Raw genomic sequence first — 114,982 nt, 5'->3', positions numbered from 1 at the left:
TGTTATGTCTGGCACTGAGCTTTCAAGTATTCAATCCTTAGTTCTCCTTCACTGCAATTTAAATGCTCCTCCTTCCATCCACTGAGATAAACCTTAATGCACAACTAAAGACGGAAGTCCTTTATCATATCTTCTAAGTGCTACTGAAGTATTTATACCAGTTATTACATATTTACGCAGTTATTTATTTTGCTACTACTGTGCCTAAATGATCATGACCTGTGTCAAATCTTGGATAGGAAGCACTAGCCCCGCTATTGTTCAAGACAGAACTGTAGAAAGGCGGCTGCATACTTAGATCTCATTTCATTTGTTACTCCAGGGGGTTGTATTAGTAGTGTTTTCATTAGAAATGTTTTTACAGATGTCGGCTATCCAGATATGAAGTCTCTGTGGTGGAGAAGCAGTCAGGAGTTTGGCATTCAGAACAGAAAGAAAAAAAGTCAACTTTGAGAGACTAATTTATAGAAAAATAATTTACTGACTTTCTGATGTATAAATGTACAGTAACCCCATGGCAGCTTTAATGCAGAGTAATTGAATTCTTGCAAGTACAGTTATTTTCTATTCTTAACTTGAAGAAACGCTACAGCCTGTCGTTCCCCATCACTGAAGACTAAAATAGTCCCCATTAATAATGCTTTTGGAAAAGTGACACCCACTACTTTGTAGTCCAGTACTCTTTTTTTTTTCCAAGTGAAATACTTGTAGTAGTTTGACAGCATTTTAAACAATTCATGTATTACTACAAAAAGTTTTGTTCTAACAATATACATAGAGAGTAGATGATTATGGAAGTGTAGTGTTACTGAATGTTTGACCAAAGGGTTTTGATACAGTTGCTGAGACATAAGTGCATTGACAAAATAATACGGCATCAAAATTTAGAGTGGGTTTACTGGGGCAGATGGAGTCTAGTAGAACTGTTTCAACAGTTACTGTATGTTGCTCATAGCTTTAACTGTACTATGAAAAAAACTTAAAATTGTTGTTGGACTATGATTTACTATGACTGCCATACGTTTTGTTTTACAAATACAAATTGATGTAGGGCAGCAAAATTCAATCATTGGGGTTTGTGTTGAGCAGGCAATCAAGCCAATAAATGTTTTGTAGAATTTAGGTTTAAGTGGTAATGGTAAGTCTTCAACATTTTTGTATTTGCTTAATAGCTTAGCATATTAGCAAGTGACGGGGATTTGGGGGGGGGGGTTTCCACCTCTGGAGATACAGAAAATAATTTTATTGGTCTCGTGTTAAGAGATATTGGTTGTACAGGACACCAGACCATTGGTATGTTCACCTCAGAAAGCTATTTTTGACCACAAGATTAGTATTGTGATACTATAGGTCCTCCAGATCAGGGCTGAAAGGCACTTATGATCAAAGATGCATGCATGAAGGTTGAGTCCCATTCATACCAGACATGAAGTTGACATGGTGCTTCTCATCCAAATAAGACAACTTAATGGTTTGTTCTTGTAGCCAGCACTTTAAGCCAATACTGCGGGTATGTTTTCATGAACATCGATGCGTATTTGGTGTAAACCACAGAGCCTACCTGCTTCACCAGGAACCATTCGGGCAATGTAGAGGATATGTTGTTTGGACTGTGTAACATTTTTGATGCTTATATAGCAATGATGTTTTTTACTGCAGTTTTTCTGAATGTGGATGCATATGATGTTTTAAATACTCTAGCTTATTGATTTACTTCGACTTTTCTGATAATATCCAATTATTGCACTGAAGAAATGGGGCTAATAATCCAATATAAATGAAAAAATTAGGCAGAATGTCAAAAAGCAAGACCATGCCACTACCACAAGGAGTTGGTAGGTATATCTCTGTAGGTATATCTCCATGAGAGGGCACTGCTATTTGTGGAAAAACTTGCACACCTCAGCAACATGCTCATGTGCCTCTACAGTGAGTTTTACCTGTCCCATCCTACTCTATCTTGCAGAACAGATGGATTTTTTTTTTTCACTCCATGACTGTATCTTCTTACATGTATACAGCAAATCATTAAAATGGTCTTAAAGTTTTACCTGAGAAAAACATTTTTATCCTACTGATTCCTATTTCATTTACATATATCATCATCAATGCAGGTGGCTTGTAATGGCATAAGTAGAAATAGGTAGGCTTAGCAAGAGGACATCTTAGAAGGCATTATCTAACACCATGTAAGGGAAAAGCAATGTTTTGCCATCCTGACCAAAAGTTGTGTTGCAGTACTTGGTGCAACATGGCAAAATCTCTCCTGAATCACTCATGAAGGGGCTCCCAGTGGTGCGCTCAGGGTTGGGCACAAAGTCTGTGGTTTCTCTGCCCATCTTGGTTATAGGGGTGTTGAGTGATCTTGAACAGGGCTCTGGGCCTCCACTTCCTATCAGCAAAATGAGAATAACGTGGGAAAAGCTTTTCTGTGTAAGTGGTTCACAAACTTCTTTAAACTCAGACTATTGGTGCTGAATACGGTCGTCTTAATGACCTAAAAGGGGTAGTTACTAGCTTCTACTGGGACACTTCTTCAGCAAATGAGTACAAGCTATTTACTTTGTTCTTTTTTAGTAGATAAATCAGTATGTTCTTTCATTCTTCTGGCTAATTACCAATTCATCCAAAAACTTTAGGGAAAAAAAACCAAAAATACTTCAATTCTTATGTATAACTCTAATTTATAACACTGATTTCTAGGGGAATTAAGGGAGTCCAAGGCTGCAGCCTTCCAAGAAAGGCTAGGTTAATCTTGTTAAGAGAGGGCAGAAAAAAGGCAAAATATCTGGAGTTTCGGGCCTCCCCTGAACTGTATGTGGTATAGGGCAGTACTGTTTACTTTTGTCTGTCTATTGGTAAGATGAAGGTGATTCCTCATTATACTGATGCTTTGATGAATAGCTAGTTAATGCTTGGTTGGTACAGCTGTTTGGAAAAGAAAATGTCAAGCATTGTTTGCCATATCCCATCTATTAAGCAAATAAGTAATTGCGAGGGTTTTAGTGAAAACTTTTATAGGAAAAGTCATTTCATGACTTATTAGTATTGAAATACTAATAAAAGCAAATCCCTATTATCCGAACAAATGTGACAGATACTGTTGGAAATTAGTCTTGAAGGTGTGGGGAGGCCAGCTCTTAGTGAAATAACTCTCAAATGCTGTGAAACCTATTGGCCACTGCCGAACAGGACCCATGCCAAACGTGGCTGTGCCTGCGAGGTGGTCACAAATTCTCCACCCAGGTCTGGAGCTCAGCACGAAAACTCGGGGGCCACCAGGCCACAGAGAGCAGCAGGAGGAGAGGGAGGAGGAAGCAGCAGCTTTGCTCCACCGCACTTGCCATCCCTTGCCCTCGCAGGGAAAAGACGCTATTGCTGCTGCTCACAGCTAAACCTCTCCCTGTATAGCAACAAATTCCCAGTTTTTTGTCGGAGAGGACTCTTGCACCCCCCTGCCTTTTTTTTTTCCTTTTCCTGTTACCACGTGTACACATGACAAAGAGAATAGCAGATTTCACCAGCAAATGAATTGGGATGGTTTGTTTACAATGAATAATAAAAAAAGTTTGGTAATTAAGTATGCAGAGAAATTACATGTTACTTATATATTTTACATTGAAAGCCATCTTGATCACATAATTCTTTATAAAAAAAGCAGCATCTACAGGATGCTTTTTTTTTTTTTAAAAATAGTTCTTATGCATACTCAAGCGTCTTTCACAAAGAGCTGAGGGTTTTTTTGAGTTTTCTTTTTTGCCCTTCCTTTCATGCTCATTGAGTAAGTCATTCACAGCATTTGTACCATCACTCGTGGAAATACCCCACCACTATAAAAGGAAAGCATCTTAGCTAAAATAAATGCTTGTAGAATTAAAAAAAAAAAAAAATCTGTCCATGTCTTTATTTTGCTTGCTGCTTATTTTACCACTCAAGTTTCAGATAAAAACACATTTCATGCTATTTCATGCTTTATGGAATGCAATCTGTTACAGAGCACGGAGAACGTACCAACTTGTGTACCACAAAATAACAAGCTTGTATGAGTACAGGCAGGGCTGCTGTTTATACTGCCAGATTCAAACTTCTAGTTAGATAATTTTTGGCAGTGAAAGCACCCAGGCTGTTACTTATACACCAGTTAATCCTGACTTAGAAAAAAATGAAAGTCCATTTAGGGCCTCTAAAATCTTAGCTTAACTTTTATTCTGTGGTAAGAGATGATTTAGGGTATGTCACATTAAAGACTGTAATTCTTAAAATCTTTCTTCTGTGTCAAGCATTAGGTCTTTAAATGCTAACACTGTGTTTTTACGCAAAAGTTTAAGAATGAATACTGAGTTGAACTACAAAGCAACTTGTAGTGGGCTTAGCTCAAAATTTGTTCTATTTAAGCTCACAAAAGAAGAAAAAACAGGCATTTAGTGTTATCTGCTTTTTTAACAGAGGAACAAGGGCTACGATGAAGAATAGTAGTATGATGTAAACAGACTACTCCTATGCGGCTTGAATTTATATATATGTGTATTTAAATATGCTGATGAAAGAAGGAACATGGTTAACAGAATCCACCCAGGTTTTCTTAAGGTAGAGAGACTTGCTTTATCTTACAGCACTTTCTTAATTTTCTTCTGTAGCCCGGAGCAGTACTTCAGTGGGTTGGCATCCAGATTACGTAATGTCATTTTAATAAGAAGAAACAAAACTGTCTTTGGGGACACAAGAGGCAACATGTAACCTGGTTCACAACATCTTACATTTCTGATTCTCTTATCCTTACGAAACAAAAACCAACCAAACAAAATCCCACCATCATTTGGGGGTTTCCTTACGGAGATTTCTGAAATCTTGCATTTATTCATCTAAGTCTCATAAATACATATTTTTAAAATATCACAAACTTTACTCCCTTTTCTAGCTCCATTTTTGTTATCACAGTATCTATTTTAATGGCTATTAAGCTGCAATGTCCGTACCTTATCTTTGTCAGTTAATGTATCTAATTCCATCATCCCAGAGGGAATAAACCTGAAGCTAAAGCCTGCAATATATTAAAGAATCAAGAACGCTTATGCAGAACAAACAGAGGATTTAGCTTGGATAAACAGCGGAGAGCTCAGTGTCTTTTATGTCCAGAGCTCAGGACTGGAAGAAGAAAATGACTATAAATCATCCCTGTGAAACAACATAACATAAATGTTGTATGTTTATTTAAAACTTTATACAATCATTTATCTGGGCTATAGCTCAGTTTCAAAAAGTGCTCTGCTGTAATGAGGTACTGAGACTAGCAGTGATCAAGAGTAAAATGATATATAGTCTTCAACCAGAATTTGCTTATGGGAAGAATAGAAAGCACTTAAGCAGACACCAAGTATCTATAGCTAGTAGATCAAGCGGGAGGATAATGCAATAATAACAAAAACTTTGATAAATTTTTTCCTGTTTCTCTTCAAAATATCACATTTCTTGTAACGTGACATTGTTTTGAGAGCTAAGCAGTCAGCAATTTATGCCTTAATTTTCACACTTGAATAAATGCTGATTTGTTGTCAATGTCCGAGGTATGACATGTTGCTCCACCAGACTTTAAAAAAAAACAGGCTAAATCTTTGTCTGGGCTTGCATTCCAGGGAGAAGCGCTCTTTAAAATACGCTGCTGTTTTTTCTTGCTTATAGCAAGCACTCTTGTGTATTCATAGCTAGTAATTGCTAACTTTTTTACTTATGGGAAATTGAAGAGCCACTGATGATACATTTACCGCCTAAGGAGACAGACGAAAAATATCATGCAGCTTTTACTGCAGAAGGAGTTTTTTCCCCCAAGTACTTTGCACCCTGGAGTGTCTAGAGGGGAGCCTGAAGTCTCGCAGAAGATGTCAGCGTTTGGCCCAAGCACCCATCAAGTGCCGGGGACGGGGCTTAGCCGTGATATCCCAGTTGCAAATGTGCCCAGCCAGGACTGATTCAACTTTCATTGTATGTGGGCACGCTCTTGCACACAGCAATTCCCACCTCAGTATTTTTTACCTCCTGTTTCAGTGTCATTTCTCTGTGGAAATGTGCACTGTGACACGGGATCCCACCCAACGCTTGGGAAGTGTCTCTGCAGCCTCTGCTGTGGCTGCAGGCGCCATCCCTCTCTCCAGCTGCTGCATGCAAAGATTTTCAACACTGCCTGACAAGTCTGCCGTCACTTTGACAGCACATTTAGGTCCCAAGCTCTCTAATTTTTTATCACTTCCAGAGCTGATCTTAGGCAACTTAAAGCCTAAGCTGCTCGGTGTTACCAAAAGCAGTATTATTTCAGTTTGCAGGACCGCAGATTTGTTAGTCGTTCAAGAAATAACCATTAAAGAAACAGTAAAGAAACAGCATTTGCACCTTGATTTGGTTTTTTATTTTATTTTGTGGCCCATGAAGACAAGGGCCTGTAGAGATGGGGCTGACTGAAGCACTGTATCTGCTGACAAGAACATCAGAGGTGAAACTTTCTTCTCTCTCTTTCTGTTTCTCCTCTGCAGTTGACAGCGCCCTGTAAAACAGTGCTGTAAAGAGCACAGGCTCATAAATACTTCTATGCCTATGCAGCTCCGGATGTTTTCAAGCAAATATATTTATTATGTCAATAACGATAAAAAAAAGATGACTTATTCAATAATTCATAATGGTTTCAGAGCTGCTGGAGGCTAGTACAGTTCACTTTACTTTAGATAACTTATAAATGTAGATTATTTCCATGACAGACTGAAATTACTTTCTGGTGAATATTTATTTGAGCTTTAATTTTCTTATTAACCCAGTATGTTCTAGAAAAGAAGATGACAGTGCTACTGTCTTCCTCATGCTGCTCTCCCAAATGCAAATAACAAAATCCCTGAGAAACGTTTCATGGAAGCAAGATCTTAAACGTTTCTCCACGCCATTGACACCAGAGCAACCTCTTGGCATTTTTTTTGGTAGCTGAAACCATTTTGTCAGTCCGGCATCCGGGTGTAAACAAACACCTCTGCAAGGAATAGGGAGGGCTGGGTTTCTGCCCTCCCCATGGGACCTGCTGCCCAAACCCTGCACCAGCCCTTGCAAAATGCACCCCGGGCACCCAGGACAGCTCTGGCACAGCTGGAGCATCCTCGGCGGCCGAGGCGCCCAAGGGAGGGCTGGGACGGGAGGGGGCTCCCCTCCGGGGGCGGTTGGGAGACAGGATGATGTGCCGGGTGCCGGAGGGTGCCGGGGAGCCCCCGTCCGCACTCCCGGGGGGCTACCGCCATCGGACCCCTCCAGCCTTCTTCCACAAGGGGCGATGGCCCGATCCTGCTCTGCCCTTTGCCTGCACATGGCACATACTGAAACAGAAACAATGTCAATATTCTTGAAAATAGTTCAAATTGCCTCTGGAGTTTCCTTCTCAGAGTAAGGAAAAGCTGAAATATATTCCGGGGAGCAAAAGCCAGGCAGTGAGAGCCTGGGGGAAGGGGCAGGAGGCAGCAGGAGCAGGAGGGACCCTCACATTCAAAAACTGGGCCCATGTCCCTAAGGCAGGCTGGTTTCCTTCTCTTTTTCCTTAGGTAAAATATCAAATTCAAGATATTCTGTTAAGCACATATCTATATCCCAACAACCCCAACATTTTAAGTGAGCACCGTTGTGATCGTTCTCAAACACTGAAGAAAACATTTATTGTACACGCAGAAAAACATACAGGGAGCAAGTTTAGGATAGCTTTTCTAGCTTGTTGCTGTTTAAAGTTAATTTTTACAAGCTAATAGGTTTTGCGTTTATTAGCAATGTGTTTATATTGAATGGGAAGCATATATTCTATAATTCTGCAATATGAAATTGCTTTATTAGTTTAATTTTGCACATGCAAAAAATATGCAGCTGCGGGAATCCATAAATACAGGCCCGGTTAAAAATAAACCTTGCTCTAACACCAATAAAAACTAGCAACAAATATTTGAAAACTTGAACTCTGTACAAATATGCAAGAAAGCCACGTGGACCCTGGTCAGAGCCAGTTCCTAGGCAGAGACGGGTGACAGCAGAGCGTGCCCGAAGCCACGCACCCCTGGCCGGAGCCGGGGTTGTCCCCGAGTGGCGCAGCTGCCCCACCGGGTCCCGGGGCTCTGCAGCACGGGTGCACGGAGGCTCCCGTGGGCATCCTCCCTTCCCGCATCCGCACCGCCACGGCAAGTGCTCTCCTCCCCAGCCTGCCACGCTGCTCGCCCTGACGCCCCAGCTCCCCGCCCCAGCGCGGACAGAGAGCACCCTCTCGCTTTAATCGCTTAAGAAGTTACTTATGATACGCAACTAAATATTTAGTTGTGCAGCGGACAGCTTGTCACAGACAGCTTTGTTGCTAATGTATACAAATGCTGGTATGGCGCTGGCTTCCTCCCTGCGTACACAGAGATACACACACACTGACCACAACCTAAATAAGCTGATTTATTTGTTTCAGTTATTTGATAAGTGCATCATACCTCAAACCCTAGGAAACCACTTTAGGAGGATTATAAGTTTTATGATGTGAAAAGATTACCCTGAGTGTGCTGAGCAAAGTTTATATTCGCAGACTGTGCAGGAGGTGAGGCATTCACAGAGGCTGGGGAAAGAGGGCTTGATAGATAGAAAAGGGATTTTCTTTGTTGCTGCACCTCTTGTTGGATTTTTTTCTCTTTTCTTCCATTACAAGCGCAAGCCCCCAAGTTGTTAACCTTATGACTCTCCTCCGCCTTTCACTCAGAAACAGGAATTTCAGGATCTGCACTTTTTTAAAATAAGGAGCAATCAGTTCACTGGCAAATGAAGGGAAGGGAGGGGAGAGGCTCTGGATTACCTGCAAGGGGGAGCTGCGAGGCTCCTCCCAAAGCGGGGATCCAGGGAGCCTGGCTCAGCACAGCTTCCCCAGGGCTCCATGAGCAAGTCACCCCGAGCACATCATCATGCCAGGCAGGCTGGTGTAAGCAGGGCACCTGCAGAGGCACTGGGTGCTCGCCCGGTCTTTGGGGGGGCTGCCCCATCACCCTGCCCCGGGGTGGGGACCAGCATCTACCAGCCCCGGTGCAGTTGAGGGTCCAGAGGGGTCAGCGGAGAATTGCAGGGCTGGGGCCATGGCTTTGCTCGTGGCCTTGGACTGCTGCTGCTGTCCTCATAGCATGTGGCTTTGCTAGGCTTTACACTTGTGTCGCGACATGGCAGAGAGGGGAAAATAATTTAGCCTTTTTACCCTTATTGTTTAATGTTTGACACACGCTCAGGGAATAATTGTAAATAGGAAGAAGGTTAATTGAGCAAAATACCTGATGTACATTTCCACCCATTTTTTTTTAAAGGAATGGACTTACACAGTGAATGTTTGATATTGTACTCTAACAATGTTCTCGTATTAACAGGGCAATGTGGAGGTCGTAGAGAAAAGAAAACAGCAACAGCAAGTGGAGGCAGCGTGCACAGAGCCGCAGAGTTCTGCTGATCTCGGCGGGCTTCGCTCAGGTGCTGGGGCAGCACCCAGGGAGGGTGCCTGGGGGTTTTGCTTTCCCACAAAGTCCTGCCCGACCCTGTCCCCTCCACCACGGCCACAGCACAGCAGGGTCCCCAGCCTCGGGGCCCCCGTCACCCCCTCCCCTGCCCCCCCCCCACCACACGCTCTGGCGCTGCTGCCCTGCAGAGCTCCATTAAATAATGCACTCGCGCCCGGCGCCGCGGGGCCCGCGGTACTCTGCTGTTACTAGAAAGGCATTTATATTATATTCTGTCTCCTGCGTCCTTCATAAGGGAGTTTTTATGTGTCACCAGAAAATACTGGGTAACACACTTTATTAGCCTCATGATACTGCAGCCCATCAATACTTGTCGAGGCCTGATGAGATCATGCTACAATTGTTAATCTGAGCAAAGGAAGGAGGTGGAGGAGTGGGAAATACCTTTAGGAAAGAATCAGTTAGAGAGAACAGCACTGCAGGTAAGCATGCAGTGTGTTTTTCAGTACAAAACAGCGGGCAGCCCATCAGGCCATCACTGGAGTTTAAACTTAACTTTCACGTAATATCAGACATGCCTTTTTTCAAGGAGAGAAGAAACTCTGCATTAGCAGAACACGCTTGTGATCAGCAAGTGGATCTTTCAACCACTATCAGCCTCCTTAAGACCCGTTATTTAGGAAAGCACTTAAGTACACAGCTGGCTTTAAACATATGGAGTGTTGCTGGGACAGTGTCATTTATTCTTCGTTAGGCTAAAAGGTTTCGTTCTTCGTTAGGCTAAAAGGTTTTGTCTTTAAGAGATTGCTCAGTGTTGATTACTCATGTGGACGGGTGCTCTTGCCTTGGATTTTTCCTCTTCAGCAAGGAACTATTTGCTGGGGAGGGAAGTGATTAGTTTTGACTTCTTTGTACCTTCTCCTTAAAATCTTGGAGCGGGAGCTGACCCTGCTGCCGAAGCAATGCTGAGCGTCGCATGGGCAAGGTGAGGGATGCGGATCCCAACCCCCGGGATGCGTTTAGCAGCATGGCTCCAGCTAACGTTTGGTTTTCAAAGCCCACTACTGTTGCTTTGTGCTGATAGTGCACAGTTCTTCTCTGCTGTATTTTTGCATCCTGCACAGGGTCAGAGGAGGGTAAGCTTTTTATGACAGAGAAGTGGAAGTCGAGTGGTTAAATGACTTTTTCTCAGACTGCAGCAGAAGTCTATAGCTCAAGTGCCATTGCCAGATGCTTGTTTGAGTTCCTAGGAGGCCCCTTTAGACTGTGGTCAGTGGGAAAAGCCCAAGATACTTTCGTGACACCCTGGGTGAAAACCATATCATTTACAGAACCTGTTTTGCACACCAAGCTGAGCATGAAACAAAACGTTCAGTGGCTTACATCCCTCAAAGTAATGCAGGCCAGACTGACGACAGATGCCAAGCTGTTTGCTCAATGATACCAGCCTAGGTAGCACTTTGACTGGTTTAAGAAGTACAAGTATCTGCACCTGGTTTAACAAGTACAAATAACTGCACCTTAGACTCTCCTTGCTGGTTTGGTGCCATGCAGAGAACTTCAGGAAATAAATGAGGAAAGAACGGGATAAGACCCTGGTAACTCATAGTGGCAGGGGGCTTGCAGCACATCTCCCTATACATGTCCAAGGATACAAATAGGACTTCATTTTGTACGGCTGGGACCAGCAGCTGCCTTTCATTGGTGCAATGTTCAGTCTTTCAATAGGAAAAAAAATAGAAATCCTATTCTATTGTTGTCAATACAGCAAGGTCCTCCTCCTTTAATTTGGGTCCTAGGGACATCACATTGGGAAACAAATGGGTGCTAAACAAGCCTAGCATAACAAATGCAGAGGAGAGAAATAAGCCCTACACAATAATACCTCCTTATACGATAGCTCTCACAGCCAAAGGGACCCAGATGAATTATTTCAGAGAGTCCCCAGAGTTATTTTAAGAAATTTTCATAGAAAACCCTTGATCTGAGCACTTCTGAGAGATTCCGTAGGGTCTTTTGGCCTTTCATCCATAGTTAGTAAGGTCTCTATCTTCACGGCACACTGAATGTGCTTTTATGAATGTTAAATACAGCACCAAACTCGGGGCTTTCATTAGAGGGGAGGAGTAGGTTTTGAAAAGTACGTTTCCCCCCATTTAAACGAAATGCATGGGCTCAGTGAGTATAAAGAGGAGCAGGAAATGTCAAAAAGATTCCAAGTGAAAAAAAAACAGAAAGCAGCAATCACAAATCAGCAGATGCTGTTACAAGCCAAACATAGTTACACTAAAAAGCACTTGCGTCTATTCCTGAGTGAGGGAATAGAAATAAGTGAATCTCAATGAGATGCAAATATGTTTTCCTGTGACCTCTAGGAGCTGCTTTCCTGCTGGGTATCTGTATTTCCATTCTACGCTGAAATGAACTGGGACTATACATTTAACAATAACAACCTACTTCCAGGGCTTTCCTGAAACAGAGGTAGTGCCAAAACCACTCCCGTGCAAGCCCTGACGTAAGTGATGACTGCACTGGGTACAGGGACAACAAAGCTGTTTAAAAGCATAAATTTACTGTCCATTGATTAGCACAATTCCTGCAGGCCCCATGAAATTCTTTTAAATGGATATCAGATACAAGAACAAAGCTGAGAAATCAAATACGAATCTGCTTTGCTCAGGGAAAAATCCTGTGTTCATAGTTTACTCCTATTCCTTGTAGAACTATTCCACTTAACAGTGCGTCTGATAAACAGAAAAAAAAAGTACTAAATACGTCAGTTTTGGTGGAATATTTGAGTCCAGAAGGGACCATTAGATCATGCAACCTCATTTTTGTGTATCGGAGGGCTTTACATTTCATCCAGCTATGCCTGGATGGGGCCCAGTAGCCTCTTTGGCTGGAGAACACTTGCCTTGGCTAAAGCACATCTTCCACAAAGACTCTAAAGTTTAATTTGAGGACGTTGGTTTGGGCACCAAGCATCCTGCCTGCCCACATGCAGATTCTTCGTTCTCTCCGCCAGGATGACGGGAAGAGAGCTCTTCAGCTCTTCTGACAGGCCAGATCCTAAAGCAGCCAGCAAGAGGCAGAAAAATTTTCTAAACCCATTTGCAAACAATTTTCACTAAACACTTCCGTAAACCTTCTGGGCTTTGTAATTCAACACTGGCTTTGAGCTCCAGCCTTTTACTGGCGATGTATCTTGGCTTGATCTCATGCTTCCAATACTGGAAGCCAAGTTTTGAGAATTAAACTGTTGGGTTGACTATGGCTTAGATACACTCTTGATCCAAGTACAGCAGTTCTTGAATCTGTTTGTACTGATTTACAGTAAAAACAGCCTTTCAATGGCTCTTTGCAGTTTTCCTTCTTTTTCTATCAGAAAAAGAAATAAAATCAGTTCCTTTAGACTGCTTTGTTTTCTGTTGAATCCTGGAGTCCTTATGGACATTCGTGGCTCTACTATTGTAAGACTGACATTTCCAGAGCTTTCAGGTAATTCCCCCTGCCACACCCCCACCCCCCCCCAATCAGTCTCACAGCAAATGAGTATTTTATATGAATAGAGAAAAAGGTGATGGAAAAAATTGAGAGTGTGCAATGGTCATAAACAAAAGTGATAGATACATACTTTAAGATTCTCCTAAATCAGGTAATGATGGAAAGAGTAAGAAGCAAAGACTTCCTCCATATTTGTAGGAAGCTATCCCTCCTAATCATGGCAGTGAAGAGGCATGACACAGTTTTTTATTTAAAACTTGCACTTTTTTTGTCATGGGCAAGAGAACCTGGTGAGGTGGGGTTTTAGTTTAGTTTAGTTTTGGTTTTAATACACAGGAATCTTCACACAGTTTTGTTTTATCATCTCTGGACCTCATGTGACACCTCCCTCAGGTGCCTCCATGTGTTTTGTCATTGCCATTCAGTGACATTCGCTTTTCTTTTTGTCCTTCTCTCCGCCAAGAGGCCACCACTTGGCTCCCAGCCCTCGAGGCTGCTGAGTGTACTGGCACCAAATTCAGCAAAAGGGACTTCCTGTGCCCTTAAAATAAAATGCAGGCGAGAGGCAAATGATGAAAGATTTGCCACCTGTGTTGTGGGGTAAGAGTAATTTAAGTCAAACGAAAGATATATGTATGTACAAAATATGTATATGCATTTCTGCTTTTTTTACTGGCTTGTGTTACTTCCTTCATTTTTGCCTGTCTAATAATACAACAGCGTGTTAGTTTAAAGCTAACTTAGGAAACTATGTAGCATCAGGGACTCATAACTTTTTATACTTCTGGGAACTTGCTGGGGCACTCAAAGTGTTCCCACAATAAGGTGGACAAAGTGTTTGCTGGTGAGACATCACATGGCAACTTTGAGATGCCTGTCACTCATCATGCCAGTTTTCTATTTTTTCCTAACAATTCATTATATCTCTTGGGAAAGTTACTGTACCTTAGAAAACTCTTGTGGGAGTAGAATGAGATTATTTGGTCTGGTAAATGGAAACATGACGTTTTGACAACTGTCCCCATCCAAAACACCAAAGAAGCTCAGCACAGCTCTCCACAGTCCATCATCCTCGTCAATCAGACAGGTGCTGCTCTGCTTTGCACTCATTTAAACCAGAATGTGTTTGCATTTCTCATTAATTTGTCAGCTTCCATTTGGGAAGCATTCTTGTACAATCAATGGAAGTCACTAGGTAAACGTAAATATTTGCAGAGGCTATATCTAATGAGATCATTCAGGCAGCTGTTGACACTAGGTGTCACAGGGACGGGAATCCATCCTTGGAAAAAATGGATGCAAGTACATGCACAAACATACACACCCTCCTCACACACTCACACATCCCTTCTCTCTTCTGCTCCGCAGAAACTCTGCACCTACACGGGCACACATGGACACAACGCATGTGCAATGCAAGAATGACGCTGAAGTTAAAGTTTAACTTCCACATATGAATAAAACTAATGGTACTATTTAAATACAATAAAAACAGGCAGAGTTGCATTGCTAAGTTGTGCAAGGTCACATTGCAACGTGTCTGCTGTAAAGGTTTCTAAGGAGCCTGTTTTCTTGAGTAATAGCAGTTGGAGAAATGCACTTATCTGAAAAATGAGACTGTTATAGGTTTCTGTAAATCAAACCTTAGCCAAAGAGCAGTTCCTTAATATCCATTTTCCACTTCACCACATTGACTACGGCACACAAACTGGGCTAAATCCTGCTCAGCTCACATAAGTAGTCCACTCAAATCGATGCTGGCACAACTGGTGCTGTGTACCTGCAGAAGACAGGTTGAGTGACTCCATGTGAGTAGGAGCAGGAGGGTTTGCTGCTTTCTGCTCACGAATATTGGTAGTGGTGTGCTCGGGCACACAAGTCCCATGCGAGGGGAGAGCCAATCTTTGGGATGGATCCTACCAATCACAAATTTCTCTGCTGGATGGGCGTGAACTGGGCAGGGTTATTGTCAAACCGAGCTGATGGGAGGCAATGTGAAGCTGATGAATTGAAGCGTAGAAAGCAGCGGGTTCACAGCTACCATCTTTTGGATTTGTATTACCTCTCCTACACCCTCAGGCGACGCACACCGTTAACGGGTGCTCTCGTGCTTCACAGTCGCCCCGGGGGTGATCACTGAAAGTCCTTCAGGGTGCTTTTGAGATGGGTTGAAGGTTTTTCCCTTGAACTTTTCACTTCCAGTTGTCAGGACCAGGGAAACGAAAATCCTGTCGGGCACAGCTTTTTGCCACAGGTGCGCATGAAACCGGCTCAGCTTCCTCCAGTTTGGGGACGGGGCACGCTAAACACAGCCACTTCGGGAAACCCCCTCCTGCACAGGGCTACGCAAGAAGAGGTGCGTGGCAGCTGGGAGGTGGTGCAGCAGGGTCCGATCCGAGCCCCCGCGCCGGGAGATTGCACGGGGAGCGGGAGCCGGATCCCGGCACCACGCTGCTCCCGGGCACAGCACCTAACGCCCGCACCGTCGCACATGGGGCTGCCTTTAGTGACTGCCCAGCTGGCCTGCCTATAGGCTAGCGAACAACATGGGCATCTGTAAAGTGTTTTTTACAGATTCTATTAAATACTATTACTCACAGGAAGCCTTAGAAAAATCTAACACTACATTCACTTCTAAGATATAATAGATGTAATGTCTTTTTTTTAAATCATTTTAATGCGATCATTTGTTGGGCCTTAGGGTAAAATTACATTTCACAGCTCCCTTGTTCCCATGCTATGGTAAAAAAGAGATTGATGTCTGAAATTTCAACTGTATTTGTCTTACAAATTTGTCCGACTCCCTGGAGAATAATTGTCTCATATCATTTGAAGGCTGGTAATTCCTTTGGAATGACCTCTGTGTTATAATTACAGCAAGAGTACTAGCATGTAGCTAGGCAAAGTGAAAGTTAATGTTCTTGGTTTCTAGCTTTGTTGTTTTTATTAAACTGTTCCCCTTTAAAAGAAATACCTGGAGATATGGACTCTTACTCAAGAGGGCTTTTTGCAGATAACACAAAATACCTTTTTTCCTGCAAAACACTTACGTGCATTAACAATTATCTGAACGTTGAGATGTATTCTTAAAGTTATTGTGTATTTCTGGAATACGTTAGCAGAATTGGAGACTTTAACATGTCATTTGCCTCAGGATTATTTATTTTATCCCATTTCAAATGTTTTGAAATTTTCTGAATATATATTCAGCCATGGTTTATGTCATTTTTCTATCATGATATGGGATTGAACTGAGAATCACCTAAATATACCTTCTCCTTAGGAAAGAAAATCCTGCAGAGCTGGGAAGAAATCTAGAGAAAATAGTGAGCAGATCAAAAAGCACAGAAAATTAGATGTGCACTTGCAGAAGTAACGAAAAAGGCGATGCAATTTGGCGTATCACTTTGTCCTATTTGTGCTGGTCTCTGTGGACCAGGGGAAAGTGCTTGCCAGCCCTCAGCCTGAGCAGTGCTGGGGCTGCGTGAGGGGGTGCAGAGAGAAAGCCCTCCCTGCAGCCACGGGGTCACTCTCACTGCCACGCGGGCACAGGGATGTAGAATTACTGTTACCATTATAACGATTTACATGCTCAAATCCTGTCTGCCTCAGCAAAGTGATAAATACCTCAAAATATTGTACATTATAGGGTCTATTCTATTCTTGATTTACAAGGTCAATTACCTATACTAACCTCTGTTAATGTTGGTGGGAATTTATTTTATAAATCTTCAGCGCACCCAGAAAGGACATGGGAGTTAATCTGGCGTGATTCTTCTCTCCAGGGACACGACCAGCATCTTACTTCGTTCAACTGTAGTTCTTACACACATTTTTTGGGTGATATTTGAAGGTAAAAACACAGTTTGGTGAGTCGGATGGGGCTGCATGCTTCATTTAAAAAGTAAGCACAGACTCTGCTTAATACATTTACTACATTATAGTTCTAAAATGGGAACATTTATCAATTTTTATAATAATAACTGAGATATTATTGGTATTCTTTTAGCCTCTGCCCACTATGAAACTGTGGTATCTTATAGTGGACATTCGTTATTTATTAGTGGATAGGTTTTCATATGCATTATGGCCTTAGACCAGCCCAGATACCACACTGTCAGTGCTCCAAACACTGGAGCTCTCAAACATTAGACTTGCCCGTCTTCAGTACTAAATGATACATATCTGTAACTGTTTAACAATGACTAAAAAAATAGTACTACTCCATCTGTTTTTCTTTTGTACTTTCTTGAACAATGTCCTTGTTCAATGTCCTTGAACAATGTCTTCCTTTGTCCGATGAGTAAAAATTCAGAATTGAGACTTCTGAAGTTGGCTGATGAATCTTTAGGGGTAGCCTACACAACCCTAAGCTTCTAGGCAGCAAGAAAGTTTTGATCCAGGTTTCAGCAGCTGAGTTTGTCTCTATTATTTTTTTTCTGTGTATTTTCTGATGGTCCTAGAGGGTTTTGCCTAGTTTCTAAGCTAGTAGCGGCAACTTATAATTTTAAATTTTTGCCTGATTTAAAGCATACACAGTTTTTGTTAACTTAGGACGGGAGGGGCTCAAATTTGTGTCATAAATGGCCTAGAACATTCACAAATGTATAGGCACAAAGTCCCTAAAAATAAAGCTTCCCAAAGTCCTTTTAGTTAAATGACTTGATATATTTGTAAAGCAGTCTTGCATGGAGGCAGTCTGGTGACAGAATTAGAGGAAAATGAGAAACTTTGTTGAAGCGTAATGAGAATTAATGTTTTGGCCATTGCACTTGATGGATATGTTGGAAAAATAGTTAAAGTTCTTGCTGTGTTAATGTCAGCTGACATAACAATTGTTTCCAGAGAACCAGACTTCTGAATCCTCATATAAAGCACTGGGGAACTTGAACAACACAAAAGAATGTAAGGTTTGGAGGGAATGGGGGAAGGGGAAGGAAAGAAAAACATTATATAAGTTTAGCTACTTCCAGCTCATTTTTCCCCATTGAAACAATGAACATAAGGGTGTCTCAGCAGCAACCCAAGCCAAGTTTGGAGAGAGCTTCAAGACTGCTGTCTTGAGTGTAAGAACCATCCCGTGCACTTATCAAGCCGCACCAAAAGAGTCTTTAATCCATGCCTATAGTCCTACATTGAAATGAAAACTGGTTTATAGGGTGAAAGGTAATAAAGACCTTGGGAAAAAATGAATCCCTTGACTAGTTGAAGACTGCTCCTTTCACTGAGCTCAGGCGAGCCAAAAGCAGTGCAAAGAGGCCGGTGCTGTGCGTGCACAGCAGGGAGGCAGCAAGGCAGCCCTGACCTTTTTCTGCAACACGAGCCCGCCACTGTCCTGCTTGGTGGAGATGGACGAGGCAAGCAGTATCCCTCAGAGGTTACATCCTCGGGGCCAAAACACCCCATTACCATGAAGTTTTTAGTCTTCATCCGTGCTGGAGTTCGCTACAGCACCCTGGCACCAGCCGTGCCCCAGGAGCCCCCGAGGGCTCCCAGAAATCTCATACCCTTTGTAAACTCCTTTCTGTAAGGAAATGTATCTTTTTTTCCTAAGTGCATCATATAGTTCAAGATGCTACAGAACAACTTTGTTTGGTCTGGATCGACTGGTGTTTGAGCTGGCAACAGCTCACAGAGGTCCTCTACCATAGTTATCATGTTGCATGCACTCATTAACCTCCCTGTATAAAATAATGGGCAGAATATGCATAACATTACCAGTTTTTCACAAGTGAAAAGCCCAGAAGAACTCAGAAATCACCAGGAAAAATGTTTACAGCACTGGGGTAAATTGGAAGACACATCTAAATATTACTGTGCCAACACCAAAAAGCAATAACTTTTCATTGTGAGGAAAGATGCACTCATTCTTACACCACGCGTGCACAAAAATATCCTAATGCCTTCCCATAGACTGGAGACATATTAGTGGAAAATGCAGGAAAATATATCATCTCTATCTTCTCTTCCCCCCTACATATTTTGCTGAAGCCATGTAGGAGCCTCTGTGTCATTTCTTTGGAACTGTTCATATATCACAGCAGTGGGGGGGATTTAAAATACACATTCTGCGCAAAGAGGACCTTAGTAGCTCTTGCATCAACTCCAGCGTTCAGCTCTTGTGATCCAGCACAGCTGAGAAGGGGGTTTTGATGGGATGACCCTTGGTTCCCACCCACTACTTTGGCTGTTCTTCCAGTTTATTGCAATGGCCCCGAGAGGCAGCTGTGAATCACTGTGAAGTAGAAAATGTCCTTAATGCATGTTTTTTGAAAGGCCTGACCCAGTGAGGGCAAGTCTTTCATTATAGACTTAAAGTTTAGGTTTTAAAGCTTTCCTGGTCCTCAGACATGGGAACCCTGTAAGCTGCTACACTCCCAGCGTACATGCTCCTTCCATATGATGTCCTTCCATCAGTTTCAAAGTAGCCAATTTCATTCTTGAAATTGCGTAAATAGCCACAGCCTGTATTTCACAAGATAATGGCTCTGATTAGCCCCAACTGCATATATGTTGCTTTGATGATGGAAAGTGTTAGCCATTTCTAAGCCCCATTGCAAACCTCATCTTAGAGGGGTTCACCTGCCCTGTCTCTATGTGTCCATCTTTCCTCACATGGGAAACATGAGGAAAACATGAGTCTCTTTCCTTGCATGAGAAACAGACTGCTGGAAGGTCAAACTCTACAGCAGCCTTGCAGTGGTTCCACTCACCAGGACTGGAAGATCATTCCTGTTTGACAAAGACCCTGCTGAATATCACACTGCCCATGTCTTTTCCTACGCCCTGTGTTCGGTACAGGTCGAATGGGCAAGACACAGCTGTGCTTGTACCCCTGATCCCTCTTTCAGAGGGGTGGCAGTGGCTGTGACATTGTTAGACTCTGTGGCTGCGAGTTCCCCAGGCTGCCATCAGAGACCCTTCCGAGGGAGAAGTTCAGGAACAATTTAGAAATTATAGACCAGATCATAGAGCTATCATAAAGCTTTCATCAGTCAATAAAACAGGCTTTTCTTTTCATAAAAAATGACTCAAACTTTTTTGTCTTATAAAAAGAATATTGATGCTGGAACCCTGAAAACTTTGTCTGAACTTTTATTCTCTCTGCTTCTCTTTTCATTTCCTGTTTTTCTTTTCTTTGTATGTGGTGAACGCTTTCATGAGAGCTTTAATGCTTTTTGATCCACTTATGGGTGAGGTGCCTCAAATAACACCTCCATGTTGCCTACCTCTGATTTCCACCAGCAGGTCACCAGGCAGCCGTGACCTCTTAGAAGCTGTGAGAGGGATGTCTTCATCAGGCCTGTTTCCTCCAGAGGAGAGGAAGAACATGAGATTGGGTAGAGAGAAAAATTGCACATCAAACTCCTCTAGCATTTTCAAGGCCTCTGGAAAGAGCATCGTGAGTAGTGCATACAGAGAATGATCTTCTTGCTGGCTTTGCAAGGAAAAAAACATCCTTTCTGTGAAGCGCTTGCGCCGATATCATCCCAAGGTGCTTCTGCCACGCTCCAGTCAACACACAGAGCAAGTGCCGTAATTTCCTGTTTCAATTAATTTTTCCTTCCCAAGTGGAAACCAGAAGCCGATGGCCACTCCTGGCTGAGCCCCACCTTGCCTCGCGCGGCAGCCTGCAGAAGTGCTGGTCATTTCACTGCTGAGGCCGAAGCCCCAGGACCGACCACAGGGTGCATACATTGTGACTGTCTTATGACATGGAGGTGTTACTCAGGAAATATTTAGCTATATTTTTCCAACGTTTGTATGCTGGCTAAGTTCTCTGCAGTTTAAATCTTTGTTGTAGGTAGAAAGCCAGTGTTTATATCTGCTTGTGTTATACCTGGCAGTCCGGTGTCTGCTACTAATTGCAGGCATTCAAAGATTAATACAGGAAATAATTACAGTAGAGAATTACAGATACTTTCCTGAAAGTGGTGCTGTTTAGGTAAGGCCGAGACCATCTCACATGATTTGATTACTGTTATATACTCATTTAACATCAGTTGACACCATGGGTATTTCATGCACAAATGCTACTCTGAGTTTTGCGCGCATAAATATTTTGGGACTATCTGTCAAGAAGATATCTGGAGAAATCAGTATTGGTCCACAAACAGAAAAAAAAAAAAGACAAATTCATCACATAACTTATTTGCAATGAATAATTTGGTCCACTCCACCTCTATCTCTGCACAGGCAATACTGCACAGCAGCTGACAGCTCTGGGAAGGATGACAGTCACGAAATCAGCTCTCTATAGCATCGTCCTCTTCCCATGACTCAAACTTTTACAATTTAATAGTAAGGGATTTTAAATTATTGCTGGGCAGTTGATTGAAGGTTGCTGTACCTGTTTTCAAAATGTTGTAAGTAAAAATTGATGTGATTTTGAAAATGGAAAACTATTGTATGAAACTCTTTAGCACCAAGAGAGCTTCCTGGACTATGGCCATAAGCTGCATTTGTTCAAGTCAATTTTGCATTAATCAGTGTGCCTTGCAGATTACGTCCTATGTTTTTTTATTTAGTGGGTCATATATTTTAAAAAGTGCCTTTAAGTGTTTTGATTAAACACATTAAAAATCCACTGTAATGCCTAGGTGGCTGACAGTGTTAATATATAGCAGGTACATTTGCCTTTGCAGTTTAAATAATCTGGAGGAGATGCTTTATTATTTATTTTTAAATTTTATCACCAAAGATCCATAATATCTGAAAATCAAATTTATGGTACTTGTCTCCAATACCTTCAAAAATATTAATGAACGTTTTCCAGTCACTCAACCACAAAATCAGACTTTTAAACAAAGTTTCCCAACTAGAAATTATATAAATGATCTGCTGTCCTTTTGCTCCACCAGGAGAGCATGAAAATTAGCTGAGGCAGTCTTTTTGTTACCTATAGAGCACACAGACAAAGAGTACTCTAACGTTTAGCAAAAATGCAAAAGTCAGGCCATAGCGGATTCCAATTTTCTAAATACTCACAGGTCTGATGCTTTTTCTATGGCCTGTCTAAACATTTTTGGCCACAAAATACAGCTGGACTTCTCACAGCAACAAGATTTCATCTGAACTTTCTAGTTTTTGCGAAGAAATCTTGCTGTCCTACTGTCAGCAGAAGCACATTGCGGTCTCACCTCCACTCCTGGGCGCAAAGGCCAGTACACATGTGAATAAAGGTTCAGGGTTCAACCCTCCATTTCAAAGTCAAGAGAAGCATGTGTGGGCAGAGACATGTCCTCTTGAATACACAAAAGGCAGGCACGAAGGGCAAAGCAGTATGCACGTGCTGCTTTAGCCAGAAAAAAGCTCCTGGCACCTGACATTGGCACGGGCTGGCGATGCTTCACCGCAGCTCTCCTGTGCCCTGGCTGTGGAGGGAAGAGCTTCCTCCCTCACCCCAACCCAGAAGACAGTAAATTTTCTGCCCTAGGTAGCAAGCTGCAGAGGCAAGGCCCCTCTGGAAAGGGCCTTGAAGGTGGCATCTCTTGGGGCATGGCAGAGCTGTGTGAGCAGATGAGAGGAGCAAAAGAAAAGCAGAATGGGAAGAGACGTCTACTTCAGTCACCATTTACCAGAGATCCAGCTGGTTGGTTTTTTTGGGAGGGTCTTTAAAAATTTTTTTTAAAAAACCCCACATTTTCTCAGGCAGAAGACCAGCCCCAGGTCCTGCAGTGAGAGCTGCCTTGTTCATGTCCCAGAATTGCCTGTCTGCTGAGCTGAGCTCCTGCGGGGAGGAAGCCTTCTCCTGCGATGGGGCCACCGTGGCAGGAAGAAAGGATGGCTGCAGGAATTCACACATGCTTGAGGCCAGGAAGGAGGGACCCAAGCTGTGAATATGAATATTCACAAAAGGTATACCCACAGCTGAACGCGAAGGACCAGCTTCAGCTCGGTCTGGGTTTTGAGCACAGATTTCATTTAATTGCTAGTCTATCCAAACTAATTTGTCCATCTCCAGTAATTTTGCCCAGTGGGCCCCGTCTCACAGCTTTTAGTCTTTATTCAGGCTATATGCCCATTGACCTCAGTAAGAGCTGTGCCAGGATAAAGATTGAATGAGGACCGCAGGATTCAGGCTGAATATCTTGAATGCCATTTAGATATGATTTCCTATATAAAGATCTCCATTTTTCTTTAAATAAAACCATAGAGAAGAGAAGATGATAACAGCTTCAGTGACATGATTCAAAACGATAACTTCTCAAATGTACGTGCGAGGTGGAAGACAGGAAATGAACCTTTTGAAAGAAATACAGTCTACGTAACGCGCTGGGAGTGGTCAATGGGTAAACAAGTTCTGGCGGCAGTGAAATTATGTGAATCACAGGAATTATTTAGTACTTTCCCCCGACTATGAGAAGGACCACACAAAGACAGGCCTGTCACAAATATATATGTAAGGAATGATGACTCCAATTCATTACATTTAGTGGGATTCCGTGTGTTTTGCTGGGCTGCTGACCTACTGCAACAGTATTAAAATGCACTGGGGTGCATTTTTTAAATTACAGAGGAAATATGAGAGGAGCCTTTAAAAAGCTTTGCATGTACAGCCAAGTCCACCCTTGGTGTAACTCTCCGAGTCGGTACTTCCACTAAGGTTGAGTCAAGCCCTGGACTGGAGCAGACGTGTTCGCTGACGGCTGTCCTATGGAAGTCATACAGCAGGTTTTAAAAGCTGTTCTCTAGCCATATTTGAGTTACTCTAATTTTGCATTATCATGCAGTTTCATATCACTTCCCATGCCCAGCAGCTGTTAGGGGCTTCGCTGAGCTCAGTCACCATTTGTTAAAAATAGAGGGAGTCTGCAGTGGCTCACGCAGGATGGGATGGGAGAAAAGATGAGAGAGCTGCAGACAGGGGCTTCGAAGAAACTGAACGTGAGAGCTGGAGCTCTAACAAGCTTGAGCTCCCTTATCTTGGCCAGCTCTGAAGTTGAAACTTGTGGAGTTTTCTTGGCCTTCCATCTAGGTCTGACCTATCCTCTGAGAGTATGTGGATATTTTTGGCTTTTTAGAATATACTACACAGATCACAGATCAGAAAAATTACAGCTGGCAAAAACCTTACCTCATTTAGCCTGTCTGCCTGTCTGTGAAGGATCGTTCCCTGGAGTCTGTTTTTGTAGTATTCATAACACAATCTAAAACTAGTGAAAAGGGGAAAGTTTATCCAGAGAAGTCTGCCATTTAAGGGAAGGGGTTGATCTGGGGGTTTTTTGGTTGTTGTTGATGTTTTATTTTGTCTGGATGAAACACACTAGAATTTAGACAGCTCTCCAGCACCTCTCTGTATACCCAGGCACAAAAGAAGATTTCCGTGGCTATTTATTTTTATGATAGTGTTTCAGACAGATCTGAAGCAGCTGCTAATCACCACCTGAGCTGATTTTCATCAGGTGAGAATTAAAGACTACCGCATGACATGTGAATAATGCAGCACAATAGAGGCTGTAATTTGGTATTTGCACTGCAGTAGCACTTCCCACTTCATCCAAATATACAGACACATGTGAACAGTCTCCAAAACAAAACTATAGCGATAACACAGCAACAGCAGTTCAGATAGCATAACGTAAAAAAAGCCTCAAAACACTTAAAACAACCTCCAAAGTGCTTGCAGATGCTTCTAGCTTGATTGCTTCTAGATCACTCGGGCATCACAGGAATGCAGCAGCACTTCAGGTGGGCTCCCACAGCACCTGCCCAGAAAATGGGGTTGTAGGGTGCTTTCTCCCTGCTTTTCTCTGCCATGTGGAGTTTGCAGGCTCAGACCTCTGGGTCCTGCCTGGCAAATGGTTACGGAACAGCGCACCCTCGGTCTGATTGGGCTGAAGAGGGGAGTGATTTATGCAACCACTGTCATGTACTCAGAGAACTATATTAAACTTCCCTTTTGCTAGGTCAAAACTTAGAAAAACTGAGAAAAACAACATCTATATTTCTCTTGTTCAGAATCGTCATTCCAAAGGGTAATATAACATTTTTCAAATTGCATGAGCCCTGTGTTGTAGCTGTTTTTTAACAGGTCTGACTCTGCTTCATTAACTGGCTTCTTCTGGCATAATGCTTTCACTCATCAAATTTACCTGTTCTTAGCTGCCTTGAAAGAAACTCCAAACTGTGAGTAGTAGTTAATACTTCTTTCTGTATCACATCTGGTATTGCTTAAGGTTATGCATAGTCTCTTAGCAGAGTCATTTTCCTTTCTGCAGTACAAAATGAAACATATTGATTATAATTTGTTTCCTCTCCCTTTTATCTTTTTTTTTACTCAAAACTTGGAAGAAAATATTCAGAAAGTATTTTTCTCTAGTTTTTTCTTAGTTACTCTAACAAACAAATTTATATGAAAAGTAACCTTGAATGAAGGCAGAAGGATAAGTTTCATTGTGTTTTTGCCAAAAACATGTTTTCCCTTATGAAAATCCTCTAATAATCTCAAAATATTGGATAGAGATCTTACAGTTAGGGCACAGAATATAAATCCAAGCATCCCTCAGAGTCCTGCAGCATTATGAACCAATCTAATGTTGCTGTTGGGGTTATCAGATGATTTTGTGAAGCATGTGCATAGCTTTCAATAAGGTGGACTAAAGGCCCTGGGTCAGGAAATGCTGTTGTGTTACCGACAAAGGAGCGCAGCTGCATAACTGAGAATGTATAAAAATTCGATGAAGTCAGTGGGAATTACTTTGTTCCTAAAAGAGGGCCTGTAAGGGGAAACCAATAGGTGACAAATGTTCCTTCTGTCCTATGACCCTCTATAACTCTTCGACTCTGGACTTGCTTTTCAGTTTTTCCCTATTTTCTTGGTTTTTTTATTTAAACTACAACAGATTTAAGGATCAAATTAGCTTCTGTAACGTCCAGATGATTAAAAAGAATACAAAAAGAATTTTCTTATTAAAGTACGGGTTTTATGTTACTTTCCATTTGGAATTAGTTGTCCTTAATATCTTTCATCCTCTGGCATTGTAGGGGAAAAAATGACAAGGTCCTTCCAATGATAAGCCTCAGCCTGACCTGAGGGACCTGGTAACACTACCCAGCTCCCAGGTCAGGTGTCTGCAGCAGGACCCATCTGCCCCTGAACTGTGATGTGGTCCAGGCACTTATGGCCCCTTTTTCCCTTTTTCATCCTTCTCCTTTATGTTTTCCACCTCTGCACACTCCAGCCACATCCCTGGTCCAGATGAAGAATGGGGCTAAAACTGTGGCATGTACCATGCAGGGCCCCTATTCCTGACACAGCCTGAAGGACTATTTTAAATTCTAGTAAGTTAATGAAGGCTTTGAACTTGTTTTAAATTATTTTCTTCCATCACATTAGCTTTAAAAGAATTTCCTTAACCGTACACCTTTCTCACTCTTTCCACATATGGAAGAGCTTTCTTCCAACTGACTGCCTACACTTTTCAATGGTGTTCTCCAAACTTTTTCCATTTCTATTTCTTAACCTGTTTCCTATTTCTTATTTCTCCCTTTCTGAAACAAGCACTTACCTTGCATCAGATTCACACCACCACCAGCTCTCCTTTCCCTCCTTGCTGTCATGTTTTGTTGTGTGAGCAGATCCCCAGCTGGACCTTGGGATTAGGAAAGCAGAGAGTGACTGGCACAGTTTTTCACACTGCGGATGGTATTTGAATGTGCTTTGTGCAGTTCGGGCAGCAAATGAGAGTAAGCAAAAGAAACAGTAAAGTGCTATGAAAATGGGAACTGTATCTTCTCAATTAATTCCTTTGCTTCTGTCTTCCTTAGTGAATATGAGGCTTAATAACCTTATTAGGGAGTAGGGTTATTTGAGAACAGCTTTTCTGGCAAGGACAAATAACACTGTTGGGATGCAGCTATACTATTCTTTGGCCTCATGGCTGGTGATTTTTCATTTCTAAGACACAACCAAGACTTTTCTATTTTGATCCCCAGTTTGCTCTAGTAGAGAGAACAGCAAACACTTCTAACGTATGATTTTCATGGAGGGCAGCTTCTTAATGTTGTTAAGTTTATCTGAAAAAGAAATATAAACACAGAATAATGTCTGTCAAGATTACCCTTACAGAATGACAAGTAGGAACATCCAGTATGGAGAGTGTGTGCCTTCCTTTCCACAGTGAAACTGCATTTCCTGCACATACTTTTCATAGATATAAGACATTTAAGCACCACCAGCATTACCCCACAGTTCGTTGTATTTGCAGTACCACAGGATGATGTATTTGGAAATATCTGCAGGGAACCAAGAATTATCAAGAGGATTTCACAGAGGAAAACAAATTATTTAAAGGAGCAGCTGAAATGTATTTCTGTTCTGAATGTCCCCTAGAGCCTGGCTAGTAGGGACATTCAGCCCATAAATATGGACTAAACTCTATTTTCATAATTGATTTGCAGTTCATCTTTAAGTGCTAAGGAGGCCAGATGGTTCAGCAGAGACTGCAGCTTGATTCCTGTACAATAAAGAGTCTGTGCATGCTGCACTCATGCAAGTTATACCATGGACAGTTGAGGCTGTTAGGAATCCGTGTAATAATTCTCACTCCATCATTTTCAAACATTAGTGACTTACAGGCCCTGATCTTAGTTCTGAATTTGCCTTCATTTTCATTGATTTTGTGGTATATCTCATGCCCATTGCAGTAAATTACTGAGATCATAAATGATGACTCATGAAGCAGAGAGTGAAGTCAATGCCATTGGGGTGAAAGAAATTAATGGATGCTGTTGGACAATCTTTGTGCTTTTCTGTATTTGTTGTTTGAACCTTTTCATTGCACATGGGCCTCGGGAAGTCTGGGGATGTGATCGCAAAAATTATCTCTGTGGCTCAGAGTTCTCTTGCACCTCAGTATATGTGCAGGGGACTGAGGAAAGGAGAGATACCAAGGATTTTAGTCATTGTTTAAAACTTCTCTGTTTCTTATGTAACAACATTATGCTGGCCCAGTAATTGTGGGATTGCACTCCTTACAGGAGTAGGCCAGCAGAAATTGAGATAGCATTATCTGAGGCAGTTACAAATTTCTAATAGTAACAATAATAAGGTTCACCTATATTTAGAACATGTTTCCCCTTTGTCTTCTAGGGGGGAGGGAAGGAATCATTGCTGTCGTTATATTTATTGACAGTACTGCTGAAGCACTCTTCATACTGCCCGAATGCCTGGCATTATCTTTCCTTAGGGGACTAAGACACTCACAGCAAACAATAGTGGATCCTTTGAGAAATACTTTCCGTATTGCATAATATGCAACTTGGGAAAAACGCTTCACTAACTTCAACAACAGTATGTTTTTTAAGGAGGAAAACGTAATCCAACCAGGGGTGAAGGAGCTTGCATGGACTTACTATAATAAAGGGCTCTTTGATAGAATTAAACCAGTGTTATTTGTTGGCCATCGGAAGGCTGCCTGTTACCACAGACACCACAGAACAACATCATTAGTTACATGATGTGCAGCAATACAGATTGCATTGATTTGCAGTTTGGTGACTGTGAAGTAACTATCAGCGTTTGGATGGCTGAGCGCTGCAGCTGACACAGATACAAGACTGACTGCTGGAGTCAGGGCTTGCCAGCATGAATGTGACATGAATCTTTCACAATCCTCATCACATCAAGAGACCCTACCAGAAATGATGCCCAGTTGCTTCCTGCCAATGACAGTGTCCCTGTTCTAACGGGATACTGGGTTTTTAAGTATAGCAAGGTCAATCAAAAGGCTCTCAGACATGTGTGTACCCAGCAGGGGCAACAAATGGAAGTAACTCCACAGACAAAAAGATCTGATGTTTACGCAGAGAGACTATTTCTACTAGGTGGGAACAATATCTGAAAGAAGCAGATTGGGAACTGAAATGACACCATTCCTTGCAGCTTTTGGTATTTTGATGTTGACACCATCGCAGCAGTCAACAGTGAAACAGCACCTGAATGGGAAAGTGCTTGGTCACACAGCGACCCTCTGATCAAATACAATGCAAAGTGCAGCTCCTGGGATTTCCAACATTTATAAGCCATATAGAAGAAGCATTGTTATAGAAAACATGCTAAATCTGTAGGGCCTTTTAAATTCTCAAATAAGAAGCCTAAGAAATTTATGACTGTGTTGCTAGATGTGAAGGCCAAGTAAACTCACAGTGTTGATCTTAGTTGTGTTTAAATTTCTCCTGCCTTCTGGCACTTTGAGCCGTAGTGGAAAGAAATAATTTACTCCTAGCAGCATTAAGCATTTGGAAACACAGGGGTACCATGGAAGAGCATTATGAACATAAATTTTGTCACACAAGTGGTCCCAGAACCGGTGGTGGGTACGTTTCCTCTCAGACACTGCAGATCTGTAGTGACATGGGTGGGCACAGAAAACAAACAGCCCCTGAATGAAACATGTATCCAGCCCCTGGCTTACCAGCTTTCTGCATCAGGCTGCGTTCATTTAAAACACTGTTGCAAGCAAACAAATAAACAGAAAGCTTGAGCTTCCAAACCTTGTAGTTCCTTGCTGAAAACACGATTGTCTTTGTAGATGATTGGTATTTAAAGGTATTCTTTGTTTATCTGTGTATACAAGTCCACTTTAAATGTGGTTAAGTTTGGGATGGAATGCAGTTTGTGGGCTTTCTCTTCCTGTGCTATTAATTGCTCTGCAGGTTTCATGTTTAAGAAAGAATCTAGCCAGCTCGGCACCCCATTAGGAATCAGAGCTTACTGAGGGCTCGCAGAACCCCCGGAGCAGGGCAGCAGAACAACGAGGGTGCAATCGCCCTCTCCGAGGCAGCATGTGCTGGATGGAACCTCTTGGAGCAGAATAGAAGTCATCCGTCTCCCTTGGAAAGGTTTTGGTTAGAAGAAGCTTATTTTTCATTCCTTTACGGAGCATTTAATTTTAAACGTAGGGTAAAGACTGTCAAAAAGTCTCAAGTACTACTGTGTGTAAGAACAGCAGCCAGATGATCTATCACGTGGAAGATTACCTTGATTTAATGCAAGGCAAAATGCAGTATGTTGAACCCAGAGACAAATGAAGCACTTATCTGAAAAGTAGTTTTAATGGAAAAATTATGTGTGATATATACATATTCATCTGGTGAAGCTTATTGAAGTTAGACAGTAAGATTTCCTGGTAGAAAGTTTCCTTCTTGTTTTTAAGAACACTCAACTTTATCACCTTCTTCCCTTCCATTTCCATTTTCTTTTCACTTATGAAAAGTTTGGATCTTTTGAAGAAAAAAAACTTAATAAAGATTAGGGAGAGAAAGAATGAGAATGAATGCCTGCGTGTGGACCTGTCCGTACAGAGGGAGGAGAGCTTGTACTTGTCATCCATGAGTTACAGAGATCAGCAAGACGGTATGCTACAGGAGACACTTATTAAGAAAAATGTGTTAAACAAAAATAGTATAAAAATCATCATAGGTTTTGTTTGCTTAAATCTGACCTAGATCTTTAGTAAAGTGTGATTAATTTACTTGTGTTTCAAAGACATCTCTTAAAATCATTATAAATCAAACTCCATTTCCAAGAATGAAAGTAGTGAAAACATATATTTCCATGCAATCAGGGTTTTTTTCCTGTTGCTTTTTTTTTCTTTCATGTATTTTCTTTTATGCCCCCACAGAAAAAGGTATTTTAGCTTGAAAAGGCATGCTTATCTTTCCTTGTTACAAATTCTTCTTCTTGTACTGCAAGACCTCAGTAACAAAATCTTACGCAAGAAAAATGCTCTTTACTCTCTGAACAAAATTTCATGTGATTCTCTCCAGAAAAGACTCATTGCTGAAGTTTTATTTTTTAATGAAATGAGATCTAGTGTTTGTTTTAGCAGAGTATGCTAAAAATCTTCAGTAGCGTGACTGTTACTATTAATTTATCCCATTTCTGAGAATCAGTTTATTAAAATACATGATTATGGTTAGGCAGAATCACAGGTACATTTTATTTGATATCAAGATTGAGTAATTTTTCTGAAAGTTCTCTGCATGTATCCTCTGAACAAGAATATGACGCCTGCAAAAATAGGCTAGTGAGGAAAGAAAAGGGTTTGGTAAGGCTGTGTTTATTGTTCAATAAATCACAGTCACTATAAGTGACCTGCTGACTTCAAGTTCTTTAGGTCAAGGAACCCTTTGCTATTCTGCAACTTCACCTCTTTGCTGAGCCTCTTAATCAAAAGTGTAAAGCCAGAAAGAACATCAAACAATCAAGAGCTGGATGATTGGATTGGTTATTTTAAATGACTACAGCTATGGTTGTGACAGATTTGGGGATAGATTGCATTGTCTCAGCCTCACTAAGTAGGTTGAATAGGTTGAGCGTTTTGTGAAAAACAGCCCCCACCACCAGAAAGAAATATTTAAATGGAGCTATCATTTTGGAGCCAGTTTTTTTGATAGGCAATTAATTTACTACATATGTAAAAGCTGCAGGTATTAAAAAAAATTTCCAGTAAAGTGGCACCTCTGCTTTGCCCTAACATAAATGAATGATAATTTTTAATGGCTTTACTACATTAACATATATTTGGTCTGCTATTTTATTAAGGCTTTTATCCTAATTCAACCTGGTAATTTGTATTGGTTCTTGTGATTTTACCAGTGCTGTTAATGACACATTCAAAGGTGAGAAGGATACAAACCAAATTATGGCACAAAGAAGTGAAGATTAACCCTATGTAAACAGTAATGCAGATTCCTTTTCTCTTCTGCAATTTCTGAAATGTGTGGTTTCAATGATGGTAAACATCACAAGAGAAAGCAGGAATTAGACAGTGAAAACCAAAACCAACATCCGGGTCATTACCATGGGGTTGTTTAACTTGTTTTTAGTTAATGAGCTAATCATAGAAAGGAGGCTATGCTGTCCTTTACTGCGATGGAAGTGGATCTGGTAAGTTTTATGTCTGAAAGAAATCTAGAAGCATATTGAAGTAGCCGTGAGTCTGCCGTGGGATTTTGTGGGCAAAGAGCCCTTGTACCTAGAGTCCTGGCAGAAAGGCTAGCCAGCGACCTTATTCAACACTGGAAAATCCGAAACTAGAAAGGTAATGGCAAACCAAAGAGAGGGAAGAGAAAAGCTACACATAGCTTAAAATTCTTCCACAAGCTACAGTATGACTTGTTAATACATATGACAAACTACACAATGCAGTACCTTCATTAGGACTTGACTTGGGGTGAATTAAGACCATGTGACCATGCAAGACTGAAAGAGATAGATGATCTTTGCAGCCACAGTAAAAAGTAAAACAATAATTTAAAAATCAACTACTAAGAAGATTACACAGAAGAAACAACCATTAGACACTATGGAGAACCATGATTTGTAGTATACAAATGGTCATAATTTTTTGCTCTAGTAATTAGACCTAGACATGAAGCATCGCTCAAAATGTTTTTTGGATGAAAAGGAGCTCTTGAAGAAGAGGAATCATGCACAAAACAGTCCATTTTATGGAGACAATTTTTAAAATTTTTTTTTTCCTAAAATCTATGGAAGAAAAATCTCTTTTTTTCTTCTTTTCACTTCAAGCAAGCCCTCTACTTTTCTAGAGAGTAAATTCTGGGAGGGAAAAATTACAAACAATCTGAAAAATCTTTATTGAAAATGTGCACTTGGAAGATCTTTCTCTAGGAGCTGTACTATTAGCACAGAGCAAAAAAAAAAACCAAACTAGTAAGATGGAAGATACAATATGCTTTTAAATTTACTTCAGAGTTTAAACTTCCCAGATCTGCTTACCTCCCATTAAAGAACAGTGCAGTCTCCTTTCTATCATTAGCTCATTAAATAAAAAGAAGTTAAACAACCTGATGATAATGAATCAGATACTGTTTTCAGTTGTATCTGCCTCCCTATTCATGGAACATATATCTTCATCACATAAGCAATTTCAAAAACTGAGATGGGAGTTACGTGGTGTTCGTATCACTGACTGATCAGACACTACTGCAGCATTTCATTGTGCAGAACTATAGTGCAGTATTACAGCAATATATTATCCCCTTCTTGAAGATCTTATGTGTAAGCAGAAGAAATTGGCTTTTTATGTTTTAAAGAAAAAAAAGAGAAAGTGAAGAAAGACTCAGACAAACATACAGACATGACAAGTATGGCTCAGTACACGCATTTAATTGTGCTCTTTTTTTACTCAATAGAAAGTATTTTCTATATGAATATTTTAATTTACTGGTTATCTAATTACCTTTTATACCATGGGAAAAAACAGAAAATAATTGGCCCGATAAAAGGCTAATGAAAAAAAATGCTAAATAGCTTCCAGAAGAATATTTGATCACTAGTAGTGTGTGTGCTGTAGGCCAAACTGTTCTTGGCTCCCTAAAAAAAAAATAATACCAGGTTGAAGGCTGTGCATGACTATTATAGTTTGACTCATTCTATTGAGGCTGAGATTATAGAAAAAAAAATGTATTTCTATGACTTCTTGTGCCAATATAAACAAATACGAGTTCTTTCCTTAGTCATTTGCAAGCTTTTTGGAGAAACTTTAGAGATGAGGAGAATGATTGAATGCAATAATGTCAGAGGGGAAGAGAAAAATAAAAGTATAATAGATGGAAATGATGAGAGCCAAGATGGGAGGGGGAGAAGACTGAAGACTGGAAAAAGTTTAAATCCATGGGGAAGTACTGGTAAGACTCATCTGCTGTGGTTGGTGGAGAAGATGACATTTGGGAGAAAGTTAGAGTGATCCAGCTATAGTTACAAAGGATGGCCTAGGGTTCACTAATATGGCTTTCCAAGACTGTGGGTGTCTCTCAAGTTATGTTATCTGTAACAAAAATAAAAATTGAAAAAAAAATTAACATTTGTCAGTTCAGTCTTCAAAGGTGAGACCTACTGAGTTGAGTGCAAAAATTTTGATCAAAAGGTTTTACAATAAACCATATGTTCCTTTTCCCTCCCTATGTCCTTGGACTAATTCAAGTCACGTTTGGAGATCTAGGTCTTCTACAACATTTGTTTATTGATGGCCTTACTTATGTGCATGGGAAACCACCTGTGGCTAGGTCCAGCTATCTGTGGTCATCTTAGTTGGTTTTATGCCTATGCAAATGATTCAGATTTAGAGCAAAGAAGCTACCTATGGCTCTCTCTTGACTACCTGGTCAGGGATCTACCTCAGGATGGCCAGCAGGAAGTACTGAGGAGAAAGAAAAAACCCCCATCCAGTGCACTGGCTTGTACAGATCTGATTCTTAGGTACGTAATTATTGTTGTACATTGGTCGGTGTATTTTTCTATTTCACCAGACAACTAAGTATGTTAAGCACCCTGCATTATCAGTCTAGTCCAAACGGCTATCAGACCCCCTGCAACCATGGAAGATGGGATTAACCAGGTTCACTGCCAAAATGTTTTGCTGACTGTCCTTTAGCAAGTAGGAGAAGAAGCAAGTCTGAGGCTGGGAGAATGGACATTCAATACATGGAGGTTAGAGTGCAGCTCCAACATCTGTGTGTTATCAGTTCAAGTATAGCTTGGGTTTGTGGTGTTAAGTCGTCACCGGACTTGTTTTAACTGGCAAATGCTCAGTGATGCCAAGGAAACTACCTAAGTAGCGTGTGCATTGACTTGGAAGCTGCTGGTCTGTATATATTTGTTTGGGAGCCAGTGCCCACTTTATTTGGATAAAAATACCCCAACAACTAAACAACAAAATTTATGCTGTCTTGCTCTGCTGGTCTCTTGTACTTTAATACTGGATTGATTCTTCCCCAGATCTCAGTGAACACATACAGGGACAAAAGTAAAAAGGCAGCAAATGCCTAGTCCTCAGCCCAGCTAAAAAAGTTCAGTAAATTAATTAAAAGAAAAATATTAGCAGACCTGAGCCTCACCCCTTCTAAATCATGCACCTGAAGAGTTGCAAGAAGGTGGACCACAGGACTCTTTTGTAACATAGATCGGGCCATCAGCCAAAGGACTTCTCCACCCGCCACCCCCTTTAGACATTTGTGTCTCATTAGCTCATGACAGATTACGTGGGTTTGGCAATATAATCTCATACAGCGTGACTCAATACAATTTCTTGTTATAAAGAATTTTCCTTGGATGTATAGAAGCTTGCCTCGAATGATTGACTATCCCTGCTACTTGCAAACCAGCAGGCAGTCTGCTGGCCAATTTACCTGAGTATTTTCTCAAGTACAGTAGTTTTGCACAATTATTCTACCGTGGTGGTTCTGGTGCTTATGTAAAAGGTCATATAACATGAAAAATGACAGAAACTGACATATTTTTCTCATACTCAAGTGGTATTTTTTCAAGTGGAACAAGGGGTGACTTAGTGAACTAATCGCTGCTCTTTGACACACACAATGGCAGTGAAATAATGTTAAAAAAGGCACTGAAGGTCCCTTGCAGTGGAGCATGGCTAGTACTTTTAGCTTTGGTTTTAGAATGATTTTTTAAAAATGAGCTCGGACATAACATCAACCAGAATTTTGAAATTCTGTCGTAGTCCACTAGATGGTGATCCTTGTAAATCAGGAGTCAGGTAACTAAATAAGAGTCAGGCCATCAACCATAAAAAGCCCACACTCTAGTATGCAGAATAGAAAAACTTGGTTACAATATGACACAATTTGCATCATAAACCTATACAAACAAATTCCAAAATATGGCTGAGAAATTGCTTGAGCATGTGACTGCACTGTGCCCTCAGCATTACGTCAATAGGAGTATTGGGACCCAATCACCAAGAAAACTGAACTTGATCTCACTCTCTTCTCACCGCAAATCAGTTTGCAACATCCGAGCCGCAAACTCCTTTTGGAAGCTCATAATGAAAACTACAGCAAGGCACTGTGATTATTTGAGGCTGCCTTCAATGCACACACATTTAAGCATATTTGGTTTTCTGCATAGCATGCAGAGATTCCATGTGTAATCTTAACATAAAACAAAGGCTTAGGATACGGTAATAGAAATGTTTTATTAATCAAATATATTTACATTTCTTCATCTTCTTTTTAAACGTGTGCCTGTTATTTTCATTTAAACACAATGTAATCCTTACAGTTGATATCACAAGAATACAGCTACATGCATGACTTAATTGGTCCTTTGCAGTAAAAAAGATGCAACTTTATGAAGTTTAAAAAACGCAAGCAAGCTGTTTACCTTTCTAATTACAGTGTCATTATTATTTTTATTACAGCAGAGGACCCCTTCAGCATACTCTACATCTATTGTGTGGATTTATGCACTTTTTTAGATTGGCTTGATGATGTCAAAACTTCCAAAATCTAGACAAAATATAAAAAAAAAAAACTTCATGCAGTCCCAGAATATTTTATTTTCTGGAATCTTATCCACAGAAAGGACTTGGATGGAACAGAAGAGTGCTCTAATTGTAATTTAAAAAAAAAAAAAAATCATAGCAGTTGATTCTCAAAAGCAATGAGGACTTACTTTTGGACTTTCACCTATTTATTCATCTGAAATCACATCATTTTGTCAGCTATAAGACAGCATCACATAACGTAATGGCACCATACAAATAATAAATAGTCATTAGAAGGAGAGATGATGTTACCAAAAGAAAAGATATACACATCATTGCTTGTAAGTTTCTAGTATGTAATGTGCTGTAATTATTACATTATTCTCAACTCAGTTTTCTTTCATGGGAAGACAATCAAATTGTATTTAAAAAAATCATATTTTGGGTCTATAACTGCAGGTTCATGAAGGACCTAACGTCTTTCTGAAAGGAATAATTCTATGAATGTATAAAATTTAATTCTACACTGAAAAAAAAATCAGAACTAGGCACAATTTTTAAATATGACTTCCAACGTGTTCAGGGTTGGACAAAAAAATAAAAAAAACAAGCTTGTATTTATTTACCAGGCTACAAAACAGAGATGCCAAGTGCCTCAGAAATTCTGAAATGGCAGGCACATAATCACTACATTTAAAGATAATTGTACTACACTTACTGCTTCAGTTTACTGTGTGCAAACACAAACTGTATTCATAATAGACCTAAATGTATGGTTGTTCTGTCGATACATGAACAGAAACTCACTCAAGCATACGGGAAGTACAGACAGGAACTAGATTCTGTTTATTCCAAACCTAGGATGTATTTTAGCTTGTCCATGTTAGTTTTACATTTGTTATATTGTAACAGAATGCCAAATATTGTACTCGAGAAAAACCCACTATGAAATCATGGGTTTTCACTGAATTGCTTTTGTATGCTGCCAAATCTGTTGTGAAAGTGCCACGTATAAAATAATAGAATAACTGAAATTGTGCTTAGGATCACACAGTATAGTGATTTACACAAGGAAGAATTATTCGGAAGAAAAAAAGTAAGTTCTGCAGAAATTCTACTCTGATGCATTTTTTAAAAGAACAGTAAAATCTTGAAATAATTGATCTTTACTTCACGCCCATTCAGGAGAATATTTAGACACATGTTTAATTGAAAACATACAAGTAAGCCTATCTATATTCAGCAGGGAACTTGCAATATCTGTAAGCACATATTTACGTGCTATTTGCATTATAAGGTTCAAATATAAATCCCTTTCTGCAAGAGGCTGAGTGCTCTGCACTAGCACTAACCACATCCCTGAACAGGAGAGCACAGTTAGATACTGCAACAGCACAGGTCAGTGATCTAACAGATAGCTCACATTTGCCTTTCAGAGCATGACATGTCTCTTTTCCCACTTACTCTATTTATAAATTTCGGGGTTGGTTTGGTTTGGTATGGTTTGGTTTGGGTTTTTTTGTGGTGAGAATATCTATTTGCTTGCAGAAATGATCTACAGCTGCTCTTCAAATGTTAACTAAAAGCTGGTGCCCCACCAAGATGTTACTTTACATAAGTCTCTTAAACAAGGGAACGTGTGAACTACCAGGCATGAGGGTCTGAAAGGTTTAGGATCAGATTTTGTTTTTTTCTGTTTGATCAGCCTTGCTAGGAACAAAACAGTGTTCAAATAGTCACCTTTACAATTCTTCCTACCCAGCTTCCCATGCTTCTTTGTACCTAAAAAACAAACAAACAAACAAACAAACAAACACATTTATATAGTAGCTAAGAATCTCTCATAGCTTGGAGGATAAAATCAGGCAAGTGACGACAGAATTGTTCACTCCCCATATCTCTGCACTGAGAAACAAAGCTGAAAAACTCACAGGGCCGAAGCCTCTTTATAAGATAATCTGGTACTTGCTCGAAAAATGATAACAAAATCTTTTTTTACATTTTTATGTTTTACATTTTTAATGGCCAAACACAAATACAGTAACTCCTGAATTAATTCCCTGCAAATTTCCTTTGGAAACTCCAGATTCTGCAGTGTAGTTTCTGCAATATAATAAACAAACATCCTAAAGTAAGGATGTCTCAGCTTTTAAATTCCTTTTAAATGTATTTGAATTTTACTGTATATTCTTTTTCTGCTTGAGCTCTCTGCAGAATTCATAAATGGTCTGAACCTGTTATTAAATTTGTAGCTGATTCTGTCTAGCCCTTTACAGAATTGGATACTTAATTCTCTACATATTTAAAATCATCCCCATAAATGTTTTTAAAATATTTAATATAATCAACTGAGCCCTTACGAGCCACCCAGCACTTCAGTTTTGGTGCAAAACTGAAAGAATCTGTTTTAATCCCCATAAACTCCACAAATTTATTTTGCAGTTTTACCTTATGATATAGCATGACCTCAGAACTCTTTAGGTTTTGCTTCTTGTTGTTGTTGGTTGTTTCTTTTTTGTTGTTGTTTTTTTGGTTTTTTTTTGTTTTTTTTTACATTTTTATCAAACTACAGCTCTAGCATTGAGACAATCAATATATAAACAAACACTGCTGGTCTCTAAAAGTGAAAACCATTCTTTGATTAGACAAAATCATGAAATCTGAAATACATCAAGGAAAAAAGCTTGAAAAAAGCCAATATGGAAATTGCTAAATGGAACCAATGTAATGACATCTGAGCTTTTTACATTGATGTTGGGAATATGTTGGCTTCCTTTCATTCACGACTGTACCAGGCAGATTTCCATGAAGTGAATACTATGAAGCCTCCAAGGCATTTACAAAGTATCTGAGTTCAGATTTAGCTTTTGTTTTGAAGCTCGGCCCAAGCATGGTGGAAGTTTCAACTAATGCAGGAGCATTTTCAATTTGATTGAAACCAACAGAGTAAAAATATCAATGGACTACAGCTTGGATTTCTGATCAGTTTTCCTAGAAATCAGCAAGCCATTAAATCAATCACCCAAACAAAAAACATCACCTTGGTTTTTTGCTCCTCATAATACGATTTACACATAGACTGGAATCTTAAACGTTTAAAATACTTTCTACTGTCTTTCACAGCTATTAGACTGAACTTGAAAGCTTTATTAGTTTAACATAGTTTTCCTACTGGCTTTTTTATATAATGTATATTTGCAGATATACAACATTCCTTTTTTTTTTCTTTTTTTTTTCCCTTTTTTTTTCCCCCCAGAATATGTATGCCAACGCAATGCTGTTGAATTAAACTACTTGCATGAAAAAGTGCACACAGTGTGAGGCATGAGACTATGGAAATTAAATGCCCTTTGGTCTGAGGAGGCTGACACTGACCCAGATATAGCTCTTGATCACCTCCCATCCCACACAGCAATTTCTGTTATAACCATGTCAAGATCAACTCAGCCCAGCCCGGCCAAATGTACGGATTACATCTGGGTCCTTTGAGTCATGCTACAAAAAAAGGTGCAACAATAAACAAGTCCATGTGCATTCTCAGTCATAACTACGGGCAGAAGAACCCTTGAGATTCCTCACTTTGGCATTAAATAACAATTATAAAGGCTTTTAGAATTAAAGCAATACACGGCGGGACTTGAAATGTTAACAGTCCCAAGTAACTTGTCAATTGAAATAAGACTCATCCCTAGTCATAAATAAATAATCTCTTTCCTGGTCTCACTTCCACGCCAGGATCAATATCTCTTAACATCTTACTTATTTTATTACTGCTTTTGGTTTTCTGGGACTGATTGAAAGTTGCTCAGAGGAAATCTTTGGTTTTGCTTAAGTGTCCGTGACATTTAATCATGACTTTCCTTGCAGTTTAATTCCAACCAGTCAATCAGTTAATCCACTTCAATTGATTCTGTGCTCTCTGTTATTGGCTTGCACTCATTGGGCATCCTCTGGTGTCGACTCAGCTGGGTGGCTTGTGTGAAGCTCCTCTCACACCTCTCGCACCTGGTGAAGGCAAGAGAGAAAATTGAGACCAGGGAGCTGCTCTGGGGGGGTGACGGGCTTTGTCTCATCCTGCCTAATCAGAACAGACACTCAAAAGTGGCTTCAGATTTTACTGGCTCAAGAGGTTTAATTGGTGGCTACTTCCAAGGCCTTGATGCCTATGATGGGACAAGGCCTGTCTGATTCAGAACAGAGGAATCTGTCAATAGACAGGGGGAAGGTGATTTCTCCAGAGAGGCCTGTCCTGCTGTAGCTCTGATCACTGTCAGTTCAAATAGATAAAGAACAAAAAGAGATTTTTAGGAGTGAGCCATCAAAGAAGCAGCTTGTCTGCAGTTTTCTGCTCTGTAACCCCGAGGAGAAATTGATGACAAATAGAATTTCACCTTCTGCTAATTTAAAACCCACAATTGCCTATTGGAGGAAGAGAAATCACAAAGCAATAATCGTTCAGTACTAGAACAAGAGAAAACTCTTTATTTATCTGATCTGACTATGCAGTGAGGTTAATTTTAAATAGGCACATAGAATTAGTGCTTACTTAATGATCTGAAAACATTCACACTATTTGAGAAATCTGTGGGTTGAGCAAGAACTCATAACAGTCACCAGCGTTTGCTTCACTGTCTTTTGTGTCGTCTCTCTTTCTACCCTGTCCTCTCTTTAGACAACCAAAATCTGCAACAGAAATAACATGTGAAGAAATGAACAAAGCCATTGAATTTTGGAGGGGATAGGATGGGGGTTATTGCTACCTTGGAATGAATCCCCTATCCCTGCTCTGAAAGAGAATCTATTGTTTTTAATCTCCCAAATACTGCCCTCTTAATTTACATTCTGAACACTAGGTAGGGGTGTCTGATGAGTTGCAAATACGGATGAGCAGATTCTTCTTGTATGGCGCTTGCTCCAAAAGCCACTTTTGATTTAATGGTGCTGTGTGATGTTTTATCTTCAGAGAAGATTACCATAAAAGCATCACTACGATGAATTCTTCACCTTCAAAGGAGAAGTAAGGAAAACAAAAGGCTCAGCTAATTCATATTCATCTTTCTCTCTTCGCTGATGTGAATGATAGAAAATGAACTGTCACTGATCTAGCTGCTTACAAAAAAAAAAAAAAAGAGAAAAGAAAGATATTTACACATAAAGATATTTACACATATGCATAATTGTGGAATGTTCTTCACATTAGTAATTTTTAGTAAGAAGGTTCTGCTTCAGGAACATTTAGCACAGACATTACAGAGTCATTCATCCAAGCTACTGTACCAATCTAAAATGTCAACACTTTTAAGTTGTGTTTCTTTGATTGTCTTTCATGGAATATTTTTAGCAGCCTGTTCCACTGTTAAAAACTGCACTGTGATCTTGACAAATGTAAAATGTCAGCTTTAATGTATCAGACCTATCAGCTCAATGAAAATAACTCAGAAGTATTGATTACTTAATGATTTTTGGGGTATTCATTAACGTCTATGTGCAGATCATCCACTCTCCAGAGCTCCTGAAGTGCTGATGACACATTAGTGTACAGCTGATTGTTTATTAGAAAACTGATTAGTTACTGGATTAGTGTGTCAAAATATACTACCTTTCATTGCCTGACAAACTTGCAAATTATTGTATTATTTTTATATACATATATATATATCTATCACAGAGGCATTAGAATCAATTTTAAGGCTGGGGGGTTAACTTAGTCTGTATGAGATATTGCCATCTACTTGAACTTGATAGTTTTGTTATTTTGATGTCTACAAAGACAAGCGCTTTGCTTGCTGAGGAACAGGAGGCTTGGATCCTTGCCTAACCAAGCTCTAAGCCGTACAGTTGTAAAATAACCTACAAAATCAGGTGTGGCAACACCTGACTTCTAAGTGCCTGGCCAAATAAATGAAATATACTATATCAGGATGCCTAGGGGCCACATGTGAATCAGAGAAAGACTATAAGGTGATCAAAAGACAGAGTTACTCATTAAAACCACTGGTCATGAAGCTGTGGCAGACCTCCTCACCCTTTCTGGAGCTTGCCTGGGAGGCTAGAGCTGGGCACCTCATTCACTCAGCACCTTGCATTGCTCTTGAAAGCATAGAGCAAGGCTCACTGTATTCCTTTAAAATGCAAGTTCCCATCCTTTATCCACAAGCTGCTTCTGCCATGAGAGTGCTCTAACTTCCTAGCTACAGGCTGTTCTGGGACACTTCCATACAGACACAGAAAAGAAGGATGCTAAAGAGAGACCAGAAAGAATAAATCTCTTGCTACAAGCATCTGCCCTCTGGGCAGGAGGGATGCGGGTGCCAACTGTTGCTGCTGGTCAGGCTGTGCTGTCTGCGCTATACAGCCCTTGGACAAAAGTCGGAATAAAGCCTTTGGCGAAGCATCTAATTCACCTGGCTTTCTCATGTACCTGGGTTACCTTCAGATAGTATACCCAAGGTGCCTAGGGTTTTTTTCTAAGCACTTGCAAAGGGTGTTTTCAGAACTATAGTTTTGGATATATAAGTACCTGACTTACAGGCAAGGACCTGTATTAGGCCCCTGACTCCTCCTTTCAATGTGGTCCAGAGAAGTTATTGCTGGATACAAACTGATAGGAAAGGTGAAGATAATAGTGTCACAGCAGTCAGCATAGCTATCTCACGGCAGGTTGGAATGGGAGGAAAAGCAGGAATACATTTTCTTTTGAATTATGATGTACTCTTTCCCTCTATCAACCATCCTCTCCTAGCTGTAATAGCAGAATAACCACTGCAATGACCTGTGTCTATGAGACTGGTGAGCATGTGTGTGCACGGTTTTGTGTACATGTTTCTATGCTACAAGCCACACATGTTTAATGTTGTGTTGGAAGGTTGAATAGTAGCCAAAACAGTCAGCAAGGAAAAAGAGTCCACCTCTCCTGCGACCACTCACAAAGTATGCATGGGGCTGAGCCCAAGCCTGGCTATTAGACGTACACCAAATTTTTGGTTAAGCCTCAAGCGTAGATACATTTTAACTGAGAGACCATTTAATTTCCACTTAAGCCATCTGATGGCATTTGAGAGTAATTTAAACAACATTGACACAATGTAGATCTACAGAAGCCATTTAAAAGTCCTCACACAATTGGATGTCATCAGTGAAAATTGGATCCATGTTATCTTTTTTTACAATGTGTGTGCGCCTTTATTTTAATTGTAAGGAACAATGTTGTACTACAACGTTCAACCTCATCACACGCAAGGCTTCATTCTACCACAAGGTTTCCCTGTGTGATTTGCTTGGGTGGGGGTGGTAATCAAAATGGTTCTTAAAATCACAAACAACATGAACGTCAATGGTTTTTGGATATGTCTAAGGTACTGGGTTTTCTGAGTTTGTTTAGATAGCCCTCATTGTCACTGGTCTGCTTGTTTGCTTCACAGTGTTTTCAAAACATTGACATTGAGGATTATAGACAGCATTGGTTTAATTCCCAAGTTTATATCAATCTCTGTGAAAGGCTTTGGGTGAAGAAAATGCTGAAGGTCTATTTTATGAAAAAATATCTTCACTTGGTATTTTCAAAATGTACACTTTAAGATTTCATTCAAGAACAGCATTTAACACTAAACTTTAAAATAATTTGAAAGGGTTAAAAAAAAACAAGACAAAGCTGAAACATCACTGCAGGTACAACACCTATATTCAACCTGAAATTAATGTCCCCCGGTTTTGCATTTCAGTTAGAAACAATGAAAAACATCTGGGTTATCCCAATCTGAAAGAATCTTTCCTCTGATTCTTTTTGGTTGACTCCAAAATGACTGAATATTAGATGTTTGCATAACCCTGATTCTGCAGGCAAGTCCTTTAACTAATCTTTAATTTTGCTGAAATGAATTTTAAGAAAACAGTGATGGACAATAATTTGCCTTTTTCTCCTACCTTTTAATTTGCTTAAGAGCTTTGTTCCCAGACTAGCAGCCATAGCGGAGACTTCAGTAAGATAAGAATACACAAAAACTTTACAGCGGTGAGGCTGACTTGATAGCTTGTGATGACATGAAAAGAAATCCCTTCTAACTGGACCTGCAGTCCAGGCAATGCAGCTAAAGCTTTGACTACAGATAACCTCACTTAGCATTGTTATCTGTAACAAAAAGCAAATAGAAAAGTCTTCCACCATACATCCAAAGTTACCTAGGACCTACAAAAAAAGTGCCTTCTCACAGAAAAAGCTTTTTAACCAATCACAGACTTCCTCTTAAATAACAACTAATTTGAAATATTTTAAAATACTGTCACTCTGTGTTCACCATTTTTAAACCACCTTCTGAAAATAATATGCATACAAACACACACTTGGTGTTTGACATTGCCTGCGTAATCCATGCACACTGTAACTTGTCCAAATACCACTTACAAGCATAACTGTCTTACTGCATTAGAAATAGTGAGATTGCATTCACAGTAGATGCAAGTTAACTGTTCAGTTGACTGTGCATTTTCACCTATGAAATTGAACTTAGTAATACCTTTAAAATTATGCCTGCTATTTATAAGTGACTTAGCCAGAATTTAAGTAATTTAGCACTATCCATGCATTGTTGTTCTTGCTAATAGTAAAAATATTATTGAACAGAAGTATGTACACTACCACAAATATAGACTTTTTTGAGGTGCAGAAACTGTATCTCAATGGACTTTTCTGTTTTGCACTTTTTTTGGTAAGAGTACACTCAAAATCCCTTTGTAAACAAACATTTAAAACTTAAATTGCATGATAAAGAGACAAAAATCTTGTTTGTCCCATTTATGATTCTTATTCACTAGAATTTGTTGAGGTTTTTTCCTAAGCTTACTTAATACCAGGTCTTGGACCCCTCCTTTTCAAAGGAGGATCTAAATGGTGATGAGACATCAAGATGAGCTGCAGCTATCTCTTTTTCCTCCAGCAGAGAGGGTGGATCAATTTCTGGATAAGTTTTCTGCCCCTCCTCTGTCAAATGCAAGCAGTCCTGCATGGGAGGCAAATCTGCTCTTTTGAACAGCTTGGAGGATCAGGGCATATGTATCCCCTTATCTGACTGACAGGGATGGGAAGATCTGCAGCTCCAGTTTTAGCTTCATGTGAAATTACTAGTCAGCTTACCGCAAATACTTCAACAAGTCTTCCAGAGAGAAATTGATACTACTGTTTCTTGAGTTTAAGAAACAAACTAAATAAACATCTTACAAGAATGAAATTATGCCATACAACATAAAGAAGCAATACAAAGCACCCACATTTTTTGTTGCTTTGCCCTGCACCTTTAAGAATGGGCAGATACATCCCAGAATACTTAAATACCTCAGCCTAAGAAGGACAAAACAAACAAATCCCAGACTACTGCTTAATTGTAGTACATGCATTAAGTCCTTTCACAAATGAAATTGTGCTGTAGTCAAGACTGTTTTGGAAAAGGGGAAAAAAATTACTAAGCCAAAAGGGAAAAATAATGACTCTAAATGGGGCAAAATAGCAGATCTATTGGAAACATGACAAAAACAGGATGTTACGGAAAAAAATTAAGTGGAGTCAACAAGGTTACACATAAGTAACACCTTAACATTAAAAGAAATCTATTTTCCATTTTGACCTGGAAACCTCTTCCATTAATTACTAAAATCTATTTACACAGCAACTAGATAAAATCAATCTGATTGCTCACACTATTTTTGGCTCACTTTCTATGGGCTCTGAGCATTCAACAGACTGGCTCTAGAGAAGTCAATGTTTAGATGCTCTGGGTTTCCATGTTTTGCCACCTACACCACTATCCTAGCCATGATTTCTGGTATGCAAGCTCTTCTGCACTGGATATGCAGTATTTGGTTCCTGGGGCTGTCCCCTTGCCCCCAGCAGAGACATGTATGGAGGCCATGCTTTCTTTCAACCATATATGGAGGCAAAGCATCTCTACCGGTATCTCTACCAAGCTTGTTATGAGGGGTTCTGACAGGCACCATGGCTGAGCTCTCTTACATTAACCAGACCGAGAGCATAGTACGGCAAAAGTAGAAAAGAAAGACAAATGGAGACAGTCCTTGGAGTACTGGGAGAGACACACACCTTCTTCTACACTTATTTCCATTCCTTCTAGGAACATCAGGTAGCTTCCAAAACAAGTGATAACAATACCTTATACATTGATATCAATACATTATTTTTCTTCCAAAGTGGGATAGTTCCAGGTACAATATCCATAAAATTTGTGCCTGTCAGTTCAGCAAAGACAAAGGCACAAATATGGAAAATTTGTATTCTGTCTTGGAGAACACCTCCTGTTAGGTAGGCAAAGTCTTGCACAACAGAAGGTAAAATCCACCTGGATCACATGTCCTATGGCTGAAGGTGAGTGTAGAAGGAAAATTTCTGAAAGTCAGATGTATGCTTGGCTTTAATTTCAGTAAACAGAAACTGCAGAAATAAGCAGAGTCTGTTTAATTAAAAACCATCTTGACCAGGTGACTTCTTTTTTTTCTTATATCTTGGACAGCTGAACACTATCAATTCATTCCTATGATCTTACCAAACTTATGCCACAAGCCAGAGGTTCATTTTCTATGCAGTGATTCTGAGACTAAAAAAAGATGCGTATTTCTGCCCATATTTAACCAGACCCAAATTAGCTTTTATGTGAAGCTCCATCTACCTCAGCATACAGACATCAAAGAATCATATTACTGTTCTTACAGCACAGCCCGTCCCAGTCTTGAGTGTATTTTCAGCTATGGTTCTCTGGCAGCAGCTTGTCATTTAATTAAAACAATCAAGTTCTCACCACAGGACAGAAAATTGCTCAGGGCTTGCAAGACACCCAAAACCAAGCCTGGTTTAATCCTGGTTTTAGCCACACCACTAACGGATTTATCTGGAGGTCTGACCCTGGCTTTCAAGGCAACCCCTGCTGTGTGCTGTGGCACGAACCAGTGATGCTAGTGAATAGCAGCCATGCATGTCCCTCTCTAATCTCAGCTGGCAAAGGTTGCTGGCTTCAAGTACTTACTTGAAGGGCTTTTCCCCAGTGTGTGTCCGGATGTGATTGTTGAGTGTTGTGGCACCAGCAAAGGCACGACCACAGTAGCCACACTTGAAAGGCCTGTCGCTGGAGTGCGTAACTACGTGGTTCCTCAGCTCTGAAGGTTGGGAGAAAGACTGGGAGCAGTGACCACACTGGTAGGGCCTGCAATGGGGAAGAGAAACACCGTGCCATCAGTGCTTTCCATTGCTGTGGATAGGAAACCATATGGGTAGGAACACCTGGTCTTCCCAGTAATTTCCAAAGAGAACTGCGAGGGCACTTCTCTCGGGATTTCTTGGGAGACACACACCCAAAACTTCATGACTGCTTTAGCAAATGTGAAATGCTTGTGCAGGAATTGACTGAGAGTCTATGGGCATTATGCCACACAAAACATAATCCAGCAAGGTAGTGAGCCTGCACTACACATCATACGCCTGCCTTACTTCTCCCAAACTCAATGTGGTACCCCTTAGTCAGAAAAAACTCCTCACACGTCGGAGCTAAGAGACTGATGAAATTCTCTGTCTGTTGGTGCCAGCTACAGTCTAACCGACAAATGTATATCTGATTGTTATACCTGTATCCTAGGTGGATTCTGTGACTGTTTGCAATTAAATTCTTGCTTTGGAGGAATCCAGGTTTTTTGAGATCACCTTTTTCAGTGAGAGACATTGGAAAAAATAACCACGATGTTACAACTACCTTTCTATTTTCTTACTGCTCTTGAAAATAGTTGCATTTAACTAACACGTTTCTCCCATCCAGACTGAAAATGCTTTCTTTGTGATCTTGAAATGAAACCTAGAACTTAGGTTTTCAACACCACAGTTTGTTAAAAACAACCATAACAAATGAACAAAACTGACTGAGATGTTACAAATTCAGAATCGTAACAAACAGACTGCAAACACAGAAAGAAAAGGATACAAGACAGCAAGGTGAGACAGGACTGCTGAAATGCAAATACCATTGCTGACTAAAACAAAATGTGAAGAAACAATGTCTATATATTTCTGTTCGGTAAAAGTGATTCAATATCAACATCTTACAGGGTTTTTTTCCTTTTCACATTTGATTTAAGTTAGTGACAGAGTTCTACATGCTCATCAGACTTTTTGTTAAGAAAATTAAGAATTTTTCTAGCGGGATATTAATGATTTTTACCCTGCACAACATTTCAAGGCACAGCTCTTGATGTCTGCATTTCTAGAGCCAATGGCCAACACCAACTTAATTGCTCTCTCTTTAATAAATGTGTATGTTTAAATGGCTAGAAAAGGGAAGGAGACAATGGTGACCAAGCATGTACAATTCAATTAAGTGCAAAATAAAGTGAACAATCTCATTTGTCAAGTGAACTGCTTAATTGTGGCTACTTGCATCACTGAACACAAATACTATTATTTTACAGTGCTTCAGAGCACTGAACCCTGATTGTAGAATTTTTTAGCTTGATTAATAGCTCAGTATTGGTCAATAACTCAATAGCTTACAATTTTAATTACTTTTATTTGAAAATCTAACTGTTCTCCAACAATTTTGAAAAAAATATATAAAAGCTGTGGAAAGGTTACTTAACCTAGATGATGTGGTCCTTAAAAATTTACATTAATATATGTAAAATAATATTTTAAGAAAAAAATAAATACTGAATATCTGTTTCTCGTATTGGAAGACAAGTAATAACATGCCAAGTCTTCTCCTTTCTTGAAGTGCACAGTTAATTTGCACAGAAAATATTTATCCAACTTGACATGAAAATTCAAGTGTTGGTAAAACAAAGATGATTTGTGAATGCAGACTTACTTGTTTGGGTATTTTCAAATCAAACACTTTTAAGCAAAAAGAACACATTAAGATATTCTGTATCCAAGAAACATTGATTTTTTAATAGTGAAAAGGACCATTAACATCTATTAGCCTCTGGTTATCTATTTTTAACAGCTACCACAATAAATGATACAACACTACATAAAACCAATTAATCTTTTATTTTTTTAACAGTCAATGTGATTAATTTCATACTGTGAAAACTCACACCGTAAGTTGTCTGCAAATAGTCAAAGTTCCAAACCAGTTATAACTGAACATTGTGACGCCAAGTAAAATGTTTTTACCCTCCACATTGGCCCAAACAAATTTTTTGTTTACAAAGGATATTAATATATGTACTCAAAATACACTTCACTGGGTGATGCTCCAGGAAAAGAGCCCTGTAAAAAATCACCTATTGTTAGATCACTTTGACTGTATTTTTTCCATTTATCCATACCTTGGGAGAACAACTATTCAAGAAGTTACCCTCCTTTTTGCAGGGGATGCAATTCTCCAGTTTATACACAGGCGATTCTGATTATTACTAAGATGGGCAGAATAAGTATTTTTTTCAAACTAGATACATGGCACACATTAAACAAAGCTCATTTTAAAAAGAAAGCCTATAAATGCATTGAAATACTGTAACAATTTAAAAGTACTGTATTTAATTTGCACAATTGCAGATTCAGATATGCCACATTTTGACAACTTTTGGATACTACTATTTTTTCCAAGAGCAAAAAAAGTCATTCAATAAGTATAAAAGTTACCATTTTGTTCTGCGGTAACCATTTTACTGTGCTCAGAAATTTTTCTTGGCAGAAAATAAAATCAATATGTTGTTTTTAAAAAAATGAAAGTGGTGCAGAAGGACTGAACATGAGCAATGCTCGGTTCAGTGAGTACATTGGCATTGGCAGAGCAGGGCTGTCTTTGATGTAGCAGTTATGTCTTCTGCCATCACTTTGATCTGCACTGGGATGATGAATTAAGATGGTGACCTCTTTTCAGCAAAAGTTTGCACACAGAAGGACCAGGGACATAGTGACAAAACCAGTGGTCTTCATAGGCTGTATTTTCAAAGATGTGCTTCTAGACTGAATGCAGTCTCAGCCCAGAAAAACTAATTTCCACTGGAATAACCGAGAACATATTGTATCTTCTTGAGCTTCAAGGTATCCATGTGAATATAAGCCTACCTGTGTCACAGCCCAGACGTATGTTGATGCTCCAGAAAATTACTGTTTAAACAAAATGGGTGTCAGTCACTTCATATGTGAAAGCCTACATAACTAAAATGTCTTTTCCCGTCTTACAATTTTCTCACTTTTGTAGCTGAATTTTTCTGGGTGAAACTACATCATATATAGAACAAGTACAAAACCCATGTTCCCCTATGAGGCTTACTGAACCTCACCAAAGGTCATGGTTTGTGCAGCAGATGGGGATCCTTCAACATGCACAAAACATGTTAAGGGATAACAACAGAAAAATCCGTATCTTTACACCTGGAATAGCTGCTGGCGGACAACTGTACATTTAGATTGATTCTTTTTAGATTTTCATTTAGCAAAAGTGACATAGTCTTTAATTATTTTTCTTGTACTATTCCTCTGCTAGAACAATATGCTTTCCAACCTCTGACTCCTAAGTACATCCAGCCAATATAAATTTATTTTCTACATCGTAAATAATTCATGGTCTGAATTATTAGAATCCTGAAAAATCTTATAATTATTTTCCACTGAATTTTCAAATTCTTTCATTTATGATGAACAGGTTTCTGAGGCCTCTTCAGAAGTGAATTTGCTATTTTCAAGGGGCATGTGGAATCCCAGTGCAATCCTTAGAAGAGGAATTATTTGTAATGGTGAGTTCTTGAATACCTGTAACTCTATCATTGAAACACTGTCAGATCAGGGAGACAAAATAGCACATTGCTGTCATTTTTTCCCCTTAGAAAAAGCTAGAAAAGCACCAGCTGAAAGAAGAGAGACTGACATGCAGTTGAAAGTGCTTTTCTCCTTGTTGAGGACTAAGAAGAAGCAAAAAACCAATGTAATTGATGTCAGGGTCTCAAAGCGTGGGACGCAGGGCTCCGTTGAACCCAGGGCAGGGTTTCACGGTGTGATGGGGGAAGGCTGTCACACCACAGCCTCTGCAAAAAAGTGAAAGCAGGGCATGTTGAAATGGAGCCAGCGTCAGCTTTCAGGCACAGGCCTTTGTACGACACACAGCATTAAGAGCACAGCTGCAGTCCGAGGAGTTAGGTCGTAGTTGTCCTAATGGAAAGGTATTTTAGAGGGATGCCGCCTTCTAGCAAGTTGAACTAAGAAGCTGGAGAACAAAGCAACACCTAAGGACACTGCTAGCTTGCACACAGAAGCATCCCTAGCATCAGCGTGGCCATGGGTGGGTTACATTCACTACCTCTGGACTCTACATGCCCTACTGCTTTGGCGTTCCCCTTAGGCAGCATGGCCACTGCCCCGAGCACTTCAGGCACCATGCAGCAGTGGGGTGGCAGAGCTGGACCCACTGGGAGTTCTGGGGTCATCCCTTACAAATGTATGTAGAGGAACTAGCAAAAGCAGAAAGTTAGTGCACTTGAAGTGTTTTCAGTTCTTCTGAAGCTGTCAGGGAGAGGCTCTGCTCTGTACACCCTTTGTTGTTATTAACTATGAGTACCAGGAATTTGCAAACCTTTGTGAAAAGATTGTGCAAGAACAAGCATTAAATTCATGATGTTTTCTTTAATTGAGCAATATTCCATAGCCATTCTATAAACAGGAATAGACAACTTCTGCTCACAACATTTACTTTTCTTAGGTCTATTTTGGGAGGTGTTTAAAATTAATGGACTTGGGGAGAACATCAAGGTCAAAGACACAGAACCTACAACGAAAAAGATAAACACAAAATGGGCTGAGCCATGATCTTAGAGAAAAGGATCTATTAAATTGGCAACTTCAAACTTCAAGCTCCTGTTTTTGAAAAATCCTCACAATTTAATATTGAGGTGCTACAGCAAAACGTGAGTACAATAATATCTTTTGAGTAAACACGAATTGCGAGGGCCAGTTATCATCCACAATCTATCAGCCATGAACACATTATAGAGTGGGTTTTCCCTCAAATTATCAGCTTAAATACATGGCAATCAATGAGAATATATATCACACAGATGTACATATTTTATATAAAAATGTGCCACACACAGCTGCCACTGCAGCCATCTGCCTTCCCTCAACACCAATACCTGAATCTGGTGATCATAGTGAGAGAGAAGAAAAATGTCATTAAAAGACACTGCGTCATTATCAGAAAAGTGGTTGCTGTTAAAAAAAAAAAAAAAATTAAAATATTGCTGAAAATGATTCACTATGATCAAAGGCTTGTGCTTACCCCTTTCTGGAGCCCCCCCCAAATAGGATTGTTGGGAATTTCTGCAGCAGGGGGAGGAAAAAAACAAAACCAAAACCAAAACCATAAAATACATTTCTGACTCCTGCTTCAAGAAACAGTTAGTTGCTCAAACTGCTTCTGTCTGGGCAAGGCTTTAAAAAAGTCCCAGAGGCTCAGAAAGTCCCAGAATTCAAATCCTGATGGATTTAAATCTTCACCTCCCAAACCCACTCCAACCCCAATAACCATTAAGTTTGAAGAGAAGCCCTACAAAATTTAACAAGCTAAAAAAATCTCAGTGGAAGGGGAGAAGTGAATTATAAGTAAACCAGTAAATAATTTAAAGTTAATTTTAATTTAAATTAAAATCCTAATCTTAATCTAAAACAACAAACACAGTAGATTATTTTAATAATTCTCCCTATTTTCGATTTATCATTTTTTAAAATTATTTTTGTTTGTTAAATCATCTGCCTGTTAAATAGGACCCTTTCTTCCTCACTACCTAATGGAATTAAGTATATTTTGGCCTTTTTTTATGTCTGCTCTCATTCAGATGTTTTCCGCATCTAAGTGGCCTTAAAGTAATTTTTTTTTTTAATTTCTCAAGCCCCAGGTACTCTGCTTTTCTCAAATTTGAGTCATGAATTGGACTCCTGTATAGATTTAAAGATGTTTTCCCTGCACCTCATGCTGCAGGTAATCGGCATTGTTGAAAAACAAATGCAAAGCCCGAACCGATAGTCTAAAGTAATTTCCTAGAGAAGAGAGCCCCTGCTGCTTCAGTCACATCAAAGATATAGTGGCTGGTGTGCTCACAAATTGCTGACAATAAATGGGGAGCTGTTTATCAGTCAGAGCGGTGCTGCAGATCTCATTGAGAAAATACAAACCGGAGAGTTGCACCCAGTACCTCAGGCTGGCAGCCAGGTATTCTTTCACAAATCATACCTTCTTTTCTCGTCTCCAGGAAATTTTGTACAACGCCTTACGAATTTCTCATCTGGAGAAACGCAATATGTTTAAGAAACCAAAGACAACTCTTTTCCAGCCACTGCATCACTAAATAGCTGATCTACTGGTACCTGCTAGAAGACAAAAAGCCGCCCGTGATGTAAGCTCAACCTGTAATGATTTCTAAGCAGGGATATGAGAACCCAGATCCTAGGGCAGCTGTGATCTGCAGTAACTATTATTCTGGTAATTTCAAACACTGAACAAACTACAGTAAGCTTAAACAGATTCATGTGACTGATGTCTCACGTAACGCTCTAAAGAAGACCTATTGGGAAATGCTTTTACAGCGACTATGTTGATGGCACACCTCGCAGGACAAAGGCATTACAAAACTGGCCTCCACAAGGAGCCCGCACAATTTATTTAATGAAAACATAGAGATGTAAGCCATTTTTCAGTACACAGGGTGTCACAGAACAGAGCACTACAGTATCTAGTATTTATGCAATAGATTGATCCTAAGTGTATCTTGCAACCTCATTTAGGTTTTATGCTCTCTATATAATACAAGACAAAAAGTTTCTTAAGAACAGGATTCACAAAACCCAAGCCAGAGAGGAAATCAGCTAAATTAGCCAGTATCAATATTGAGAAAAAGGCGTTAGCTATTATGTTTCGAATCTTCCTGAAAGCTTCTGAGATTCAACACTTACAACTCAGAGTCTTTATTTACCTCCTCTCCACCCCAATCCTCCCCAAAACTGCTGAGTCCTTTCTCTAATCAGCCTTTGCCCTCTTTGCTCCTAGGGGAGCCAACTTGTCTTCTGATCTAGATAATTTTCCTACTGTGCTGTAGGGTATTCTGAGCTAAAAATGCTCTACACTTTCTTGTTGAAGCTGTTCTGCATGGACAAATTAAGTACGCACAGGAGGGGGAACACAGTAAGACATCATGGATCAGTAATCTACTAACGAGGGTGTTCACCTCTAAGGGGGAAGACGTAAAATCCAGTCTGTGTTTCAGGCAATATTTGACACGAGATACTTAGGAGAAAATAAATATAAATAAATAAAAATAAAAAATTAAATCTCTCACCTCCAAGATGACAGATTTAATTGTAGGACAGACTTACCCTCATTTTCTCTCTCTGGCAAAATGAATATTTAACTACCCCTTAGAGTGCAGAACAGCCCCATTAGGAGAGACTCTTCTTGCATTAACTATTATCCGCAGTTTGGTTCTTCATAAAGGAAGACACAGGTTCAAGTGAAGGAAAGTACGAAAACTAGGCATCACACCTGGCTGGACGAATCACTGAAAAAGTATGCGGGGGAGCCTCACAACATATCTCCTCTAGACTCCCTGATGCAGCATTTTATGCATTACAGTATGCTTAGGATACTTTAATACTGGAAATATAAGAGTCCATGAAATTTAGGAGAGGGGACTTTTCGGGACCTATATTCTACATTGGGGCACTTAAATTGGCAGTTGTGTCCTACAGCTTCCTTAGCATGGTGTTTGTTTTGCTAAGGCCAGCATAAAATTCAGAAAATGTTGCAAGGGCTTGTTTGCATTCACAATATTACCAACTCTTTAAATTCTATGAAGTTTTGCATGGAATTTAGTTTGCCACTAGCATGCTTGACATTTCTTCCTGGAAAACTGGATTTATGCCCCAGTATCTCCTCACCTACAGAATCACACAAGCATATGTGTACACGTAGATAACCACGTACACAAAGAGACATAGACATGCATACAAACACATGCACAGACTCACTGTTGACTATTTATTGGTAGTGTTTTGATTAAATGCAATTCACGATTAAATGCCACTTTGAGAACAACCTTCCGGGGATTCAGCTGTTCTGCTCAAACCTTCTTCACAGCTGAAGAAGAGACAAAACGTGGGCAGTCTTTTTTATTGAATTAATTTGATTTTTGTCTTTTGTCCTGCCAGCTATCAAAATTGTCAGATAAACCAGCTTTGATTTATAAATAATGGTTCCATTATATTTACTGTGCCACCGGTCAGAGTACCTGAAATTTTAATTCACTTGTTCAGCTAAATTTCATCCTCAGTTCACAGCCATAAAATTCTGTATTGACAAACTTTCAAACCAACTTTGACTCTGAGGTATCTAGTCAACATTTTTCTTCTGTGTGGATATTAGTTTATTGAATAAGTGGCATCTGTTTTCCTCCACATCACTAGTGGAGTAGGTATTTCCTTTTGACAGCTTTGCACGATTTATGGGTTTGCATGCTCTGAAGAAAAATAGTACTAAGCAAAAAATTCCAATTCATTACCTCTTAGTACTTAATTAAGTTCATACACATTGCACACTATAGGTGAACCCTGAAATGACTGTGACAGCCACTGAGCAGCAAGTTAGATTATCTTTGGAAGACAGAGAGACTTTTAATTATCTTGACCTCATTTTTCCATCTATGATATTCATAAATTTTCCTTCTATTGTGTTGCCTCCATGAGATGTACCAAACCATTCTGAAAAAAAGATTATATCCTTAGCTATTTCCTTTTATCTGCACATTTAGGCACCAAATGTTTTTACAAATAGTGAAGTCAAGCGATGGTTTTTATCAGCTTACTTCACACAGCTGCAGATGAATTATGTCGTATAGGGTCCTCCTAATAATGGTTTGGCTTTGGAAATGATAACAACTTGATAAAAGAAGAAAGCAGTGTATCTGGCTATCAGTAGATACAGAAATAAAGAGAGCCTGGGCTTTACCTGTCAGGATTCTGCGTACACACATGCATCTGTAAGAGGATCCGCTGGGTGAAAGTCTTAAAGCATTGCCCACATTTCCAAAGATGCCAGTCACTGAACTCAGAATTTAGTTGGCTTGTTGAAGTTGGGCTTGCAAGAACTCGTTGGTTTTTGACACTGATCTGGTTAAATCCTGACTCGATGGACCCAGACTTATCCAGGAGAGAAAAATTTCTGCTACACGGAGTCTGTGGAAATACTATGGATCGCTGAGGAGTGGCAGGGGATAGTTTGCTACTTTTATTAAATGGCTGTAGGGTGTCTTGTCTGGACATGGCCTCCATTACAGTCGAAGGGACATTCACTGGGAGAAAACAAGAAAAGTAAATAAGATCCTTTTTATGCCTTTTTAAAACTAATACAGTGTTGGGAGACACCAAAAAAAAACCAACATCCATTTTCTTGACACTAGAATTAAACAACTTTATTTTAACAATGCACAAAAAAATGGGTTTGAATGAGACAGTGATCTGAATGGATGACGCTGATTCTGTGACACTGAAATGAAAACTCATGCAAAGGGGTGTCTGAGACTGAAAGGACTCTGAGAAGCCTGACCTATCCATTTATTGCACAATGGGTTTGTCATCTGAAAGACAGTGCTGCTGCACTTGTGATACCCTGACTCTGCATGTTGCAGTCAGCATGTCCAATTGCTGTATCACAGACAAGTATGAATTTTGAGAGCATGAGGAAAAAAATCCTTTCTCAGACACTCCTTGAGATACAACAGGACTTAAATATCTACTGTAGCAATAGTTCCCTTATCATCTTAAAGGGCAGCCACTAAGGATATTAGACTATTACATCTCACAAATAGCCACAGCCAATAGTCACACAGCCAATACAATACAAAGCCAGTGACTTGACCATGACTTGTATGATTAAGGCTAATAACAGTTAGATCACCACGAGACAATGCAAAGTATAGACAGAGATATCTTTGTGCATCAATTTCCCACCTACAAAATAGGAACAAAAATTTTTTCTAGTCACATGAAGGTCTTATGATCATCAATTATCTACGGCTTATGAGGCACTCAGATTTTCAGCAACAAATGCAATACACTGTTCTCACAAAGAAGTGATTTAGTGCTGAATTTGAATGTTTCATGATAAGGAAGGCAGGAGGTCAAACATACAGAAGAAAGTTGAACAGCTGCCTCACTCCTTGAGTACCACCTAGATCATGCAGTGAACGAAGCAAAGGTCCTATGGAAAAATGGGCTGATCTAACGGAAAACTATACCACAATGCAAAAAGAAGCATAATTTAGGCCACCTTCTCATGCTTTCTAATTTTGGCACGCTCAATCTCATGAGATAATTTTTTAACAGGGATTTTAAAATTAAATATGTTGTATGCATATATCTACATCTACATGTTCACATTTTTGCTACCATCACAATGTGTTTATATGTATATATCTACATGTACATATCCACATAGCACCTACTAAACAGGTGATTAGAAACTGCAACTCTGCTTAGGTAAGTCATGATGATAGATTATTTCTAAGAGCAAATATGAGAATTAGATTTCAGTTGTGAGTTCCAACGTTATTTAATAGACAATAAAAATGTAATACAAATTAACGTTTCAGTAATACTTAAATAATGCCAGTTACTTCACAGAGTTATGTTCTAATATCTTCCATCAATCATAATAACTCCAATATTATAATATTACATGCTATTTAATTTACTTAAGTTGAGGTCCTTCCTAGGCTATCCTTTTCTGGAGTATCTGAGGATCTGATTTCTAAGTAGAGTCACACCCATGGGACTGTTTATCACAAGTTTCCAGACGTACAATACATTTTCTATGTCTCTCTTCAGTACAAGGGGCAATTTGTATGCTTTCATTTTGCCCCAACATTCTCACACAAGAAGCAGATCACTTTTTTTCATTTTAATTGTATTCATAAAAATCCACAGAAGCAATAAGACCTGGATATTAAAGACCTGAGGAATATAGGCAGAGTTTGTACTGGATAAAAATACCCCTGTGCAGAAGATAAGCAGAAGGTCTACTCTGAGGGCTTAAGTGGCACTTAAGTCATATACCAGCCTGCAGTTGGCTCCATGTTCAGAGGTGAATTTCACTTACTCATGTCAGTCTCTCTGTGGATGAAACTCTGGTTTCTCTCACAGCAAAATAGCAAGTGACAATATTTAGAGATTTTAACCATAATGCTTTGCTTTTCAAATAAAGGTTCTGTAAGCTTCAGCTCTTGAAAGAAAAAATAATATTTCTATATTGTACACTGCAGAGCATGAGTTTTATCAGCAAACATTACTGCCAGTAATTAAATTTCTTTTAAACTCTTTTCAAGCCCAACAGATTTGAAAACTCAAGATGAAAAAGGATGGGGTTTTTTTGACAGTTTAATCCCTGCTATCTTGCTGTTTTATTGCTGCATGGTTCAGTATTTAAGTTGCTATGAGACATGAGTTCATCCTAGCATTGCTGTTTAAGTATCCAAGTACTTGACAAAAAAATACGTCTTATATGTAATTGATTAAGCGTGGCCAGCCACAGGGTTACATTAGACCAAAGTCAATCAGACATCCATATTGGTTTCTTCCACCACATAGATACACATAGCTGTCAACATGGAAGAGAGGTCTTTGATGCAAGCTCTAATCAAATTCCACGCATAAACAGTGAAATTGAAGGGCGTGCTTGGATCACGCATTCCCATTAGAGACAAAGGTATCCAGCACTGGATACTGGATCCAGATCGCACTGGGTCTGTGTTATAAGTTACATACTTAATTTTGTGACGATTCCTAGCAAACTAAAAATAAAATATTGAGAAGGGGTAGACGAATGGATGGAAATGGGGATGGCCAGGATGGAATGGAGGGTCATTGTCATTTCAGGCTACTTACACTCAGTTTGTATTTAAAGAAGCTGGCATTTTTATTTTAACCACAAGGATCTCATCTCTACAATCAGTCAGACAAAGCTTTTCTTGACATACTCAGTGGTAATAGAATGAAGAATCACTAAGAGAGGCCTCATGGACCTGCAATGCATAACTGTTTTGGCAAGACAGTCTCTTGTGATCGGTCTGATAACAATGGAGAGGGACAAGGAAATCGGTTAAGAATAGACTAGGAATGAATCACTTACAAGGAAGAGTGATTCTACACACTACCAAGCTATGAGGGGCTGCCATGGTGGGAAATATGCTATTTAATTGCACATACCTGCACACTTCCAAACACCTACCAAATTATGGTAACCATACCATAATTTTGCACAGTTTAAGTGTATCAGCTTCAGGGTTTTATTTTGTACACATCAAGCTTACCTTAAATATATATCCACTTTCATCTAATATGTCTTAAAATACTCTAGGAATATAGCTGATTAGGTATGAAACAGGAATTCTGGCTTACACAGGTAGAAATGCAAGGAAGAACTTACAATTTTCATCTTGTGCAATGCACTGGAGAGGGATTCCAAAGAAAGATGTGTAGCTGTCATTGTACCACACCAACAGCTCGGTGCCCCTGGGGATATCTATACAAGCCCTGTAGAATATATTTGACCTGATCAAGAGAAAAAGAAAAAAATGCCTAATTTAGGAATAGAGCATTCTCCTTTTATCATACACAGTATTACAGTAGAAATCCATTCTTTTGGAAGCATGTCTGCAGATAACCAAACGAATAACTTATTAATTTAATACCAAATCTATCATCAGGGAAGGACTTTGCTCCTGTAGCATAGGGCAACAAAGAGCTTACAGGCACTTTGTGCCTAGCATATTTTAAACACTAAGATTTTACAAGCACTAAGATTTTATGAAAAGACTGATATTTTCTTGCAATGTGCCTTTTAAAGTGATTTTAGAAATGCTGCATTTTGCTAACACAGTGCACGCATCAGAGTGGTGCACACAGTTCAGTAAGTTCAACCATTTAAACAGCTTTGTATTTGTCATCTAAGCTAAATTTAGGGGTAAACAGGCAACAAGTCTTTCATTTGAATAAGTGCTTTTTAGCAAGAGGTTTGAAGTAGCATGATGTGGCCTTTCATTACAGCAATATACCACCAAAAAGAGAGATCTTGGATTGTTGAATAAAATAGACAGGGAAATTAAAAAAAATGGGATTAATCTGAACATAGAACCACAAACATCTTCTCCTGTATGAAACATGAGGATAACATAGATGATCCTTCACTGAGTACAAATTAGTGTTACCGTAAATGTGGTATCTTATCACATCGCTCTGTGGGAAAAGACTGTGAATATTCCTAGAGCACTGAACTGGGAGTTGAGGGGGGAAAAAAGAAAAATCTTAGAGTCTCTACCATAAAAACGAGAGCCTTATCCTGATCTTGCACTGATGTAAATAGCTTCAGAGTGATACTTCTACAGTTAACAGATTTACATGGGGGCAAAAAATGTGTAAGATTAGAATCAGGCACAAGATAAAATAAAAATGTTATCAGTTTGTAGTGGCTTTTCCCTTAGGCTTCATATGGAACAGTAAAACACACTCCTGTGAGATGGATAGAAATTCAATATATACAAGAAGAACACTCCACTCTCGCTGAAGGATTACATACCAAAATGATACAGTCAAAGTACCAAGAAATGACCATTTTTTATAACAGCTTATGTAAGGCAGAAAAACATCTATAGACCAAAAAAAAAAATGTTAGGCCTCAACCGGTTTTCTGAGTGAAGAATTGCTACAAACGTTAGCCTGAAGTTCAAGATAAAAGCGTTTAGGGTTGGTAGGCCTTAAATTTAGGCTTTCTGTAAAGAATTGGCTGTAGCGATGCAATTTGTTCCTTGTATAACACTGCAGACATAAGGAGAATCCTTTACCACATTTTTCATGGCAGTGAGATATGCACTTGTCAACATATTTTGTCACCGCAAAGTGGCTCTTGGCAACAGGATCATAAAGATCAATAAAAAAGTGCAGATTCTCAATATTTTACTAGCAGCTGCAAAAATTTCATTTATCTTGTTATTTTCCTCGCTTACTGCCACCCTGTCTCAGGAGGGCACTGCTAGCTAAGCAGAACGGTTTTCCTACCCTTCTATGAATATCTGACAAAAACTCTCCCCTTTGTGTCTCCCCCTCTCCTCCTCCTCCTCCTCCTCTTCTCCCTCTCTTTCTTCCCAGAGCTGCGCATTTCATTAATTCTTTCCACTGTGACATTAAAATGAAAATCGGAGCCACGCTATAAATTACCAGCATCTCCTAACTTGAGAAAAATTGAGTCTACTTTGTACTTCACCCTTGTAACATTTCATCTCTCAGTTTGGCTTCCCTTAACATAAACACAGCAGCCCAGCAAATGAATGTGCTAAAACCAAATGACACACTTTGCCGCTGAAAGAGCAGAACTGTTTTTGAGCAATGGGTGGTCTGTGAGGCTTGGAGTAGGCAGGGAAAAAAAAGTGTAAGCGTACACCGTCCCTTACAAGCGTGCAGAGCTTCCAAAACTCGCAGAAATCTCTGCATGCTGAAGTACATCAAAGGGATTTTTCCCTTTTTGGATAATATTTCCTTTGCTGACATGTATTTAGTATTGTGGTTGGATGACTCATAAAGATAGCTTCATGGCGTCCCAACGCAGTTGAAGCAGAACACATGCCAACAAACATTATTGTCAGCCTCAAAATAAAAACAAAACGTTCAGCTAAGGGTCAATCAATCAAGAGCACTTTGAAGAAAATTCCATTTAGATATTACAAATCATAACAGAATGAATTTAAACCAGCTGACTTTCTGTGAGGAGGACGTCCATGTACAATAAAAATTAGGCCGGTTTTTCGGTGTCCAACTTTTCTATTTTCTTACACTTGGATGCAGTCATTGGTGATGGATGCCAGTTTTTTAAATTGTGTTTTTGTAGTTCATTTTATAAAGATCTGAAGTAATCGAAAACAGATCAACAGAGGGAACTCTAAGTAAAAACTCCATCATGAAAGGAGAGTTGTAAAATCCACTTAATATTGACAGATGTGTAATGACTTTCTCATGCTCACTTTTCATTTAGGTTTGTCATCTATATATATATGTATGCATATATATTTTTTCTTATTTTTTTATATATATATATATATATGTGCATGCACACACCACCACACTGAGAAATAGTTCACAAGATACCTACAAAAATACTCTTTCATCACAGCAATCTTTATTCATTATCCAGTGTGTTTATTTAAAATCCAATGGGATTTTAGCTATAGATATCAGATATTTAAGGGTATAATAAAAGATTTGTAATGTATAAATAGGATTGTTATTTTTTTAACTGCGGCATTATTTAGTCAACTGGCCAGAGAATAAAAAAGCTGAAAATGCAATTGAACAATTTTACCATTGTTAAATTGGAACCCTATGGGATAATCAAACTTTATATATATTTCATTTTAGCTTGCTTTTGTATGTTTTATTTTTAATTTTAAAGGTACTTTAAATAAGTTTAAGATTCTTCCTAAAGAAAAGAAACTCCACTCTCTAAAGCGACTAGCCAAAATCGGGATTGCTCACTGCAACTGGCAAGCCCGGGGCATGCTTTGATGTGCTTCCTACCACGTTTAATAAGGCCAAGCAGTTGCTTCTGATTCTGAGGCAAAAGGTTTGTTTATAGCTGAGATCATGTATTTATGTAATGCATTGTCTGCGTTTTCTGATTCTGTTTGTGAGTACAAAGTGAAATGCACCATAATTTCTTTACATTTTTCTTCACATTTTGACCTTCTCTAGCCAGCGACGTAAGAGGTACAAGCACTAGCAATCTTGGCTAGCAGGTGCACTCAACATATAAGCTTTAGGTGTATATGTGTCTCATGACTGACTCTCAGAAAGCCTTTGGGTTCAAAACTCCTCTCCTGCCATTTTTCCCCTTCCTCTAGCACATGCGTCTTTATTAAGGGCGGAACATTGCTTGTGTTGGCTTGCTTCTGATCAGACCGTTTGAAAACGTGCAGAGGGCTCTGTGCAGCGTGGTGGTCACACGAGTGACACAGGGCTGTACTTGTTCCCAGGAGCTCCAGGTCTAGCATGCTTACTACAATGGCCTCAGCTCAGGGCAACCAAAGTTAAACCCAACCTCACTACACTCTGCAGCTTTTGTATTGCCCGGAATGAGCACATCCACGAAAGCCCTGCAACTGTCTCTGCAATCAAAGGCAATAGCACTGGTGACAGGTTCTGACTTTTCACTAAAAACACCTTCATTTTGTTGCTTTGAGTAAATCAAAACGTACTTTACCTGTACTGAACCACTGTTAAGTTCTGCTCCCCGCAGTGCCTTGCACATCGGATATACCTCATCCAGCTTGACTTACTGGGTTCTCCACCATCAATAAAGTGCTGCAGTGTCCCATCTTGGTCATATATCTGGGGGAGATGTCACAAGGTCAAGTAGTTAGAACAAATCATCAGCAATCATTTTCACTGCTTTGCTGGTGTCTCTCTGTGCCTTTTCCAGGAATTTATTGCCATGAGATTTGACATTGCGTACTGATGCTTTTAGAAATCTACATGGAACAGCAAAAAAGTATTTTGGGGGATGCAAGTTTATCATGTTTCTTTTATCAAGCCAATCTTTTTGTATTAAACATATTTGTGGTGTCTCAAAGATGTGACCATGTTTCCCAAAGAATATTTAACCTATTTTGACAGGCTGGCCTTAAACAATGAACTGCCAGATAAACAAGAAAATCTGGATGTAAAGTCTGCATTGAAATGGCTGGAACATCTGAGCAAGGGGCAGTAGTAATCCCTAAACAAGTACCCCTTCCTTCACATCTCAGTTGCAGCAAGAGCATGTACTTCAGCAACCTCACAAGATACATTAAGGAGTTGTAAGATTCATAATACCAAAATAAAAGAGATTAGAAGGAAAAAGAGAGATCAAGATGCCTTTAGAAGCTCCCTTGAGATATATAATTTTTTTAAGTAGTAAATAAGAAATCAGTCCTGAGGGAATCATGGTTTTCCTAAACATGACATCCCTGCTGAGGACATGAGAACCAGTTAGGATAATTTTAAAAAAAGACTGTATTATGTCTCTATTCAGAGGGATGCTCCCTCTGAAGTCAAAGAATAAAATTGCTCTGGAGGCTCTGAAATGAAAAGATACATGTTTCATGCACACCTGCCCTCTGATTGCTTAAAAAATGTTATCTAGGAAGTGTTAATCCTAGTAAAAGCATGTGGTCTCACAAGATTTTAACCTGTTATGTATTACTTTGTTAAACTTCATAAATGCATCTGAACAATTAGGTGCTTATCTGAAGCAAACCTTATCGTCAGATCATAGAATCATAGAATCATAGAATCATACAGGTTGGAAAAGACCTCTAAGATCATCGTGTCCAACCGTCAACCCAACACCACCATGCCCACTACACCATGTCCCTAAGGGCCTCATCTACACGTCTTTTAAATACGTCCAGGGATGGTGACTCCACCACTTCCCTGGGCAGCCTGTTCCAAGGCCTAACCACTCTTTCAGTAAAGAAATTTTTCCTAATGTCCAATCTAAACCTCCCTTGGCGCAACTTGAGGCCATTTCCTCTTGTCCTATCGCTAGTTACTTGGGAGAAGAGACCAACACCCACCTCGCTACAACCTCCTTTCAGGTAGTTGTAGAGCGCGATGAGGTCTCCCCTCAGCCTCCTCTTCTCCAGGCTAAACAACCCCAGTTCCCTCAGCCGCTCCTCATAAGACTTGTGCTCCAGGCCCTTCACCAGCTTCGTTGTCCTCCTCTGGACGCGCTCCAGCACCTCCATGTCTTTCTTGTAGTGAGGGGCCCAAAACTGAACACAGTATTCGAGGTGCGGCCTCACCAGTGCCGAGTACAGGGGCACGATCACCTCCCTACTCCTGCTGGCCACACTATTTCTGATACAGGCCAGGATGCTATTGGCCTTCTTGGCCACCTGAGCACACTGCCGGCTCATGTTCAGATCTTTTGCCTTTCCCCAGATGCTATCTGCTTTAATAATCCTACCCCAAAAATGTTATCCTTTTTGAAATTGTATGAGCCTAAATTGATGTCTTCTTGAAAGTACTAATTCTGCTAATTGAAGAGGAAGCACATTTATTACATTGAACATTTCTACAGCAAGAAAACTAACAATCTTGCATTTCTATTTCGATATCAAGAAAATAATCTCACAAATTATGTGACTATATTCAATATTTCTGATTTATTAAAAGAGTGTTTCCTACAATGCACACAAAAACATACACAGGAATCAGAATCTAGTTCTTTACTCCATGGGAGTCTCAAGTTCAGGAGCCAGCCTTGCTTTTGCTTTTGACCAAAAGGGACTGGGAATAATCAGGAGCAATATATCCATTGCTAGAGCATGAGAGACAAGGAAATCAAGCGTCTACAGAGATCCTTATAATTTGTTCCCGAGTGCCTGTGACAAGGACCAGGTGGTACCTGACCAGATGCTCCTGGGTTGGAGGAGCCAGATGCTACCCCAACATGCACTGGATGTGGTGGAATAAAGTCAGAGAAATCAGGAGCAGTCCTCAAAGGCAAACAAATACTCCAATACCGGGGATTTCATTTATTTTTTATATGGTAGCTTGTTGATTATCAGCAAGGACCTATTCTTAGGTAAACATATTAATGTATATTGAATATATGAGCAAATTATGCTAAACAATAAAAATCTTTAATGGAAATGGAAAAGTTCTACAGGAAATCAGCCTACAAAAAGGAAGAGAAGGAAAAATTAATGACTAACAGTGCTTGGCTGGGACCATTTTGGCAATGTCTATCCAAACAGTCTCAGCACAGTGTATATTATCTATTCATTTACATGGTGCTTACTAACATAACAATATATGGCTTAATGTGAGGCAAAAACAATTCCCATAAATAAAGAACTGATAGCTTCCTAATCCCCAGATGATAGGAAACAGGAAAGACAAAGAACACTGCCATAATTGGTACTGACAGCCATATCTGGACACACAGGGACCTACTCAGAACTTTGTGTATATGAACAGTCATGAGCTGACATGAGAAATAAAAACCTGACGTGAAAATGGAGGACTGGAGCTTTCTCAGGCCTTGGCCTGGAGTAGGAAGGACTGCTCTACAAGCAAGACTAAATATTTTCAAATGCTTTACTCTTGCAAGTACTGATGCATCAGTGACACCACGCTCTCTTTTCCTAGGGGGATATTACTGACATTGCAAATAAAGCTGCATAGTCAGAATCCATCCCACAGCATTCTTAGCCCTGTTCTCACAGGAATGAAAACCCAGCTGTAAGGAAGCAGAAACCCTAACCTTAGAAGGGAAATAAAAACATGGCATTGTATCTGTTTATTTGTTAAATTGCATAACACAGTTTAAAATCTGAAAAAAATTTAACTGATATGGTTATTATTATTCATATTACCAGTTCTTAGTCATTTTACAACTGCCTAAATCTAGCAACCACTATATAATTCTCTGAAGAAACCATCACGAGGGAGCAAACCATGACCTGCCATAAGAGAGGAAAAGCAAACCTGTTGTGTAAGTTGTGAACCCAGACATTATAGCAAACTATATGGATATACATATTCACCTGCATCTGTATTACACAAGCATATGTACTTAAACATTCGTAGTACCTATTAAAAAAACTACTGCAGAATCCTGTAATGAACTGATTTTACTGAAAATCTTTTACTACCTCACTTGGTCACTACATCCATCTACGCTGGCATAGCTTTTAACACATTGCAAGAGCCTCATGGCAAAATAAAATACCATTTCTCCAACTCCCTATGAAGAATGCACATATTTTTTTCTGTATCTCACAGCAGTCATTGATCTAAGTGGTGGAAACAAAATTAATTATTTCATTTTTCTACTTTGATTATACTTGGAAGTGTTCCTTAAACTGCTCGCTGGATCTTTTCTCTCTTCTGACCCAAAGGACTTGTTAGCTGTTGTTTTTCTGAGTTTTGACAGGTTTTTTTGCTTTTGCTTTAAAGGTTTCAAAGTTTAAGATTTCTTTTTTATGATCTGTTCCGATTTTAAGGAGTGCACCAAACTACTGGCAGAGACCAGAGTTCGATAGAAGAGGACGGCACTCACCTTCTCATTTGACATGCCTTGTGTTCCTCCTTAGTAGTTCCCATATAATTAATTAATCTTCTTAATTGGTAGTTTACCGGTACGTTACATATCAAGAGACTCAGAATGTGAAGCATATTATTATTATATGAATTTCATCCTTTGACTTCAGAATACAACAGAAATAGCTTCATTTTCCAAGAAAGTAAGTCCAAAGTGTAACCAGCACAATTCAAGTCTTCTCTTTTCCATTTTTTATATTCCTTTCCTTATAAACATCAGTTTATTCAGTAATCAAGACATAAATACAGACAGGCATGAGGTATATGATGAAATTTCTTACAGGGTGCCACTGATGTTCCTCGTGACCTACACGTGCATGCCAACTGGGAAATATGGGAAAAAGCAGGTAGGATGCCAGTGTACTGATACTGGTCAGGTTCATCTTGTAATGGAATGCAAATATAAATTAAATACGAAGGACTGGATTTATGACTTGTTGGACTGGTTATTGACAATTATTTGGAGGCTGTAGATACTGAAATTTATAATTACAATGATGCTAGCAACACATAATGGTGATAATAATATCATTTCTAACGCACACAGTGTCTCATATAAGTGATGCTCTAAAATCTATGAATGACCATTACTGAGTAAAATAAACAGTTGCTGGAACATCTGTCACATCTGGCAACAGACCAAGTCTAGGTAGGACATGTAAGATTTCAGTAGTATAGCAGATAAGGCAGAGCACTAAAGAGCCTTCTGAGAACCCTCAATTACTTCAGAACTGACATAGTCGGTATTGGTCACTTGGATAGATGGGGGCAAATGTAATTTCAACACTAAAGACTGTTGTGCCAGTTTCTGGTATAGATACCCCAGAATTTTAGAATAAAGTAGCCCAAATGTAATAGCACAGCTGCAGAGAAAGCCAAGCTATGAAGCAATTAAAAACAATTTCACAGAAGAGACAGGGAGGACAAAAACAGTTACTTCGTTAGAGATCTTTCCTCTGTATCTGTTGCTTTCCTTTGTTCTCTTTCCATGGCCTGCTAAAGGCTTGTGTCTTGAAATTCTGCCTGCATTTTATTTTTCCATTTATTCAAATAAAAAAGATATTAGCATACAATTTAATTGACCTCTTATTTTCCTTGCAGGCAGAGGGAGAAAAGACTGGTCCCGAAAGTGGAATTTTTCTTTGCATGTACATATGTATTGTAAAAGTAGCTATTAGAATAATTTTTTATGTTGCGAGACATCAAAAGAGATGTGAAGAAAACCACAAAACATGCAAGAATTAATTCTTACTATTAGTAGGGAATCTTGCTTTTTGCTGTTCACTGCTATTCTCATTGACATCACATGCATAGGTCATAGGATTTTCAAATCACTCAGCATTAGCCTTCTCCTCCCACAAGAAGTTCTACCCTTGACTTCAGTGGGAAGAGTCAAGATAGCAAGGAGTACTTTTGATGAGTACATACATTTCATAAATCATCAGCCATGCAGTTAAAAACCATGGATGTACTCTAAAGTACTGGAAATAGAGAGAAAAAGGTTGTTGAAACAGACTGACATGTCAGATATGGTAGCATCCATTGAAGTTATCATAGAATCATAGAATCATAGAATCATTAAGGTTGGAAAAGACCTCTAAGATCATCGAGTCCAGCCGTCAACCCAACACCACCATACTCACTACACCATGTCCCTAAGGGCCTCATCTACACGTCTTTTAAATACCTCGAGGGATGGTGACTCAACCACTTCCCTGGGCAGCCTGTTCCAAGGCCTGACCACTCTTTCAGTAAAGAAATTTTTCCTAATGTCCAGTCTAAACCTCCCTTGGCACAACTTGAGGCCATTTCCTCTCATCCTAGCGCTAGTTACTTGGGAGAAGAGACCAACGCCCACCTCGTTACAACCTCCTTTCAGGTAGTTGTAGAGCGCGATGAGGTCTCCCCTGAGCCTCCTCTTCTCCAGGCTAAACAGTCCCAGTTCCCTCAGCCACTCCTCAGAAGACTTGTGCTCCAGGCCCTTCAACAGCTTCATTGCCCTTCTCTGGACACGCTCCAACACCTCCATGTCCTTCTTGTAGTGAGGGGCCCAAAACTGAACACAGGATTCGAGGTGCGGCCTCACCAGTGCCGAGTACAGGGGCAAGATCACCTCCCTGCTCCTGCTGGCCACACTATTTCTAATACAGGCCAGGATGCCATTGGCCTTCTTGGCCACCTGGGCACACTGCTGGCTCATGTTCAGCCGGCTGTCAATCAGCACCCTCAGGTCCTTTTCCTCTGGGCAGCTTTCCAGCCACTCTTCCCCAAGCCTGTAGCGTTGCATGGGGTTGTTGTGGCCAAAGTGCAGGACCCGGCACTTGGCCTTGTTGAACCTCATACAGTTGGCCTCAGCCCATCGATCCAGCTTGTCCAGGTCCCTCTGCAGAACCTTCCTACCCTCGAGCAGATCAACACTCCCGCCCAACTTGGTGTCATCTGCAAACTCACTGAGGGAGCACTCGACCCCCTCGTCCTGGTCATTGATAAAGATATTGAACAGGACCGGCCCTAGTACTGAGCCCTGGGGAACACCGCTCGTGATCGGCCGCCAACTGGATTTAACTCCATTCACCACAACTCTCTGGGCTCGGCCGTCCAGCCAGTTTTTTATCCAGCGAAGAGTGCACCTGTCTAAGCCGTGAGCCGCCAGCTTCTCTAGGAGAATGCTGTGGGAGACAGGGTCAAAGGCTTTACTGAAGCCCAGGTAGACCACATCCACAGCATTTCCCTCATCCACCAGGCGAGTCACCTGGTCATAGAAGGAGATCAGGTTGGTCAAGCAGGACCTGCCTTCCATGAACCCGTGCTGGCTGGGCCTCATCCCCTGGTTGTCCCGGACATGGCTCATGAGCGCCCTCAAAACAAACTGCTCCATGATCTTCCCCGGCACCGAGGTCAGGCTGACCGGCCTGTAGTTCCCCGGATCCTCCTTCCGGCCCTTCTTGTAGATGGGCGTCACATTGGCAAGCCTCCAGTCATCCGGGACCTCCCCAGTTAACCAGGACTGCTGGTAAATGATGGAGAGCGGCTTGGCAAGCTCCTCTGCCAGCTCCTCAGTACCCTCGGGTGGATCCCGTCCGGCCCCATAGACTTGTGAACGTCCAGGTGGCATAGCAGGTCGTTAACTTCTTCTTCTTGGATTATGGGGGGTTTATCCTGCTCGTCGTCCCTGTCTTCCAGCTCAGGGGGCTGAATTCTATGTTCTATTCTTTCTATAACAGTGTATGCACCTACAAGCCACAGAAACACTGAAAGCTTCTTCCTTCACTGACTTGGACATCAAAACTGAATGATCTCTACACTAGGCAAATCTCACTACTGTGAGACCTTGCTTTTCACATAACAACACTAAAACATCGTCTACAGGTGACTGTATCCTAAGCAGAAGTTGAAAACAATGCCAAAAAGAGCAGTGTTTGATAAGCCTGGGTACTTAGCTGACAGTCTGTAAAAGGTGTGCTATTATTGAAGATTGCATTCTGAGACTGGAACTATTCTTGACACTAGAGAAAGCAGCCCTGCTTGCATCCCTTTGTCAGAGCCAGCAAGACCCACTGCCTGGCACATAATCTTTCTGACGCATCCTAAACCTCAGAGTCCAGTTTCCTCCCCAGGGACCATAACTCTTCAGCCACTCAGGCCGTGTTTCTCTGTCCGTTTGTTCAGTTGAATGTTTGGAGAAGAAAGATACAGGCAAAAAGGCCCAGGATTTGTGTGTCTGCTATGGCCCTTTTTGGGCTGGTTCCACTATTTGATTATTTCCTTGGAAGGAAACTGCCATTTCTTTATCTTTTTTTTTTTTTTTTTAATTTGCTTTACAGCATTGTATTCATCCCCTGGAATAAGCTAGTACCATAAGTAAAGCTGAATACGCATATGCTTTGATAGATTGGGGGAGAGTGTTCAGTGACATTACTAGTAGAACAGAGCTCTATGGCCGTCTTAACAAATGACAAGGAAGGTTAGTTCTTCTATAAAACAGAAGAAATAGCAGACAGTCACTTTTCTGAAAAGCTCTGAGACTCACACAGGTAAGTGCAGAGTAAAATTCAGTGGTTTGACTTGCCTAAGGCAGTGATTGTTGAGCAAAATGCCAATGGGCTCTAGCGCTTATTATGACATGTATAAATTATTTATTTGTCAGCGTTTCTAATCGTGTCAAACTGAAAGCAAACTGGATTGTATGCATGACTTGATAACTTACTCATTTAGATTGGATTCTGTGTAGTACATAGTGCCTAGCTCCCTTTGAAATCAACACACTGCCAAAGGACCTCATTATCTAGAAAGTTGGAAATATTCAGAAGAAGATGCTGCAGGAACTGAAAGAGAGGAGACAACTGACAAAATTCCCTGGATAGATTACATTTAAGGAGCATAGTTTAGGCTGAAAATCAAACTACAGCTGGGTTCATATTTGATGATAACAACTGTTTGAAGAATGAATGCTTTTAGATTTTAAAGTCTTTAATATTAGGAGCTAGGCATCTGATTTAGAGGAGGAGGGCCCTTCTGAATATGCATCTTCTCCCTGATACACACTGAATGAGAAAGTTGTGTAGAAACAATCATGCATTTAGCCATCACATCTTTCTCCTTTCATTCACTAGCTTGGTGACCAAGTCAGGCAGTTCAGCAAACATTTTAAGAACAACTCTTAGTCTCTCTACATGAAAGAAAATATGAAATATAATGAAACTCAGAAGCAAACTGCAATGCATGGAAAAGTCTCCAAATATAGCTTAACTAAAAAGAAACACTGATGTTGATAGATAATAATAACATTATATAGTCATATCCGTTACAAAGACCACATCCCAAACATCAAAATACTTTGTAAAAGACATACTATCTTTTATATTATCTATACAGTAGACAGGCAAATTATTCTTAGCCAGTATAAAGAAATGCCTATTCATCACATTGTGATAACTGACTTTGATGCCTAATAAACATTATTGAATCTGTAATAATCAACTACACATATAAAACTGGTATGAAAAAATAGTAGCATACATGTCAGCAAGCTCATTTTACTATAAGTGGAAACATTTGGACAGGTTTCCTATTCATCTGTATGGACATTATTTCAGAAAGATGTTATTTATAAATGCTTCTCATATATTCCACTGTTGCTTGATAAGACTAACTGATTTTTTTTGCCACTTAAAATATGTCTTCAGATTCTTTATGGACAGATATCAGAATTAAAAATATAAATATGCTACAGATAACATCTAAGCTTGTTGGCTTATGATGAAATAAGAACACTTTGTTTTTATTATTATGTAGATAGTGAATGCCAGTTACTACAGTCTTTACATGTATGTGAAATAAATCTATGTCAATAACTAGTTACTTACTTCAAAGTGCTTCTATTTTTTAAATAACTGGATGATATTTTGTTGCCATGTAGAAAATGCAACAGTTCATTTAAAGAATTATTTTTGCTTTGGCAATTTTTGTATTACATGCAAAATGGTGTCAATTTCTTTATACTTTCAATTAGCATCAAGATTTCCAAATGTTTTTAACTGCACTGAAGCATTCTGAACTGCTATAAACTATTAACAGAATAGAAATCTGAAATAAGGGAGCAAGGAGGAAACATCAGGAGGCTTCACTGGTTAAAATCAGACTAAAATGTTCTCCAACATTTGTTGGCAATAATCTTTCTGGGATGCAACACCTTTGTGAAAATGCACAGAAATATATCCTGACAGCCAACGGTCTTTAACTGCTCACACTATTCAAAGCAATTTTCTACAATTAGCCATATCTGATATGGAGTGTACATCTTGTAATATCTGCTTAATGTTTCTTCTCTTTAATCTAGCAGGCATCATCTAGCAAATTTTATAAACAAGAATACTTGCCAACTAATATTAAAAGCTATTTAGTTTTAATGTTTCTCAAAGGATTATAGCATATGAAACTATAAACATTGTTTTGAACTGTCTGTGCTAGGTGAAAGTCTTCATCTCTCACTTAGACCCCAGTCCAGCAAACACTTATGCACATGTTGTAGTCCCATTGATCTCAATGGGACTACTCGTGTGTGAAATCAAGCATCTGTGTGAGCGGTTGGAGGATTGGGGCCTTGTTCCAGAAAGTGTCACGAGAGCAATGCCCTGCTGATTATGTGGACTTCTTTTTTTTTTTTTTTAAGTCAAGTCTCAACAGTTTGTTTTAACACTAGCCCATGGAGGTCCTGGAGTAGGGAAGAATTACACGTAACACAAACCAGTGTTACTCAACAACAGGGCAAAAAGGAGGAGACACAGAGCAGAAAAAACACACATGAAGTTGGAAACTTGCACACATGCAAACAGGTCTGTAAAGGACCGGTGCTCTTGCAGTATCCACTGATGTAACATGGCCTCCTCAATGTGTGTTTTTGCACTCTCCTGAGAGGTCCAGTGATAGGATAGAAAAAGTGTTGGCACTCCGACCACAGGTCATTCTGTGATGGAGACATTTTTGCTTGGCATTGGTATTTCCACCCTGCCCACTGGGCTATGCTCCCGCAGGGCCCTGGTGGCAGAAGACCATGGGGAGATAACAGACTGAAGTTGTTCTCTGCAGTCTCATTTATGTGGGACACAGAACACGAAGAGCAAAAGTGTTGCCAATCTAGGCTCAGTATCCAAAGAGACCAGGAAAAAAACAGACTAAAAAGGAAAAGATGGTTTAAAAACAGGGAGGCAAATGATCAAAGCTGAAATAATCTAAACAGAAGACTCTCACAACAGTTGGCTGGTAGATGCATATCCCAATACGTGTATCAGAGAGGGAGTTATAACAAGACTGTAAGGACCTGATGCTGAAAACCATCACTCATCTGGGAAGACTCACTGAACTTACTCCGTAATAAAGCTCCTAAGATGATATTCTGAGCCAGGGAATCAAGACAGTTATGGTGATCTTTGTTGCCCCTGGTGCCTCTGAAAACGACTTGTTCCTTTGCAAGGTAATGACATAGCTTTGGTCATTTTCTTGCAGCTTCTCAAAACCTTTAGACATTGCAAAGTGAAATTAAAAAGTGTTTGTTTCATATTTTTTCATTCTTTTAGAGGCAACCAAGTATTCCAGAGGGGTCCTCTGTCATTCAGCTGAGACGTTCTTTCAGCCTATTTCCATATAGTCAATACACCCATCCAGTTGGACAAAGAATTAAAAGGGCAAAATAGCTAACCACAAACATAATGTGACAGAGGACAGCTCTCCAAAGCAGCATGTACAAAAACAAGTTTTGGCAGATTTCATCACTCAGCATCAAGCTGGGCAATGCAGCTGAAACCTGTGAGTGGGTACATAGCTCCTAAGGTGACTTACTGATAACTCGGTGACCTTAGAGAAATTACTCAGGACCAAACGACATTCATAAATGGAAATTATTCTAAATTGCCCTGATTCTAATATATGAGAAGGAAGGATGTTGCCCGGAGAGCAAGGAAGGTCCGTTGTTCAAATACGACTTGGGGCTTACCTTACTACTGACTAAGAGGAAGCTGACGGCACAAGGAGAGAACAGTTTTTGATCCCTCACTCCTGTAATTTCTATTGAGTACATTTTGAAAACATGGTTCCAAACTGTGTTTTCGTAGCTTTGTACATGAAACTTTGTTTATGTGTGAATTATGTATCAATTACCCTTCCAGGAAGGTAGCAGATTTTAGTCTTACAAATCCCAGCCTTAATGCTTAGTGATATTTTCGTACATATTAAAGTATGGTACATAAAATATATGGCACAGCTATCATTCTGTAGATGAAGCTTGCTAGATCAGGGATTTTGTTTGTTTTCACTTTGGACCACTTGGGGATTCTCATTCTTTTCTTTACCTTTAGGACTTTTTAAAGCTCCAACACCATATCCCCATAGCCATTTTAAGAACCGGTTTAGAAAGGTACTTATCTTCTCAAGCGCAGGTCCGCTAGAGACACTCTCGATCCTGTAGTAAAACTGGCAAAAATCCTTTAGCAACTTAGACTTAAAACTGCTGCTGAAGTCAATGGGACTCAAGTTCCTGCTTACTTGGACACTCTGGAAACCTACATGCCTGTCTGGTTTTTAGGCAGGTAAAAGCAACTATAATTCGCTCTAACTTTCTAAGCAAGACTTCTTGCCTTGAGACAGGGAATTCTTCTATTTCCTTTGCATGTGCCATGAGAGGCTACGGTCTCATTTGAAGTCAGGGGCATTTCAGGGAATCGTGGAATCACCGAGGTTGGAAGGGATCTCTGGAGATCATCCCGTCAGCTCACAAGATAGTGATGACCTCCACCACCTTCACTTTGAAATTTCTGACTCATGGTTCATGGGCATTCTATGAAAAAAAAGGAACTGAGAAAAGGAACTAATTCAGAAATGAGTTACATGTAAAAAAAAAACCCCTCTGAAATGAAAGCCTGTCCACAAGTAACCTCACTTTCAAGCAATGTCAACATTGCTTTGTTCTGACAAAAGCATTGCTGCCTAATGTAATGGTTGTGACCCACTGATAAGGGTTTGGCACTGGACTAGGGTGCAAAGCGTTATATTCAGGTGTCTAAACTTAAGTTTCTATTAGTGTTTCTGATGGCCCTGAGTATTCCGCTGAGCCTCCAGTGGCTGCTCCAGAAGGCAGGCAGACCTCCCTATGTTCTGTGCCTTACCTGTCAGCCCTATCTGTATGTCTTAGATACTTTCCAGGATTTAAAATAGCATTAAGCATCTCTGTTCAGAACTGGAATTGCTCTGCAGATGCCTGGGCTCAGCTCCTGCTCTGAAAAAGGTTTGTTACATGACTTACAGCAAGTACTTAAACTCTGTGTCTTGATCCCGTGGCCATAGAGAACAGGGATTTTGATGCTTTTTTTTGTGCACCATTTGTTTATCTTCACTCTGAGTTTGTAAGTAAATATGGGTAGGAACTGTCTTTACAGTGTATGTGTAAAACATCTATCTCAGCAAAGCACCCATTTACTACTACAGTACAGACTCCACAGATAATTCTTTCAATCCTTTTGAAACGTCTCATTAAGGCTTACCATAAATGAGTAATTTCAGTAAAAATGACATATTTTAGAAAATACACTTAATTCCTTTGTGAGTTTTAAATAATGAGGCACACTAATATTTTTAGTTTGGAATATTTTGGAATGTCTGGAATGCCAAGTTCCCCAGATGATGATTAAAAGGTCAAGTAATAAAGTATACGATAAACTATGCCTGAGATTCCTCATAAAACAAATGAGTAATGGCTGTATAAACTGTGTCGCCATGTTTTATATTGAAAAAATGCCTGTGCTGTACTATTCCTTCAAATTTGTTATATTATAGAATTGTCAGAAAACCTGCATGGCGATGGTTAGTTTGCAACTGCTTCAGGGCTAAAGTCAGAGTCAAGAAGCAGATGGAAAGGGTGCATCAAGGAGTAGTGCTGGCGTTGCTAGTGGTCACATGGTGGAGAATGTGAAATGGATTTTTTTCTTGCCAGAATGCAGGTCTGGTATTGGTAAGTATCATGTTAAGTTTCTTTGGAAAAGAGTTTGTTTCTGTGAGGATTATAACATTAGATTAGAACATTGCTTGACTCACAATCACAGGAGCCCTCCAGAGCTGTTAAGCATTTGGCATATCTCACTTATCTCTAAGGGTGGCAGGGGCCATCAATACAAAGTGGACCATCAATCAATCTGGGGTCTTCTTCAGACATTGCCTGTCAGCTGATCAGAGGAAGACTTTAGGGAATCAGCTTTCCATTATCAGGATTTGGTCTGTGATCAGAACAAGCCACTGAACCTTTTACTTTTCACTTGGCAAAAACATACACACTGGAAAAAAGTCCTGACAGTTCATTCATTTTGCTCCATCACTGGAGCCAGATGATGTTTGACTGGGGAGACCCACCCTCTTTGATGTTGTGCTCTTTTGAGAGTGCCCTGCTGTGAAAAAAATTTTCTCCTTCCAAATTAAAGAGAAATATTTCTGCGTCCAGCTGTTAAATGTGACGTTTGCCATTTTTCAGTGCGTTGGCTTAGTGCCACCTCGCAGGCTGTGTTTCAAGCCTATCTTTTTCCCTTCTCCTTCTCAGCAGCAATATCCACAATGTGTTAGTGTCTCCAACTTCTACATAACATCAACACCAAAAGGGAAAATACAAGTAATACTTCATCGCTCTGATCTAGAGCAGCAATATTTACACACGTTTCTTCTGATTTTTTTAATTAAAACCAGCAATCATTTTATTGCATGAAATGAAGGATAAAACCCTTAAATACAATCTACCTATGAAAAGTCAACTTCAGTTTCATTCTGATTGCAGTAGGGAAACCACGCCGAAGCAAAGCCTCTGTAGAATACATTTACCAGTTAAATGAGCATGGATGTTATTAAAACTTGTTTCATGTGTACTGAGTCCACATCAAAAAAATGGCATCCGTTCAGCAGCCCTAGCTCTGTTTAAATTAAGACAAACTTCTCATGAACGCTTGAATAAACATTTAGGTTTAAGTAATCAAGAAAACCTGTATCTTCTCATATTTATTAAGTGTAATTTTTAGAGTTATAAAAACCACTGTCACGAATTGTGTATACTCTAAATAAAGGGTGGACTCAGCATTACAATGTTTTGCCTATCTATTGAGGTGGATGAAACACAACAGGTTCCAACTGCTCTTCAGCTCAACTTTCCTTCATGCTTTTCATTTCCATATTTACTGACATGGAAAAGGATCAATGTTTGATAGGTTTTGGCAAGCTCATTGTTGCAAACCTATGTTTTGTAATTAATCTCAGGCTATGACCAGCAAATCTGAGTAACTGCTCATGTACTCATCACATCTTCACACTGTGAAAATTAAAACCTGACTGAGAGCCTCAATGGATAAGAACAGAAGCACTTATTTTGGAAAATTACATGGATGATAACAAAAATTAGGCATTTCCCCTTTAGGTATCCACATTCTAGATTCATGCCAAGAAAAATAGTCAAGAAAGGTTTGATCTAGAAATTAGCAGTAAAGCTGTAGCCTGCTCTTCATTTGCACTTCATATAATTCATGAACTCAGTTTTTAAAATTGAAGAATGATACAGATTTACAAATAAATATAAATTAGCCTCTCTCCAAGAGGCTAGCATGGAGCCAAGCTACATTCTGCAGGATTTCAGTCAGTTCTCAGAAACTATCTATTATCTAACTAAGACAGTACTGGGACTGGAGATGTCCAAGCAACACAGAGATGGTGACAGAAAGAGTGCTGGCAATTCAACAGGAGGCATATTTCCTTGTTCCTGGAAGGACTCAAACACTGCCACTCCCAAAATTACATACAACACAGATATATGCTTTATAAATGGTTACATTTGGATCTATGTGTTATGCTGTTGCATGACTGTACAGCACCTTGTTACAAGAATATAATTTGTGCTAGTATGGTTCTTCCCTGTCTTTATTTCTAATTAGATTAAGAAACATTTTTCTTACTATTAATTCCAACTTTCTCTTCTATATCTAGCCAATGTTATTCAAAATTCTCTTTAATTCCCTCTACTCTCCCATCAGCCACTGTCTCATCATGCTCCTTTTTCTGCCCCTCATTTTATGAAGGCAGCAGAAAAACACCCAAGAATGCCTCATTAGAGTGAAAATCAAGGACTGACTGCAAAGGTTTGTGTTCATCTTTCTCTATTCCACTCTGCATTTTCCATTTCATCTTTAACAATATGCAGCTTACTTTTATCCTTCCAGCCTTTCTCAACTCTACTCTCTATGCCAAAATAATTTTAGGTAAAAGGGATTTTTTTTTGTCCCAAACAGTTTTAAGTGATAATATTTAGATGGCTTATGTAGGCTAACACAGATGCAGCAGTTATATTTCAGAAATAGGAGAGTAGTTTGAGCAGCAAGTGTAGTGGCCTTAAATGTTGACTTTTTTACAAAGGAACTCAAAGCAGATGAATTAATTAGAAACCAATAGAACCAGTGATTATAATCCATGTCGAAAATTTTAGCAGTAAAATGATTCATCCAAAATGAGTTTTGTTTTTTCCCAATTCTAAATTCTAAAAACAAAGCAAAATAAACCAGTTCTTACTTCGATTATTTTCCCACCATCCTCAAAGTTTCACACAAAGGGGAAATTCATCACTGTTTAGCAGAGCTGCATGCAAAATTACTTTACTGAATATAGCCAAAACCTCACAATGTTTGTAAAGTAATAATAATAACAAAATGTTTTGGAGGAAGATTTTTTTTTAAAAAAAGTCATTTGGATGATTTAAAGATTTTATAAACCATAATAAAATGTTTCATTATAAGCTTACTGAGCTTTAAAACTGAAAGTTGGTCTGAACTGAGAAATGAACTTTCTGTTTAGAAAATGTAAGAACAACATGTTTAGATGATTTTGAACCATTTTCCCCAAAGTTTTATTCATCAGAAGTTTCCCTGAAATAGACATTTTTTATGCAAACAGTTTCTCAGCATTCTCTGGAAAAAAAATTGGTTTCCTTGGAAAATCTCAACAATTTGTAACTAGTTATCTGTTGTACACCAGTGATAGGCTATTAAAGGCATACATAAAAACAGCCATGGCACCTAAGAGCTTGCAATCTAAAAGACACAGATAAGGCTAAATGAATTGGGAGACCCAGAAAACGTGATGAAAGTATAACCTTTCCCCACTCCTTTCCTGTCTCTTTCTGCCTCGTACATAATCACAAAAATTCTCTGCATAAATACGAAGAGATTAATAGGGAGTGCAACTTCTCAGTTTTCCCGAGCTAAGCAGGAATTGCCCCACTTCCCCTCTTCCAGAAGAGAAAAGCCTTGGGTTTCCCAGTGGGGTGCAGAGCTCTACCAGCTCCCTCCTGTTCATGAAGAAAATAAACCCTGAATAAGTTAAAATCCAAGTCCTTTCTTGGCCAGTTAGTATCCCCTGGTTGTCAGTCCATTGGGAAGGTAGGTAACTTTAAGTCACATGCATATATTAGACCATACATCTGAGGACAAAGGGAAAGGGAAGGCATACTAAAGAAAGGGCAGGCGAAGCTAAGCAATGTGGGAAATAAAAGAGTACGTTTGTATATTTTATGTAAGGGGTTCCTCAAGAGGAACGTGTTCCTGCCAATAGCAAGCAAATGAGCCCTTGTTCAGCTTCTTTTTTACGCCTCACAGACTGCATACTTACTGTATGGTGCTGACTTTCCTAACTGGCTTGACCACTACCCTTGTAAGACGAGAGAATATTAAAAATAACTGTGTGCCGACTCTTAGCCATACACTCAGATTAACTATTTTCAAAGAATTTAATGAAGCTGTAATAAAAATCAATTTATCCATAGAAAGAAGCACTTCTTGTTCTCAAATGGCAGATTTATGATTTCATGCAAACATGAATGTCCTAGAGCTCACCCTTTTTAATAAGGAGTCTTTTAAAAGACATAAAATATTTGTCCTAATGAAGTAATGGTTTCCTAAGGTTTTGCTTCTTTTCTGTACTGCCTACAGTTTTATGTCTTTGTTGAAATGTGTCACTTCTTAAATTATGATGTTTTCCTAAGTCTACTATATTCTTTTTCTAACCCACACTAAGAAAGCACAATTGTCAGACATTATGTTTTGAGGGCGAACTGACCTCCAACATATTGTGGATAACATAAATTTCATATTTTATAGTTATTTTGAAAACATTCCTAAACTCAAACCCCTTGGTTGCTTAGTATCTTGAACTCACTCCACCTAACAACACTAAACTAAACAGGCCAATGTTTTCAGCCAAAAATCAAAGTAAAAGGTGAGAGGAGAAAATGAAAAAGTACTTTAGCATTAGGGAGTCACTGCTATTACAGAGTCACGGCCAACTTTAGATAAAGACACTGTGCTGAGAGGGCCCAAACAGCTGCTGCAATCCCACGACTGTCATCTTAGCCTGTTCAAATTTGTCTAAAACTCTCCAAGAAACTGGGAGTATGGGAAGAGTGAGACGGGAGAGGTTAATGCACTATGATTCTAGCCTCTGCTGACTCATTCTGTCAAAATATACTGAGGATCATCCGACAGAATACGATAGTATGTCACTGTGGAAGATTTTGCTTTTTTTTCTCAAAGACTTTTCGTTCTCCAGTAGAGAGCAGAGAAGGATGTGAATTACTCCAGGCTTCAAAGGAAAGACATTTATTTTGTCCAGATAAGTAAATTGTCTAGTAATCCCATGTGGCATCTGGATAGGAAATATATTATACTTACTAGAAAATTGAGCAAATCCTTGGAATCAAGGATGAATAAACAAACTGACTGAGAGGAAAAGACACTTACCAGAGTCTGAATAATGAGGTACATTCAGGAGCATTCCATGATTTAAAGGCTAGTTGCTCAGTAAGCAGGACTAATGAAGCCTGTTTTTAGTATGGATGTGTGTTCTTTGTTCACAAAACTTTCACTGCTGTAATAATCTCCACTTCTACAGTGATTCCAGTGTATAACACTGATATCTAAATATTTTTCAGTTATTATGTATTTAGCATTGCGCTGATATCACTGGAAGTTCAGCACATGGAATAGCAAAATGTACAGTGGAGTCTCTCACTGAGGATGCAGGAGGAGTGGTGTCCTGGGATATCTGGCTTTGTGACGTGTAAATAGAGAAGAGGTATGGTGGTGACAATAAATGCTCACAAAAACACAGTAACTTTTGCTCGACAGTGAGATATAGATTGCGTCAGTGACCTTTGCTGATCCCCATTAATAACCATCTGCATCTTCAATAATCTTCTCGACAGCATCCCAGAAGCATATAACTACTTTTAGAAGTCACATCATGAAATGTGAAGTAGCAAGAAGGTGAAAACTGAAACAGTGCTGGACAGAAAAGTCATGGTGCAGTTTGTGCATGCTTAACAAATCTCATGTGTTGGACCAACTGCACAGGCAATAGGTTCAGATGCAGTTGCTGTTTTCCTGAATCTCTGGAAATTTAAGCTGCTGTATATTTGGAAAAGTATCAGTTGCTATGACAATACAGAAAAGAGTGTGCCCTGTATGCTTTTCATATTTGACTTCACTATATATACAGGATATCCTGTATTATATAGAATGCAGTCTGGCAGTCCTGAAAGAAGAAAATGACATTTCCTGTTGTCATTTACTTTTTTGCTACATTTTCCACATTTCAGGAGATGTAACTTATATACCTGTTACATCAAATTTAGTGAAAATGAAGGAGGGATTACTGTCTTCCTAACACTATAGTTATGACTATGAAATAAATCAATTCCAGTCACTACAGGTAAATCATTAGCAATAACATAGTTCAATTGTAGATACATTTCATATTCATCAAATTTAAATCTCATTTTTTGTGACATATTTTCTCAATCTAAAATGTGATTTCTCTAAAAATATTCAAAATCATCAAACACTAAAAAAAACCCCTCAGTTTCTAATAAAATTTTTAACATTGTAAATAGGATCTGAATCAGACCCAAAATCATACTGACATAAGCAATTCCTAACACACAAAATTCCATGCAAGGACTACAAATAGTGTCAAAAGGCATCATGCTCCACAATGCAGAAAGCGTCTATGCTTCAGTGTCTTACTTATAGTGTAAGTCCTCTAAAAGTTAGTACAATAATAACCAGCAGCAAGCAGATAGCTCGTAGATTTTTAAATTATTGTGGTGATGGGAGAGAAAGAGCAAGAAGACCTTTCATCACAAATGATTTTTTGAGATAGTAATTTTCACCTGTAATATTACGAAAGATATGCATTTCAATTCCCGTTTTACATCTGAGGTAAACCGTGTCATTAACATTGCAACTCTGCTTAAACACTCTGTCAACTTCAATGGCACATCTACATATACGGCTCACATAAATGAGAAAAAAATCCAAACCTCATGACATACATCATTCACATATTGCACACAGTCAGTCCTGAGATTTGTATTGATTTAATATCTTGGAGAGCAGAAATGAACAGGACTCAAAAGATCCATCATGATGCAATTATCCAAAGCTTTTCATTTAAAGTGCATCTATGTTTGGTCCCTGCCAAAATAATTTTAACTGTAAATTTCCAAATGTCTCAATTATAAAACTACACAGATCTGAACTATAATAGTCAAAGCTCAACTGTTTTATAAATACATTTAAAATATGGCATTAATATAAAAATCCTATATCATACAACCAAAACAATTTAATATGACTTGCTATGGCAATAACCAGATCATTTTTCTAAACAAACAGATAAACTCCATCATGTCACTTTGAACTTCTTCTGACCTTCTGATGGCTACAATTGGGAACAAATGTTATCCAAGAAAAATACTGGTGGCTCTGCATTTGCAAAACAGAGAATGCTTAAATTAAGCAGCCTTTCCTTTAGTAAACATATCAGATGCATTGCATAGGAAAAGATACCAGCCCAGTTCTGCTTTTGTATATATCAAATATAATCACAGATTAAAAATCCTACTGATTTAGAGCGTGTCTACACTGCAATCCAAGTGACTGGGACTGATGCAGACAAATCTGTTCTCTAGGTGTAAATTAGCTATCTGGGTCACAACAGCAGGGCAATCACAGCAGCATGGGATGTACTTAAGGCTATTTACCACACTTTACTATGAGTTTTGTATCCCATGGTAAGCTCAGTATTGCTGGAGTTACATTATTTATAAGGCTGAAATAGTTACCTCGATTAAAGATAGTTGGCTTGTATCTACCCAGAGGTGCAGACACATCTTTGGCTGCAATGTAATATGCCCTTAGTGAATTTACAATAGGGGAAACTGATAATAAGTATTGGGGATCTATTGATTATTTCCTTTGTTCACATGCAGTGTAAAATGAAGTTTGTTAGTCATTTGAAGGTAGGATTCATTTCACATAATATTAATCAACTAAGGTTAAGTATATAGACTAACCTTGTTACCCAATGTCCTTGTAGAGACAATGGAGAGAAACAGGCACCATCAGAGGGCAATACACCATAAGCAAGGTTAACTGACTTAGGCCAAATACTTAACTTACGGATACCAAATGTTAGTGACTGCGAGTGCAAATACGACCTGCTATAAATTGCCACACCCTGGATGGACTTCACTGAGACCAGTGCTCAAAAAAGTCAGCCATTTTTGTATTGCCTTTGTAATGTTGTTTTCTCATGCTCTTTAGGAAAAAAAAATGTATAAACAATTTTTATCATCTTAACAATTGTATTAACAATTTTTTTCATCTTTTTATCATCATTCGAGTGTGACTATTGTAGTGCATTTTTGACTAGCAAAACAAGAATAGTCTCTTCATATAAATACATTTATAAGTAAATGTATAGCATCATATCAGTCTTAAAAATTCTTAGCCTCCATTATGACCGGACTATGAAAGCATGCTGTCAACCAATCAGGAGAAATGATGTAAGGAATATTGTTCTTTTTTCCTTTTCTTTTTTTTTTATTTCAGGTTTCTTTCCAAAATATACTTCTCGCTTTCTTTTTTTTTTTTTTTTGGTACAGTGAACAGCAGCAACAGCAGCTTTTAGGAGAGCTGTGGTTGTAATGCTGCTGAAAGCTGCTTCCCTAAAATGACCTTTCCTACCCAGTAAATGATTCCAGCAGGGCAACTCAAAAGCAAAAGCAAAAAAAATCACTTTTTGTCACACTGCTCACAAAACTACTGTGTTGGGAAAGCTTTTCAGACACATGCTTAAAAGTAAAAAAGAAAAACCTAAAAGTGCGACACTTCCCCTCAACTTTAATTTCAAGACTTGACTGGCTGGGATGCCTCAAGTCATTCTCTGGAGGCCTTGAGATAAAATGCAAGTGACAAGAATATGAGTATGTCTGGAACCTGACAATAATTGCATACCACTGCTTGCATTGCAGCAAAATCTTGACGTTGCAAATGACAGCATAAAATAATAGAGCCTGGTGAGCCTAACTATTTCAACCTTATCAGATGGAGGAGAAAAAAGGCTTTACTCAAGAGCAGAGGCTCTTATCCCTCCACTGGGAGAAGGGCCAAGGGAAAGTATAGTTTCCACATGAAAGGTGACAGTGGCTCCAAACAGTCCATCACTCCACAGCAGAACCAGGTTGAACTGGGAGGGCAGGTGGGCTTCCACCAAAGCAGCTGTGGCTCCCCTTGCTGACCTGCTCTCAACAAAGGCACCACACAGATCACCCTGTGCCACCACAGCCTTGTCCGATGGCGGACATTAATACCTCCTGAGTTCTCCAAAGGCAGAGGTCTTTGCAGATCTCTTTCTTAAAAGAGGAGAGATCATTGCTGTCAAAATTGGATCTTTGGAATGCAAGTTATATTCAGTCTTGTCCAAAATGAAGGACCAACTCTGCTCTCCAGCAACATCGAGTCAGAAAGATCAGAAAACCGTCCTTGTGCTTGCAGCAGTATAAACTAACAGGAACCGAAACACGGAAGACAGTACAGCGTATCTTCCAAGACTGAACACAGGCACTAAGAAAAAAGATTGTGTGAAACTATGTAACAGTGTCATCTAGTGACTCTTGCCATAATCTTATTATCCAGACAGTGCAACCAGCTACAAGGAAGGCCAGTTTTTACCCCTGTTGAAGTGAGCTGTGCCCATACTCTATATTGACACTTGGCGTTCAGCTATGACAAGATTTCTGAGTGCCCGCATACACAAATATGACATTTGCAAACAAGTGTCTGAGGAGCACAGAGACATCCTTAACTGGGTATGTGGAAATCTTAGTGAAATGCCAATGCCAGGCATGGTGCAGGTCCTGTCTTGTGTCAGGGAAAGCATCTGTCATGATGGTGCTGAAATACAGCTCATGATTATACCACCTAGTGAGACTCCTTTGAACTCAGTCCTCCATGTAATCTGCAGAACTTTTTGCAAGGTCCTGCAGACCACCAGGGAGCCATGGACAACAGCTTAGTAGCCTCCGGTGGAAGCAACTGCAGTTACAAGTAGGCAACTTGGCTATTTTCTATTTTTTTTTAACATCTGACGCTAGCACTGAGGATTATGTATCTGTAACGAGTGACTAAATCCTGTACCATACCTTTCTAAGCACACTCATTAAATGGGAGCTAATCTGTTCATAAGGCTCATGAGAGCCCCTTAGCATGACACTGAAAAAGATGTTTCTTTGTTTTTTTCTTATTTTCATTCTTCTTGCCTGAAAGTCTGTTTCCCACATAAGAAAGCACATAACAAAGACCATTAATAAAAATGAAAAAGCTTAACTATATAGTGGATTTTTTCCTTTTTAGAGTTATGAAGTCCTTCATAAAGTGTAATACTTTCCAGAGAATACAGTTAAAGGCAAGAGCACTTTGTTATATTTCCATTATAATTAATTAAACTATCAGAAACATTGTCCAAAGAGCATTCAGTCTGGCAAACTTGGAAAATCTGGAAAATATAATGCAAGTGTGACACTTGTCTGTAATTCATGTACCAGTTTACAGGGGTATAAACCACACTGTAACCTTTATTAGCTGTTTATAAATAAAAATAAAATAGAATAAAATAAAATAAAGTTTAAGAGAATTGGATTTTTTTTGCATATACCTTCAGTTTCAAATCACGTTCACCTCCTTCCTTTGCTTTACACTGTACTGCTTAAGTGCTTTAAATGTTGCACACCAAAACTACAGGTAAACTTTCAGAAAATTAAGCAAAAATTTTGTCATTGGTTTGGTAATGAATTTTCCTGATTCTGCTGTGACCTTAACACTCAAAATTAAGTTAAAAAAAGAAAAGAATGTCACCCATTTTCAGATTTTCTGATTTGAGGTTTGCACATACCATGCGCCTGAAAGATCTGTGGCATCTAATTAGAGACCATCATAATAAACAGTTCAGCACAACAGGCAAATTGGGACACCTTGGTTTTTTTCTTCTGACGACATTAACATCTTGTATTCAGTCTAATCACTGAGCTCTGCTGATCACTGATCTAGGTGGCTTCAGGAGTAGAATCTCAAACCTTACTAACATTATGTGATGCAGCCTTATGCGTCACACCTGGGCACGCTGCAATGATGCATCCAGGCTAACAATATTGAAAACTCAGCTGTATTGTGCCATGCAGATGCAATAGCTCATTCAGGAATAACTCAGCCCAACACCTCATTGTAGAGGTTAGATATATCCTTTGTGAGCAAAGGGCACTAGCATCTGATGACCATGCCCTTGCTTTTGGTGGTATCATCTCAGCTACATCTGGGCAAGTGTCTGTAGACTGCAATCTCAAAACTAGTTCTAACTGGTTCACTGCTGGCAGTCCCAACAGAAAAGTCAAAAAAAAAAAAAAAAAGGAGAAAAATATTTCAAGTAATGCTTTTGGAGCAAGGTTAAGGCAAGTTGAAGGAATAAAGAGGAAGATATGTGAAGGAGGCTCTTGGCTTTCATTTTGAAACAAAGTTATAAGCACTTTTCTTTGCCAGAACAGCCTTAGAAATATAGAACAAAAGAAGAAAAAGAAAAAAAAGCTAGCAATATTTCAGCTCAGAAAAGCCCTGAACCTCCTTTCTGTAATACAAATAAAAGAACAGGCTGCTCTGCTTCCCTTCCCAGACCTGATCCAAGGGGCAGCTTTGCGAGGGACCCCAGGGCCCAGGAATAAGCTTTCTACGTAGTGGAACCACCACAGCCTGTTCCCTTTAGAAAGAGGAAATCTGAAGGTAACACGAGCTGTTCTCAGGTCCCTCTTCTCAAGGTGGACATGAGGGCCAACACTACCACTTCTTCAGCACAACATCTCAGGACAGCTCATGCCCAGCAGTCACCTTGTGTTCCTCATCCGCAACACTCCTGATCCCTCTTTTCTTCCACCACCTAGATCGAGTTTTCCTTTCCCCTCTTTATCCACCCATTCTTTCTTTTTCACCTTTACACACCCTTCTGCTCTCTCAGGCTTTTCATCCCAGCTCTAATCTGTGTTCCAAATGCACCCATTCCTTTCTAAAACAGTGAAGCATTTGGATACCTCAACAACTTGACAACATGCACATAACAAATCCCAGAAAATTGTATATTTTTTGTTCCCTTGAAACTCATCTTCTTTATCTGCTCTCTTCCATGGTTTCTTTTATGGCACCAAAATGATCATGTGCTAGCTTTATGTTGGGACAGGAATTATTTATTTTGGAGGCACATGACTCCAAGGTGCTGAAAAAAATAAGTAATAAAAATGCGAGATGGAAAGACATTCTTCTACAATAAGTTGTCTTAGTATTGAGCCCACTTCATGAGAATATAATCTAATAAGAATACAATGAAGTTGGGAGAATACTCTGGAATCCTTCAGCGTATGCGTTTGGAGTCCAATTTTACACAGGTAACACCCTTGATACAGCCACATTTGGATTTACAAAGCATATCTGTGAGGTCAACTAGATGGAAATTATTTGATTTCAGACAGTATTTTTTCTTCATAACTGCAAAGAAAAATCAAACACATATGAATGATGTTCAAAGAAATACTTCTGATACCCTCATAAAGCTAATTGTCACTTAGAATATTTATAGCAAAAAAATGCAATATTTTGTATGTGCTGTATAGTCTCATTTGTTAAAAAAACATATTTAATAAGTGACAAGCCCAAGTGAAAAATTTTACATGGTGCTGGATAAACCACCCAAGTAGTTAAATCAATTCCTTTCTGTTTAATTTTACTATTTGTTTTTCTATCTGAGCTGCCAATTTTCTAACATATTAGAGAAGAAGTAGGAAAGTCTTTTTGATTGATAACAAGCTCAGATTTTTGTGTCAGATCAGCAGAGAATTTTTTTCAAAGTAAGAATTCTGTATGTTGCTATTACATTCTTAGACAATTATTCTACAAAAATTATTTAAATGCTCTTTTTTTAGCTGCTTTGACAAGAACACCAAAACAGTTCACATCACCCTTGACCTGCAGGGTGTACATCATCTTGTCAACATATAAACAAACACATGATGGGCTGTATTTTAATAGATTCTGTAAATATCAAGATCCAATTCATCAAAAGGTTTGCCAAAGTGACAGCTGTGGGGGTTGTGGTGTATGGTTGCATGTCCATTCAGTGTTGTTGCAATAGGATCATTACAAGAAAATGCAGAGCTACTGTTGCTCTTTCTTCCATATTATTATTTCTCTGGAGCTCTGGGTTAAGCTGCAGGCTGTATATGCCACTTCATGTATACGGGAAATATGCAGACTTCCGGGCAGAAGCCACATGGCTGGCTTTTATAATAATCCCTCTCCTTTCTCCCCATCTTTATCAGACAATTCCTCTGTGCTGCACTCTGTCAGAAAAGGAGGCTGAGAGGAATTTATAAGCACAGAAACTCTTACTTTGGAAAATGAGCAGAGCTCAGTTTCGATAAGGTTTACACAGACACAGTAACTTTTCTTGGTTGGCTTCATACCTTCATGGATTTTAAAGCCAGAAAAGACTGTTCGATCACCTGCTCCAGACTATATTTCATAGGCCATTAGCTTCCATCCAGGGAAAGGCACAGAAAAAAGGGAGAGGACCAGCGTGCCATGAGTACCTGATGCTCCCATAATGGCAGGGAATTGCTAAGGCAAGAAATGCCCCGGTGAACCAGCAAGCCAGGATGGCCACCTCTGAAGCTGCAGAGATCACGACAAACCTGCAAGGTTGGTGGCAGTCAGCCCAGGGCACAAATATGCTAGCTGGAAATGAAAGACTAACACCTCAAACCACTGTCCCTGGCCTAATCCCTGTGGCAACTCTCTGGCCCCACAAAAAAGCAAAGAGAAAACAGAATCTGCCTGGACACCTGCAGGAAGAAATTCCTAGTAAGTGCCCCACTGTAGATGAGACCCTTATGCAAAGTGCTACAAGGAAGATGCAGGCAGTCTTACTCTCGTCATGTATGACCTAAGAGGTGAAGCAAAGGGTTTGGAGGTTCACAGACTGTAAAGGCAAAGGCTCAGATCATCCAACCCAGAGATGCAGAACTTGACACGTCTAATGACCTTTCAGAGTCAAAGTAAGGTACCTGCCTCTTTTAACAAGATACTCTGATGTTTAACTACTGCAAAACATAATTACCTTCTTCTTTTGAGATGCATTTTGTCTAACTTCAGCTTCTAGCCATGGTATTTTGTCTATCCCTTCTCATCTATTGAATTGAAAAGCCCATCTGCCCGTTGTTTTTTTTTTTTTTCCCATACGTAAGGGTCCATGCAAAGAAGTCAAATCAACTCTAACCTCTTCTATAATGAAGACAATATATTAAGCTCCGTTAAGAACTCCATTCAAAGGCTTTTTTCCCAGAAGCTGATCACCTCCACAGCCACCTTGTACTCTCTTCTTTTTTTCCCTCTGGTTGTGGTCTCTAGACACAAGGTAACTCTTCAAAGATATTTCAGTCACATAATACTATTCATTTTATACAATTCATAGCTACCATAACCCTTCTGCTGGAGAGTTAAATGCCATGATGCTCATGGGCAACTCAAACACAAATTCCTATACTTATACACAAAGCCAAGGTCCTTCTCCTCATCCCCTGGTGCCTTTCCAGTAGACTCCTCCAGGATGGAAAGTTTAAGAGAATTGATGCGTGAATTTAAAATATTTGCCCTCTTTGAAACTCCTATGATTTTTGTGTTGCTGGAATGGGGAGTAGTGTTGGAGTCTTTTTATTCACTAGCAAGTACAATCACCATGAAACATAGAATGAAAAGACCTAAAAAATCCTGTAGTCTGACACTGGGACAAAGCTCAGGAATTCTGATCTTGGAAGCCACTCCATGTTTTTTGTAAGCTCCTCAACACCACCAGCTCCCAACAAAGTTGAAGGGAGTAAATGAAAGCTCAGAATCACGCAGTGACATTCTGGTATGAGCTTACAACACCTAGGCCTCCATTTGTACTATTTATAGCTGTCATGCACACAAGAGAAGAATATTCTTACCCAATTGATCGTAGTTGGGCACAGCAATTAATTTTTTTTTTGTTTAAATAGTGAAGTTTACTAGGAGTTTTCAAGTCATTAATATGAAACTATTCAACTTTCAACCATATGATTTGTGAGTGGTTTTAGCAAACATTAGTACTGACTTGGCTTGTGTGTATGTGCAAAACTGCCCTGTTACAAAGCACACAATATAAGACCTTCTCTGGTATTTGCAATTGCACATCTGCTCCTGATTGACTTGGAACCACTAAGAAGCCCTGTCAGTATTACTGCTAGGATAAATCACCTCCAGCTAAAGTGGAAGCCTATCTTATCTTTAAGTTTTCAGAAAATCTAGTAAGGTGTTGATCAAATAGTCAGAAAAATTTTCCCCAGCAGGCACAGGACAAAGCCATGTCAGAAGGCATAGAGCTCCAGCTCACTCTAATCATAATAAACACTGCCTAGGCACAATCCGGTTTCAGCCCATAGGACAATTAACCTTGCTAGGACTTGTTCCCCTGGGCATGGCACTGTGCTAGCAGACACACTCCCACATGGCCTCCAGTCCACAGCAGGCTTCTGTCTGGTCAGCTTAGATCACAGACATAGCAAGCTTGTGCCCAGTTGTGCCTGCCCATGGTCCACTCTTGGTGTGATATCATATTTCCTAGTGCAATGCTACAGACACACGAAAAGATCTCTAAGAAAAACTTTGCATGCTCAAGAATATTCACAAAACTACCTTTTGTAGTACTTGCAAGCTTTTGAAACCTTAAACTAGATAAAATATTTAAATTAATCAACAGGAGAGTGGGAAAAAGCAGGAGCGGAAAACCATGAGAACACGGGGGAAAAAATTATTAATTCTGAATGCTATCATTTCTTAGTGTTTTACCTGTGACTTTCTGTGGGATATCCACAATGCATCATCAGATGGCGCTAGCTCAAAAACTGAGTAATAGATCAGCACGGTAATGCTCATGAGACAAGTCTAGCCTGGTTTGAGAGAGAGTGGTAAAATTACCTGTAATCTTTGAGAACAAAGAGAAAGAATGGCAGTAATCTTCTACAAGAGTCATGGTGTGAGAGCGCCCTGGCTCTTTCTCCAAACTCACTGGCCCCACATTGCCTGCTGTCCTATTCTCCATCTTCTTCAGACACATTGTTTTAGCAGCCTGCATCTGTCTGTTGCCCCAGTTTTCCCTATGATCTAAAGGTCCACTTTTTCAGCCTCCATAGATACATGAATTTGCTGAGGAAAAGTGGAAGATAAGATATCTAGTTCTCTGATTTTGATGGTGAGACCTTCAAAGAGTATGAAGGAGGGAGAAATTCAGTCAGACTTTCAGTCTGTGGCAATCTGATCCTTGGATGCTGCACTACAAAGTCTTTCTTACATAGAAATTTCTCAACGTTACTTCTTTTAGAGATTTACCAGATAAACTAATACTAAGTTGCAATGACTGACTGTAGCATTATTTAAATAAAGCAATGGAATTAACTATCAAAATGTTAATGTACATCCAGTCCAGCTTTGCCTGTGAAAGAGAAAACTTTTTCCCACAGTTAATGTGGGATGACAGCGAGAACTAGAAACGGATGCTTTCTTAGGATGCAAACTTACTTCTAATTCCCCAAATAAATTAAATTACCTTCCACACAGAAAAGAAATGCCAGAATGTTTGTCGTCTTTGTAGAAAGCACTGAGACAAATGCACATCTTTTCAGAAATCACAAAAAGCATTTTTGATGTAAGATTTTTAAAGTAATAAATAATAAAATAAATAAGAATTTAATAAAAAAGTAAAAACTATTAAAAAGTGAAAAATAATAAAGCAAAAGTAAGAAAAGGCAAAAAATAGTAAAAAACCCCACCATGGTGGGTTGGCTAAGTTGACTTTAATCATAAATCATTGCCAAGGCATGGAGTTGCCTTGGCCTAACTATCACTGTAGCCAGCTGTTTCCTCCGTGGATGCAGCAGCAAGTTTAAATTCTTGATGTCTTTCATCCCGTAAAACAGATGATCTGAAAGTCAAGTGTGACATAGAAAGGAGCGTTTTTCCTGAACCACCCACCGACCACTGGCTGGGTGCGGTACGGGAGCAGTGTGCTGCTCAGCTTCAGACTGGGGAGAAGGCCTTGTGCAAACTTTTTCAGTGGCTTTCGTTGTTACTTCAAATTGTGATTGATAGCGTCCTGAGAGACACTGCTAGCTATTTCTGATCATAAATACAGCCACTATGACATGCAGGCCATAAAGTGGGAATGAATAGTGTAAAGTACAGTATGTGGACCTGTGAGATTTCAGAAGAGATGAGTAATAATGTGGAAGAAATATAAACTCAGAATGAAGGATTAAGCAGATTAAGACGCTACAAAGTCCTTAAAGTGATCCAACATGACAGTTGCTAGATCTTTAAAAAAGAAGCCATCTGATTTGGCTTGGCAGCAAACAAGGAAATTGTACACAAATTAGCCTTTCAAAAGCAAAGGAAAAACCTATTTCAAACAATGAAGTAAAACTTGTGCAACACTATTGCCTCTGGGACATGTCACTTTTGGGTAATTAGGGTATAAAAATTAACATTTTATTAAATAAACAAAAACCCACAAAGGTTAAGAAAAGAAACAGACAAATGTAGTCTTTGGAGGAAAGGGTGGCTGCAGACCTGAGCCTGACCCTCAGCCTCAGGGGAATGGCAGACCCCAAGGTCAAATAGCTACTCAGCCAGAGTTACTGTCTGAGCCCACCCAGGCTCAGATATATAGCCTACTATAATGTATGTTCCACCATATGGTGGGCTAGAGACACCTCTGAGTCTCCAGGTTTGGGCTGGAGAACTCTTAATGTTGGAAATTCACCAAATCCCTAGACTGGGAACGCAACAGGTACCATTCTGGACAAATAAGCAAGCAAGTTAATATTCCTAAGAACTACATCTTATCCCAAGTAATTTTAATGGGATCCAGGTTTGATCAGAAAAGAAAAGAGAATGAAATTCAGATGAGACATCACTGATGCAAAGATTAGAACATCAATGGTCCTCATTTTTTTCCTAAACGTCTTCATGGTTAGTGTGTAGTCTAAGGAAATGCCAATGTTCATCTTCACTTTGGCTAACTTTGTGATAAAATTGCATCAGAAATTGAGCTTCCTTAACTCCTTACCTGACTTTTAAACGTGCTGAAAGATTTACAGCAAATTAAACTCTACTGTGTTGGTCCACGAACAACAGAAGAGGTTCAGCTGGGTGAAAAGTTCTGGTCCCAACACAGAAACAAGACCTCAAATTTCTCAGGAAGCGCCTCTCTCCAGCAAAATGCCAGAGCCAGAGTATGGTAATTAGCAATTTGCAAGTTTGGGACTATAGAAAAGAGAACACTGCTGAAAACACAACTGAGGTCTTAGCTTGGTACACTTTGCCAACTGCCCCACAAGGATACAGCAGCTTTAAGTGAAATTTTTAAGTCTGTATAACTTTTTGTGCATTACTGTTAGAGTTGGTCAAAAACTAATCTGCAACCTCCACTTTTCTGCATGAAAAAACCATCTTGTTAACAACAAAACTTTTTTCAGGAACCTATCAGTTTTGCTTAAGTATTCTGATGATATTTTCACATTAGTTATTTTGATATAGTTATATTCAATTTGATGAAATGTTAGTGTTTCTTCCTGAATTTTCCAAATGCATGCCATCTATAGGCACCTGATCAACGTGTACACCAGTTTTCCTGCTCTGAAATGGAGAATGACCCTGTGTTGTGGATGGGAATCAAATTTTTTTAAAAGTTGGGTTTTTTTCCATCAAATCTCAAATCCTTCTCAGAATGTTTGCTTTGAAAGACAACTCATTTTTTTAGAGGTGGACAAATGTCACTTTGCTAGCGCAGCTGTCACTGACATCTTGCTGGTCACAATAAAACGAATTAACACAAACCCAGGGAAATATCTGTAGCTCAGTAAAACGTCACTTCTCCAATTGGAAATGAAGATGTGCTTTATTAGCAACAGATCTTACAAATTAGAAAAATACACCCGAGTCCTTCTCGTTTTTCTCTCAGTAATTGTGCATCTCTTTCATCTCCTCCTTTTACTGGAGCAATGGAAACAGGGACAGAATTCAAGCCAACTGAAAACAGAAATAAATAGAAATGGAATGGAATATAGAAAATAGAACATTTTTTTTAAATTTTTACTTCAATGGTAAGCTCTTTTTGTAAAATGGTGGTCTAAAAATAGGATCAGTTACCAACCTGTACTGCTATAAAAGTTCTTTTGACAGATTGGTAAAAACTAATACCCTGCTTTCCACAGTGAATGCTGACATGGCATCAGGCAAAAAGTACATGTAAACCATTTTTAAAAAAATACAGACCTTTACATAACTAGAAGTTTAGCCTAGGTAAAAATCGTGAACCCTAGATTTGCTTACTTCATTTGTTTTATACATGACACTTCACTTAATGTAGGATTTTTTTTTTCCAGTTTAGGACCATAACAAATACTGACCATTACTCTATTTCCAAATTCAGGGCTCTGTTACAGGTGAACACCATGAAGAACAGTCTTCATATGGCCTCTATTTCAGTAGGAGATTCTCATACCCACGATAAAACCACTTTTCTCTGCTTTGTAGTTCCACAGATGAAATCAAAACATCTTTAGAAGTGCCCTGGGGTCACTAAATTTGCTTGCTTATACACCAGTAGGTCTCTACACAGAAAGTACCAGATTGAATTACTGTTAAAATATGGAATTGTTTACGTACATCTTGCTAAATCCATGCAACAAATATGCAATCTAGTACAAACAATAAATTTATGAGTTACAGATTTTTTACAAGATACCAAAAAAAAATGTTTTTCTTTGATGTTAATATTTATCTAAGTAAGTACTATGTGCTACTACACAGTCATTGGCAATGCAATCCTCCCTTTCTTCACAGCAAAATATTATCCTTAGGTCACATGAATGCATTTATACAAGGGTACCTTTATGTTAACAGCGTGTTACTGTTGTTGTATAGAGAGTGGCAGACAATATGCAGGTGGCTCTGCAGTTCTGAAAGAACGGTTGGCCTATCTTGGAAAAATGATTTAAGAATTGTGATTAAAGTGATACTGTGTTATTCAGTCATGCCTGAAGACCTCATCAAATCAAAGTTACTAGCGACATCAATGGCTATCTTGTCTGTGCAAGGACTGATTAACAACTGCAGGATATTAGTCCTGGAAGCTCATGATCTGCATGAGGCCTGACACAAATTAGCTTGTTGCCAGCTATGACTGGCCCTCATCTACAGTTTGCAAGAAGAAACTCCTGTAATCACCTGCATTTTAAGGTTTAGCATTTATAGGTTTTTACTGTGCATACTGCTTATTTTCACACAAGTAGAAAGCACTGTGGTTCTGTGGTTGGTGGCTAGCATTTTGCGGCTTTATTGTATTTATTTTAATATAGGAAAACTTCTAGAGCGTATTTGCTTTGTGACATAATGTCTTTATTATGTCTTGCAGAAATAATTGACCTAAATCAAGTTACTATACACTATATCTATAGGTTAATTAGAACTTTAAGATGCAACAAATAAAACACATTATTGACTTTTAAATCCTCAATCAAATAAATATTTACAGCTGCAATTTGCCAAAATTATTTACCTTTCAATAACGGATCACAAAGACAATATGCACTACCGACTCAAGTAAATGCCTTGGCTGTCAGCAAACAAATTACACACAGAAGAAAAAATAAGTGTTCCGGCTATCATTACAGTCTATAAATAGCTGATGTGGTTCTCCTTTAAAGATGTGTGATCTTCTACATTAGTAGACTTTTTTCAATGCATAATTGACCTTGAGATGGCGAATAACCTCGTAGTTGAGTGCCTTTTCTTTTAGGGAACAATGAGTATAGATATCAGAGGATGTGCCTGTTGTCAATGATCATTGCTGAAATCTGCTTATACCACACTGGGACAATCAATTTTGTAAATGATTGCAATAATCAAGGAAATTGCCTAATTTATAAATCCTGGCATACAGCATTTTAATGGATTCCTACATTTTAATGCTGATGCTTTCAAAGCCAAATGAATTGTTGTCTAAGCTGTCACTACACAAAATGATAAAAACATTCAGTCTTGTGGGTAACTAAATCTCATGGATATTCAGGTACATAATCACTCATTAGTGAATTCTGTGATAGTTTCCAGTTACAAGCCAACAGCAAAAAGCCACAGTTTCCTTATGAAAAAGCCTCCTCTGAAACCAAAGACTAAAAATAGTCAAGTACTACTGAACTAATACATTAAAAAACGTCATAGCCTTTTTTGTCCAGGTAAGATAGCACACTGGTTTACCTTTCTTCTTTTTTTCCCATACATGATAAAGAATACTCTTATTTCTAGAACTAAGAGGCAGGTCCAACAACTTTTTGACCATGAATCACATCAATGCAGGCACCATTCGTATGGAAGGAGGACAAATGCAGGGCTTGGTGCCATGGCTGTTGCTGGTGGGTAGTTCTACCTGATCTACTCTCCAACTTGCCCTCCACACTTGAGGCAGTCCTGCAGACGTAGTTACACACGGATCGCTATTCTCAGTTAAACCTTAAGCAATTGATTTCAGCCAATAGTGGGCTGCCAGTACTTTACTTACTGCTCAATCTCACTAACCTGACATTTATGGTGTACTGATTGGCCTCTGTCAGTGGTGGTGGTTGTAAATTCACTTTGAAAAGCTTTGTGTTAACAGCCTTCAACCAGGCTCTGAGACGAGTACGAGCAGGCAAGCTGACAATTGCTCGACCTCCTGCCCTTATTACAGTGAGTAAATCAGGCTTTGAGCCATTAGGCTGGAGCCCGAGGCCTACACAAAAAGGATTGACATGACTAAAGGTCAACCTCTGTCACACATGTGTAACAATTTGGATAATGGAATTCTGTAACTTATCTGAAAAAGGTGCCATATGCGTAGAAGGAAAGTATACCTTGGGCAGAATTTTCCAGCTTTTATGTTAAGCGGTTACTTAGAAGTCTGCATTTTAAAGTCCATGCATGCTTGATGCCATGATACCTGGGGGACCAAAACACATACAGCAGTGATTGAGACCGTTCTGCAAAATATTGAACATCACCGCCACCCTGAAAAGTGCTGCAGTTTCAGCTTATCAAATCTACAACCAATATATTATTGGCATCAGGTACGCAACACATTTTGGATAGCCATGTATCTCATTAAAACACTGCCTTTATTCGCCTACTTTGAATCAAAAGTCAATAGAAATAATTCACTGTTAATGGTTATCATAAATTAAAGAGTAATTTCAAGCTTTACAAACTAGATTTCATCCAACAATGGAAATTGCTTTTACTAACTAATAATAAAAAAAAAGGTTAAGTGTTTCCATCATATTAGTGATTGGATCACTTTTGAGCAATACGGAAAGGTAGTGGTCAAATAAGGACAGAAATGAGCTTTGATATTTATTTGTGTTCTATTTCAGTATTTTTGCGTATTACATAATAGAATCTCCAAGGTGAGATTATGTGCCATGGAAAAACAGACAGTCCCTGCATGATCTGGCAATTTAGAAAAATTGTTTTTTTCTAGGAATAGTGTGTGTCCAAACACGTGCATGTTCTGTGCAGTTCATGGAATTATTGTTTTCAGTAACACTGTTGAGATTCTGGGGCTGTATCCAACTCCCCACTAAAGTTTATTCCAAACTACACTTTGTTAAATAGGAAGAGAATCAGTCCCCGTGCCAAATTAGATTTATGTTGTTGCACGTGTGCTTAGGCTTACTTATCTGCTCAGGCATACAATAGATACCTTGTGTACATCGAATAAATGCACCAAAGACATGGAAATACATGAAGATAAGGCATGAAAAAGTCTAAAAATCACAGCATTTCTAAAAGAAACATCAAGGTTTAGTTTAGCTTTTCTGAGAATAAGAATTATCAAATCCAAAGTAGCTTTTATATTTGGAATCAGACTAACTTTATATTGACACTAAGTAAGGAATCTATAACTTACAAAAGTTATCTGGAAAAATGTGATACTAAGTGATCCATAAATACTAATGTTAGCAAGCTGCTTTATAGCAGCTTAGCACAATTTTCTTCTAAGGTACATAAATTAAAGAAGCTGAGGTGCTGAATGTGCTCTTACTGAAATTTCAGCTTAGCAAGCTACTGAACACAACATTAGGGGTAATTCCAGTAGGCAGTATGTGAACTTAAAATCCATGTAGAAGTAAAAATTATTGTGCCTTTTTAATAGAAAATAAATGCAAGGGTGGTACACACACAAAATCCTCAGAAAAGGCAAAACAAAACAACAGAATGGCACCAGCTGTTATTTATGCGTAATTTAAGATATAATAGTAATATAAATATTAGATAACATATGAAAAAGCCTTCTCTGAAACCAAAGACTAAAAATAGTCAAGTACTACTGAACTAATACATTAAAAAATGTCATAGCCTTCTTTGTCCAGGTAAGATAGCACACTGTTTTACCTTTCTTCTTTTTTTTTCATACATAATAAAGAATACTCTTATTTCTAGAACTAAGAGTTTTTTTCTAGAACTAAGGGGTTTTTTCAAGACAGAATTATTTTAATTTCATTAACATGACATGTTTGAAACAGGGCTGACAAGCAGTCTAGAATATTAGATGATGGATTGCTGAGAAACATAATTTTCACTTTAATAGAAGTACAGCATGCACATAATTCTAACCCCCAGTGCTTTGCTGTAACAGTGAATTTAGTCCAAAACTACAGCCTTGAGAATCTGCATACAAATCCATCACAATAACTGGAATGAGTGCTTCGTTTGAAAGGTAAGGATTCTCTCTGCATATTAATTTGTACAGAAATGTACAGTACCGCTGCACAGAGTCTGGCCAGCATGCGTCCCAGCAAAATGCCTGTTCTTGGTCCAGATGAAGTCAAAGGCAATGTTTTCTTTGACTTCAGTTGAGGCACAAAAAGGCCAATAAATACCCAAATGGTACTTTATTAAAATGACATGCACACTTTCCAGTAGTGCCAGTTAACTGTGTCCATTTAAGGGGAAAATCAGTAACACAGGTGTAGCATTTTGTAATTACTAATGAACGCCCTGCTGTATGTATATTTTGCTCATCCCTGGAAAAAAACTAACATATGAAAAAGCATTTCTTCCAGAAAAGCAAAACTTAAATTAAGTCTAGTTAAAACAAAGTGAGATAATATATTTGACATTGGGCTATTCCAAGAAAAAAAAACTATTTGACCTCTGACAAAAAAAAAATGAAGACAGCTAACTCTTTATCAGAATGAAGAAAAGGAAACTGTAAGATTCTATCCTTTGTTACGTCTGTCAGTAAAAGTTTTTTCATCTGAACTGCATTTGCAGGGGAAAAGACCATTTACGATGTAGCTGTTTCCAGAATTCACAGTTTAACGTTTGGAGACTGAAAAACTTTGGCTACTAAAATGTATAAGCCTTTTAAACTTCTGTATTTTATTCTAATAGAACTTAAGTGTATACCGAATACATTCCTTAAGTCTACTCTTATTAAATTTTGATGTTAAACAGAAAGGGGAAACCATGTGCAACTAGATTAATTTATCTCCAGGGAGTAAGGACACATTAATAATTGAGATAATGTTTTCATATATGTTGGAATCAAGTGTGCCTTTTCACTTCTTTATTAGAAAACACATTAGGGGAAAATTATCTCATTCTCATCAGTAAGACCTAATTGCTGAGAAAGTCTGTTTTCTTTTCAATAACAAAAGGATTGTTCTCATTACTTCAAAATGAAAAAAAAAAAAAGAAGAAAAAAAAAGATCAGAAATATTATCAAGCAGTGCTGGAATAAATGCCTGTATTACCAAAGAGAGTGTTTACTTAATACACCAGTCCTGTTTTTGTTTTAAACAAATCAGAGTTTATTGTATTTTTATAAAATACAAGCAAACTCTGGATTGGATAGAAGTGGGCCAAAGGAGGAAAAAAAAAAGAACCACAACTAAAAATGACTAATTTTTTTGGCTTTCTGAAGGGCTGATCTTTCTGTAAGTTATAAAAAATTATCTTGGCTGATTGTGAGAGAACTCTATAATTTCCCATGAACACCCATAGGTGTCAAGGCCTGTTGTGAGGTAATGGAATGGTATGTAATTTACTCTGAATCGCTGTACATTATGCTGTATGGATTACATACAAAGCAAACACTAAGTGCATGATGGGAACACTTGTGCAGACAGACTGAAGCATATTTCCATAGCGTTGAACCATACATCAAATGCAGTGCTTCTGATGTTTCCCACAACAAAGAGAATTTAAAAAGCCGCCAAATCAGTAACTATGCTTAAAAGTCTTTGCGATAGCCCTTCTATTTATCTGGTGTACCCTAAAAACAAAGAACTGTAAACAAAAACAAATATCTACCAACTTTACTTTGCAGTGCTGAGAGAAAAAATATTAGAATGCTATTTATGGTGCTGAGAAAGAGAAGTTCTCTCTATAAGGTCCATCAAGACCTAATGCTGAATAACTGATCTGTGGGCATACTTGTATTTGCAGCTATCTTGACAAGATTGGTGGAAGAGAATTGACTAGAGCCACAACTTTATAAAAGGACAATGATGAGACAATGTGTACAGTGATTTAATCCACACTCCTATACCACGTAGACTAAAAGAATACAGACTATTCAGACACATTCTTTCAATTGCTTTTATTTATTTTCATAGATCAGCTTTTTAAAATCACACACACTTTCCGATTACTTTCTTTTGCTATACTTTTTGTTTATTAAACATTGGTTCTCTGATAGATAAAACATACCAAATTGAAAGTCAAAACAAATGAGAAATGGCCAAAACTTTTAGCTAGAGCTTAGAGTATGTGATTCTTTCTTTGCTAACAATTTTTGCCATTAACAGAAATAATCCAAGACCATGAGTTGCCCACAATACCTCTCCAAAAAAACTAAATTTAATTATTATTTTTAAGATAATTCACTTAAAATACACACACTCATTTTGCTAGCCCACAGGAAATCTGTGTTGTGTGTTAAGAAACCCACACAAAAACTCAGCTGATACCCATCCATGGCCTGAATCTGGCACATACGTCAGTACTATTTCTTATTTTTATTTAACATCTTTTTCTTCTTTGCTTTTGGCTTTCCCCCAAAAAACTTTCCTTCTTTCATTGCTTTAAAACAATTTTTAAGTTCATCTGAAATTAGACTAAAAAATTTTTGCCTATTTAAAAAAGATATTATCAATATTTCAATTTTGCTTGCATAAAACGGATTCATGTCTTAAAAAAAATTTTAATTGATAACGTAAATATTTAAGGATAATGTAAAATTCTCTAACTCCATTTATTTTAGCTAAATTTAAATGTTTTATATAACTTGATGATCTGGCAAGCTTATTTTATTATTTTATTATTTTATATTCTTATTTTATTATTTTATATTCTGTTAATTAGCATAGTCTAAACCACAAACTCTTAACAATGAAAATAAAGCCTCCAACATCATTATAGAGTGTTCCATAAAAAAATATTTTATTAAAACATATCCCAAAATGCTCTCATTATAATCACTGGGCTTTGGTAGGAATAGATTTAAGTCCGATTTATTAATGTCTGCTATAGAAGAGGAATTCCATCCCCACTGAAGGCAGCAACAAAACTCCCACAGATTGCAAGTCATCCAGTTTGACTGAGTACATTTAGGTGTGTTCTGAGACTTATCTTTTACTCTTTAAAGTGAAAATCTCCCTCTTGCCACGACGACTTTTTCGGGTAAATACTTTGAGACAAAGACCCTGGTGTGTTATTTACTATTTGCTTGCGTATAGGAAATGCGTATAGGAAACTCATAGAAAGAAGTCACACATATATATTAGATAGTATGCAAAAATAGAACATAATGATTAAAGGAGGTAATCATCAGTCCCAAAGAGCTGACAACCTAAATATTCACAGGTTTTCTGTGAACAAGTGCTATACACAACATGCTGGCTCCACAACACCAAATATCTTTTAAAAATCCATTCACTTTTACTGTATATCCACTGAAGACAGCAAAACCACTCTTTGCATCTTCATGGACTCCTTGTCGGTTTTATAACAGCAAGCACATCCCCTTATATTCTTCTGAAGATTCGGGTTTGGTCTAGATGAGTAAGTATCACCTGCAGATCTACGGGCATGTTTCTACTGGTACTCTGTAACAGTTAGTCTTGAGGACAGCAGAAGCTGCAGCTACAGAGGACTAAGCAGAACTAAGAAATTACACCTTCCAGCACAAAGCAAAGAAGAAATGAATGGCAAAAGACTAGGTAGACGGTAAGCTGTTTCTGTAAATAAGAAGTACTGACACACACGGGGATTATATGTGTTCCCTGTTAATTATTAAATCTGTGTGTAAAATGAGCATATACTGTATTTTCTTTCTAAATTAACTTACCACAAGATGCTGTTGTAGCATCTGCGTACAAACTATACCTAAGCAGAAAACTCCAGTGCTTCACTGGAGAAAATGTACACGATCACGAACAGTAACAGCCATGGATGTCCCTGTACGGCCAAAGGAATACAACAGCAGGTTTATGATCTGTTCTGCCAAACCACAGTCACTGTTCATCGCAAAATAAACCGAACTATCACAGCCTGAATGTTTTCAATGATATCAATTATCACTGTTACCCTCTCTAAGATGGTGACGTATACAAAAAAAAGAACATTTTCAGAGAGCTGAATGTGGTTTTCACACAAAAGCAGGGTCAGTGCAGGACCAGAGTTGAACAAGCCCTAATTCCTTCACTGTGCAAATAGCAGGGCTGTAGAATAGGCTCCTGCACTCGTTTCAGCAGCTTTCTGGGACTGACTGTAGGCCACAGCGATGGTGCAATACGCCATCTCAACCCTCATGTACTACTCAGACTAAGATGATACCTCTAGTGCAGCAAGACTTTTGCTTGCACCGGCTACATTTTCCAAACTGCTGGGTCGACTTGCTTAAATTGTGTAGGCTTTTTTTTCACAGCTAGTGAACGATGCTAATACTACATAGAATTACACTCCATGTCTACTTCAAAACAATCAAATTTGACAAGGAAGGAAAGATGATGACTTACTTCCCAGAGATGCTGAGTGTTCCTGATGGCTCCTGCTTGAACTTTCTCTGGCAAGAGCAGGACTCCCTGGAAGGGCCCAATCCAGGTGCCCTGCTGGATCCGCTGCGCGGCACAAATGCCGTAGGCCAGGCCAGGCACTGTGCTGGTGCACAGACACACTTCCCGGGGCAGGTCCCGGAGCCACTCTGGGATCTCAGGTGGAGGGGCTGCTGCGGCAGCACTGCTGGTACCCACCAGACGGCGCAAGGAGTGGAGGGGCCCGTGCATGGGGCACTCGCCGTTGCGGTTATCAGCACACATGTCACATCCTGTGGGGCAAAGAGGGAAAAACACTATCAATATGGTGCTGCTGGCCACCACCATGATCACTGCCACGGGCGAGACCATGCAGACCCCTCTACTTTTCCCATCATTTCATGGCAGCTTATACACACCGTACCCTTTTGCATGTTGCTTAGGATGGTTTTCCTGATCTTGCCAAAGCCCTTAATAAGAAATCCCAAAGGCTGAGCAGAAACCCTGCACATGTTTTGCAAGCCTGGTGTGTCCACAGACCTGCCAAGACTCATTTATTTTAACAGTTTTTTAAGATTCTTTTTTTGACTAATATAAATAGCCCATTTAAAGCATCCCAGTGTGTTTTGGTGAGACATTTTAAAAGTCATAATGCCTTACAAGTCCCCCTCATTTGCCCTACCACAGCTCAAGCCAAGGGTTTAATTGGAACAGGATTTAATTTCATCCCTATTTTAAATGAACATTCGCTTACTTTTTACATTAACGTGTGTGTGCATGCCTGTCTGTTTAGAAAATAAAATAAATAAAACAGAACCTCAGAATGACAAATCAAAGCATCCATGGACATTTACTTTCTTATAGCCAAATCTAACCTTTAAATTGAAATTATGTAGCAAATATTACTGATTCCTAGCACACGTTTGAAAATTTTTATTGAACTGGAATGCATGTTCTTTGCCTCTTACATGTAGCTGAGCAAAACAGCATGTCTGGTTTTGTGAGCAGCTCCCATCAGAAAGACCAGTTTGTAAAAACGTTAATTTCCTAACTGCTCCTAATAACAGATGATGTTTCTCTATTTTGGGAAGATCCTAATGTGATTTTTCTTTTTTGAGCAAAGACAATTTTGGTTAACTGTTTCCACTATTGCACATGCCATGAACTTCCAGGAAAATGTTTCATGCTCAGGAAATCCATTTCTCTGGAGGTATGCTGAGTTAACATAACAATAAATCTATTGAAATAGGTTACCGTCTTCTGCACATTTCAATTTTGTGGCACAGTAAAGGCTTTCATATAAATTTATTCCAGAAATACAAAGGAAAAACAATAACTATGCCATAGTACTCATGTAGCAAGTCCTAGATCTTTCCCCTAATAATTTTATAATTGTATAAAATATTTTATTCTTGTAAAAATAAAGCACAGTATTCACTATAGAAGCTGGAGCTTCTTGGTCTATGCCACAGATTTAGACTTGCTAGATTGCCTGTAACCACAGTTTTAATTCTCAGGGGGACTGACTCAGCTGTTCTTCTTTCCGAGGTGAACATAGTATGTATGATGTAGGCCTCTTTCCTACAGAGCTTTCAAAAGAAAACCTTCCTCTCTACTCAGTAAAAGCTGCTAAAGGATAATAAAAGCTGCATTTTCAAAATATGGCCTCTATTTGCATTCTCCAATTTTAGACACACTTTCTAAGCACTATTTCCTGTCATCCTCTTTTAAATTGTACCATACAAAAATGATGCATTCAGCAATATGAAAATTTTTGAAAGTTACATGTGGAAGCTAATTTCCCTCAAAATCGTTACACCTTTGGGTCTTGCAGTAAATGCATGTGCTCGGTGCTTGTCAGTTCAAGTTCTTTACCTGTAACATCGATTACAGATCTTAGCAGAAAGCAAGGAAGCAAGTCCTGAGTTGTGCATTACTCTGATGGGTGCCCCTGCAGAAGAAGGCCTGTGTATGAAACTCGCCCCCTGCCATCCCTAACCTGTCAAGCAGTGTAAGGGCAGCAAGGCAGAAGGGAAGAAAAGCCCGTGCAGGCACTGCAGCACACCAGGGCAGCTACAGCACAAAAGCCCCTAGTGATTATCAGGCTTATATTGGCAAAAAAAATGCCTTTTGGCTGGAGGGTTAAAGCCTTTCCTTAACAATATAATCCCTGTTGCAAAACGACTCTTTTGTTGGGTTAAGCCGCAACTGCAGAAGGGTTTTGCTCGCTCAGCCACGTCAGTTAGAGGTGGCTGGAGGATGAGATTTGCAGGACCTCAGGGAAAAGGTTTCTGGCCAGTCCTGAGAAAAGATTATTATGCAGCAAATATTGCTACAGCCATTCCCAGGCATGATGAATAAAAGGCAGCAAGGACACGCTGGGGATTTTGTTGTTGTTGTTGTTTCCACAGCTAGTTTGGAAAGTGAGGTATCACCACAACATCTTTTCTTTCCTCTTTGAAACCAGTCATCAAGAAACCATGTGGTTTTGACATATCCAAAGATCTCAGGGGCTGCATTGGAGTTTGGCATTGGAGATCATACAGGAAAGGATTTCAAACCAAGAAAAAAACCAAACCCAACCCCAAAGAGGTTGGCATGTGAGTACACTTTAAACAAAACCGGCATCTAACCATGGAAGTTAGAAAGAAAACATCTGACAGGAAAACTGAGGGCTTAAAGAGAGGATGTCTAACCATGATGTCAATTAGCACCCAGGGCAGGCCCTTGAATCTGACCTGTTTGCACTGTTTGACGATCTTCTAGATGTGTAACTCTCCTCCCAACCACCTGAATATTAATGGCTTTCTTGGAGACACCGTGTCTCTATAGCAACTTACATTAAACATGCTAAGGCATCTTCATGACTCCACTCAGGCAATTTCAGTGTCATCTCCGGCATCCTGCCACCAGACACGCGTAACTTCTCATGCACGCAACTTTTAATACCCGCCTAGAACAAGGATTTCTTCAATTTGTCCTGACAATACGTGTACATGAGTGTGGATAAAACATTTTATTTCTACCTTTTCAAGGAAAAGAAATTAAGAAATTGATGAGGAGTATAAATGAACCCTGTGTCACTGTCATTTACCCTTACAGAAAGCCACACAGTGATACTTATTTTCCACTCTCCAAAAACACTGGTAATGTCTTAATACTTTGCGGCAGCAGTATCTGATCTCCTGCTGTGTTCCTTTCCCTTCGTCCTGCCAAAGCTGAAAATTTGGAAAATGGGACATCTTCTGAAACTGTTTTGGCTTATGGCTTGTTGATGAGAGGGAAGGAGTCTGTGTTTAATACTAAGCAGTACTGAAATTCTTCTTAGTTGCATGCTTTATAGATCTCTTCTTTAGTTTTTATGCAATTGTACAAATAAATTTTTAAAAATTCTTTATAAATGTTATAAGGAGTGGAAGCCCTACTAGACATATTTTAGCATGCCTTGAGTAAAAAGTTACCGTGCATCTTTTCCTCTTCGTGACTAACTTCTGTGTAATGATACATGGAAGGCTTTCACGCAAGCACACTGTCAATAATGTTATACCACCCTTTTAAAGACAGTCACTGTAAGCAGTGGATTCCTCTGCCTCAGAGGACAAGGGAAGGAAGTCCTTAATATAAGACAGGGGAAAAAAGGGAGAACTTCAAGACTTGCACATTACCCTGCCTCACAGAAAGGATCAACAGCATCATCTTCATGGATACTGCGAAGTAGGATGTGATACAGTGCACCAAGTTGCTTAATAATAGATGGAAAAGAAGGGTTTTTTTGAGAGGGAGAGTGCTGTGGTCCACTGACATCACTGGAGTCTCCAAACTGGATGGCAACTGTTAAGACCCACACGAGTATGGGAAGATCACATTGTGGGACAAGTGTGAGCTTTCCAGAGGACTGCCACACAGGGCAACAAGGAGAGACGTTCTGTGCCCTTTCTCCTATTTTGGCCTCAGAGAGCAGCTGTGAGTAGAGACCTCCTCCAAGGACCACTGAATACTTCCACTGGCTGTAATAGCATCAGTCACGCCCCAAATCAAGACAAGAAGCAGCAAGAAATGTGAGAAAATTGAGGGGTTTGCTGAAAATGGAAAAAGCAAGGAGAACTGCAGCCAGAGCAGAGTGTCCTCTGATAAAATCAGGAGATGTAGAGGGTAAGGTCAGTGGGAATGCTCCGTTGCAGGCCCAGATGCATCCAGATTCTTTGGAAAGAGATCAGTTTCTTGCTTTATACCTTCATGCTGTATAGATGGGAGGATTAAGGCAAGGAAGAAGCAAGAAAAAAAAAAAAAAACTATTTCCTAGTGGACCTATTTGGTATGGCTCTTTTGGGAGGAGTGCAGTATGTTATCGTTTATTTGCCTCCATAAAAATGAACACAGTGTAAAGCCAGCACTATAACTCCATGAGAGTACACTTAAAAGTACTAAACCTAAGCAAAAGGGAAAGGACACATCATTACCCCCAAAACATAATTCTAAACACTCTCCAATCTAAATAACACTACTATTGCATATTTTAAAGGAAATCTGAGAGGACAAAGCCTTTGTCAGTGAAAGGTAGAGTCCAACATAGTGTTTTACCCAGCACACCAGCTGTAACAATAAATGAAAGAAATACATTTTTGTCTCTGCAATAATATGCTTCAAAGGTTCAGTTATACTGGATACCTGCAGTTTGCTGGTATTAAAGAAGGGTGGCCTCTGACCCTCTGCTTCATAATTCACGGCAAGCATGCAGGTATCCCGTGTAAGTGGCCATCATTTCACACGGTATTACTCACTTGCAAGTATAAATCACTGCGGCTGGTCCTGCGTCCCTGGCTGGGCCCAGGTACCCAGCTAAGAGGGCTGGGTGAGACAGTACCCTTTCGTTTCCTGAGGGCTGGCGCTTTCCTAGGGATCACGAGTTCCTCGTGCCTCAGTTTCCTCATCGACGAGCTGACATTAATCTCTTTTTGCGAAATTAACCGCAGTTTCTCGCAGACTGCCTGACTTGAGGCAGGCTTTTCGGGGGGACGAAACACAGATGCGCTCTTCCCCTCGGGTTCCTTTTATTTATTTGTTTATCTATTCTAAATACGCGCTGCGGAGAGCGGGGCCGAGCCCAAGCTGCTGCCGCAGGGGCCGGATCGCGGCGCGACGGTGCGGAGCGGCCGCCGGAGGGCGGCGAGCCACAGCCGGCACCGGGTCCCGGCCGCCCCGCCCGGCTCTGCCCGACCCTTCCCGGGGTCCGACACCCCCCCCGGGCCTTTACCCCCCCGCCTCGCCTCCCCGCTCTCCGCGGCCGGGGCCGGGGCCGGGGCCGGGCCGGAACGCCGCCGCGGCGCGGGGGAGGGAAGCGGAGCCGCCGCTGCGCCCCGCCGGCCGCCCGGGCGGTGCTCCCGCACCGGCGCAGGGGCTGCCGCGGGGCCGAGCCCCCCGGCCGGGGTCAGGCACACCCCCGCCCAGCTCCTCCGAGGAAGACGGCGTGCGAGGGCCCGCTGGGCGCCCCAGGGCGGGCCGGGGGGACCGTCCCGCTTGCGCAGCGGCTTTCGGGTTATTTTTGCGAGGCGGGTGGGGGGCGGGTTGGGGGGGTTGGTTTGATTTTCCCTGCCTTAGATTGAAGGTATGAATGAATTAAATTTCCGTGTCAGGTATGAGAAGGGTAGGAGAATATTGTGTGTAGATAAACCTTGCCACCCCCTGCCCCTGAGAGACCCCCATATACAATGTAGAGATGATGAATAGGCTCTGGGAGAGGAGATCGAAGTTCAGTCCGCACCGGCTCCACTCTCTCCTACAAAACTATAGGGCAATTAATTGTGGCTTGTCCCCTCATCCTTCATCTCCTGGTGGCACATATCGATGGAGATTACTGCTGATGGACCATTTTATCACCCTAAATAAACAGTCACCACCTTCTCTAACCTCAATCTAATATATGGCTATCTGCTATGTTTAAGGGTGCTGGGTAACTAATGATGTAAAATAGCTAAATCATACAGGTTACCAGCAGTCTGGAGAAAAAAATCCAAATATTCCCCACACCGATCCACTTCACAGCATGTTATATATACACTGTCTCCCCGTAAATTGAATGGGAGGAGGCGTGCAAACTGCTTGCTTGCGTGACACTTTAGTTTTACACAGCATATTTATTACAGTGGCAGGTTGGCGCTTTCTGGTAGAGGAATCGCAGACTTCTCGTTGCGAAAGCCTCTCCTCACTAGCGAGCGGCAAGCCTACAAGGAAGCAAGCCAGCCCCGCACCCCCAAACTCGCCCTGGGAGATCTCCTCCTCGCCGCGCAAGTGCCCCTCCCCCAGCGCCCAGAAATACCCTTGCCCTTCCAGGTTCGGAGCGGGAAGAAAACGGTCCCCAGCCGCCTGCCGCATTATCAGGGTTTTAACATAATCCCCTTTACTTCCCTAGGAGTAAAGACTGCAGGGCCCTGATTAGGATTTTGTTTCTTGGTTGTTGGGTTACCCCCCCCCCTCAACTAAAGCCCTTTCAATTTAAAACAATTACATACAGACACTTAATCCACGGCTCCTTGGCGGCCCTCGCTCCCCTCCCTCGCCCAAGACCGTGCGCTATTCGCCGATATTTGACGACCAAGGCGGGTGTCTATGGGGAAACTGCCGCCCATACATCTTCCCACTGCGGCCGCCTGGCGCCGGGCCGGGCCGGGCGCTGAGGAGCCGGGCCTGGCGGGGCGGCGGATAGCCGGGAGCACAGTCCACCCTCGGGCTTTCCCGGCGCGGAGGCAGCGACGCCGCCGCCCCCGCGGGAGCCGCCCGCCGCCCGCCTCCCCGCTGCCCCGCGGCGAAGTTTGCAGGCGCCTCTCCCGAGAGGGTGGATCCTATCAAGGGAGCGGGGGGACGCGGTTTGCCCCGGAGAAGAGGGCGATGCTCGGGGCGGGGGGAAGAAGGGGAAGCGAGGCACTCGCTTGGTTGGCGAAGGAGGTACCTTTAAAATTAAACCCCGAGAAACAGCCGGCGGCCAGGGGCCTGCCGCCCATCCCAAACCGACAGGCTGCAGTCGGGCAAGGCCGAGGCGGCGGCCCTCGCCTCGCGCTCGGGGAGGGGATCGGGCCCTACGGGTGCGTGTCTGTGCCAGGCCGGGGAGAGCCCCCGCCCGCAAGGCGCCCGTCTGTCCGCCTGGGCTGCCCGGAGCTGGAAGTGCACCGAGCAAGGATAACTCAATGAAGTAGATCGCTCTCGCCTCAGCCACCACCCCGACCTCCTTTCCCTCAAACGGGCACCCTCGGTGCAGCACGGGGAGTGAGCTGCTGAAAATCCCGCCTGCCCACGGATTCCTCGCGTGACCGCCGAAGCACTCGGGGAGCTGCGCAGGGCTAGCCAGGCCGGTGCCCTGCAGCTCGCCTTGCTGCGCCTCTGCTCGGGCAAGTGAGTGGAGTGCGTGGCAGGGCACGGACTGCACTTCCCGTACTCTTTCCTCACTTACAGTTTGCTTTTTTCTTTATTTTTAAGAACGAGTTGCCCAAACCAAACGCACCTGGTCCCAGAAGGTTGAAAACTCGGGTTAAAAGTTTTGCTTAGAGACAACTAATAACCGCTGGAGCAAAAGTCGCTTTGTAAACAAGTTCAATGGTAAGACTTTTTAGATCTCGCTGCAGAAAAAAAGGGAGAGACCGTGCTGGCAGCACCCTGCCCCGTCCTTCAGACGGCGAGCGCTGCCCTGTCCCAGCCGGGCGCGATTCACGAGCGTCCTTTCTGCAAGCGACCCGTTTTCTTTCTCGAATCCACCCTTACTATCGCGATTGGGAAGAAACTATGCAGACTTTGCCTGCGACTCTGCGGCGTGCTTTTATTCCACTCACTCCTTAAAAATCCTCCCCCCAAATCGCTTTTTTATCTTCCTTTCTCTTTTTAAAACCTTTATCTTGCAGATTTACAGAGCTGCTCCAAGAAGTAAAACATGTATTGTCTGAATGGTTCGGTAGGCGATTAAAAGTGCATTTCAGATTCCATTAAGCGCATGTAATTTATGAGATCATGTTTTCTGCACCCGAGAAGAGCAAATACACTAACACGTTTCACTACAGGGTAAAACTAAGCAGAAAACAAATCGGTATCCAATATAGAAAGATTTGCAAGAAGGGGGAAAAATCCCCACCAAACTCAGAGTCAACTTTCCTCGTGCTCTTTGAGACACACGCACAATGATTAAGACTATGCTAGCATCCACACAGTTTAATTAATACACAACAGAGTTTCACGGAAACTCTCAAAATAAACTCCGCATCTGAAACGAAATTAAACAAATCCGCGTTTTGCTTGGACATGTGTTTACGGATCGCCGATTTGGGGTACCGTTTGTCTGTTCAACAGCCTTCCTTAAATAGACATTTCGGGGGGGGAGGGACAACAAAAATAAAGAATTTTAAGAAACCTTAGGATAAAAGAGGGTGTTTGAAGCAGTGGAAAAAAGTACACACGCTGAAGCCGTGTTCCAGTGTTTTAACAGGGACAAATCCGTGTGCTCTGAATGTTAGTAATAAATCTGATGAATTAATATAGTTCATCCAGTTATTTTCACCCCATGAATTTTCTCTGTTGTGTAGTTTCGACAGATACAGGAACAAAACACAGGCAGAACCAATTTCTAAAATCACAAACCTCTAGTCGATATAGATGTTTAATAATAGGGGCATTCCCCCCCCCAAAAAAAAAAAAACCCCACACTCTGTAATTGGCAACAGCAGTATTAAACGTTTTCTAACCACCAAGTGCTAAATGAATTCTGACACTCAAGCAGACGACCTTTTTCGTCTAGAAAACTAGCTTTCCTTATTAAATAACCATGTCATGCTTCTCCGTAGGGGTGAAAACTAAAATCAGCGAGGTGTTAACGAGGTCTGAAAGGAAAACGATACTCCGAGATAAGAGGGAGGAAAACTTTGCCCTAGTCCATCTGATGAAAACTGCAACTTTTCCTGACTTGCCCATCTCGGAGTAGTAATTGATTTCTGGGTATTCAGCTAAGCCCGGGCTTTCCAGGCCGGAACGGCGTGATACAAGCAAGGCGAGAAAGGACCAGCATTATAGCAAGTTGCTGTGAACCACTTCTGAACCCATTTTCCTAAGCAGCCCTCCGAGAGAAATCTACCCCCACAGCAGCCTTCCCGGTGAAGTGTGCCTTCCAGGGATGGACCTGGGTCTCAGACAAGAAAAGCTATTCCCGAGGGGTTACCGCCCGCCTCCCGAAAGCACTGGGAACAACGCAAAAGGCAACTCAAGGGAGGGAAGGGCAGGGCGGAGGATGCTCCTCATGGGGAGAGCGATGCAGGCACCGACTGCGCTCCCCCGACTTGGAGCGTCCCAAGACCGGCCCGGTGCGGGGAGAGGCGGAGGACGGGGGTCGGGGACTGCGAGAAGGGGCACGATACGTACGGTTGTTGGGGTCACTGGTATGCTGGTTCAAGGGGATGATGTCCATGCGCTGCTGCCCGTACAGGTAGTAGTCCAGCTCCTCGGCCGTGCACCGGAACCGAGCAGCAGCGCGCTCACCGCACTGGCTGCCGCCGCTGCCGGCCCCGCACAAGTCCTTGCCCTGCAGGGGAGCGGGCGCTCCCCCGGCCGGGGGCTCGCAGCTCTGCAGCGGTCCGAAGACCGGGAGCTGGGTCACAGGCAGGGAGGTCAGGCCGGCCAGGGAAGCGGCAGCCGCGGCGACGCAGGAGGAGGTGGAGGAGGAAGACGGAGTGGATGAGGAGGAGGAGGAGGCGGCGGAGGAGAGGGAGGCCGGGCGCTGGCGGAGGCTGTCAGCCGGAGGCTCGGCTCTCTCGGGCGGCTGGAGCTGGGCGAGGGCACCGCTGCTCTTCAGCTGGCTGCTCTGCGGGAAAAGCTGCTGCCAGTGCTGCAGATAGGCGGGATCCACCTTCAGGAACGCAGATCCGCCGGGGTCGCTGGGCTTCAGCATCGCGCTGCCTGCGGAGCGGAGAGGAAGGGGACAGCAGACATGAGACCCCCGCCCCGCCCCGGCCGGCCCGGCCGCCCTGACCCCGCGGCGCTCTCCACGCTCGGACACGCCGGTCCACGCGGGGGTTCCCCGCGCCGGTTGTCCGGGGTCGGCGGCGGGACCGTCCTCGTCCCGCTTCCCTGCCCGTGCCACGGTCGGCAGAAGAAAACCGTGGCCCGAAAAGCCCCAGGACGGACACGCGAGAAAGGTGCTGGCCGTGGCGACAAGGCTTTCCCCCGCCGCCGACCGGGAGCGCGGGCAGGGAGAAAGCAGCGGCCGGCAGCCCCTCACGCCCGCGGCCGGAGGGCCAGCCGCCCCGAAAGGCGCGCAGCTCACCCCGTCCCCGGCGCACGCAATATCTTTCCCTTTCATTCCCTTCCCTCTCTTCGCGGGAGCAAACGACTCTCAAAGTTGACAACAGGGAGAAGGACGAGGGAGGAGGAGGAAACTTCAGCCCCACGTACACACGCGCGTCTCTTTCCTCTCCAGCCGCTCCTGCTTTCCACGCCAGCGTTTATAGGA

At 40.2% G+C, this 114,982-nt stretch overlaps 1 protein-coding gene across 1 annotated transcript; it reads right to left on the bottom strand.

The window, feature by feature from the left end:
* Positions 1–38,257: 38,257 nt before the first annotated feature.
* On the bottom strand, positions 38,258–114,421 carry PRDM6 (PR/SET domain 6). The gene is made up of 7 exons (XM_075136517.1): positions 113,896–114,421; positions 104,488–104,795; positions 63,523–63,650; positions 59,701–59,825; positions 56,227–56,569; positions 47,269–47,445; positions 38,258–40,246 (listed from the first exon to the last, which is right to left on the bottom strand). The coding sequence occupies exons 1-7, from the start codon at positions 114,419–114,421 to the stop codon at positions 40,132–40,134; spliced, it is 1,722 nt and encodes a 573-aa protein (XP_074992618.1). The 3' UTR covers positions 38,258–40,131.
* Positions 114,422–114,982: the final 561 nt, after the last annotated feature.

This window comes from Calonectris borealis, chromosome Z (assembly GCF_964195595.1).
Source record: "Calonectris borealis chromosome Z, bCalBor7.hap1.2, whole genome shotgun sequence".
Classification (NCBI taxonomy): Eukaryota; Metazoa; Chordata; class Aves; order Procellariiformes; family Procellariidae; genus Calonectris; species Calonectris borealis.
Note: the sequence above shows the minus strand (reverse complement) of the source record. Positions and strands in the feature narration are given on the sequence as shown.

Excerpts from the sequence above, each read along its gene's own strand:
- PRDM6 (XM_075136517.1), bottom strand. The coding sequence starts at position 114,421 with ATGCTGAAGCCCAGCGACCCCGGCGGATCTGCGTTCCTGAAGGTGGAT. Across the intron at positions 104,796-113,895 it reads TACCAGTGACCCCAACAACC|GATGTGACATGTGTGCTGAT; the intron begins GTACGTATCGTG and ends TTTGCCCCACAG. Across the intron at positions 47,446-56,226 it reads TGTACGCAGAATCCTGACAG|GCCCTACCAGTGTGGTCACT; the intron begins GTAAAGCCCAGG and ends TCCCCATTGCAG.